General features: G+C 42.7%; 2 protein-coding genes across 4 annotated transcripts; both read left to right on the top strand.

Moving 5' to 3' along the window:
• The first annotated feature begins 18,614 nt into the window (after nt 1–18,614).
• SEL1L (SEL1L adaptor subunit of ERAD E3 ubiquitin ligase) lies at nt 18,615–51,974 on the top strand. The gene is given in 29 exon segments (XM_048485408.1): nt 18,615–18,776; nt 26,328–26,365; nt 26,927–27,137; nt 29,603–29,770; nt 31,234–31,339; nt 32,028–32,190; nt 33,477–33,530; nt 33,630–33,689; nt 33,797–33,878; nt 35,187–35,341; nt 37,210–37,266; nt 38,620–38,694; nt 40,070–40,104; nt 40,106–40,142; nt 40,650–40,691; nt 40,693–40,710; nt 42,145–42,232; nt 43,234–43,250; nt 43,253–43,374; nt 44,561–44,597; nt 44,599–44,737; nt 46,206–46,280; nt 47,382–47,555; nt 48,039–48,175; nt 51,775–51,804; nt 51,806–51,835; nt 51,838–51,893; nt 51,895–51,943; nt 51,945–51,974. Coding segments are annotated over 29 exon segments (2,364 nt in total). The 5' UTR covers nt 18,615–18,697.
• Nucleotides 51,975–66,929: 14,955 nt separating this feature from the next.
• STON2 (stonin 2) lies at nt 66,930–137,433 on the top strand. Of its 3 annotated transcripts, XM_048485059.1 has the most exons (9): nt 66,930–67,306; nt 76,218–76,263; nt 79,574–79,772; nt 81,780–82,037; nt 85,804–85,983; nt 108,300–108,473; nt 127,499–129,373; nt 133,436–133,638; nt 135,056–137,433. In XM_048485059.1, the coding sequence occupies exons 3-9, from the start codon at nt 79,685–79,687 to the stop codon at nt 135,137–135,139; spliced, it is 2,862 nt and encodes a 953-aa protein (XP_048341016.1). In that variant the 5' UTR covers nt 66,930–67,306; nt 76,218–76,263; nt 79,574–79,684; the 3' UTR covers nt 135,140–137,433. The 3 variants fall into 3 exon arrangements, with proteins under 3 accessions (XP_048341016.1, XP_048341017.1, XP_048341018.1); XM_048485060.1 differs by lacking the exon at nt 76,218–76,263; XM_048485061.1 differs by lacking the exon at nt 108,300–108,473.
• Nucleotides 137,434–144,179: the final 6,746 nt, after the last annotated feature.

Below are 144,179 nucleotides of genomic sequence, written 5' to 3'. Positions count from 1 at the left end.
TCTGTTTTCATCTACCACTAGTGATGAGGACTTTTTTTGTTTCATTTGGTGCTCCCTCAATGATCCCTCCTCTCTGACCAATGATTTAACTACTGTTTTATGTCTTTTAATGATGTGTGTTTTGCAAGGGGTTAATTGTAATGGTTTTTAAATGTGATCTAATTGTGTATGTTTTAATTTGTTAGCCACCTTGGTTGTCCTTGGCTGGCAGAAAGGGATGATATAAATTTTCTAATAAAGTAAATATGATTCTGTTTGCTTGCTTGAGTTGTATTTTACATTCACTTTGCAAGCCCCTTTGATTTGTAGACAGCAAGAAAAGCAGGCTGTAAATCTATTTGTTTTATATCCTGCCCTTTCCTGACAAAAGTCAATCTCAGGATGGCTAAGAGTTCAGCATCACATACAAACCACAAGCAATATATCAATGAATTAAAATAATAGAAAATTACATATTATATATAATCAATATTCAAACTTTTTAAAAAACCTAACTTCGCAGAAAAATCTAACGAAAGATGGTGCCTAAACTATTATTCAATCATTTGCATCTAGATTAGCACAAACAAGGATCAACAATATCCTATATATGGAGATGTCAGTGGGAAAAGGCAGTAAGGATCTGGTAAGGATCCAATAGAGGGAGGCCAATCACTGTATAAGCCATCTCTGTCCTCAACCATAAACCTAGAGGAACCTCTTTGTGTTAGAAGCCTTGTGGAATTCAGCAAGGTCCCACAGGGCTAGGAACTTACTAGACAGAGAATTCTACCAGACAGAGGCCAAGGTTGAAAAAGCTCTGGCCCAGTGGTGGGATTCTAATGATTTAACTACCAGTTCACCCCCCTAACCACCACCACCCGCCATGCCATCCTGCCATACCCTCCCACCACCCACTTACCTGGCTGTTGCGCCTCCCTCTTTCGATTTTGGGCTTGGGGGAGGTGAGAGAAGGCAGCAGCCATCGAAGAGGCTTCTTTCACCAGCTGGCTGTGGGAGGTGGCCGGCCTTGGAGCAGACTGTGCACCTGGGGGCCAGCTATGCAGCCCGGGGGGCTTTTTCTGGCATTGGCCGGGAGGCCCAGTTGGGTGGCAGCCACCAGAGGCCCCCATGGGGGGCTGGCAGGCCACAGATCGGGCCACACACCTCTGGGCCGGATGCACGGCCTCTGTGGGAACCCTCTCACTCTCCCTCCCCTGGGAGAAGAAAGGACAGGGCTCAGAGCAGCCAGGTTTCAAAGCTCTGAGGTCTCAGAGATCTGAGATCCAGAGCAGCCAGCTGCTCTGAAGGGGCTTTGAAAGCTGGCTGCTTTGAGGCCCAGAGCAGCCGACTGCTCTGAGGGGGCTTTGAAAGCCTTGCTCCCCCTCCCCTAGGAGAGGGAGGGATGGGGCTCAGAGCAACCAGCCGACTTTCAAAGCCCCCTCACTCCCCCTCCCCTGGGTGAGGGAAGAACGGAGCTTTTAGCACCTCAGAGCAGTCCACCGGTTTTAGCAACTGGTTCGCCCAGATCGGTGCAAACTGACTGAATCCCACAACTGCTCTGGTCTTAATCAAAGACAGCCAGATGGTCTTGGGTTACGGACCACCAGAAGATTATTTTTGGCAAAGCACAAAACTCTCTGGGGTTATATCGGGAAGGAGGTTCCATAGAGCGTTAAAAGTAAGCACCAGTACTTTGGACTTGATTTGGTATTCAATCTGGAGGCTGTGCTCTTCATGGGATCCCTGTAAGGACACTCAGTAGCCTCCTCCCTTATAAGTGGGCTTATAAGTGGCTGCTTATTGGAACTCCAGTCATGTACATTGTCATAGTTGTGATGCCTGTTATAGGTTTCACTGGACACAGAAATGCATGTTAATTAATTTAATAAATATAGCACAGCTGTTACTTTAAATTCAGACATTTGGAGGGGGCATCCCAGGCCAGATCTCTGAACTGGGATGGGACAGTCGGAGGGTGTGGGAAACAGACCTTCCAAATGAATTCCAGACATTCAAAATATAGATGTTCATGTGCATTCCAATTTCTGGCCTGCAGCCCATCTTATAGTGGCACACATTTAAAAAATGTAGAAGGGACCTGTCTAAAGTCAAGAAAGCTTGTTTTCTTTTTTTTTCATTCTTCCTTTTTTCAAGATTTTACACGTCCACTTCTCAAGTTTAACATGTCTGAAGATGCAACTCTGGTTGCTGTTTAGAATTTTATTTTCCCCTCAAGACTTTGTCGTCCATAAGGAAAAACCTTTTAGAGCTAAATGGCATTTGTAGAATGACAAACCATTTTCTTCTAAGAACACTTGGCTGCGTAATCCTGATATGAAAAGACCTTTTTATTTTTTAGATATAGGAAAGAGAAAAGAGTAAATCTCAGTTTCCACCTTGCCTAAGTGGTCAGGCCTATATTCTGTTTTGCTGAATGAATCTTATTTTAACTGGCTCTTAATGTTCCCAGGCAGAAAAAGGGACACTGAAGTGTTCCATTCCGAGCTTACGGAGGATTTTCTGAAATGATTTACGTGATGGTTTCTCAGGTAATATGGAGCTACCTTAAAGTACCATTCTGAAGTACCCATAGGTACTTGGTTCTGGTAGCCCTATCTCAAAAAGAATGTTGCAAAGCTGTAAAAGATGCAGAAAAGAGCATGTATAGGAAAGGTGACCAATAGTTGCAAGCATATTTATTCTTTGGAAGAGTGTAATATTGTGTCATGCAAGAATATTGATGGTGAGGGGTAATGTCTGGTGTCATGTCCTCATTAGGGATGTGAACTGTGTGCCAGGCAATCACCAATTTTACTACAAACCTACCAGATGACAAATCTCATTCCAGCTGTCTCCTCAGCTGCCATCTTGGATTAGTAATTGTGGTTCATCTTTCAGGGATATGGCAAGGATTACTGAGCTTTGAATTTTTCCTGTATTTATTTTATAAATTTAGTGCATAAGTGGCCCTTCACCTGACTTTGAGCAGATCTCCCAGAGCTTTGAATGCTTAAGAGAAAACATTATATATACATTAAAATATCATTATTTTAATGTACTACTCAACAACAGGTCCCCTATAGATTCTCCCACCCTCAGATCAATGTATGCAATCCAAACCAGGTGTAGTTCAAGTCAAGGGCAGAAGTCGCGAAAGAAATAGTACCTACAACAGATCAAATAATTTTCTGAAATAGCTGAGCCCAGTATCTTCTTGTACAGGAAAAGGCTGTGTACATTGGTGGAGTGAAGCTCCTTAGACCTTTATTGTAAGTCTGACAAAGTGTCAGTGAAAATTACAATGAGAGAAGCAAGCTCAGCCTTGATCCTTACTTTTGGTCTCAGTATTGCGGAAAGGTTTAACAGAGGCTGGCTGTACAAAGAAGAACCCAGATTTGAGTGAAAAACAAAAACGAGGCCATGACTGCTTCAGGGTGTGCTAAATTAGGCTCTGTAGAACCAAGAGTTCCCTGGAGTTCTTTTCATAATGGCAGTGGTCCTGGGAAGTCCATTGCTCCAAATAAATTCTGTGCTGTTGGGCTTGGCGATAAATATGTCAGAGATATGCAACATACGGGGGCAAAGGTTGCTTTTATCCTGCCTAGCAGATGTCTCAGACACAGACTGATGGGGGGAAAATGTAGTCCCCCCCCCCCTTTTGGGCTGCCAAACTGTTGTTTATTGAACACTTGTTTATTTCTGGCCAATAACTTCTGCAAACTTCCAACAGAATCCAACTCAAGAAATTTTGTGAGATTGAAGCGGCTCTTCAGCAGCTAAGGCAAAGTTTCAGGTGCCATCTTCATTGTTACATCAAATTAAGCGCACATTGGGTAAGCTGAATGAAGGGCTGTTGTCAGACATTAGGCAGTGTAAGGCATTATTAATCAAGAGCCATGCTGTTGTCCTATAAATGGAACCCTCGCTACAGGCCAAGGAGAGGAACTGCTGGCAGGGAAGAGAGAGAATGAGAAAAGAAGGGTGGGCTGTCTCACTGGGCAGAGCGAGGCAGCCATCTCAAGCAGCCAACTTCACAAAGGCACCAAATGATCAGTCATTTCATTAATTATAACAACTTTGCCTTGCAGGGATGGGCAGATTTTCAGCCTCAACTGCCAACATGTTTAGGGCTGCCATAGATAACAATTTCTGTCTAGAAGGAGAGAAGAAACTTTATCTGGACCTGGGGACTTGGCCACGTTACTTCATTTCATGGGTAAGTGGGACACAATGAAAACAGGCATGCATGTGTCCTGTTTTCTCATGTACACCCACATGGTCCTATTCAATTAACAAAGTTCCACATGGGAAACTCCCTTGGGTCCTTTCTAATTTATGTCCATGCAAACAAAGAATGGTTGTTGCTGAATAGGGCTGGGCTGAAATGGGATTGGAACAGTCATAGTACTGTTAAAGAAATTAACTAGTAGAAGAAGAAGAAGAGTTTGAATTTATACCACACCTTTCTTTCCTGTAAGGAGACTCAAGGTGGCTTACAAGCTTATTTCCCTGCCTCACCCCACAACAGACACCTTGTGAGGTAGGTGGAGCTGAGAGAGTTCCAAAGAATTGTGACTAGCCCAAGATCACCCAGCAGGAATGTAGGAGTCCAGAAACACATCTGGTTGACCAGATGAGCCTCAGCCACTCAGGTGGAGGAGTGGGGAAACCCGGTTCTCCAGATTAGAATCCACCTGCTCTTAACCACTACACCATGCTTGCTCTCAGTAGATGCTGAGATAGGGTTGATAGACCTCCTGCTATGCCAGAAGGTCTCCCATAGATTGTCTTCATTGCCCACCACACCTTGGAGCTTTTTTAAATGCCGCCAACCTCTGTACTGGAATGTCACTTCTGGCTTCAACTCAAAAGTGGCAATGGGTAGCTTTAGGAATCATGGAAAACTCTGTGGGTTCACTAACGTCACAAACCCATATCCCATCCCAACATCCCCACTCATTGCCTGGCAACCCTAGGCAGAGGACCAATGAGAAGCTTTTTACAATTTAAGCCATTAGAACATAAGAAACATTGCGTGGATCATCTGCTCCAACTGGACAGGAGCAGCTCTTCAGAATCTCAAACAAAGGTCCTTCCCAGCCAGCAAGATCACACCTTGCTTTTCTTACTGCTGCTCTTTCATGCAGTGGGAGATTGAAAAACAAAAGCAAAAAAAACTGGCATTGCACAATGGACCTCATGTCATGTCACTGTAGCAATCACTCTAGCAATCACTGGTGAAATCACAGAGTTTTCAGCAACCCCTAGCCTGATGTGACATCACATTGTGTGAGACACCAGCGTACCCACAAGTCCCCACCCCACTCATCTTCTGCCAGATGCTGGCAACCTGGTCTATCTGAGATGCTTTAAGTAGAGATGTCACAGACTGAATCCGGGAACTTATACTTAATAACAATTGTAGTAATAGTTTTTATACTTAGCTTCCTAGGCAGCTTGTGACCGACGTTAAAAATAGCAGTCCTTAACAGTCTATTGCAATAAAAAGTAGAGACAAACAACTTAACAGCTGTCAGAAAGTTCTACAAATAGAAGTTTCTACAAATAGAAATCAGATGATGGCAGAGGTCTGAATGAATCAATATGTTTTTCAGTGGCACCTAAAGGGGAAGATGGTAGGCTTCTAATAAGCACGTCTGGGAAGGGTATTTCAATGTCTGGGTCACCCTGGGTGAAAGGCTCTGTTTCTGACAGCCACTCACTCCACTTCTGAAGGTGAGGTACATGAGAAAGGTCCTTGGCTGAAGCTCTTTAGGGCCAGGAAGATTCTTATGAAAAAAGTCAGTGCACTACACACAAAGGTCACACTGTCCCATTATGTACCAGGTGTCTGCTGTGTGGCAAGGATGAATGTCTGTCATAGCAAGATTTCTTCAATGGATGTATGTCCCTGAGCCCCACTTTTAATTTTCATTCTCCTCGCACCAAGTGACACCACTTTAAGCGTGACTTGAACTTTCTTCACTGCCAGAGCAGGGGAAATTTGCCAGTGAGCACAGCTTTGCCCTGGACATCTTTGCCCCTCCGCCCCTCCCACTCCCATGCACACCTTTCCCTTTCCTCTTTTTAGGTTTGTCATTACTTCAATTTTTATTATTCATTATATCAATATATCGATATAAACAGAGGAATACAAAATCGCTCTTTTATTGCATTTCATGTATGTGTCAGTGTGTGTGTGTGCATGTGTGGAGGGGAGGGGAGATATATTTCTAGGACATGCTCTCGTTCTTCAGCAGAGTATGGTTCAGAGAACTGCCTGTTTCATTTGGGGGTGATACAATAGTGATATAACTAATTACAAGTATATTAATATAACTGTAATTTAAAGAGCTTTAACAAAGCCCTTTATCTTACAACTACTGAGTGTGATGATATCTGTGCCTTTAAGAGGGAGATGATGGGCAGAGTTAACAGAACCAGGAAAAGTAGAGGCCCACTGAGTCTTCAGCAAGCAGCTGCAGGGCAGGTGTAAAGAGAATGACGAAGAGACCATACGAAGAGACCACTGTGCAACTCAGAGCCCCGAAGTAAGTATTCCATGTATAATGTTTCTGAGCCATTGCTCTGGTCTCCATTTCTGAAATGTGGGACCTGGAGTTCTCCCAGAATTACAATGGATCTCCAGACATGTTCCCTTGGAGAGAATGACAGTTTCAGAGGGTAGACTGTACATCATCATATCCACACTGAGCTCCTTCCCTTCCCCAAATTCTGTCATCCCTAAATACATGCAACCAAATCTCCCAAAATTTCCAAAGCCACAGTTGGCAAAGCTGAAAGAGAGAGTGAAGTGGTTCAATTTCCACTCCAAAACAGAGGACCTTCCTGCTTTCACACTGTAGCTTCTTCCTTCTGCTTTTTAAATGTCTGGAGGAGAACAGGCTCATAGGCCCAGGCCTTTGCAGTTTGGTTCTCTAAACCTTGCCTCAAGGACATGGACCAGTGCATTGGTCTGACGTAGCTACACATGCCTGTAGGATTGTTTATGTAGCCATAATTCAGTGTTAACTGGCTACTTTGACATGGTGGGTAGAAAGCAAAATATAAAATCCATACCCTCTATCCCCAATTTTTATCTGGATTAGCTCTTCCTTCAAAGAGGAACAGAGTTAGTGATCAGACAGGACTCCTTGTCGGGAGCAGCAGAAAGCAAGCTTTTCTGCTCATATATCTATATGTCACTTTCCCCAACAAATAAAATAGCAGCTCCACAGAGCTATTTCAGGTTGGGAAAATACTACAAGGAATAGACTAAACCCTCTCTCCACATGCCATGGTTCTACTCTGAAATCAAGCCCCTCCACAACTGAGAAGTATGAAGCTCCCAGAATATATCTGTGACACAAACCAGGAATGTGGGCAGGAAAAACATACTGTATAATAAAGCCTTACTTCCTTCACAGACTTGTTCTGAGGATAAAATGGAAGTTGATGCTTATGTTATATGCTTTTGTTTGTTTTGCCAATAAGGTATCAAAGGGTTGTGGAGGTGGAATTTCACAAATAAGGTGCCACTACAGCAAAGTCCCTGTCTTTTATCAGGCAGTTTTATATGGGAGCAGGTGGTCTTCAGGGGTGGGGAGAGGGGGAACTGCACCTGGGGCACATGTGTGGCCTCTGCCCCTGCCACACCCCCGTCTGCCCCTGCCCTGCAACGCCCCCGCAATGCCCCCACAGGGACACATGCCCAGTGCGTTGCGCACCCCCACCCCACCCCCTTGGCACTACACCACTGGTGGTCTTTCAGCTATCCTGGGCCCATTTATAACTGTATGGATTAGAAGAAAATCTTTGAGTCATGCCTGATAGCCAGTGAAGTTCTTTATCAACTCTGAACATTCAAACACATAATATATTTTTGCTGTCAAGTTACATCTGATTTATGGTGATCCCTGATGGTGTTTTCAAGACAAGATGTTCAGAGGTGGTTTGCCATTGCCTGCCTTTGCATCACAATCCTGGTATTCCTTGGAGGTTTTCCATCCAAACACTTGCCAGGGTAGACCCTACTTAGCTTCTGAGATCTGGCATGACCAGGCTAGCCTGATACCTAGGTCAAGGTTAAGTACAATATAAACTCTAAGTATTATTGTTACTATATTTGGTCATCTAACCTAATCGTAAAAGGAAGGTGTGGTTCTTCCAATAAAAATGTCAGTGCTGCTATTCCTTCAAAATGTTTACATAGTGAAAATTGGGTGCAAAGATGATGATAAGCCCTTAGAACATCTAGGATTGATGCAGGAAAAGACGGTACAAAAATCATGTCTTTATTGTAACTATCCAAGGAAAGGTAAGCAGAAGCCAGCATTTTTTAGAGGCTTCTGTGTATTCTTTTTGCATTGTAACGTTTGAGGTGGTGACTTCAGAACAATGAGAGAAAGAACTCTTAATAGTTTGAAGAGACCAATCCCTGCATTTTCCAGGGAAAAACCAATGAGTTTTGGCAGGAGGCTTAATAGAAAATGTGAACAGAAGCTAAATAGTAAAAGCTTAAAGATACCAGCTTGCTTTGCCACCAGAAATGTTGATGAGTTTGTAAAATGCAGTGTTAACTAACTCCAGCTCAGAGCTGAATCTGAAAGTGTCAGACTGTTTGCACGCTGGAAACTGGAAATCAACCTTGAGTAACTAACAATCGATATTTTTTTTAATTAAACGCCCAATTTACATCCCAATCTGGCAAGGGGGAAAATGTACTTGGAAGCAGACGTCTGAATATGAATTGCTAGCAGGATAAAATACTGCGCAGGGATTGGTAAATGCTTATTGTCTAGTCTAGAAGTTGGGGACAGGTTCACATAGCCCAGATCAAAAAACCAGTGATAGCAAAAGGCACCTGTTCAAGAAGGGACCAATTGGGTTAGATTCCCTTACAACACCAACTGCTTTGGCAACTATCAAACTAGAGTGAGAAGGTTTGTAACCTCTGGTTCCCCGGGAGCAAATGGCAGCCTACGTGGATGGAATCTATGGTACCACATCCCTACTGAGTCCTCAGGCCTCCAGACCTCCAGGAATTTCTGTGATGGTTAAGCCTTCCTCCGCTAACTCGTAACATCAACTTCTTCTAACCAAAGATCTGCAGTTTTTGATGCCTGCATAGGATGCAAGTAGAGGCCTCCCTTCAAAAAGACTGGAGTCGGTGCAGAGAAGAGTGACAAGGATGATCAGGGGCCTGAATACCAAGATCTATGAGGAAAGACTGAGGGATTTGGGAATGTTTAGTCTGAAAAAGAAAAGGTTGACGGGAAACATAATTGCTCTCTTTCAGTATTTAAAAGCTGGTCACTTAGAGGAGGGCAGGGAGCTGTTCCTGTTAAAAGCAATGGATAGGAGTTGCCATAATGGGTTTAAATTCCTGGCGGAAAAGTACTGGCTGAATATTAGGAGCGGAATTTACAGTGATAGTTGTTGAACAGTGGAACTGGTTACCTAGGGAGGCGGTGATCTCCCCCTTCTTTAAGCAGCAGCTGGACAAGCAACATTTCTTAACAAGCATTCCCATGTCTCATCTGTTCAGTTTCTGCCTGACCTGCAGCTGTTCAAAGGGGCGGGGGGGGGGGGGTTGGTGATTCTCAGACAAACATGTTACTTAAAAGGTTGCCTATGTGCGTAATGAAGCAATGCCAAATGTCCCAGATTCAGTCCCTGGTATCTCTACTTGAAAAGGTCTGGTAGTAGATGATGTGAAAATCTTCTGCTTGAGATCTTAGATAGGGGCTGATAATTAGAACAGACAATATTGACTTTGATAGACCATGGGCCTGATTCAGTATTGTCACAGCTTCGTGTGTTGCTTTGAGAAAGAATTAAATAAAGATGCAATAGATAGAACAATTATCAGTTTCTGAAACATTTCAGGCCCATTAAGAACAATATTCTATCCCACCACCCAAAAACAAAATGAGCAACCCTTAGTCCAGCCCATGCAGGAATTTGCAAGTGCATGACCTAGTTGACTGGGTATTCTTGCAGACTAGGCAGTTGTGAAAGCCATTGTGACTGAGGGCAGTGCAAAAGTTGGCAACCTGAGTCACTTATTTTCTTTTGCTTTTCTAAATGAATACTCAAGGCAACTGACAGTTGTCAAAATGTCCATAACAATTAAACATACATCTTAAAAAAATAACCCTAACTATAGTGCAGTAAACAACTTGTTTCAATATGCCCCAGAGATGCCCCATGGTGTTTTCAGCAAAGATCTTGAAAGTGCATTCAAAAGTGGGATCCAGGAGTTATGCAATGCAATCTTCTGCCAAAAAGTCAGTAGCTACTTTGGAAAATAGGTCACTTGGTAATTTACCAAACGTCAGTCGAGAAGCTTTCTGGCACAGTTAAGACTTAACATACAATAGGTACATTTAAAAATCAGCTCTTGTGTTTATTTTATTTTGCTTTTTTAAAAAAATTGCATTGAAAGGCTGTAGCAGTAGGTAAGTTGGTCCTTAAGACAACCCTTCTGTTGAGCAAGTTTTCAAGTGCAGAGAGGAATTTGACTATTAATGTCGTAGTGCCATCTAGTGGGAAAAGTGCAGTCTTGTAAGTGAGATTAGATTACTTTGGGAATGAATCATCTGATTCCTCAGTGGGTTGAGCAATTCTGAGAGATACTTTCCTCAATATATCATTTTAGAAGTTTACCTAAAAAATCTGCAACCATCTGTATCACTTTGTGTATATGGACGCAATAACATTCAGCTTCTTGGAGGACATTGGTTCATAGGGTCACCATTAGACAAAAGTGACTTGACAGCACTACACACACACGCCACTTTATAGGATTGTTGCAGGGGATGCAACAACTTAAAACCTGTGAATTACTGCAAACATTTGCCAGATTATATATAAAGCTATGTATTAGCAGTAGTATTATCCACATTTCAGAACATTAGCTAGGTTAATGCAGAATCACACGTCATAAGGGACAGTGGGTTGCTGGTAAAAATGGCAGTCTCCTGTTGAGTTCCCTTCTGTAACATCTACTTCAACTCCCCCACTGACCTAAGCATTCTCCATCCCAGCCTGCAGCAACTAACGAAGGAAGGAAGGGAAATGTACATCTGAATAGCAAAAAAAAAAAGTCACAGAGGAAATTAGGGAAGTGTAAAACTTGACGCCAAGCTGCCATTTTTAGTTAAAACCCTGTTCTCCTCATAAAAGGTAGTATTACCCTTGGGTCTTCCATAGCAAAAGCAGGATGGGGAGTAGCATCCCACCTTAAAGATTAAACTGTTGGTGGGCATGGTGTTTTGTTGGCAAGAATCTGTTTTATAAGAGAGCCTGTGGGTGTAGAGATAAAGTACAAGACTAGGATTGGGAGGTGGGCCAATCACTTGCTGTTTTAAGGTCGCTGTTTTTTGCTTTGATATGCAGTGCTGGTAGACACTAGAGTTCAAAATGTGTCACAAGATGAGAGGGATCAATAATCTATTAGAAAGTAGCACCAGATTGGCTATGTACCCCAGGGAGCTGCAACCAGTCCTGAATCTGTGTGTACCTGTAAAACATGTGCTTACAACCATGTTTATATCAAAACAGTTTTAGCTGAAGCTAAAAACACAGTATAGGAAGTAGCCCTGGCAGTTTTACTCCAAACAAGTTTCAACTAAATAGCTTTGAAAACTCACCTTCTGTACAAGAAAGCAGTCTATTCACAGCACAGCACAGGTGATATCCATGTAAGTTACACCTATCGTTCCTTCTGCCTAGGGGTCAACTAATTTCATTGCTAGACTCCTGATATATCAGTATATTCAACACCAAAATGACACCTTGAATATCACCAAGTTCTGCAGCTACAAGTTCACTTCTGAATGAAATTACAATGGAGAGATGTTGCTGGAGGTGGAGAAAGTTATTAACAGAGATGATTACTGTAGTCTGCTGTGTGCCTCCAAGTTAATGAGATGACAGGAAATGTGGCCACTCTGTGATACAAGCTGCGTCTGCTTGGAAGACCGTGATAAGACCAGATTGTATTTTAATGAATTAGTCAGATAACAAGAATTGGCCCCTGTTGCCTAAGATCAAGAGAACAGTTACCTTAAAGCACTGCATTAGACAACCCGATAGAGGGACAGTTTCTTGTTAGTTTATTAAAGGAATATGCGATGAGGTTTGAGGAGCATACAGATGAACTACAAAAAAAAAGGCAGTTGCACATTAACAGCACAATAAGACTTATATGTACTTTGTTTTTGTTTATTATTTAATTTATATGCCACCCTTCTCCAGTGTGGGCTCAGGGCAGCTCACAGAAAATCCAGTTAAAACCCAGTTACACTGTTTATAGCACCTTAAAATTTCACTCTAGCGAGGGAAATGAAGGGAAAGAATAAGACAAAAAAGGGAAAGGAAAGATGAATAGACACTGGGAGGTCAGTCATGATGGAGACTGCTGTTGCTGTCCTCAACCATAGTTCTGGAGGAATAGCTCTGTTATACAGGCCCTGAGGAATTGAGACAAGCCGTGCAGGGCCCGAAACTCATTCAACAAGAGCATCCCACTAGGTTGGGGGGCAGAGTTAGAGCGCTCTGGCCCTGGTCAAGGACAGCTGAATACCTAGGGTATATTGATAGGGTATATTGATCCTCCTTGATCTCAGATTGCAAATGCCTTAGCAGACCAGGTGCTCAGGAGGAGCAGCAGAAGGCCATTGCTTTTACATCCTGCATGTGAGCTCCCAAAGGCACCTGGTGGGCCACTGCGAGAAGCAGAATGCTGGACTAGATGGACTCTGGTCTGATCCAGCAGGCTAGTACTTATGTTCTTATGTTCTTACCTTTCAGGCCAAGAGTAAAGAGTTTTCTTGGGGGTATATTTAGAGAGGCAGTCCTGCAGACATAATGGTCCCAGACCACTTAGCACTTTAAAGGTTATAACTAAAACCTTGAATATGACTCAGTATTCCATTAGTAACCAATGCAGCTTGTGGAGCACTTGACAAATGTGCTGATGCCCCAGAGCCCCTGTAAAGACCAGTGCAGCAGAATTCTGAACCAGCTAGTGTTTCTCAAGGGCAACCCAGCATAGAGCGAGTTACAGTAGTCTAATCTGGAGGTAATACAATGCCAATTTGGTCACTTATGTGACTTTGTGCCTCCATAGATAATGAAGTATCCAGTTTCACACCCAAACTCTCGATGGTTGGCAAAGGTGTTAACTGAACCCTGTCAAAAGCTGTAAGGTGGCTCACACACACATCCCACAAATCTCCCCTGCCTAGCCACAGGACCTATGTCTTCACTGGATTTAACTTCAGCAGGCTGTTTCCACCATTTCACCATGGCCTCCAGACAACCAGCTAAAATATCTGGGGTGGAGTCCAGTCAGTCACCCATCAACAGATACAGCAGGGTGTCATTGCCCGGCGCGCCTCCTATGATCCCGGGCCCCTACGGGGGTGCCCCGCCATTCCTGCCTCGAGCCCGGATGACCATGAGATTTGATGGGACCCAGGAATTGTTCCCTGCCTTTCTGGTCCAAATGAATACCCACATGCTGCAATACGGGTGGTATCATCAGGACAGTCTCTGGATGGTACCCTTAAATTCTGGTGCTGCTAGCTTTAACAATGTGCCCCCTGCAGGCCAAAAAGCAAAAAACCAAAAAATACCAAAAAAACAGACGGACCCGAATTTTTCGGGTTGATCCAAATATGTTATTTGTCTTATTCAGGCATACAGATAACTTTATGCCCGAATAAATCCGAATTTTACCGAATTTCTAGGGTACTGACCAAGCCAAACCAGGACCCAAGAAAAGGGCTGTAATATTTTCCTGAGTACTGATTGAAAAGTTGAGTTACTAACCTCATTCCTGCCCAAGTTTGACACACAAGACAAATACCAAAAGTCTCTGAGAGGCGTCCATTTTGTGGGGAGCAGTGTCTTCCTCTTATGCCAGTTTTTGGCCCCAATGCCTTTGTGGTACTCCTTAAGGAGATGAAGGGGTCTGACTGCTTACAAAGCAAAGCTAATTAGTTCCTTTTTGAGTTTCTCAGTTCCGCTCAGCTTTTTGGGATAACTTCTTAGTAAGCAATTCACTTATAGTCAAGGCATCTGATAAGGATAAGCTGGCTGAATAGACTTTGAATTCTTTTACTAAATACTTGCCTTTCTCAGAGAATTTGAGATAAGAATATGATGAATGTCAAAGACAGTCAAGAGGTTTCCCTTTTTTGCTGTCTGAGACAGATATATCAATTTAAACACGCTTTGGGCTGTCGTTGGTGTGCACGTGTGAAAGAAGAGAAAAGCAGTCTTTTAAATATATTTGCAATAGGTTGTTTAATCAGCTGATGGTCATCAGAAAAATACATTTGCAATCTATCATGTTTCAAAGTTACTGCATTTGTTGGGTCACCAACACTCTACTGGAAGTAAATTTTTAGCTCTTCATCCACTTTTTCTACCATTAAGTCCTGTCCTTTAGCAGTGACTTTACTCATTTAAACTTCTTCCCCGCGTGTCTCCTTTTTTCTATTACTCTGGCTAAATACATTATAGTTATTTCCTACATCACCACTTCTACCCACTTTTAACTAGTTACAAAAGAATTATATGTAGATTGTCGAATGGGCAGAGATCCCCCCAGAAGGGTAAAATAAAATCTCTTACCATATGAATCCAAGTCTCTTTTCAAGAAAATTCTAGGAAGGGGAATACTGATCGCACACCTTCAATGAGAAATTGACATAAAAGTCCTAAGTGCCTTATGCTTTATATATTTTATATAAGTATAGTTTTGTAAGGCCGTTTCCGCATGGCAGCGGAAACGGCTGGGTTGGCGCTTCTCGCACCGACCCGAAGACGCTGGGACCGTCCGCACGGACGGTCCCGGGAAGAGGCGGGCAGCCGGCGCCATGGAGCGCCGGCGCCCGCACGACCCGGCTTGTCCCTGGGCCTCCGGCGTGTCGCCGAGGCCTGGGGACACGCCCCCCTGGCCCTGCGCGCCTGCTCGAGCGGCGCAGGGCAGGGGGTCGTGTTTCCAGGCCTCAGCGACGCGCCGGAGGCCCAGGGACAAGGTGAGTGCCGGGTCGGGGAGGCGCCGTGAAGCTGCTGCCGTTCGCTCGGCAGCGGCTTCACGGCGGCGTATTCCGAAAAGAACGCTTCTTAGCGTTCTCGGAATACGCCGGCTGCGGGCCAGCCGGGCGGCGCGGGGGCGGCGCGGCGGCGCTGCAGCTGCGCCGCCCGTGCGAATGGCAGCCTGGAGACGGCGTTTTTACCGTCTCCAGGCCGTCATTTTCCGCCCGTGCGGAAACGGCCTAAATTAAAGGTATAAATATTTTAACATTTAAATTGTACTGTTTAAGATATATGTTTAAAAAGTTATAAAGATTAATAAAATGTAAGGTTTAGAATCTGCTGTTTAGAATAAGAATTTATATTTAGAAATGTTCTTTGTACAAGAAAGTTCGTATTTCTTACCACTAACAGCATTGAATGTAAATCTGTCTTGAATCCATACAATGGTGTTGTAAAGAAACTACCTGACCCTGAGTCTGTCTCTGAAGCTATCTGGGGGAATGTCTTGTCAGCCTGCCAAGATCTTACTAGGTGTCATCTTGTTTTGATACTGAGGAACATCTGACCTGTGCAGTTACTCAAGTGACTTGCAACTGAGACATTGCTCCCCCCTTTTCTGAGAAGAATGTTCATTGCTATGACTACGCATTAGATCATCTTCTTGGAGAGACTTTCAGCAGAAACAATTACCGGTAGTCTCCTATGCTAGAAAGTTTGAACTGAAGTAGCCTTAGGGCATCAAAAAGCTAATTTGAATTTGTGGGACCACTCCACCTTTTTGAAGTCATGGGATACATGTAGAAGTATGAAAGCTGCCTAATCTGTGTTTTCATGCAGGTTGGCTCAAGATGAAGTCATCGGTAATGTGTTAATGAATAATGATAGACAGCTACATCTGTATAAAAGCTGAGCTCAGTACTCACCAGCCTTGGTGCAGGATGCCTATTTGTTTCTATGCACATTTATTTATTTATTTATTTATTTATTTATTTATTTATTTATTTATTTATTTATTTATAATTTTTTATTTATTTATAATTATTTATAATTAGTCTTGTATACCGCCCTTCCCCCGAAGGGCTCTGGGCGGTGAACAACATGATAAAAAACAATAATTACAATACCCCCATTAAAACAGATTAATAACAATGCATTGCAGTGGCGTCCAACATAAACACATTTAAATAAGTATATACACTCTACACTTGTCTGGAGTCTACTTGGATTTTTGTGACTCTAGGGACACGATCCTGATTCACACATTGCTCTATCAATATTAGTTTCTGGGATGCATGTCCAATCAACTTCAAGGACAGGAAACTAATCTGAAATGTTGATATAAACCTTCGGGGTGGGCAGTATAAGAAATCCAATTAATTAATTAATGGTTCTGTACAAGATTAAAGACCGGCAAAGCACATTTCTTCAAAGATTCAAATAAGCCATTACTAAAAGAATGGCTACTGGCAGTTGTTACGTTTATGCTGCAAGCCATTTGTTTACAAATGAGTAGCACCTTTACAAAGGTGATCAAATAAAAAAGTGATCATTATAGCCGAAAGCCATGCTGCGCTATTACAGATTTAGGTTTACAGATAACAGTCTACTGAACATTTTTGCCATCCCAGAGGTGTGGGTTGAAGAGAGAGACAACCTGTAAGGCCCACTGGGATTCAAGGGGACTGTGCTCACCAGTAATATAATTTACCCCCAGGGCTAACCTGGCTCCCACCACTTGAGACAAGAAAAGTAATTATTTTGAAGTTAAATTTAATTTAACATACTAACCAGATTCCTCAAGCTGTAGCTCAAAGCTAGTCTAGACATGCAGAACTTTTGCTTCAAAATGTAGAGATGACTTCCTACTAGCACAGGAGGCATTATAAGGACAAAAGTATTTTTCCCCTTGCAGAATAATGCACTTTCAAACTGCTTTCAGTGCTCTTTGAAGCTGTGCGGAATAGCAAAATCCACTTGCAAACAGTTGTGAAAGTGGTTTGAAAATGCATCATTTTGCGTGTGTGGAAGGGGCCTACCTTATTAAATAGAGTCTGACACCACCACCACCCCAAAGGGCCTCCTGTCTTGGCTAATAAAAAATAATTTCCAAGAGAGAAAAATATACACAGTCAAACCACTGCACTAAAAAAGAAACCGGGCAGCCAATCACCCAAAAATACAAAAACAACTGTATATGTTAGCAAGGTCTATATTATAATATCCTTATGAATGCATGCAAATATTCATACAATTATACATTCAAAACAGCACCATCATACATCATTAATCAATAAAGTTGTCTACTTATTCACTCTACAAGGTTAGAGTGCATTCATAAGGATATTATAGAATAGACCTTGCTATACAGTTGTTTTTGTATTTTTGGGTGATTGGCTGCCCGGTTCCTTTTTCAGTGCAGTAATAAAAAAATAATCTCCAGCACTATTACAGTTTTCGGCCCTAAGAGCTGAGAGATCCAACGTCTTAGCAGGCGATATAATCAGAAATTATTGGCTGGTGTTGGAGGCAATGCGGTTGTCCAGCGCAAATGCCCGAGATAGAGACCCGCATTGGAACTCTGGGGCAAAACTTTTCGCAATGCCTTTCGGTTGTTGTAGTAGTTTTTCCTGGTCAGCCCGTTGTGTACGCATCGACTGTAGTAGGCTCTGCGACACGACAAAAGGCTAGGGTTTCCATGAATTTAACCTATTTCCGGTTCTAGTGCCGTGCACACGCTCCTCCATGTGCGGGGCATAAGGGGAAGCACACAAAGTTAAACCAGCAGGGGCTAAGGGTTCTCCTTTTTAGTTGTTCTTATGAGAATTTTTATTTATTTTACACATCTAAATAGCACATAAATAGAAAGATAAAGAACAGATCCCGATTTAGTCCCCACCCTATAATAATACTAAATTAAAAAACACACACACACACAAAAACACACACATATATGGTGACTTCCAGCTACCTCACTTAGGTTCCAAGCATAAATCTAACTCGGTGCTTATAATTAATATCTACATTTTTTCCATTTTTAGTCCTTCTTACAAAGTTGTCTCAATCCAATACTCTGTTTTCATTTAACTCTCGAATCCTGCCCTTGTTTCTCTATATATGTTTTCAATAAGTAATCCGCAAAGGATTTCCAGTCTTTCAGCAAATTGTCCGTATTCTTGTCTCTTATAACCGTTCTCCTTCTTTAAGGCACTTTCAAATAATTACTTTTTCGACGAAAAAGAGTTAAGAAGCTAACTAAAGATAGCATTTCCTTCCTTCTCTTCCTTTTCTACCAGACTCTCTTTCCTACCAGCTGCGATTAGGAACCGGAATAATTTGTTTTTTAAACTATCCTCGTTGATCAAGAGACCGCAAGCGTGGCGTTTCGTTCCTCCAGATTGGTTGGGAGAATGGCGTTAGCCACGCGCAGAAGCCCTGGGCCTCGGCTGTTTTTACCCAATTCGAAGCGGCCATGTCGAGGAACTCTGAAGCCAATGAGCTCTGGGCATCGACAACGTCCCCCGCTGATTGGAAGCGCCGGCGGAGCGGTGGCTTTGCAGGAGTTGCCGCGTGATTGGCTGCCGCGGAGTTGGTGGGCGTGGCCGAGGGCGCCGGACAGAGAGCTCTTCTGGGGTCGCCTGTCAGGGCAGGCGTCGCGGGCGAGATGGAGCGGCGCAGGCGGGTTGGGCCGCTGTTCTTGCTGGCAGCCGTGGCGTTGTTGCTCGTGAGCGTGGGCCTGGCCGGTCAGTAAGAATGTCTTGGCTTGCAGTGGGCCTTGCACGGAGGGGAGCCCCGTTGAGGAAGTGGAGGCTTGGAAGGGGGGTGGTGATGGAGGGTGGGCTTGCATGGAGCAGGAATTTCATGGCTTGTGTGTTTGCATGGAGTGGGAACGAAGGATAGGGGCGTCCAGTTGTTCCTCCTCCAAGGAGCTTGTTGCAGCACACCTAGTTTTATCCTCTTTCTCTACTTACAACAGCCCTCTGAAGTAGTTTACTCCTTGAGGGAGACTGGTTGGTCCGCCGTTTGAGGCAGCGTAGCCCTACCCCTAGCTTTAGACATTACACCGTAGCTCTACCCCTAGCTTTAGGTATTACATTGTTGTGGGCTGGTCGCATCAAAAAGGCCCCAGTGAGCCGTGATTGGCCTGTAAGTTGACCCTTTCCAGGTAACATTTTTATCATATCCCTACTTCCAGGGTCTTCTGTGTTGAGCCACATGTAGAAGGCCTTGGGTTCAGTTGCCAGCAATGCCACTGAAAAAGATTTGATGGCAGGTGATGGGAAAAACCTGTGCTGGAGATCCTGGAAGAGTACATTAATGCTGATGTTGATAAACCAGCAGCCTGATCCAGTATAATGTAGATTCACATAGTCATAGTGGGAAAGTGTAGACAGGAAGGTTTTGTTTTGTTGGTTAATTTTTAGTTGAACACGGCACATCTGTACTCTGTTTTGCTCTTATCTCCCATTTGCATTTATAATGCCACAGAGTGCTGGATGAGATTAGAATTTATTTATTATATTTGAATGCTGCCTTTCCCCTTATGGGTTCAGGATTCTGTTCTGCATCCTTCTCTGGATCCTACTCTGGTCATTAGCAGCTGCTGTTCTCTCTCTGTACCTTCTCTCCAAAAGCACAAGAAACATATCTTTTGCCTCACGATGTGTGTATAAGCTGAGCTGGTTCCCCCTGGAGTTTGGCACCCTGGTGGTTTCTCAGTCTCTATTTGCACTGGCCTTTGGTAGGCTGAGCAGAACCATAAATGTTAAAATGATTGCCTGTGTGAAATGGGGTGGATAACTTTGAAGGTTGTATTAGGCATTAGTTGGGCATTGAGCACCCAGCAGTTTACTGGTTTATTTGAATCGGTAGCCCGTCCTTGATTGAAAGACTGAGCAACAAAAAACACAAAACAAAATTTCACTTACATTTATTACACAATCACCCTTTCTCATGACCACGCTGTCTCTGTTTGGAAGGTATTGCCACAAATTAGCGGGAAAGATCCAGATTGCAAATCTGTGCCTAACTCAGATAGTTAAACCCCTTGTTTTGGTGAGGAAAAACATGCTGGTAATTTTCTTTATTTGTGTTGGCAGATGGATCTCATGCAAACTGAAGCAAAAAAAGCTTTTGTTTCAACACTTAGGAGAAGAGGTAGGCCAAAGGGTCTGCTTCTGAAAATGGCCAGTTCAACAATTCTGTTACTGAATTTTAAACATTAGGAAAGAGTCAAAGACAATTTATTTCAGGTTATGTCCAGTACATACCAGTAGCATTTTCTGTCTTTGGATACTTGGTTATTTGACATGGGGTAACTGGAAGAGTCTTAAGTAAAATGCAGTTTAGAAAGCACTTTTTGGTGTAGAGGTATCAAGTTCTTACCTAAAACAAAGGGAACATTCTGTTGTGTTGGGTCACCACCCACTAGTTACATCACCTGTTCTCGTTATTCTTTGCGCTGATGATTAGACATTTGCCCATTCCGTAAAAGCATGCGAAAATTTTAAGAGGGAAGTCAGTCCTTAAGTTTTGCCCCCTTTATTTTAACACGACACTACAGTGTTGGAGACATCACCTGCTGCAGTTTGCAATCTGAGAGAAGTTTCCACAGTATCTGGTACTGGAAGAAAAATTTGATAAATCATTGATCTAAACTTAGGATCTAAGATGGACAAGGAAATTGTTCGTATTGACACAAATGCATGGGCAGTGACTGTACTAAGGGTCCAGATCACAGCTACAAGATTTCTAGAAGCAGAACTTTAACAGTAGTCATCCCAAAATGAGGCAAATATGTATCTGAACCCTGCTTTACAGATAGGGAGCATTTTAAGCCATTGCTGAGTAGTAGTTCCTGTTTCTGGTTCAGAAATTCCACCTAAGCTGATAAACCTGTCCAGCCTTTTGCCAAGGGCAACCATCGTTCAACACAAGGGGCTGAGGATCAGTGAAGTGTGTGGGCCATCTAGGAGCAGTGAGCTTGCTGTTTAGAGCAATTACTGTTTTGCATTGCTGTTCATTTCAGTTTGATTTGTTTGTTCAGTGTTCCACAGATTAATCTCTGTAGATAGTAATTTGTGCCGGCTGGTGTCCACCTTGTCCAGTCTACACCTTGGCAGCATATTTGTGTACTGCTGACCTTGAACGCCTATTTTAAATGGAAGCAAGCTACAGTTCAGCTTTCTTACGGAGCCCAAATTATGTTTTCTTCATAATCATGAACATTTAAAAGGTCTGTACGAATACTTTGATACAACAGGGTTATAAGCTAGATGAAGAAATGTAAATAGTAATAGAATAGCCTACACTCACACCTTCACCCCATGTTTCTGAAGGGGAACTAAAAGAGAACTGGTTGTGTTCACAGCAGAGGTGAGATCTGAACTGGGGCTTTCTGGTTAGTAACTCAGGGCCCAAAGTGTCACTTAGAAAACAAGTAGTTTTATTTCTGCTGCTGGCAACCCAGCAGATAATAACAGGGCACTAGGCAAAAAAAATCCATTAAATCTAGGAGAAGATAAACAATCTGACTTCCTTAAAATAATATTCAGATTGCTAATGTGGTTATCTTTGGACCAGAACGTTTTGAAAATATATGTTTATTGAGATATAGTGATCTTGATACAGTTTTTGTTTCTCAGAAATGGGGAGGGTTTTGGGGAGGCAGGTGCTCCTTTTATTTTCTTCTATGTTTTAGTATCTTGTAAGGTGCACTCATATAAAGGAGGAACCCATGAAAACCTCTAATTTCTTCCGTTTAATTCATTGACATTTTGGCAAACAGAACTTCAGCCACATTCAGTGCAAAGAGACCACAGGTCATATTGAAGGTGAGAATGGCAACTGAGCAGGTTACTGACCAACTTGCACAGATTTACCTAGGAATGCAGTGGCTACTATACATAGTGGCTCATGTAACTCAAGGACCCTTAATCATTTTGAGGCTGCAGACACATGTGGAATTTTGTGCAGGAGTGAGCACCAATGACTATCATAGGAGACAGATCCAAAGCAAACATGGTTGTCTGTGGAGGGAAAGCCAAATGGAATATCTCCCTTCTCACACATCCTGAGATGAAGGGGGAATAGAACCACATATGGGTTAAAGAAAGCCCAGTTGCTTATCAGTTGTCCGGACCTTCCAGTGGAACTTGCTTTCATATGAACTAGAAAAGCCAATAAAAAGCTCTGCCTTACCATTGGCCCCACCACTTCCTGAGAAGCTCATTGGGCACCAAGGAAAGTACTTGTGGGTGCCACGTGTTGGGAAACCCTTATCTATCTCATCCAGATGATAGACTGTTTAAAGGTTGATTTAATAATGCTCCTGACCAGCCTGTCATTAAATTTGTGTAAGAACATATCTCCTGCGAACCTACCAGCTGTGTTGTAGGTGGAGGAGGGACTGTGGTTTATGCTTTTCATGGAAAATGTGGCCAAAGTAATGCCAGGGCAGGTGGTACACTGGACAGTTTGGTTTATATGCTATCCATTTCAGTCCTCTCTTTGATAGTGGAGTTCCAACACCGTGAGTACAAGACGTCTGTTGGTACCTATCTCATTGACCGATAAGATTACTTTATAATTTGAGCATGCTAACCATCTGCATTTTTTCCCAGAAGTATTTTTGAGAAAATAAATGAGGGGGTTCAGCAAAAATTCATTGTCAGTATATTCCAGGGTTTGCCACCTTGCTTCTTTTTCCTTACAGACCATCAGACTGTTGAACAGCATCATGGGCGAATGTTAAGTTGTTTTGTTCTGGTTTTTTAATGCCCGAGTTCTCTAATATATCAGTCTAATATAAGTTAAGGATTCAGTTATCTTATAGAGAAGGTTGTCAACAGGCTTGGAGAAAAATGTAATGTCCCTTTAATGCAGGCTCAGTGTATGGAAATGGTCAGTTGAAGTTTTTCGTGGCATGAAAGTAAATGGTCTCCAGTGAAGGCTGTACTACAGACAGGACATTTTTCTCAAGGCAAGTTAGCAACCCTACGTATAGCAGCTAATTTTAGCAGGATGTTTGGTGTCCAGGATGCCTGTTTGGAACTGCTTGTTGATATACCCTTGTAGGGGGGAAAATACATTTTCACATAAAGAGAGACATAGTTTTATGGCATCATCCTTGCGTTTTTCCATAAGTTGAACGCAACTTATGCACTTTATATAAAGACCAGTTTTGGAAGGTAGAAATGAGAATGGTTGACATCTAGATTTGGTTCTAACTATTTTAGAATGATTTTAGTAACCACCATAATCCTAGAATGGCATTTCTGTTACTATAATCTGAATTCTGTGTTAGCTTATCTGGGTATCTTTCAGTAACTGTTCTTTAATATCTAAAATAATAATTTTGGCCAATAAACTTTTGAAGTATTTGTCTTTTTCAAATTAGATTAGTTTTTAAGGCAGAGATCCTATAGATACTCTTCTAAAATGATATTTTGAGTTTGTTTAGTTGTATAATAAAACATTATTGTATAAATTAATCATGTTTGATATCTGAATCTTTGTGACTGTGGCCCTAATTGAATGCATGGATTAATTATTAAGGTATTTGCTTTATATTAACTATAACATTCTAGGCAAGTACAAATTGCAGGCTTCTGTGGTGCTGTCACAAAGACCAACACTGCATTCCTCCACAGAGTTGCTTCTTTCCAAGTCCATTAATTCAGTAGACTCAGGATATAACTCTGCATAGCATTTGCACTGAAAGTCTGATTTTGCATTTGTCGTTAAGGTAGAGGTTTCTTTGAAAAACGAGAGTGCTGAAAATGAGTGGCCAAAATCTAATATTTGCAGCCCTCTTGTAACTGAAATGCCTATTTATTATCTCTGAGTCAGATGATTAGAATAATAAAGCTGCAGATTATCCCTTCTTCAGGGACTCCCATACCATTCAGCTTTCCAAACTTAAAGGGGAAGCTTTGTGAACACTAAAAGTAACTAAGCAAACAAACCCTGTCCTTCCCCCCCCCCCCCACTTTGCTTTGGAAAGAGCCTCTATTTGCTGACAACCCTGACTACAATCCTAATATAGAGAGCCTGTTCCTTTAGAGACATGTTAACATGATGCAATGAGAATGAAACGCACCTCCGGCTTCACTTGATAGGGATGCAAATGTGTTTTTCAGTTTCTGGTTCAGTTTAAAACACAGTGTTCCTGCATGCCTCTTAGTGCCTATCCAGACTCAAGGCTACCTTGCTGACTGGCATTTTTTAATTTAATGTTTCTGTGACTTGTTTCGTGTCTCCTTTTTTTTTTTAAGGCAACTTCTGGAGTAATAAGTATAGAATCCCAGTTGGTATTTCTCCATCACAATTGTACAGGAGATATCTTCTGAAAGAAAGAAGAGCTTGTTTGCAAGCCCCCAAGTGGGGTACACCCCTTTCTCAGGCCTTTAAAAATTGGGTGACAGCTTCCATAGAATTATAGCTGTTCAGGGGTTGCACCATTGACCACTTTGCGGGGGGTAATAGTTAGAAGGAGCATTTCTGGACATTTTAAAGAGAGGTAGAGATCTGGGAAAAATTTGAACAATGCAAGTCTTCCTTGCTTAAGTACTTTAACAACATAAAATTATTTGTTTATAACTTGTTAAATAAAATTGTAATTTGGCACATGTATAAAATTTAGACGTAACAAGTGCTTTCTAAATTCCATAAAAGTGACCAAATTGTACTGTTTAATATGTCAAGTATGGATTCTCTGCAATGCAGCCCTCTGTGATGTACAAAAAAGCTGAAAACAGTAGTAAAGAACAGATTGATACATTTTGATATATCAAGTTAATATAACATTAAAAATACTAACAACTATCAATCTGTATTATCATATGCATTATCGCATATTAATTGTGGATAGTTAACATTTAAACAATGAGAATATCTTTTAAAAAACTATGTACACAGTGAAAATTCATTAATTACACAGTGTACATAAGAATGATTATTATCTGACGCTGGAGATTCTTACATAACAATCTTCACAGTATGCATTCTGGTTAAAACGTGTAACTTAAAAAAAATTCACCGCAGTGTTTTTTTCCCCACAACTCCCCGCAAAATCTAATTTTTCAACTGGAAAAATTGGGAGAAATTCCTGAAGGTAGTGGCAGTTTATTTTCAGACATTCTGGTCTCTAGTAATTGCAAATGACACTGCAGTTGAAATATTTGTCCTGTGTATGTCTTCTTCAAAGACTGAAAATAACGTGGTTAGAGCTTATACAAGTTTGTTGCCTTTCCCTCATGGCTGCCCTGTAAAATTCATTTTAGCCTTTAATAAGAAGTTCATTTGTTGTACAAAGCTGATGTTCCAGTTCTGTATCTCTGGGATTTGTTAACAATCACAAGTCAGACTTTTTCCTGACTGCCCTCGTGGAAAGAGGCTTCACAGCTGAAGACTTCATTTTTCCTTCTCTCCATCCTCCCTTACCTTTGTCTCCTCTCCAGAGAATTTGCTTTCTCTCTCTCTCTCTCTCTCTCTCTCTCTCTCTCTCTCTCTCTCTCTTGCATACAATAATCTAGAACTGGCAGAGTACTTTCTTAATACTCATGCTATCCTGATTTTGACTACTTTAGCTATAACCAGTAATGTGATGGTGGAAAGTGCCATCAAGTCACAACCAACTTTTGGCAGCCTGGTAGGGTTTTCAAGGCAAGAGTCAAACAGGTAGTTTGCCATTGCCTGCATCTAAGTAGCAGTCCCGGACTGCCTGGCTGGTCTCAAGTACTAACCAGGGCTAACCCTGCATAGCCTCCATGAGCTAGGGAGATCAGATTACCCTGGGCCATCCAGGTCAGGGAAACCGGTAATATAGTTGAATTTTTTAAAGCTTGAGGGAGATAGGAAGGCAAAGAACGGCTTTTTGCTGTTCATGCTTCCTACTTAGATGTGGAGTAACACATGCGGACATTTTGGATCCTTATTAATATATTTGTTGCATGAGAAAGTCACACTTAACACATAGCTTCTGGAGATGATTTTTTAGTCAAGAAGGGCAAACAAGTAAGAGCACGAGTAGTGCATGTTTGAACTCCCAGACTTTTAAGAAACAGAGAACTGGTATCTACAAAATATTTATACTGTGGAATAGGATAAGGATTCTTGACGAGAGCAGAGTTCATTTGTTTTGTTTTGGAATGGAATGGTCAGACAGAGCTGGGATCAAAATATTCCGTTGGCCACCAGGTTCCAGTTCTATTGTATTGTAGCACCCGACTGATACATGTATCCTTTTGGTGCAGAACCTTAAGGAGTTTTAAAATCTTGTGTTTATTTTGCAGATGAAGAAGGAACTCAAGATGAATCCTTGGAATCAAAGGTGAGTACTGAATCCCTGTTTGGACATGCACCCTTCTTGTAGTTAAACAAATGCTAATAGATGGGGTTTAGAGGAAGGACTGATTTATGTGTTGAGAATAAATGCCTTCACATGCCACATTCACTTGGCATGTGAGAGAAATACATTTTTAAAGCTCGAACTTGAAAAATTACCAAGTATTTGTTTGGGAGCAGGAGTAAATTAATATGATGTGATACATTTAGGGAGGAGAGAACAGTTTTGAATTTAAAACTAAAGCAACAGGCGTGGTTTCTACTGTTAAGGGTATGTTGGAAAGCTAAGAAAGGAACAATCAGATTTTCAAAGGAAAAATAACACACAATTTGTAAAAATCTCTAATCTGAATTTAGACCTTTGAAGCATCTATCCTCAAATATTTATCTCTCCTAAATATGAAAACTCTAGTTTCTTCCTTTACATTTTATACCTAAAATCTTATGCATGTTAGGGGGTGGGTGGTCACCTTAAGTGTTGTTGGAAGATGGGGCTGTAAATATAAATAATAAGCTTAATCTTCCTCTTTGTCTTCTTACTCTGTAGGCAACCTTGCCATCAGAAGAACAGGTAGAAGACCATCGAGCTGGAACTCATGTGGTAGCAGGTCAAATCTTCATTGACTCTGAGGAACCAGAAGGTCACACTGAAGATGGAGAGAGTCTTAGGAGCCCAGAAGAGCAAGAAAAAACTTTAGAGGAATTGAGCTCTCTAGAATTGTCAGGATCCTTAGAAGAGATTGAAGTGCAAAAACCAGGTAATCTTTTGTATATTGTCTTCGATCTGTATTTTCAGAATTCTGAAATATTATGGAAGCAAACTTCTGGGATAAAATTGGTAGGAACAGGGGAAATCACTCTTGTTGTCTGTGGCAACAACAGACAATGCTTTAGCTCTATTAACCAAGTCCTAATGATTGTTTCATTTAATTCCGTGCTTGTATTGCTCACAATGGAATAATGCTGTTTAACTTTCATCAGCATTATGTGTCTTATTTGTAACCAGTCAGTTAATAATAAGGTTCTGGCTTTTATCTGGACTTGTTAGGAAAACAGTGGCATGTGAGCCTGTAAAAGCTTTCAAGGTCCTCAGTCACAAGGAACAGAAGGGCAAAAGGAGTGTTAAAAGGGGGGGGGGGCAGTACTACTCTACTGAATTGCTTTGCAGTAAAGCCCGCAAATGTCCATAGAGATTAACAGTGCAGGTGGGGGGCTGTAGAACCAGCATGACCCCCATCACCTGGTGGCAGTTGCATCTACGCCAGCTCCAGGAGCACTTGCATCTGCTCCAAGGAGCCAGACAACTATGCATTGCCCTGGCTTGAATGCTGCCCCTGAGTCAGTGTTCCTCCAGCAAAGGAGCTCAAGCTGGTTCTGATGTAGACTTAAACTACCAAACAGGCAGTCGCAACCACAGGGCACTTGCTGCTGCATTGGTAATTTTTCCTCCTTTTTTGCTCTCCGCACTTTGCAAACCTATCTGTGCCATGCCTGATTGCCCTCATCTATCGCTTCCCCCTTCTAAGATTGGGCTGCCCATTTTCAAACAGAAATACAGTTATATGGGTGAGATTGCACTGCGTTTTTTTGAAGGGAGCAGTCATCATTGTCGATTAGCACAAGCCCTATCCAGATGACATATTTTGTGTTAAGCCAGTGCATGTGGAAGAGGAACAGGCCCTGCTTGCAACACCTCTTTCTGTGCAACCAGAACATAGGCATAGCTCCTGTGCACATATAAACTGTATGCACATAGTCTCCATCATTGTGACCAGGAGTCCTGCTTTTAGAATATTTCTGATCACAGCCATTAGCCTTGCCCACTTCTTGTCACATAGAGGTACATAGATTTTATGCAAGGGCCAGTGCAGTTATTCCTTATCCTCCTCTACCTTGGCTTGTCCCTAGATCTGTTGTCCATTTAGGGCTATGGTACTGGGTAGTGCTCCACAGTATAGTACTGAGTTGATTTCTTCCAGAGTAAAAAAAAAAAAAAGTACAACTGGTCACCAGGGTTCATCTTCTGTGAGCAGCTGCCCTGAGGCTGACCTGATCTTGTCAGATCTTGGAAGCTAAGCAGAGTTAGCCGTGGTCAGTATTTTGGCTGAGAGACCACTAGTACCAGGGTTGACGAGCAGAGGCAGCCAATGGCAAACCCTTTCTGTTTGTCTCTTGTTTTGAAAACCTTTTGAGGTCTCCTTTAGTTAGCTGTAATTTGAGCAGGTGTCCTTAAGAACATAAAGTATGAGTAAGGATGTAGCATCTCAGTCCAACTGACTCAGCCTTCCAATATTGTGGTGACAGAATATTCTAGAGTTGTTGACTTTGGACACTTGGAGAAAACAGTAGCAACATGATGAAACCTGTACTTATCTAATTTTAATAGCTGGAGGATAGAAGATTTGTTTCATGTACTACAAACACAGCAGGTGCAGCCTAACTTTTTTTCACTTTTCCTAATGCCACGTCAACAGTAACTGTGGGTTTTGTGTAAAGTTCAGAATACACTTGCAGCTGAAAACAGAACAAGTCTGCTAAACCCCAGACTGCCCTGTTAGATTAAGCAATGCACGTTTAATATTTTTCACAGTGAACTCAGGTGGCTCAAAACAGTGAGGGGGCAGGACACTGTAACAGCACTTTTCCCTAAAGTCATATCACAGTCTAGATTCCAATCGTAGCAGCCAAGAATGTTAATCCTCAATACTTACTCCACCCTAGTCGAGTTTCTGTAGTTGTCTTACTGTTTGTCAGCTCATTTGCTGGGGAAACAAATATGCTTGTATTTTGTGTGCTTGAGATCAGAAATGCATAATGTGATTGGGTCACTGTGCAGTAGCAGTTAGATAAAGCTAACAGTGATGCAAACAAAATTGTCCAGCTGTATCATTGGCTGGAATTTTTTGCTAACTTGCAAATTTTCAACCTATTTATATGATGGAGAGACTATAATCTCTTGAGTTTCTAAGCTTGGGTGTCTGTACATTTCAGGGGATATTCTGGGTATGCTGGGGAAGGGAGAGGGGACAGAGAATCACATTCCACAGAAGCAAATCCTTCCACCCACAGAAACATTGGTCTGGATCCATCCCTTTGTGGGGTGGAGGAAATCTTTATAATGGAAGGAAGAGATTGAAAGAGTCTACAAACAATATGGCACAGAAACAGCAACAGCCAAGATCCTTCTTGATGCTGACTCTTGGGAGTTTGTTTATGTTTTTAGTTTTAAAAGCCATCGGCGGGACTGCCGATGGTGAGCTGTGCCACTTCCCCTTCCTTTTTCTGGAGAAGGAATATGTGGAATGTACTGCTGATGGGCGGGAAGATGGCAGGCTCTGGTGTGCCACAACCTATGACTACAAGAGTGACCAGAAGTGGGGCTTCTGTGAAAGTAAGTGGTCTCACTTAATGCTTTCTTCTAATGGGGCTGCTGAACCATGCAAAGAAAATTTTACTACAAATGTAGAATTTTCTGGTCCAAATATGCTTGTTGGCCTGCGGAAGCAGTCAAGAGAGGCTCCGTTCTTGGGTGGCACGAGATTAAAATTATGAGTAGGGTAGAAAGAATGGTATGGGAGCAAAAAAAAATATAATTCAGGAGCCTGAGATTGCCTGGTGAAATGAATTGGTACTGTATTTAGTACAGTTGAAAGAGTGCTGCATGGCATGTAATTAGCTTGAGACAAAGGTGGAAAAACTGTAGTAACGTTATGAAGCATGTGTTTATCAGATTAGAACACTTGGAAGGGAGAAGACTAACAAGGTTAGTTGAATGTATTGTCGAAGGCTTTCACAGCCGGAATCACTAGAATGTTGTGGATTTTCTGAGTTGTATTGCCGTGTTCCAGTAGTATTTTCTTTTCACATTTCACCTGCATCTGTGGCTGGCATCTTCAGAAGAAGATTAGTTGACTTTAAAGCAGGATTTGATAAATTCATGAGAACAGCTGTTGTCCATGATAGCTAGCTGGAACCAACACTAGTGTTTGTCTGAGTAGCAGATGCTGGGTGACAAATAGCAGGGAATGTGTTGGACTCAATGCCCTGTGTATGGGCTTCCCAGAGGCTCCTACACTCCATGTACTGTGTATGGCCTTCCCAGAGGCTGACCATGTTGGGACTCTAAATCTTTGGTCTGACCCAGGACAACTATGATATTCTTAGATTCTAGGGTTCTGAAAAAGCCCTACCTCCCTACAGTTGTCTGAAGATAAATAACTTTACAGCGGGGGGGAGGCAGTGTAGGAGTATATTAAATGTCCTCTCTCTGTGGTAAAAAAAAGAGTAACTCTCCCCAACTACTTTTCCATGGAGCAGGGAAAGTAACTAAACAAACCCCTGGCAGGGCAAAGGTTTAGAATTCTCTCATATCTGTCAGTAATTGTTTCTCAATGGCAGCCCCCCCCCCCCACTTCCAAAACAAATGTGAATTGCTGTATCCTGTTTGTCCTAGAAATTAGAGTCGCTTTAAATTGCTTGTGATTGCTTGAGCAAGCCATCTGAAATTAATTTCAAACTCACAGCAGGTATAAAGTTTCATTGTGCTAAGCAGAATGAAACTGGTCATTTTGCTTTTCAGCACTCAACTCCATACTGTGGTTGGCGATCGGTGTCATTTATTCCAGCGAAAAAAGGGATTTGGCTTGATATAGTGCAGGCAGATGTGTTGCAGCCGGGCACCAGTATGCCTTTCTTCCTCGAATTCTTACAAAGCAAGTCTTAGAACCCAGGAATCCACTATGAGCCGTAGTTTTTGTGATTGTCTGTAATGACCAAAATAGCCAGGGAGCTGTGTTTGAGCAGTGTTTTAGTGCCTGAAGTATTAATTTCTGTGTGTCCTCCATCCCATATAAGCTGAAGAACAGTCAAATAAAAGAAGACAAATGCAAGAGGCAGAGGATGTTTACCAAACTGGGTTGAAAATCCTTAATGTGAGCAGTAAAAAGGCCCAGAAGAAAGAGTAAGTTGACTTTTTTCTTCTAGCATTATTATGTAAAGTTCATACTCTCAAGTATCAGCATGTTACAATTAAAAGGTAAAGAAGCTACAGTGATAACTTGGACTTATTGTTTTATGACTTACTCATATTAGCAGAGGGTGGTGGACTTGCATATAACTGGTCTGAACCTTATATCAACTGTCATGTTTAACTTTCATGTAACTGGTCTGAACCTTATATCAACTGCCATTATGTTTCTTCTGTTCAGTCAGTACTCAAAGTGACATACAGATGTGTAATTTTCACCTAGCTTCATATTGGAAAACATACTTCTTTCTTCCCTGATTTTTGTTATTCCATTACTCCTACAGAAGTTGACACTAGATGCAAATTTAACATCCTGAAAATTCCTTCCATTCAATGGGAAAAAGTCAGAAAGTCTGACTTTTAATGTCTGAGCACTTCTTAATGAAATCTCAAAGCCAAAGGTTACCCCTTTTTTGGCAAACAATATTTGTATGTGAAATCTTGCACCACTACCACTTAAGGGATTGTGCCATCCTTTCTTATTACGTGTGCAGCCTTGTTTCATCAGTTGTGCTAATGCATGTAATGACAGCTTTAACAGCAGGTAAACTTATTTCCTTCTTCCAGGGAGCAGGTTTGTTTCCTCAAAAGAGTAACTGAATGTGTATGTGTTCTTTTTAAGAGCTTATCAATACCTCCTGAGAGCAGCTGACATGAATCATACCAAGGCAATGGAAAAAGTCTCTTACGCCATGTTGTTCGGGGACTACCTGAAGCAGAATGTCCAGGGGGCTAAAGAACTGTTTGAGAAACTAACAGAAGAAGGGTCTCCCAAAGGGCAAACGGTAAAGAGCTCTGATTGGCAAAAGCTGTGTTGAACTGAATTTTATTTGCTCTAACTGGCATTGTGTTCTTTGAATGAGAAAGGCTATCTACTGTTTATTGGAACTGCTGAAAAAAATGACCAGACTGCTTTTCCCATTCCTATATCTGGGTTACATGGACATCATGATTGGTTTTCTAGGGCATTTTCAGTCATGGCTTATATTGCTCTTCAGAATTATCTGAAGTAATTTGCCCTGAATGTAAGCAGTTGGGGGTGTCAGCAATACTCCAGCAGGCCAAGGGACTGCAAAGATTGTCATGCCCTTATATAAAGCAGTGGTGCGACCGCACTTGGAGTACTGTGTTCAGTTCTGGTCGCCACATCTCAAAAAGGATATCAAAGAGATAGAAAAAGTGCAGAGAAGGGCAACGAGGATGATTGAAGGATTGGAGCACCTTCCTTATGAGGAGAGGCTGTAGCGTTTGGGACTCTTTAGTTTGGAGAGGAGACGTCTGAGGGGGGATATGATTGAAGTCTATAAAATTATGCTTGGGGTAGAAAATGTTGACAGAGAGAAATTGTTCTCTCTTTCTCACAATACTAGAACCAGGGGGCATACATTGAAAATGCTGTGGGGAAGAATTAGGACTAATAAAAGGAAACATTTTTTTCACGCAACATGCAATTGGTGTTTGGAATATGCTGCCACAGGAGGTGGTGATGGCCACTAACCTGGATAGCTTTAAAAGGGGCTTGGACAGATTTATGGAGGAGAAGTCGATCTATGGCTACCAATCTTGATCCTCCTTGATCTGAGACTGCAAATGCCTTAGCAGACCAGGTGCTCAGGAGGAGCAGCAGCAGCAGAAGGCCACTGCTTTCATATCCTGCATGTGAGCTCACAAAGGCACCTGATGGGCCACTGCAAGTAGCAGAGTGCTGGACTAGATGGACTCTGGTCTGATCCAGCAGGGTCTTTCTTATGTTCTTTCTTCTTTAAGCACAGCAAGGAACATATTTCTGGGGGCCTCTCTCCCTTCTACCATACAGCCTATTTTTAGATTGTTTCTTACTATGGAACTTTACCAGTCTTAACTTTACATTATCATAACTTGCTGCTGCCGACTTCGAATGTAGTTATCTAGTTTGATGGCTGTGAGATAATAGGCCCAACCACTTAACTCTAATAAAGTGTTTTGATCATCCTGATATGCCCAGCCATGCAAATTAGACATAAACTTAAAATTGTGCACTGTAAAACGGGTGATGGATTCAGTTTAATAGCTCTTAAATTTACCATTACAGGCTCTTGGTTTCCTGTATGCTTCTGGCCTTGGTGTTGATTCCAACCAAGCAAAGGTATTGTGATTCAGTTGATTTTTTTTTTCCTTACACAAGCTTTTAGTTAATGTTACTGGCAAATTAATCTTGAATAGCATTTGCATTTTTCCCCAACAGGCTCTGGTTTATTACACTTTTGGAGCTCTTGGAGGAAATTTGATAGCTCACATGATCTTAGTAAGTGTTTTTTCTCTTTGTTTCCTAAATCATATTTGTTCATAGACGTATGTACTTATTGTTCTAGGAATGGAGAGGAATCCATATAACACATTCTTTGTTTTCAGGGTTACCGCTATTGGGCTGGTATAGGAGTCCTTCAGAGCTGTGAATCTGCTCTCACGCATTATCGGCTAGTTGCCAATCATGGTATGTATGTTTAAGTTTTTTCCCAGTTAACTGTTCAGCGCATGTCCAGGGATATACTTGTCAAGGCAGATATCAAAGCATAAGGAACTAGAATACTTGATTATGTACTTCCTTATTTCTTCTTGTCCTCAAAGGTGGTAAGGGCTGCATCCATGGTGTGTCATTCCCTCCCTCCCTCCCCATCCACTCCATTTTGTCCTCATAACACACCTCTGTGAAGCAGATGAAGCTGAGAGCATGACATAGCCAAGGTCACCCAGCAAGTTTCCATGGCTGAATGGAGTCTTGAACCCAAGACTCTCACTGCCTAATCAGGCACTGTGAGCACTAATACCTGTATTCTTAATGGGATCTACAGAAATCAGAAACCTTGTTTAGCCTTCCCTGGATATAGGATTACTGCTTCTTGATTTCCAGCATGCTTTAGTAAGTTATCAGATGGGGAATAGTCTCACGGGCAAAATGTTTTTAATCTGCAAAACATTGTGTTCAGCAGTTACTAAAGGCCGCTCCTTGTGGTTCAAACACAAATGTCTTTTCTATATACAGATAGTTATAATCATACTGTGTCGGGTTGGATCCTTGGGTGCCCTTTCAAGCAGAAGGCTTGTTTTTCCCCACAAGGGAGATTTGCAGTATTTGTGTCTGCCCCCTTGTGCTGCATTCTGTATAGAAATTTTATCAGGAGCAGCTTTTCATTGGCCCTGGGGGCCACCGTAGAGTGGAGAAGTGGAAACAGATTCCATGGGTCTTGGAAGTCAACCCAATGTATTTTGAAGAATTAAATATCACGAGATCACAATGTGCTCTCTTTCTGGAATGTTCAGCTAAATTCCTGCTATCTGTACACAATGTTCTCTCCTCCTATTTAATTTCTCATTTCTTTCTGTATGCCTTGAGGACCACTGCAAGGTGTCTGTTAGGCACATATTTAAATCATCGTGCACATGCACCCTACTGAGTACATTTGCTGCTGCAGAATGCATTAAAACAGGGGTGTCAAACTCAATTGTTACGAGGGCTGGATATGACATTAATGTGACTTGTTTGAGCTGGGACTGGCGAGCCCACAGCAGGGTGGGTTGGCTGCCTTGAGAGGGCTTATCAGGCCTACAAGTCAGCTGAGGCAAAAAAAAACAACCTCCCGATAAGTGGGGCCTCAGCTAGCCTACGAGCCTGATAAACCCCTCAAGGACCAAATCCAACCTCTGAGTCCCATGGTTGACACCCCTGCATTGAAACATCTTTGGGTTTGTTTGGGATTATTCCTGTGGACCTTAAACACCGTACATGTTTCCTCCATTCTAGTGGCAAGTGACATCTCTCTGACAGGAGGGACAGTGGTGCAGAGGATTCGCCTGCCAGATGAAGTAGAAAATCCAGGGATGGCAAGTGGGATGCTGGAAGAAGATTTGATACAATATTACCAGTTTTTAGCTGAAAAAGGAGACGTACAGGCACAAGTAAGATTGGTTTTCTACCTTAGTTGGGAATTCATCGTTCCTGGAATTACATGCCGAAATTGAAAGCTCTAGATTTCTGTAAATTGAAAGATCTAAATTGGAGCAGCAGTGGCGTAGTGGTTAAGAGCTGGTGCATTCTAATCTGGAGGAACCGGGTTTGATTCCCTGCTCTGCCATTTGAGCTGTGGAGGCTTATCTGAGGAATTCAGATTAGCCTGTGCACTCCCACACATTCCAGCTGGGTGACCTTGGGCTAGTCACAGTTCTTCTGAGCTCTCTCAGCCCCACCTACCTCACAGGGTGTTTGTTGTAAGGGGGGAAGGGAAAGGAGATTGTAAGCTTCTTTGAATCTCCTTACAGGAGAGAAAGGGGGAATATAAATCCAAACTCTTCTTCTTCTAGGACATATTTTAATATATTACCCGCCCTATCAAAGGGAAGAGACTTCTACCAAGTGTAACACATGATTCTTTTCATTGCTTTGAATTTGAATAATAGCACTGAAAATCTCCCACAATGCCTTGGAGATGTGTGCACACTTTGCAATTAAGGATAAATTTATTATCTTTTCGAATTTCAGAAATACAGTTCTGGGAATATCTGTACATTCAGATATCATTATTTCTGTTCCAGTAAATATTTATGTAATTCAGAGTCACGGAGAGAAATGTGATGCAGAAGGATTTTGTAAGCAGCCCTAGGTGTTAGCTGGCTGCCATTGGTTTAGAGTTAGAAACTCCTTTACTTAGTTCAAGGTGCATAGCAGCAGACATAAAGAGAAACAGATAAGAAACCTACAAGTTTATTTGGGTGAGAGGCTGGATTGACTGAGGCAGCATTTTTGCAGAGAAGGGAAGATGCTAAAGTCTAATTTAGTCAGAAATTTACCTCTCAACAGTATGACCCCATGCACTGTCTCTCTTCAGCAAAAATGAACATTCTTCCTACTGTGGAGAGTAGCATCCACCACATGGAGTAGTCCACCTGAGAGTGTTACATTACACCCACACAGGGCACAGCATTAGCTGAAAAGGATTATGCCCCAAAACCTTGGTATTCTCTGGATGTATTTTTTTAGTTAATGTAGGAACAAGTATGTGCTGCATTTCCAGAGGCCTGTTTGAATTTGTTCACAAAATATAAGCATGTGAATTATCAGTAACTGAGCAGGCCAAGGATATAAAAACAGAATAAAATACAGCCCAGCTACCAAAAATGGTACTCCTTATTATTTGCATATTCTGCAGTTTTACCAAATGACAACTGGCATGTTAAATTCTTCTTGCTGTGAAAAGCAGAATAGCGTTCCAAGCCTATGGATATCTTTTCAGCTCATTCAGATTCAGAACCTGCCCCTACGCACAAAAACACACACATACACAAAAGAAGAGCCAGTATTGTGACCTCACCGGTGGGGAAGTGGTCTCTTAAGCCACGCATGTAGAGCATTAGAAGACAGATCAGTCAAGGTTGCTGGGCAGTGCTTAGATGGGGTAAGAGATTTCACTCGTGGTGGTTAAGTGTGTGTTTGTAATCTGCTTGTGCTAAAAAGAAACCCTCTCCATCATTCAGTGACTTTGCTTCATCATCTTTCTACTGTCCTCACCAGTTGTGCAGAGAGGCAGGAAGCATGGTGCTCTGCTTCTGAAAACTAGACAGGTTTTTTCCTTGTATCGACAACAGATTTTGCTGTTTGCAGGCATCATTTTGTTTTACCTGCTGAAGCAGAACACTATGGGTTTTTCCCAGGTATTTCCTCAGTCTCTTGTTTAGTATTCATGTTGGATACAGTTCATGTTACATTTGTGTAATTTTTTTTATTCAACTTGTGTGGCAGGAAACTGTGTGACATTATCTTAATGTTGCAGGTTGGGCTTGGGCAGTTGCATCTCCATGGAGGAAGAGGAGTAGAACAAAATCATCAGGTACCGTGCCATTTAACTATTTTGGGAGGAGGAAGGTGCCAGTGCTTATAAAAAGCTAATAGACTGAAATACCATGGGAATAACAGCTGCCTCTTTTGGCTGGATAGAGATTTGGGGAGTGTTTACATACTGGAATTCTCTCTGGGGGGCATGTATAAAGGCATAACCTTGAAACTGGAAAAGATGAAATGCATGGAGCCAGATTCCATACAATGCACATCAAATGACTGTCTATGTATTCTTAACATAAGAGAATTTAGAACTTTCTGCTTCACAAGATTTACTTAAACATATGATTGTTTTCCTCACTAGATTGAATAAGCAGTGAAACTGACAGCTGTTAAACTATTCAAGATTCCTAGTTTGTACAAGGCCAGTAGAGAAATAAATGTGAAGTAAGATGGGTCTGGCATTCTGAAGTGGCCAGATTTTGCTCTTGCTAAAAGAGACTTAACAGGCAAAATAAATGAGATGTCTAACAGTAGGATATAGGTAGTCACTTGCTGGTACACCAGGGAAGAATTAGTTAAACACATTTGTAAACAAAACTCCAGTAAAGTAAGAGGGGAATAATTCTCAGCCAGGAGGACACCATATGAATTTGGTCCAGATTGGATATGAAAAAGGAGGGAGTTACAGATCAACCAACTTGGTGTGGTAGTTAGTGTTGGGTTAGGATCCAGAAGACCCAGGTTCAGATGCCTACTCAGACAAAAAGCTGTCTGGGTGATCTTTAGCCAGCCTGTCCATTTCTCTTCGTCTTTCCCTGACCAAGCTATCTCACAGGGTTTTTGATAAAAGTGCTGTACAAGAGGGGCCAAACAATGTATGCCACTGGTTGTGGTGGGTTTTCCGGGCTGTGTGGCCGTGGTCTGGTGGATCTTGTTCCTAACGTTTCGCCTCCATCTGTGGCTGGCATCTTCAGAGGTGTATCACAGAGGGAAGTCTGTTACACATTTCTGTAACAGACTTCTCTCTGTGATACACCTCTGAAGATGCCAGCCTTTGACAATACAATGTAATCACCACCTTTGTAAGGAGATCTTGACAAGCTGTAATCTAGTGCCATGTTTTTTGATTTTTATAGTAAAAGAACCAAGAAATAATGTTGCTTTACTGCTATTCATTCAACTTCTGAATTTCATCCTTTCTGAATTAAACTTCACTTGTATGAGCATGTTGAATGCATTAGTGGCCTTATTAGGTAGAACTGCTACCATTGCTCGCAGAAATAATGTCTGCTCTGTACTGTTTAGTTACCAAAGTGAGCAGTGTGGTGGACAAATATTCTGTTAGTTTAAAATTTACATGTATGACTTATGCCTCCTTCCTGTTTACCTTTCTTCAAACCAGAGAGCTTTTTGAATACTTCAATCAAGCTAAGCTAATGCTGGCAACTCACACGCCATGGCATTTTGGGAAGGTAAGGTTTCCATGTCCAGGAATTATCTATGATTACTACTGTAACTAGTTGACTAGCAGCTGTGAAACAGATTTGTCTGGTCATGAACTTGGATCCCTTTTCCTGCAGTAGGGTGGTAGGAGAGTGGGGATCCCTTCACTTTGTACAATATCTTCACTTTGACATGTCCCTGCAGTAGTCTGGAAGTATAAGGCAATAAGTGGTTTTGTAGTGAGGCTGTAGCTCATTGGTAAGGCCTTTGCTTTACCTGCAGAAAGTCTCCAGGTTCAGTCTCGAAACATTTGTAGTAGAAATGATTTGTTACGATGAAAGAACTCTGAAGCCTTGAGATCCACTGCCAGTCAATACAGATGATACTGACCTTGACAAAACCAATACCCAAGGTCTTTGGTATAAGTCAGCTTTGTGTTAAGGACCCCTTTTCTAGGAGATGGTGCTCTCTCTGTGCAATGATCTTAGTTCGCGAAGTACTTTTCTCCAGCCAGATAAGGTGCCAAAATTGCAGATAGATCACAGCTTCAATGGTAATTAGTATACGTCCCATCTGCTGAATTATCTAGTGCTATGTAAATTTGATATCAGCCTTTATTATATGTAAAACTAAGATGTTCATCTATCAACAATTGACCATGCTGGTAGGGGCTGATGGGAATTGTAGTTCCTGAACATCTGAGAGCCACAGGTTCCCTACTCCTAGCAGCACCGTGGATTTTTTCAAGAGACTCTTCTGATGATAATACCCGTTTGGTAAAATTTATTCAGGGGTCCAGTTATGGACCCACAAAGGAGGTTTCCATCCCCCCCATTGTTTCCAATGGGGAGCTTAATAGTAGATGGGGCTACATTTTGAGGTGGTTCCATAACTTTGGACCCCTAAACCAAGCTTCACTAAACCTTGGGTGGTATCATCAGGAGGGTCTCCTAGCGATACTCTGAAATGTTGGTACTGCTAACATCAAGTCTCCTCCTTGGACCAAAAACCAGTTTTGAAGGATTTTAACTCTTGTGTTTTAGCTTGGTTGCTGAGCTAAGGTTTTTGTACTTTTAAAGTTATTGTTGATACCATATTGTTTTTTGTTGACCCTCTTTTCCACTTAAAGAGCTAGTTTACTGTTTTTCTTTGAAATAAATATTCAAAAACCTACTTATGCCTCAATTAATGTAATTTTATTGGCATCCATTTTTATTTTTGAAATTTACCAGTAGCTGCTGCATTTCAATTCTCAACTTCTATAATGCGAGTCAATAAGTGTTCCCAGTTTTTTGTGGTAAAATTAGGTGCCTCGATTCTATATGCAGGTCGACTTATACACTCCAGTATATACAGATAAAATAAAAAAAATTTAAAAGCACAAGTTTGATTTGCGGCTTTATTTCCAGATACCAGAAGGAAGTGATATTGTACCCCAGAGCAACGACAGCTCTTCAGTACTTCAAGAAAGCTGCTGATATGGTATGCCCCTGCTTAGCCATGTAGAAGTTAAGAATATTTTGATCTAACCAAGAAGACAGGGAGCCTTGTAACAGGAAATATATAGCCAAGTATTGCCTGATATTAAGCTTATTCCCTTGTGTTGAAGCAGGGGTCGCTTTATAGGTCAGCATTGTTTGACACACTAGCCAGCAGTGCTTTGGTTCCCCATGTTGTGCTGCAGTTGTGAGGCTTTTCTTTCTGGTTTACACCCTACTCGTTTAGTAGATCTTTCCACCCTGCCTGGATTGTAGAACATAACATGCTTGCAGCCTTATCCTAAACTGCTGTTGAAGTGGAGCTGTAGAATAATGCAGTGGTGCTAAGAGTAGGCTTTAAAATCTGAAACTATGAGACACTTTTGCCCAAAGCACGTATTTTCCTGTAAGCTCTGGCTATACTTTGTGAATGATAGTCCACATTGGTGGTTTAGATTCAAATGTTCAATCACATTGCTGTGTAATCACATTATAACTTTTTGTTTTTCAGGTAACCTGTGGACAAAGTGGTCTAGGAATGGCTTATCTATATGGGAAGAGGTGTTCCAGTGGTAAGTTTACTCTCAGTACAGTGCGCCATTTCAATCTGCTTGAGATGATTTCACATCCAATTGAGGCCTTTCCCACTTGGCTGCTGCTCAGGAAATCTCTGTTAATGGGAATTCCAATGTGCAATCCAACAAATCTTTGCATTATATAATACACCTGAGTATTGTCCCAGTGTGCTGAAAATGAATCTGAGGTATTATTAGCTGTCAAAATGCTTTAGTTTAATTAACTGCATTCTTAAACAAAAGTATACCTTCAAAAGGCCCTTGAAGTCTAGGTATACAAATGTTCTGTGGATTGCATATGGGAACGTCTATGAGACTGGGAAGGTAAATTGGTATTTTTAGAGATGTGCTCCTTTATAGAAAAGGGGTGATTTTCAAAAAAAGTTCCTGTGCCCTTGAAGAGCAAAAAAAGGAGGAGTATTTCTTTCCCCTTTCCTTTCTCTGGTCTAGGGATTCTACCCAGAATTAAAATATTCTACGACATTATCTGCAGAGTGCTTCTTCTAAAGTAGGCAGGGTTTTGAGGTGTTCATGGGGCAGGAATTCAAACCCCCCCTGTTCCTGAAATAACAAACAAGCCTCGTTTTGAAAAGTTTGGTCTAGTCTTTCTACTTTCTCATAATACCAATATCCATCTGCATAACAGAGCCCTGTAAAATAATGTTAATTACACAAGCAGCTTCCAGGCCTGTACAGAGATGTGAGGTGGAGTACCAATAATCATGTTACACACACGACATTTTCAAAAGTTGCCCAATATGCTGTTAGTGCAAGGGAGTTCTGGGGCAGTGTCATAGCTGGGCAGGAGTCGCCCAGGGTGCACTCTATGTTTTTCTGGCCACCGAGTCTCTGGCCCCTGCCCCCCTCCCCAACTTACCTTTTTTCAGTCAGCTGGAAACGGGCTGTGGGCTGGTGGGCGGGCCTGGCGGGCAAGGGAGGCGGGTGCAATTTTCACTTCCCAGGCGATGCCCAGTGCAGTGCATACACCCTTCTCCCTTGTAGCCTCGGGCCACTGGTTCTAAGCAACTATAATGGATTGGATCCATTGGAGCAACTTCCTGTTGCAACCTAAAAATCCTGCTCCCCCGGGCAGGGAGACGATCTCCACAGAACAGCATTTTGGGGACATTTTGGGCTACAGCCCAGGGAAGGCAAGAAACTTGGTAAACCAGTTGGTAGGATCTTTCATGTCTGTGGAAACCGCTCAGATAGATCCAAGACAGTGGGGCTCCTCCTTCTCTGTTTTTATCCTCACAGAAACTGTGAGATTGGTTAGTCTGAAAGTATAATTCATTGAAGATCATCCAGTAAACTCAATGGCTGAGTGAAAATCTGGCTTAAAGTGAAGAAACAAGCCTCTGAACATTTGAGTGAAGTCTTGAATGCTGGTCTTTCTGGATCCTAATCCAATACTAACTGTTCTCCCAGCAGAATTATGATCTGGCACTGAAATATTTCCAGAAGGCAGCCGATCAAGGATGGGTAGATGGACAGCTTCAGTTGGGCTCCATGTATTACAGTAAGTAGCTTTCCAGTGTTTATTTTGTTGCATTGTTTTCTAATTTTGTAATCCATCTTTATTGTATTTTTATTGTATTATACTGTTTTTTATTGGATTGCTCTCTCCCGTTTTGAGATCTTGTATTCTGGGTGTTTAATGCCTCCTTTAATTTTGTAGTTTGGTTTTATTGCATTGTTTATTGCATTATGCTTGTCTTTTCACCTTGAGTCTCAGGGAAGAAAAGGCATGCTATAAAATGAAATGTATATCGACAGTTTAATATTTGCTGTGCTAGTTAACTTCATTAGATGGCACTCAAAACCAGCGCTCATCTGAGCTCCTTCCCCTTTTTTTTTTAAGAAGGGATATTTGAAGGCGTAATACATCTCTTGCATACTTCTGGACTTTTTGTCTAAAGATAGATATTGTTCCTGAAGTACTTGTGGGAGACTACATCCAGTTTTTTTTCCTGTTCTTCTGCCAAATACCTAATGATAGAAAAAAAACAGACATGAGCAATTGATGTGTCTAGTTACCAGAAGGAAAGTGAATCTGATGGGGGGTAGGCTTTGAATTTTATTTTATTAGTTTAGATAATTTATCACCCATTTTAAAAAAAGATTCTGATGTTTAGGAAGCCATTTTGTTTGTTGGTGGTGGTGGTTATATCTAAAGCATACTGATCAGGAAGCAGATCACTAATCTTGACAGAACATTCTTCTGAGTTTAAGATCTGCCTGTAAATGGGGTTAGCCAAAGAAATCTAGAATGAGACTTTTAAAATATGTAGTCTTCATAGGGAACTTTATTTAAGGGAAAGGGCACCCAGTTCTTATGTACCAGAACTAAATATTTTCTACAAAACAGCATCATCTTGACTGTCATTTTATGGCTGCAATTGCACTCAGTTTTAACTAAACTTTTGTACTCAACAGTTGGTAGAGAGACTGTAAGTAGACAAAGTAGCATCAGTTGCAATAAGCAACCCTAACCTTCTGCTGTCCTGGCTCTGTTCAGAGATGGCATTGGAGTCAAAAAAAAAAGGATTATTCAAAGGCTTTGAATTTTTTCAACTTAGCTTCTCAAGGAGGCCACATTCTAGCCTTCTATAACCTGGCACAGATGCATGCCACTGCCACTGGGGTAGAGCGCTCCTGTCGCATTCGCAGTTGGAGGTAAGAATCTTGCATTCTCGCCTTTCTTCATCTGGCCAGAATCTGTTCCATTACAGCCAAGTAACATTTTGTATTCAGAGTTCAGCTCTGTTTAATTTCATTCTTGATCAGACTTCATGTTGGGGCCTGGAATACCATTTTGTGTGGCTCTAATTCCTATACAGTACCATTAAATGCTTCCCAACAAGGTCTCAAGTAATTCTCCAAAATAGTTTGACATCTAAATAAAGATAGTATTGTACTGCTTTTATTCCATTTTTAAATTGTGTCATCCAGTTTTATTACATTGTACCTAATTACGATGGACAATTACTTCATTGTTCATAGGATTCCTGATTTGCCTTCAGTCTCGAATTCTCAGAAAGGCAGATGATAAAAAGGAAATGATTTATCTTGCTGCTAGTTAGTAGGTGGGAAGGATGGTCCCCCTGTCCTTCAGTAATTGGGGCTAAACTCTAGCAGCATGACACCTGCTTCTGTTTTCCACGCGTTGCCAGCTGTGCAGGTGTCTGCAAAGAGGATGATGTGTTGTAATGGATATGAAAATGAAAGTAATAGGCAACCACTTTGTGTCAGGATAGAAGCCAGAGAAGAGCTGTTTGTAAATCATTCTCACTTACATAAACTTTATTTAATGTTGTTCAAAACTGTAAAATAATGGGACATTTAGTTCCACTGTTTCATGATAGCATATAAGTTTACCAAGCATGCGCGAAGTTTTTGTTTTGTTTTGTATTGATGCTTGATGAGTTTGTTAGCTAGATCTCATCTACCCCACGTGAACAATTGACAAAGAGGGCAACTCTCCCTGTATGCTTGGCAGGTGATCTTTTTTTTTCTCTTGAATTGTGCTGCTCTGTCTTTAACTCTGTCCTCTGTGGCAGCAATGAAATAGACCCATTGAAGAATCTTTCTGAGAGGCTTGACTTAAACTGCGTGAAGTATTTTCAACAAAACAGTATTTTTATGATGCAAAGACAAGTGCCATGTGAATTTCTGGATAGCTTTGATAAGCTCTATTTTATTATTTGTCATTCTGATTCCTTGTTGAATGCATCGCGACTCCCGCTCAACATGCCTGTGAATAAAGTAGACTATGGCAAAGACTTAGTTGGAGTGACTAATGTATATTAACTCCTTTTAGTTAAAGACGTTACCATGGTGTGGTGTTGCTTTCTCTGCAGCTGTTTAAGAACGCCTGTGAACGAGGGCCGCTGGTCCTAGCTCATGACCGCCTACAACAGCTACAAAGAAGGTGATGCAAATTCTGCTGTGGTTCAGTATCTCCTGTTGGCGGAGCAAGGCTATGAAGTGGCGCAGAGCAATGCTGCCTTCATACTTGATCAAAGTAAGGAAACAGGCTGCAATGGGTACAGTGCTATCTCGTGGCAGGTGAAATGAAATCAGTATCTCGTATCCGAGGTGCTTTCCTTTTTGATGATGTTAAGATAGCTGACATGAAATGGTGTGCGAGCAGCCACCGACTGCTGACCTAATTTGATTCTGTTCCACTTGTAATTTTTGGCTAAGTTGAAACTTCGTGCTGCTTCGGAGATCCTTGGAGAATGTCTTATGAGCTGGACCAGTCTTAAGGTGCAACTACCACCTGCTGTGATTTTTAGAATTGAATGAATGGACTGCTATCCTAATAAAATGTAATTGCATCCTATTACATCAGCCCTTTCCTCTGCAAGCCTTCAAGGCGACTTACCACCCAGAGCGATCTTAACGCATAAGGCAATAGCAGAACCAGCACCAGCAAAATCGGAACTATCTCATGACTTGCAGCCCCACGAGAGAATAAAATGGTTTTTAGCTTTCTGCCTACAAGAGAAGAGGGGCAGATGATGAACCAGTATATCTGAGTATTAATTATTGGAGCATCATCACAGAGAAGGGCATCCAGCACACTGATGAAGGCAGGGACAGGTTTCAGATACAGGGTTATTCTGCAATTAAAGATGTAGGTCTCCTCCTAACAACTTGAATTGATCTTGTGTGGAGCAGTAGACTACATGCAAGGAGCCAGGGACTGGGCTTGGGGAGAGGTTAAAGTGTCAAGCTATTCAGTGCTGCCTCAATCAATCTCTTAAGTCACTTATAAGTACAACTCAAGACTTTTGGTATAAAAGTATTGCAGATGAGCAGCAGGTATAAATAGTCTCAATTTTACCATGTGGTTGATTAGTCTTCATGTTTCTGCTACTCTAACAGTGCAATCCTAAACAAAATGCATCCTTCTAAGCAGTGGTGGGATTCTAATCCCTCAGCCACCAGTTCGCCTTGCCCCCTCGTTGGCGCCTCAGTTCACTTTCCTGGCTGCACCTCGTAGCCGGGGAAGGGGAGTGCGATCTCTAGGCAGTGCGCTTTCTGTCGGCGAGTTTTGAGGGAGGAGGCCTGCTGGTGCCCTTAGCTGCAACCCAGCACCAGTGAGTCTCCCTCAAAGGCCTACAGCCCAGCAGGCGCATTGCCCAAACTTCAGCTCGCCAGACCCACCAATCAGGCCCATGCACCTCTAGGCCAGCAGCACAGCCCCATCACTCCCTGTCCCAGGAGAGGGGGAGTGAGGGGCTTAACAAGCAGTTTGCCTGAATCTGGCTGAACCAGCCGAATTCCACCACTGCTTCTAAGTCCACTTCAGTCAATGGGCTTAGAAGGGTGTCGTTCCATTTAGGATTGTGCTGTTCGAACAGTGAGCCCCAGACTCTGTGTGTCCTATCAGAGTAGCCTTTCATTGGGCCTCATCGGTCTGGGCTTATTCTTACATTAAAAATTATTTGTGCCTTAACTCTCTCAATGTTCTGTTCAAACTTCAGAAGAAGCCAGCATCATAGAAGAAAATGAGACGTATACCAGAGCTTTGCTACACTGGAACAGAGCTGCCTCGCAAGGTTGGTACCCGCTGAAATGGCCATGGACAGAAGTGCACGAGTCCCTTGTGAAACTGTTTGTTCACTTTATTCTGCAGAAAAAGCAAAATAAATTCTGCCACTCTAAAAATTCCGCATCATTCTATACACTAAGCAAAAAACTGCATATAAAATACCTTCCCGCTAAGAAACTTTATTTTCTCGTGGTGGTTGCCTTAATCACCATCAAAATAAAAATAATTAATAAACTTAAACACTGCTTTTTCATGAGAGCACACTTCCCATATATGTATTCTATATGTGCCTTCGTACTTTGTTCAGAGGATATGTTCAGGAATGGCTATTAAAATGTCAAACTTTCTTTTTAATTGCAAGAGAACTAGAGTGGAATATAGGACCGTTTATTTCATTTACTTCATTTATAGCCTGCCTTTCTGTCCACTTGGGATGCAAAGTGGCTTATATTGTGCTCATCGCCTTGATTTTATCCTAATGGATCATGACAGGCAGAACTGGGACAGTTGGTTCATTAATACCTAAAGCTTCTCGAAAATCAGCCTGACCTTTTGAGGAATGAGTCCCCTCTCTATGGGTTGGACTCCCAAATTATGTGTACAGAATGTTTCCCACCTTCTCCTTCCCACCTTCTGAATTTCCAGAAGAGTATTGCTATGTCCCACCCCCTCACATGGATAAACATGGTACATGCCAGGCGCGTAGCTCCAAGGGAGCGGGGGGGATGTACGGAGCGCACACCCCTCTGGGGGTGTGGCGGGGGCATTCCAGGGGCAGAGGAACCAGTGCACCGGGCGCTTTTCCCCTTGCTATGCCTCTGCTACATGCCTTTTGTCTACAGCTTATCTCTGATTTCCAGCAGTTCCTTGTTAGGAGGGTCACTGGAAGGCTGCAGGAAAAGGGAGCTGGGAAGATTTTCTTCCATGAGTATTGTCTCCCAACAGTGTATCATTAGTTGAGTATTGAAAATCCTAATGTTTCTGCCTGTTTATCAAAACCCTTCAGTGGGGAAGTCTTCTTAAGGTACTATAGCATCATCAATTCATTTAAGAACATATGTCAGACAGCTCGAGAGGGTTTTCACAGATGTTCTTCTTTGGGTAATAGGTTACACTGTTGCTAGACTCAAACTCGGTGATTACCACTTCTACGGCTTTGGCACTGACGTTGATTATGAAACTGCATTTATTCACTACCACCTGGCAACAGAGCATCAACATAGTGCTCAAGCTATGTTCAACCTTGGGTACATGCATGAGAAGGGACTTGGCATCAAGCAGGTGAGCCTGGCTTGAGGTGCATAGTGTTTATAAGATAAGTCAGCTGTCTCCTGCTAAGAATGTACTTCGCGGCCTTGTGTATTATGTAGTTTGGGGCTTAGGAAAGGCAATTCCTTAACATTTACAGTGTGTGGCTGCATGGAAGGCCTCTGTTATGCGAAAAATACTGCAGCATAACACAAGAAGACTTCAATAGCTTAAAGCAGTAGTGCCAGCAGTTTTGCTGCTGAAGAGATGTAAAGGCATAATTGTTCAAACTTCTGCATGGCAGGGGATTGGACTTGATGGCCCTTGTGGTCTCTTTCCAGTTCTATACTATGCCAACCTATTCTTTTCCTGCAACACTGACAAGTACTGGTTTCTTGTCATACTCAATTAAGTAATACATCTTTGAGACTTAATTCATAGCATCTTCTTGCTATGCACAAATCAGTACATTAAAAATTCAATCTGATTTTTTTTAATTAAACATATATTTTAGGATATCCAATCTTTGCAAAACGCTTCTATGACATGGCTGCTGATGCTAGTCCCGATGCTCAAGTTCCAGTCTTCCTTGCCCCTCTGCAAATTGGGAATCGCTATGCCTTCCAGCATATACAAGAAGCCAATGTAAACCCAGTGGGTTCTCAGGCCACCTAACATTACCTTCAGTATCTTAACAACGCTGCATTCCTGTTTCCAATTATCCTTCATGACTATGATTGCTGTGACCCATGGTGAAGGTGAAATGGTATCATGTGAAAGAGCTTTAAGGTGCAGAAACATTTGCCCGTGAGCTGGAGAAAGGCTGTGAAGGTAATAGGTTCTTAAGGAGGAGTTAATGTTTCACTTGTTTCTCATTCCACCTGAGTTGTAATAGTATTTTGCTTTTTTCAAGTTGCACTTAATGCTTGACATCTCATTCTTAGTCAGCCAGTAAGTTAAGTTTTGTTCTGAATGACAAGCGGTCCTGTTTGTGCTGGCCTGAACTGTTTGACCCAAGAGGCTTCTGGCACTCTGAACCATTCTAGGAAGAGTTGGCTCAAGTTCAGTTTGGCCACCCAGAGCAAAGAGGAGGCTAGCCACAGAGCCATCATCACTCTTTCCATACCCAGGTAGCTTAGCAAATCAGAATCAAATCAGAGACTGCACACAATCCTTAACTTGTGTATATTTCAGTTAATTTGTTTTGCAGGTTTCAGTTCAGCATTGCCTGATAGTATAACAAGCCACAAAACTAGGAGAACATGCAGACGTAGTAAGCTGAAATTGGGGCTGTTGTTACTATTGTCCTATTTAAAAAAGGGTAGTGTGGAAGGGTTCGTCACAAATACCTCGTAAGTGTATCTGGTCAGAGTTGTTCTTTGGGAAGAGAATTATCAACTGAGAGTGGCTAAGCAAAAATTTGAATTCTGCCCTTTTATTTGTGTGACAGAGGTCAGAATGGGTGTGTCCCACCCCACAAAAATAGTACCGTGGCTGAATTTGCTCTGTACAGCTGCAGGATCAAGGAAAGAAGAAAAATGATTGATGCTCTGCCTGTTTAACAGAAGCAAGATGTTAAAATCCATCTCTTTGTTTAGCTATAGAATCATAGAGTTGAAGGGGACTTCCAGGGTCATCCTGTTCACCCCTGAACCACACAAGAAAATTTACAACTGCATCCCCCCATATCACACACCCAAGTGGCCCCTGCTGCATGTCCAGAAGATGACAAAATCCCTCTGAGATTCCTGGCCAGTCTGGTCTGGAGGTAAATTAAGCTTCCTGATCAGATTGGCATTACTCTGGGCATATAAGAAAGGTCCACAGGAGCTGAGCACTGACTCAACCCCTCCCTGTCCTCCCTCCTCATGATCTGTCTACATTCACAGAATCAGCATTTCTGTCAGGTGACCATCTAGCCTCTGCTTCAAAACCTCAGAAGGAGGAGAGAGCCCATTGCCTCCTGAGGAAGGCTGTTGTACCTGAGGGACTGCTCTGCTGTCAGGAAGTTCTTCCTGGTGTTTAACTTAAAAACTGTTTTGATTTAATTTTGACCCTTTGGTTCTGGTCCAACCTTCTTAAAGTAACAGAAAACAACTTCCCACCAACCTCCTTATGACAACCCTTCAAGGACTTGAGGATGGTTATTTTAACACTTCTCATCAGATTGTAGTGGTTAAGAGCAACAAACTCTAGTCTGGAAAACTAGGTTTGATTCCCTACTTCTCCAATAATAAAGCTGTGGACTCCTAATCTGATTAACCGGTTTGTTTCCCCACTTCTCCACATGAACTCCTGCCGGGTGACCTTGGGCTAGTTGCTGTTTTTTTTTTCTCATAACTCTCCCAGCTCCAACTATTTTTGATTTGATTGCATTTAGTAATCTCGCCCTCCCAGCCAAGGCTGGGCCCAGTCTTGACTAACATGCATATTTAATGCTACATTCTAAAAAACACTGCATAAATAAGTTTATAGTTAAAACATATTAAAACATTCAATATATTATGGTTTCTTAGATGACTACTTAACAAACATCACCCACATACCAAATCAACTCTCCCTCTAGTTTGAAGGTCTGTGGCTTGGAGACCATGAAGATGTCTATTGTGGGGAAGGTGATTGTAAAAAAGTAGATATGAAAGCAACTCTTCTTTGGTGTTTCCACATGACATAACTGTGCAATAAGTCTCCAAAGGTTTCTCCTAGTTTCTAGAATTCAGTGTGCTGAATGAAGCATGTTGGTAAAAAATAAACCTCTATGCTGTGGCTTGGATCCTGTGAACCAGTTCAGTGTGTGCTAATCTGTGCCATGGCAACATTCTGCTCCACTGAAGGGCCCATTGAAAACCACTGATCTTGCACAAAAGAGAGTTTTGTTGGAAGAAGAAGGATGCTTTGCAGCAGCAGAAACTAGCATGCACAGAACTTACTCTAGGATCCAAGTCTCTATTCTGTGTTAGGCGGAGTTTTATGCAGAGAGCCAATGTGCTATAGTGGTTTTGTGGTGTGTGTGTTGAGCCACGATCTGAGAGAATGAGGTTCATATCTCCACTCAGCCTAGAAACTACTGGGTGATATTGACTCAGTTATTTATTGTCTTGGTAAAGACAAAATTCTGGAGAGGGTAGCTATCCATAAGATCCTTGAAGGACTAGTAGGTTAAATGTATAGTTGAGCTTCAAGATTTCCAGAGATTTCTAGGACAAGGATGATTGAGGGACTGGAGCACCTTCCCAATGAGGAGAGGCTGCAGCGTTTGGGACTCTTTAGTTTGGAGAGGAGGCTGAGGGGGGATATGATTGAAGTCTACAAAATTATGCATGGGTAGAAAATGTTGACAGAGAGACATTTTTTCTCTCTTTCTCACAATACTAGAACCAGGGGCATTCATTGAAAATGCTGGGGAAGAATTAGGACTAATAAAAGGAAACACTTCTTCACGCATAGCGTGTGATTGGTGTTTGGAATATGCTGCCACAGGAGGTGGTGATGGCCACTAACCTGGATAGCTTTAAAAGGGGCTTGGACAGATTTATGGAGGAGAAGTCGATTTATGGCTACCAAGCTTGATCCTCTTTGATCTGAGATTGCAAATGCCTTAACAGACCAGGTGTGGGGGAGCAATAGCGGCAGAATGCCATTGTGTTCAACATCCTACATGTGAGCTCCCTGGTGGGCCACTGCGAAAGTGAGCTCCCTGGTGGGCCACCGCGAGTAGCAGAGAGCTGGACTAGATGGACTTTTGGTCTGATCCAGCTGGCTTGTTCTTATGTTCTTATGCTCCTCTACAAGGAATTTTTTCCAGTAAGTTGCTGGCACACATTGTGGACAATCTATTAAATGTGTTGTCGAAGACTTTCACAGCCAGATTCAACTTAGTTATGGTGGGTTTTCGGGCTGTGTGTGGCAGTGGTCTGGTGATCTTGTTCCTAACGTTTAACCTGCATCTGTGGCTGGCATCTTCAGAGGTGTATCACACAGACAATATACCACACATGGACAATATACCACACTAAACTTTCCCTTCTCACTCAGACACATAGTGTGAAACAGACTTTTCTCTGTGATACACCTTCTGAAGATGCCAGCCACAGATGCAGGCGGAACGCTAGGAACAAGATCCACCAGATCATGGCCACACAGCCCGAAAACTCATCAGAACCAATTTATTAAATATCTTCTTTGTAATTTCTCCCTGCTGTTAAGAAAGTAAAGTGTCACTCTTTTTTCTTTCCTTGGTCAGATCAAGGGAGGTGTTCTCCCATCTTGACATGGATCAGCTCTTTGGGACCAGAGTGGGACCTTTACCTCATGATCTCATCATTGCTCTGCTCCTGGGCACAGTTATAGCTTACAGACAGAGGCAGCATCAAGCAACTCCCCAGGCCTGCAGGACTCCGACCAGCCGCACCTCCCCAAGAGCTCTCCTCCAGAACATCCTCCACATCAATAGCAAAAAAGCCGAGGATCTGGATGTCGTGAACTGGATTTTTTCCCAGCTGGGACTGCTCTTGTGATTCTTTTTTTTTCTTTTTTTACGACACCAGATGGATGGTCACTTCCACATCAGAGACAAAAGGAGTAGTTGCATTATGAAAGCTGCTGAGAACAATGCCTTTTATTTTTTTTTTTCAGGGATATGCAACTTTCTTCAAGACTGAGATGAATGTTATTTCAGTGCCAATGGAATAACACAATAAGCTTGAGGGAGACACAAATTTGCTACCGCGAAAGTGATGCCTGCTATATCCAGATTGTTACTCAGAGCCCTTTTCCATCCTTGCTGTGAGAGTTTACCCTCCCCTGGTGGAAGCTGGCCCTACCCAGAAAGGAAAATGTAGTTGTGAGGCTTCATTCAACACTGGAAAATCAGACCTCTCTGCACCTCTGAAGCAAAGGGCAGGGCTTTTCTTGAAGTGCGCTTTGACATTATGATAAACACAATGCTTTTATCTGCCCGCTTCCTCCCATATTTCTTCTTTAAAGCTGTCTTAATCCCTTGAGAGTATTTTTTGTATCTGTTTTGGATGGTTCAACCTGGATACAACAGTCGTAAGAAGCAGATAAGACAATCAGTCAATACAATGATGAGTATGCTACTTGTTCGCTGTGAGTTCTGCACTTATCCCTCAGCCAGACCGCATCTCTTTGCTAGTAGCAAAATGGCCTAAAAGGGTTAGGGATATGGACTTACGCTTGTAACATGAAAACATAATCTAACAAAGTCCTTGAGTATGCAGAATTCCAATCTGTCTCTTCAGCTTCTCTGCAACTTTTATACTTGGAGGGATGGGGTTCATTAGGCTTGCTTTTTTCATATTTCTTTTAAAAGATGGGTGGTCCATAAATATCCCAAGATTGGCCCCAGTGTTAGAGAGGAATCCTTCTGAGCTCAAGAATTGGTAGACTTAACTTCATAAGATGATTGTTTTAATGGTGGTTTGCTTTTCAGACTTAATGATAGCTTTAATGAGCCAGATTTGTCTTTAACTTGATATAAGTGGGAGAGTCTTGTACTGTAAGTGGAGTTATTAATGTAACTGGATGTCTACCTGTGTATCCAAAGTTCAGTATTGGAAGTAGCACTTAATGTTATTGGCGGATATCTTCACTGTTTAGACCAGACGATTTTGACCTCTTTCTCCCCTTGCCCAGATTCCTGTGCTTGTCAGAGAGAGCATACATGACTTTTCGGTACCTCCACACAAAGATATTACTTGAAGAAAATTCCAGTGTTTGTTGTCACAAAACAACACCTAAGAGCCATCTTTGTAGGGAGGAAAACTCATCCTTTAGGTTTCCCTCACTATTTCAATCCAGTTGCTCTTCCTGACTTCCCTATTTAGGCAAGTTAATATTCCAAGTACAAATGCAAGGATAACTTTCTGCTAGAAGACCTAGACCAGGAATCTGCAACCTGTGGCTCTCCAGATGTTCATGAACTACAATTCCCATCAGCCCCTGCCAGCATGGCCAATTGGCCATGCTGGCAGGGGCTGATGGGAATTGTAGCTCATGAACATCTGGAGAGCCACAGGTTGCAGACCCCTGACCTAGACAGAAGTATGTTTGTACTACTCTGGTAGCAGATACATATGTCTGCTTCTAGAGCTGCACTTGATGGGCTATTAGACCTGCAGACAATGGTGTGGGGGTTCTATGTTCATCCTTAGTCCAGAGCTCCTACAGTGCATTTGAGAAGCACATAATTTACTTTTTGTGCCCGTCCATCATTTTGGGTGTCTGCTTTATAGTTACCATTGGATTACCTAGTTACATCCCCACAAAACAAGAATGCTTTACAGATATCTGGGACAGGCTTCTAGATGCAAGGCATTTTGCTTGCAGTTTAACTACAGTGTTATGAATGCAGACAATCTTGTAAGTAGTTTTAAGTGGTCTTCAGAACATGCACATCAGATGGGTAAGGTGGAAATTGTTTTTACTGTGAGTAAAAAGTATTCAGTGTAAAATTTTAATTTACACATAGGCCATGGTTCAACAAAACATTGTTTTGCGTGCTGACGCTATTTGACACATTGGTTGTTTAGCCACTGAGAAAACTCTTAAAATTCCCGTGAAAATCTATGTTTGCTTTTCTGTCAAATCATAATTGAGTTCAATCAAAATAAGTACTTGATTTCAGTGAGATTCAAGCATTATACATATAGTGTGGTCCTTCGATCCTATTTGCTTGTGTCACGTTGAAATCAAACTCTACTTTCCCTGGAATGACAGCCAGTAACTGGACATTGGTTCTTCAGAATATCTATCCATGTACAAAGTCTCTTTCCCTTCTGGCATTAATAGCTATCATGGTAGTTCTTTATGAGTGACCATACTCCCTAAAATTGTATTTGTTAAAGGACATAAAAGTTGAATCTTGCCTTTTCTTTTCTGCCTAATGATGGAGAAACTTTAGCTTTTGTACTAACCTGGGCTTTGGAGAACAAACAAATATTGCCTAATGTTTAGCTTTTGGGGGGGATTTTTTTTCTCCTAAAGAAATACAAGATGAACAGCAAGGTCTTCTTCCTTCATCCCATGCACACCCTGGCCCTCTTTTCCCCCCAATAGTATCCATTTGAATATGATTTATTTGGCATTAGATGCATGGAGAAACATCAAGCTAACTCAGGGATTTAAGAGTAATGAATAAATCTTCTAGGTTTTCTGCCTAGTAGGCAGTTTTTGACCATCCTGTGCTAACCCTTGTGAATGCTAGTCTTTTATTTTTTAAAAAAATCATATCAGAACAAATTGCTTTCACACAGTCTAGACTAGAAAAATAGTGTTTTGACTTCTAAGTTTTATTATGGAGTGTGATTCTGGAGAGCATTCCTCTTTCTGTGTTTGGAGGTGCATCTTTGAAGAACTGGAGAGAAAGTTGGGTTTTTAATTGTCCAGGTTGAATGGACGGCTTAATCTGGGAGTTATAGTCAATGGTGGTTTTCTTTCAAATTCATTGGATTCAGTGGGAATTGTAACTGAATGGCTGAGATCCTGACCTTGATTCCCTACTGCCACAGAACACATTGCTCTCATGCAAGGCACTTTCCAGCTTCTTGAAAGTCACTGATCTTGCATGAGCAGAAATGCCCAGCGCCCAAAGAACTCACACACACTCTGAAGTGGACAAAAAAAAAAATAACCAAGTAAAGGATCCACCAAAAAAAAGCACTAATTCAGAAGTCCACAAGATGTTTGAAATAACCATGGATGTTCCACCACAAGTCTGGTCAGGCTTCTAAGTTCTACCACTGCCATCTTGGTGATCTGTGGCTTCTTTCCAAATATATTCCCCGTAAAGTAGTTTTGTATATGTGAGGAATGCTTTGGCTAACTTCCCCAGAAGGAATGTAAAGGGGAACAGACAGTCTTGCCTTTAAAAACAAAAAATCATTAATATCTCCCCTTGAGGGGCTGCTTCTCTTGAATGGGATGAGAAATGATGAAAAGTGTTCTATGTTCTAGTGCACATACAACCCCCAAAGCAGCCAAAAATTATTGGAACTTTGTTAGACTCCCATTTTATCATCAGGCATCATATCTACTGAAACAACTGAAGCATAAAGATGCAGCACCTTGTAAATGATCAGTGCTGAGTATACAACATGAATACCCCAGCATCATTTATTTGCAAGCCATGGATTTGTGGTTTCACTAACTTGTTTCCTTGGAACTTGGGTTGCATTCCGAAATACGTGCAGTGGGACTAGCATACAACTAAATATGCCTAGGAGGGAAAGGCAAGCTAGGACTAACATAAGATGGATTGCTGCCCAATTTGCAATCTGTTGATAGGCTATTTTCAGGGAGCGTTAAGATTTGTTCTTACAATTGGATTCAAGTGTGTGCATAGTTGTTTTCACCACATGCCCAGGTTTGTTTACCTTTTCCAGTTATTAATATTTTGAACAGAAGATTTATATGCTAGCCCACTCCACCAGGGTTTTCTTTCTTTCAGTGCTTAGTATAATTTGAGAGCTGCGATTGAATGAGTACAATTGGAGAGGGCTAGTGAGAAATCTTTTTTTGTTTCACGTTGGCCTGAGTCATTAAGTGTTGGAGGGGTTTTGTAAATTCTCTTTTGTATTTAAGATGATGCAGTATAAAGGCTGGAAAAAGTGTAATATAACTGTGTAAACAAATCCTGTTAATAGAAAGATGTACAGATTCATTTTGTACTATATCTTATTGAATAAAGATGCCACTTTTGTGATTGGCCTGTAATGCTATAAGAACTTGGGTCATTTCCTGACAAACACAGTGTGTATCTAAATTATGCATTCTGTCTTTCATATTTGGCACTCTTTTGTAGTGCCTAACAGAGCCATTCGACATCTGTGTACTGGAAAGTAAATTCCATTGATTTCAGTGTGTCTTGAGACAGTGTCCCCACAATCAAAATGTTGGACTTCCAACTGCTTTTTTTATTGCAAGGGGTTGCTTCTTCTGAAAATACCCCTAGTATGGATGCTTCTCACAATGAGGTTATGCCCTTTTTAGAAATAATGTTGATAGAAATGAAAGTAGGAGAAACGTACAATCATCATTATGGCCAGTTGCTATCTAGTGATCTGGCTCAGTACAGCTACTGAGATACTGAAACTACTTTGGCACGTGCCTAAATGTATTAAAGTTTTAATCATCAAAGACTATTTCACAAAAAATTCAAACCGTATTCCTGGATAGACATATAGAATGAGGTCTCTGCTCCACATGCTCTGTCAATCAATTGCAGAACAACTCAGTAACAAAGTTCAGCATTCCAGGCTGGGGTATGAATTCAGATATTTCTGATCTGAAACTCTGAAATTCCCTGTTTAGTTTGGGGTTGGGTGTTTCTGATCTGAAAAAAAAGAATGGGTTTGGGGGCACTGTTGTGGATCAGAAATATTCAGATGTATATTTGCCACACTCTGATGTCTGCCACACTTCTGAGATACCTAGTTAGTCAGTGGCAGATACAAGATTAGAATAAAGGACTCTGGAAGCTCAATCTCTTAGCCACTTTGCTCGTTCTCAAGAAAATAAAGCAACCACCAAGCAAGAACAGTACCTGACTGGTGTCCTTTATATTTTGAACAAAAGAAGTACATATTACCCAATGTAGTGCATAACACATCAACTTTTGGTTGCGTCGATAAACAGACAGTGTCAATGTTAATTGCCCAAAAGAACAGCCTATAGACTTGCTGTCAAATTCAGCCACACCTCTTCAGCCAGTTGAATAATGTTCAAAAAGTGTCCTGCCCTGGAATGAATCCTCAGCTTAGCAAAATATGCAAGAAGTATTTCTTTTAAGCTGCTTTGAGATTCTTTCCCCACCCGCCAGCCAAAAAGCAAACTTGTGGACTAGTAAAATTTCTCCTTTTCACACCAGTTTCAACAATAAAATACTATTTCGTCTTACCAGCAATGACTTTTAGAGAGCTGGCTCATGCAGGTTATTAAGTATCCCGAACAAATACATAAATAGTTTTGGAGGCTACTGTGTTCATTGGGGCTACTACCAAGTAGGTGGGCAGAGGAGGGTTCCACCTTTAGGCTCCAAAGGGCTTTGTGCCCATTTTCTTGAAACCCCTTCAGCTAGAGTTGCCACCTGCCTGGAAAAAAAAATGACCTGTCTCTTTAATAGAGGCTTAATTGGATTTTAATTACAGGGTTGTTTACCTCCATGCCCTGAAAAACTTCTGCTTCCCATTCCCACACATTTAAGCCTCTGTTAAAGGGAAATAATGCTTTTTGCCAGGTTTGCAAGCACCCCTGTTTCTGCCACACCAGCTCAAAAGATTTGCAGTGACATGTTTTCTGGCCAGGGGTCTTGTCAAAAGTACTTATTTGTAACTGAATATTTACTAGGCCAGAAGAAAAGAAACTTCATCAACACAAAACACAGTTGGGGGGATTCACCTGTGTCTTATACTAGCAGTTCCCTTGCAACTTTAATGTGTAGTAATTTCTCACACCAGAAGAGGGTGTGGTTGTTCTGCCCTTCACAGTCAGCATATCCGGAAGAATACTTGTTGAAAAAGAGATTTCCTTGGGGAAACCCTCTGAAATCAAGAGTGCATTGAGTAGCTACCATTCTGATTTACACCATCATCGATGCTTTTATGTGCTTTGTATAAAGAACCAGTCAAGGAATGAGTACTTGAGTGATAACCGGTTCTTAAATGCCTGCAATAAAAGAATAGAAAAAAGCTGCATGATATTTGTGGCGACAAGGAAAAGCAGAGGATGTAATTTTTAGAGATCTCTGTATTTCTCTGGCCATAGTTGTGTGCTTCATACATGCTCAGAGTTCCTTTTGCTACCACCTGAGCTATTTATTTAAAATGTATTAGACAAACTGCTCCAGGTCAGCCCATGGTTTTAGTTCTGACATTTAGTACTGGACCAGCGTACCTGTGGGACCGCCTCTCCCAATATTTCCCCCTGAGAGCATTATGCTCTGCTAGTAACAACCTGTTGGTGGCCCCCAGCCTGAAGAGTGTCCAACTGTCCTCAACTTGTCCCAGATCGGTAGGAACACTCTATCAAATTAGATCAGTACCCTTGCTGGGTCTGCAAGACAGAGTTGTTCCACCAGGCCTACAGTTAAGGGCAGCAACAGGTATGTTTCCATCTGAACTTGTCTCCATTTCTTTCCCTTCCCTTGTTTAGTTATACTAAATTTGTTTTAAGATACAGGGTTGGGAACTTTCTGAGCCATCTCATCCTTGGTTGGACCAAGCGCCATCTTAATATTGTTTTATATGTTTTAGTGCAGGGATGGCCAAACTACAGCTCGGGAGCTACATGCAGCTCTTTGCCACCTAAAGTGTGACTCTTGGTCTCCCCCCTCTCAGCTTACTCACAAGTCCGTGTGCCTCAGTTTTCTTTCTATATTCATTATTTCTTTTCTTATTAAATACATATTTCTTTCTGGTCAAGACTGGAGAGGACATCTTGACCAGCTTGACAGTTGGGGCTTGTTTCTGGTGTGTGCGCCTGCACGCGAGTCTCTTCCAGGGACATGTACCAGTTTCTTGAGGAGTGCAGCAGCCTCTATAGCAGGGGAGGAGGCAAGGAAAAGGAGAAGGAACGAGTAGGAAGGCAAGACACTGTCCAGGTGGAGAGTTCCAACCAAGCACCCAGGGCAACAGCTCCAGGCCTGGCTGCAGGAAACTAATATTTGTATCTTGCTTCCCCAATAAAAGATGAGCAAAGGAAAAGTGATTGGGCAGCCCGAGCTGAGGGACAAGGTGAGCAGTAGGTCAGGATTGGCTCTTCTCAACCTCACTGGTCTTTGCCACTACAGTTGGTAGAGTGGAGGAAGTGATCCCCCCTTAGTCAACTCTTGGTACAACATTAATGGATCCTCTGAGGGTGGCATAGGGAACCTCCTAGCAGTGTTCTTGAGAGCAGGCTGACGGGAACAGCCATTGTCTCTGTTTCTCTCTCTGTGTGCTCCTCTCTTGCCACTTCCCTCCTCAGGCCTGTTTGGGCCTGGAAAAGAGGTCTCCCTTGGCTCTTTCCCAACCCTCTGGAACTGGCTGCAGAATCCTCACAATATATAAAGTTGTTGCTGAGTCCCACATTCAATTTTCAACTTCCTAAATTTAATCAGAGTAACCCTCGACTTCCTCCTTTCTTTCCTTCTTGCACGGTCCACTGGATTTCCTTTCTGGTGGTAGTGATGAAGAGTGGTGAGTGCCCTGTGGAGGTATCCTTCTTCCAGCACATGTTAGAGCACCATGTGTATGCATAGATACAGAACCCTGTTTGAATCATACTGTGCACATGTGTACGCATGCTTTTGTTCTTTCTGAGTTCTATCTTATCTGACAGTCACCATGGGAACCAGATTCCATGTGTAGTCCTCACCACTGGTAAATAGCTTTGAGATGTGTTTTTAAATTGGAGAAATGGTTTGTTGCCATGTATATTCTTGGCAGCTCTCCTACTAGGCAAATGCTTGAGAGGAGCGGGGAGGCAGCAGGATTGTGAGAGAAGGTCTTTAGGATTGGTGCAAAGTATGTGAGCTCTGACCTGGGCCTCCTTCAGCTGCAAATTTGCTGGGAATTCTCTGAGGCAGTACACTCTCTCTCATCTTCTACCTCCAGTCTGAATATGAAAAATGCTGCCTGCCTTTGTTCAAATTCAGTACTTCATGGGATGGGACCATGATTTAGTAATAGACCATTGACTTGGCATGTGGAAAGCCCCATGTTCAATCTTTAACTTAAAAGTATCAAGTAGTAAGTGAACTGAAAGACCTCCATCTGAGACCCTGGAGAGCAGCTGCCAGGCAGACTAGGCAATACCAACTTTGATAGACCAATATTCTGACTCTATAAGGCGTGTGTTGAAAGAAAGAGGGCTACTGAGATACTGTACATTTTGACTTTGCTTCATAGCCATTGTGCAGGCAAACCAGACAGATTTGTTTTCATAGAGTGTCATTTAGGACTTTCTAGAGACAAGTCTCTCTCAGCGTATGGAAGGCAGCATAACTTCACAAGGACAAGACCTTTATTTGATTTTCATCCTACTCTAATTCTAAGGAGTTCATGGTCTGGTGTATATGATTCCTTCTCCCAGTTTTATCTCACAGCAACCCTGTGAAGGAGATAAGGGTGAGTGCCTGATCAAAGGCCTTCCAGTGAGCTACAATGGAAGAGTAGGGAAGTTAAACCTGGTTCCTCCCATCCCAGTCTCACACTTCAGGCTCTAAAACCCATGTTAATTTTTCCTCTTGCTGGCTTTTATGCATGCAGTGCCTAGAGGCTGTTTGCTCTGCAGTGGGGTCTCTCCATGTTTCTCTGTTTACACACAAAGAAGTACCTCTCTGATTTTTCCAAGACCAGCCGCCATCTTTTCTGCAACCTGCTTCTGAGTCAGGAGGTTATTTGCTGCTTTTTTTCTTTTCTTTTTCTCAAGACACTTTAACAATGTATTGCTCCTGTAATAGATTGAAAGCATCATTTTAAAAGAAGAAGACTCATTGATCTGGCAGAAGAGCGTGTGGAACTGCTCCTGCATGGGCAGAGGAAAGCGGGGAGGAGTGGAAAACCCAGAGGAAGCCTTTGCTTCACTTTCCCTGCACAGGCAGAAACCCTTTGTCCACTTCCACAAACTGCAAGGCTTCTCTGATGAGTTTCAAAAGAGGGAAAACATGTGTGCATCCAAGAATCTGACTCAAAGGGATTGTGTGCTCATTGTGGGGCAGACCACAAGTGTATAAATGACCACTGTTCTTTAACCAGTATAGCCCTTACAATATTTTGGAACATTCTGGTGTAGTGGTTAGAGTGCAGCACTAGGAGATCAAGGTTGAAATGGTGAACCATCTCTGCTCTTTTGAGGAATGATGGGATAAAAATGCAACAGTGTTCTTGCACTTATAGCAGCTTTTTTACATATCGGAAACAAGGTTCATTACAATTTAAAATCTACAAAATATCATCCTTCATTACTTGCAACAAGAGTTACCCTCAGTCACAATGTTGTCCAAAATGTTTTTGGTGCTGATGCCTTGCTAGCAGTAATAAACATTAAAAAGGCCTGCTTATCTTATTTTGAAGGGGATAATAGCAAAGATACAATTTTATTTCTAATTTATCTAACTAAGAATTCTAAAACTCACGTTTTCTTCATTGTTTATATTTGTGCTTTTCATTCAGAATACACTAAGTAATCTGTTTGTGCAGGCTTGGACTGTTTACTGGATGGATAATGTTGGTTTCCTGTATATTTAATCATTTTGAATTCCCATTTATTTCAAGAGAATTAAGTACATGGTTAAACTCCTTCCCAATCAAACTCCTGAGGCTTGTGGTGTATTGTTTTGTTTAGAGTCCTGGATATTAAATGTGTTTGGTTCTTCCTGGGAAGAATCATACAGAAGGGAGTGGAATAAAATAAGAGAATGCTGAATGGTATGACATCATATGATCTCACTCTACAGCTGTCTATCCACCCTTCCCCCTCCAAATGCCCTCCTATTAAAAGAGACGCCCTATCAAGATTCATTTAGGTCATCCAGTATTCTGGATAGCCACTACTTGAAGACACTCCCAGGTGGTCTTGAGGAATGTTTTTAGAACAAACGGGACAAAACCTTAAATGTTACTATTTCTTCCATCTTCTTTCAGCATGATCAAACCCAAACAGACTCTTTGAGCTAACACTATAATTGTGTTTGCCTGAAAACCACTGGAGACAACATACAATTTGAGCCCATCGTTAGATTGGACTAACCATGCTTGTCCTGGCATGCAAACAAAGATTTGATTAGTAATTGAAATATATAGTCATTCCAGGTAAAGGGGGAGCTGCTGTTGAAATGGTTTCACTGAATCAAAACAACTGTGAAACAACAGGTTATACAGGATTTTAATTCACTGTTTTTCCCCAAACTTCCTACTCCAGATTTTTCCCCCCCACCAACTTTTCTAACAAAGATAGAGCCACTTATAGATGAGGCTTAGCAGGACAAAGTTCAGATGTAAGGAGAACCAGGGAGCCAAGCAAGTCATGTTATTTATTTTCCAACTATGGTCGGGTTAGATCTAGCGAGAATCTTGTGTGGGGATTATGGTTACCAACTTTCAAGTGGGGTCTGCAGATCACCAGGAATCACAGCGGGTCTCCAGACTGCAAAGATCAGTTCCCCTGGAGGAAATGCCTGCTTTGAAGGGTAGATTCTACTGAATTATACCCCACTGAGGTTCCAACCTTCCCTAAATCCTGATCTCCCCAAACGTCACTCCCAGATCTTCAGGAATTTCCCAACCTGGAACTGGCAACCCAACACTGGGGTCACATAGTAGCACTCCCGTGCTGCAAAATGGTCTAGGGTACATACTCTATCTGATCAGGATGCTGGGCAGAACTACTGAGCCAGATCTATCATAAGAACATAAGAAAGAGCCTGCTGGATCAGACCAGAGTCCATCTAGTCCAGCACTCTGCTACTCACAGTGGCCCACCAGATGCCTTCGGGAGCTCACATTCAGGATGTGAAAGCAATGGCCTTCTGCTGCTGCTGCTCCCGATCACCTGGTCTGCTAAGGCATTTGCAATCTGAGATCAAGGAGAATCAAGATTGGTAGCCAGAGATTGATATATCCTGCATGCCTTCAGAGTATGTACTGCATAGCCCAGTATATTCCTATAGTTTATCTGTTGTATCAGAAGGGGAACATCTGTCTTTTGGGGAAATTTGCACATGATCTATTTATTTATTTAATTCAAATTTTAAACTGCCATCCCCCATCAAGCAGGATTAAGTGGGGTAAATATCAATAATTTATACAGGGGTAAAGCATATATACTTAAAAATTCAGTTCCCAAAATATGATACCCTTCCCCTGCACCTGGATAGAATTGATAATAGAACATAAAAGACTATCAAAAGAGGAATACAAAAAGGAGGAGAAAAGAGGAGAGGCTGGCATACCTGGATTACCATTGTTGTCCTCTACCATAGGCCTAGCAGAACTGTGATAGGTTCTACAGCACCCTTGTCTCATCAGACAGAGCATTCCACTGGGCCAGGACCAGAGCTGAACAGGATCAAGCCCTGGTCAAGGTCAGCCGGACAATTTTCAGGCCAGGAATCTCCAGTTGGTTGCTATTACCTGAATGTAAAGCTATCCAAGAGTATATTGGGAGAGGAGACTCTCAATGATATGATTTTTTACTGATTACCAAGATTCTCATTGAGAGACCCTTCTGACCAGCATTAGGTCAGAATGGTTCAGTCATGAAAGGGAAACAGGTGCATCAGTTTTATGGCAAGGCATTGTCAATCACCATTTGTCTACATGAAAAAAATTGTCTCAAAGGTTGCATGTGTGCACATAGCTACTTTTGAGGCATTGTACTAGGTATGGGTATGACCTGACTGTTCCCATCTAATTTATTTCAACCTATTCTGCAATAAGAACAGTTGTCCAGGGGTGAGTATTTAGGTGTTAACTAATCCAAACTCAAACCAGAATTTTTTTTTAATATGTAGTTATATAATCCAGACTGAAAATTAATGACAGATATTTGGAAATCTTCCGGTCTGTTCCAGCTGTCTCAGGCAAAAGCCTTCCACATGATCTACTATGTGATCTTGTAACCGGAGCCGCTATGAATTGGAGCTGGTACTTTCGACATGCAAAGCAGAAGTTCTACCACTGAATCTTAAATGATACGTAGTGTCATTGCAGCTTTTTGCAGGCAATGCATTGCACATTCAGCTAGCACAACGAACTATGCAACATAATCAGCAGGTTGTTCAGAGTAAAAATTACCGGTGCTGCTGCTTTCTGATGAAATAAATCTTAGTCGATATAACTGGATCTTAACTGAATAAATGTGCCTTAGATGTGTAAATTAATAAAATAATTCTGAAGGGGAAAAAACTTATTTAGTTTTTCTTATGCATACATATGTGACAGAAGGCATCATTTTAAGATACTTTCACTGCTCTGAGAGAAAGGAGGGGGATATCTTCTTCTAAGATGGTGCTCGCTAATTAATGTTTTTCATTTTCATACCAATATCAGCTGCTAGAAGGGAATCTTGCACTGTGTTGCTGTTGCTGAAATCTAAATAAATCTAAATAAAAAAATTAAACAGCTCTGTAATACATATTTAATGAGCCAGAGAGTGCTATATGCAATAGGCTATGGGAAATGCTGACTTCTGTTAGCCTTTGAGTAAATATTGTGCATGGCAGAGAACAAATGATCTTGTAAGAGAAATCAATATGTCTGTCTGTATTTTGCAGGGTATCATGCAAAAGGTCTACCTTTTTAACAGCACTGAACCATTCAGCACTTCTGGTGGGGAAAGTATTCCATATTGGATGTTCAGATGAAAAAAAATCCTGCAGAGATGCAGACCTATATTCTAGGACCAATTAACAGGCAAAGGGCTTCTTTTTCCTACTAAGAAGATTAGAACAGCATAGGGCAAGGGGAGTTTTGACTAGCAGAAGGTGTAAGGAATTCTTCTGCACTGCTGCAGTTCTGATCTAAATCAGTGATCTGTCTGTTGATACTTTTTGAGACTAGATTATACCCTGGGAGATCTGATTATGGATTCCCAGGGCAGATTGGCCATTATGGACACCACAACTTTTCCTCATGGTCCGATAGCCTGCACCCTCCCAAGACCAGGCTAGCCCAATGGCAAGAAGGATGGAGCTGCGCATTGGAGTCTGAGTTGCACATTGATGACAACACTCTGCTCAGTTGTGGTGCAGTTGGCCTGGCTATGCAGGCAAGAAGTCTTTTTCTCATTCTTTACTTTGGGGGTGGGCCAAAGTGCAGAGCCCTTTTTCAGGGTTGTATTTTTTTTTCTTCCCAGTCTACCCCAGTGGACAGTGATGAGGGAATCAAGTTCTTAGCTGTACCTTCTATTTCTTGTAACTCTCACAGCATAATGCCTATCCATTATTGAATTCCAAATCCTTGACTCCAAGATTAAACAAATATGATTTAAGGAATACTTGTTTATATAGATTTCACCTCCCTTTCAACCAGCCTCTTCCTTGAACATCCACTTCCTTGAACATGATTTTCTCTTCAAGCTATCCTTCAAGCTGGGTGTTAGAACATGGGAACTGACTAGCACACTTGACATATCTGCCTGTGTCTATTTTGTCATATGTGAAGCATGAACAGAATGAACATACATGCATATATGTGCCCTATTGTGAGTCACCTTTTTCTACGAAGGTAATATCACGTTTGACTGGTGGCAGTTCTCCAAGCTCTCAAGCAGCGATATTTCATTCTACCTGCTATTTCATCCTTTTAATTGTGATGTTGGACATTGAACCTATGACCAATCCATCATCAGTATGTCAAGCTCCACTTCTGAGCAATAGCCACTCCCTCAGGAGGAGTCTTTTCTTCAGGATTGAGTAGTTTGAACCAGGCCCAGTACAGCTGTGGTTAGGACAGGAGTAAAGAGCAAACAGACGCCCTTACTAGTATTTCATTGTGGACACTACAGCCAAACCACACATTCCACACAAATGCACATGACTTGTTTCTGTGCTGAAAAGTAGCAGTGGGAAGGGTCAATTTTCAGAAAGAAACTGTACGGAGAGCTTTACTATTTTCCTGCTTTTAACACATCTCAGTTGGTTTCCCCCCTCCTTGAAGGATTCCAGATGCCTATCTGCAAAGGTAAAATTATGCCTGGAGCCCTGCAGGGTGGGAAACAGGTAACAAGAGTTGCTGTGGGTGACTGGGGAAAGGGTTGAGCACTTGGTCTCTCCCCACATGGCCAGTTTTCTGCTGTAATCTAAAGAAAACGCACTGCATGACTGAATGAGACCACTCGGGACCATTCTATGTCCTTTAGTTTGAATTCTGTGATGGAATAAAGTGATAGAAATGTAAGCAAATAAGTTATTGCATATAACTACACAAGCCTCTACCATTTGCATGACTCTTGTTCTTTGCCCAAGTATCCAATAGATTTAGGGTAACCAGATTTATGTAGGCAGGGATCTGCTAGGTAACACTATGACCTCCCCCCCCCCCCCTTTAATGGAATATATTGCGAGGACTGAAGAAGCTTGCAATTGCAATGGTACAGAAAAGAGAAAATAGGAACGAAGGTCCCATCGTGAAGGCAAGGAAGCAAATGCTGGTTTTACATTGAAAAACTGAATACGGATCCGGGGCTTGACGAAGAACCACTCAGAAACGGGCACTTGAGAAGCCGGAGCTAGTCACCCGGACCCTCAATTGACCTCCCACCCTCCCCGCGCGTGTCCTGGGTGGGAAAGGAGAAAACACCCTTGGGCGGGCGGCCACGCCCTCCTTTCTCTTCCGCCAATCCCTTTCCTTCGGCTTCAGATCCCGCCCAATAGAGGTCCTCGCTTGCCTCCGTTCCTTCCTCCGAGAGGGAGAAGGACAAGAAAGCCGGAGCGGTGCCCTTTCGCCCGGGCGGGGGCGGCTGCTCTGGGTTCCCCCCTCGCTGTTTGCCGCTCAACTTTCCCGCGGGGTTTGGATCCTCGATTCGGAGCCCTGTTTTTTTAAATTATTATTATTATTTTGCTGCTGGAAAGAAACTGCATGGCGCTGCACCGGTAATCCGATCCGTCTTTCCACTACGTTTGCAGCTTGCCACTCTTCTCGTGCAGACCCGGCGAGGCAGGTGGAAAGCGCCGGAGGGAGAAAGAGGGCGGGGGGGAGGCATTCGTCTAAGGGAATTGCAGTGCTACAAGAAAGAGCATTTAGGAACCTGCCTACAGTTTCTTCGGCAGCCGGGAGGCGACTGTAGGTAAGACAACATGACCTTTCCCTGTATAAACATCCACGCGCTCAGATCCCCTGGAGGTTTGAAAGGTGGCGGCTTTCGGCTGAAAGTCTTCCAAGACTGCGAGACTGATCGGAAAATTGGCCACGCTTCGCTCCGGGCAGATCAGAATCAAGCGTGGGGTCTCCTCCCATCTAAACAAAGAGCAGATATTAGCCTCCTGGCATGCTGGAGTCACTCGATGCAACTGGGGGTGCCCTGGTCAAGGCGGGGTGAGAGAGAGCATTCGATTGATAGAGGATTAAAAAAAAATTAAACCTCCCCTTTTATTACCTCTCCCTCTTCTTAAAAGCCAAATCTGAGAAAGATCTTGGGGGGAAATCGATGACTGTCTACCCTCCCCCAGTCCTAGGAGAACAGCGCTTTGTATACAACCTGGGGCTTGGAAACAGTGGCTCTCCAGGCAACTGTGGTTCACTCTGTGTAGCTGGATGCTGAGCTGGACCACTGGGGTGATGTGATGGGACATCTCTTATGCTGTGTTCTCTTCTTGAGACGGGGCTCACAGTCCGGTGGTCGGATGTCTACCGTCAGCGTCGGGTAGCCTGTCCCAGTGTTTCTACTTCAGTTGCTGTGGTGCTCCCAATTTGTGACCTGGTAATTCAGTCTAAGATCTTCAGTCAAGGAAGCACTTAAAAAGGAGATGATTATTTCTCTCCATGTTAACCTCCCAGTCTCTCTCTCTTTTTCTTTTCTGAATGTCTTCTTATCTTTCCAGCTGCTAGCAAAATGGGGTGGGGAGCAGGGGTGTTTGTCAAATCAATACTGTGTACTTCCCAATATATTCCTTCCTGTTGTACTGCCGGAGCAAACCTGTAGGCCACACAGGCACAGGAAGACTTTTGTTTCATGTGACATCCCTCCCAAAGTGATTACGGGCCACCTTCTAGTGTTGCTTATGTGTTTTTAATTGAACTATTTGATTATTTTAACTGTATTTTTAATGGTTTAAATGGTTGTGTGTGTTGCCTTGTGGATCTTGGCTGGGTGGAAAGACGGCATACAAATGTTTTACATAAAATAAATAATTAAATAAATGTATGGGTGGTGTTCCAAAATGCGGTTATAGTTTAAGGTCATGGAACGATTTTTGTCTATTAGGTTAACAATGGACAGAATGAAAATAAATCCAGCATGTTCATGTACGTGGCTTCGCATGTGTGTAGCAAAATTGTGTTGCCTATATTAAGGCACCCTCAGGTAGATGGTGTGGGGGGGGGGGAGTAATAAGGGCAGCAGAATGGGAGAGAATTGGGACAGTAATCTATCCACAGCTCTTGTTAATTTCAGTGGGGCCCATGCAGGAGAAGTCCCTGGTAGACTGTGCCCCCTGTGTTACTGGGAAGAGGAGTCTCATGTGAGTGGGGTCATTTGTTGTGTTACTTGTACTATGAGATAGTCATATATGCCCTTTTTGAAAATAAGTGACAAATTCCACATGGAAAAAGTTAGACATCTCTATGTTTTAGAGATAAAATCCTGCTGTCCTTCTCCCTAGTTTACAGATTTTGCTGTATGAGCATATAATACTCTCTTGTAATTAGAATAGGGAGGATTTAGACAGAAGCAATTGGTACTGAATTGTGGTTGTGGAAGAAAAGTCCATGACACTGAGCTGTTGTGGTGGCATGGAACTTTCCGAGGCTCAAGGAAAAAAGTTGAATGTTTGAAATCCAGTTTTCCTGGAGGGAAGGAGACGTTGACAGTGTGGGTGGAATTCAAACCTTCACACAGACTATTTGTCACTTTGTCTTATACAGACTATTTGACAACAGCTTTATCAGTCAAAATGGGGATTGAAAGTAGGGTTTGGGGTGTAAACAAGCAAAGAGGGAAGGAGTCGAGATACATACATGTTTGGCTGAAGGAAGAGCGCAGCTAACGAACTGGAAATGAGAAACTTAGGTTAAAGGTAGGTGAACAGGGTTTCAGAAAAATGACAGAGGAGGTGGGGTACTGAGACAGAATGAGCCTTAGTAATAGAAGTTAGGTAAAACTGAAATTCCCTTTTGTTTAAATCCGCCAACTAATTGTTTTGTGGTTTCCCCTTTGTTTTTCCTTAAAGAGTTTTATACACTTTCGGGGAGGAGGCTTATTGCCTTACTAAAATGAGGTGTTTAGATGCCTGAGGAAATCTCAGGCACATTGAAGCATCTATTGCTTGGTTTCAGAGGCAGTTCAACTACTTGTGTGTTTCTGTGTATGCTGGGGTTGTATATTTTGAAAAACATGCTTATTTACTTCCCACTGACAAACCACATTTGAAAATAAATGCTGCTGCCAGAGCAGTCTGTGATGTTCAAAAAGTTGACACAAAATTCCACAGGATAAGCAACAAGCTTAGCAACAGGCTAATTTTAACAGAGTATTCTTCCCTCCCCCCTTTAAAAATGTCAATTACCCAACAGTGTCATCTGAGAAAAGTATCTTCAGTGATGGATGTATTCACTGGCTTCTTTGGAGGAGAGAAGCCTAAAACATTGATATGGCTCACCAATTTCTGCGGAATTTCCCCAAACAAGTCTGTGAGCCCTGGAGGGTCCTCATTCTTTGGTGGTGATTGTTGAATCTTAGTCAGAATGCCCATCCTCTCTCCTGCTGGAATCTCTCCAAGGAGAATATGTTTTCTTGCTTGCCTACTGATCATCTGGTGTGTGAAGGCCTCCCCCCCCCCCCCCAAGAAAATCTGGATAGTGGCTGTCCTTGGAAGTTTCTGTGAATCCTGAATTAAGCATGGTGCTTGAATTTACCTGTCCACTGTTGAACACATCTGACTTCTTGTTTAAACCAGGCTCTCTTGGTCTGGGTGTGTACCATCAGCATGCCAGCACAATGCCTGCCTATATTATAGTGTGCCAGTACCACACACGTAGTGGCTGAGAGCCCAGCTTAAATGAGATGTAGGGTGTGTACAATATCATGTGACCAAGTTCCATTTGCCTGCTGGCATAGTGTTTAAATTGGGTCCAAGATGCTGAGAAAGAGGTGCCTGCTCCAGAATGCTGCCAGAAGGTACCATCTTGGTACCTCATACAGGTAGAAGAAGAGCATTTCACCTGAGAAGAAATACAACTATCTTGGGGGAGGAGAGAAACTATGATCTCACAGTTCTGGGTTGAGAAATGCCTGGAGATTCTGGAGCTGGAGCCTGAGGGAGGGGGAGGATTTGGGAAGGGGAGGGACTTCAGTGGAATATAGAGCCATAGACTCTACCTTGAGATCAGTTGTAATTCCAGGAGCTTATCAGTCACCAGCTGGAGGTTGGCAGCTCTATTTCCACATCATTTATGTCCTTACGCATCAGCTTACAGGGACACCCCCCCCCCCAGCTTACAGGGACATCCCCCCCCCCCATCCAGCACCATTCTTGAACTTGTCGCTTTTTGTGTTCCTTACATGCTCAACAAATCCCTTTTAAAAGTACCACCAAAAAAGTAACATGCTTACGATGTCTTGGGGATACTCTAATTCACAGAGTTCCAAGGTGTGGAACTCACATATTTTGCCTCAAGAAAGTAGTGGGAAGATTGCTTTTTTCTCCCCCTTCCAGCCCTTAAGACTCTAGCTTTGTTGCTAGGGAAATGCTCCACCCCACCAACTCACTTTTGAGTAGTGGGTAAGCACCATCCATCTACAGAGTGTATTATAAGCACTTCCTCTGGGACAGTTCAGTCATTTGTATCCTCCTGCTGAGTGTTAAGAAGGATTTGACCACACGTCCAATGTAATTAATGTCAGGTAGTAACGTAGCCCTTTAATCATCTGTTCTCTGAGAGCTTTCGTTTCGATATTATAAATACAAGCTAGTATGATTATTTTTTGATCAAGACCTCTTAGAAGCCAATTGATTATATAACTGAGCTAGATTTGTCATTTGACAGATTGCTTGATTTAAAGACTTCCCGCAGACAGTTTGAGCCATCTTTCCCCTAGAGCTGATCTCACAAATATGGTGTTGCAGAGCCATATTTTATAATAGGATGATTATACGCTTTTCTCTTTCTGTTTTGTGAAACTGAAGAAAATCTTGTGTATGTGGGATGAAGTGGGCATCTGTCCCTTGTTTACTGTTAGAGCTGACTTTTCACATGCAGAAGAAATATTTGATTCTGGTGTAAAGAGAAAAATCTAGTTAGAATTGTAAATTAAATGAAAGAATTAGTCACTGCGAGAACACAAGGAGCATTGCCATTAGAATGGGAAATCATCATCAGCCTGGAAAGAAACCACAGTACTTTTTTCTATACATTTTGAATCTGTTATATTCTTGTGTGGCCCCCTCCCAGATTTCTTGAACATAGCAAGTTATCTGTGCTGAAGCTTTTGGTAGCTTTTGGATTTATTACCTGCAGATGTTAGTGTTGCACTTGATGTCACAGCCTAATAATTCACAGTGCCTTCTGTGGAAAACTGAGGTGGAAAACTGAGGTATATTATCATCTAATATTAATCTCACTGAACAACCAGGAAGTCCAGACTGAGGTTGGTTTCCTCAAAAGGTGACAGGAGTTTTGTCTGCCAGGAGAATAGAAGCCTGGTTCTCATTTCAAGTTATACATCATGGCCCCTTCCGCACACACAGAATAATGCGTTTTCAATTCAGTTTCACAACAGTTTGCAAGTGGATTTTGCTATTCCGCACTGCTACAAAGAGCATTGAAAGCGGTTTGAAAGAGCATTATTCTGCATGTGCGGAAAGGGCCCATGAGGGGGCATGAACAAGCTCTTATTTTCTGCCAGTGGGATGACCTACACATATCCAAGTGATTTGTGTAGGTTTAGACCATATGAAAAAGCACGTGGGTCAGCAGAATCCTTCTCCTAATCCTGACAATGTGTGCTAAAGAGGAAACATATTGTTTGTGCCTGTGTAAACCTGCTGCACATGCACCGGTTAGGCAGCTACAGAAATCCTGTAAGTCCCTTGCGGTGCCGTTACATAATGGGCAAATACTTTACCCATATAAATAATGCAGCACTGACATTATCAAAGATTGCATATTTCAAGTAAGGTCTCTGCTGAACTGAATTTCATTTGATACGGTTGAAGCTATAGAGCAGGGTATCAAACATGTAGATCCAGTCCCTTGAGAAGGCTTATCAGACCTATGAGCTAAATGGGGCAACCCCCCCTCCCTCGCTCCCGATTTGGCCTGGTGAGCCTACTGGGACTTGCCAGCTGAGACAGCCCCCCTCCCCCTGCAGGGCCCAGCCTGACAAAGTCATGTTTATGTCATATCTGGCCCTTATAATAAATGAGTTCAACACCCTAGTCAGGTCTCTGACCCTCTAAAAATATAGAGAGACACTTAAGTTTTGTTAGTTGTATGGTTGGATATAGGACAATATTTTCAGTGAAAGCAGTTCACACATTAGCATGAGAAATAGGGCCACCAGAGATTTGAAAACCTCATAAATTTTGCAGCAGGTTGGATAAACCGTAACACATGGACCTCTGTTCAATTTGTTATTACAATGACCCATGCATACTTGGAAGAAAAAGTTTCACAGCTGAATAGTGCAAACACATCCTTGTTTTTTATATCATCCAAAGAGTCTGTTTCCATCAAGCCTCCTTCTCTCCCAGCTGTCCTCTAAGGAACTATAGGCAATGTACACGGTTCTGTCCTATAAAGCTTCTGCCTTCTGAGGCGCTCTGGGTTGAAACTTTAGTTGAGCTAGCCACTATGCCTCCACGGTCTCTTTCATTCTTGATCTCAGCAATTTCAGATCTTATTAGCATATATGTGAAGTTGGGATATTTTTCGTTGCAGTGTAAATCACATAATATTTACCTATGTCCAATTTCATTTGCCATATTGTCACCCATTCATCCAGTTTGTTTAGATTCTTCTGGGACAGAGCTTTTCACAGTCAGCCTTGGTTTTCACCATCCTGAATAATTTGGTGTCATCTGCAAACTTGGCCACCGCCCTGCTAACACCCAGTTCCCAATCATTTGTGAACAAATTAAATAGCACTGGCCCAAGTACTGATCCTTGTTCACCACTACTTACTTCCCTTCATTGTGAAACCATTGATTTATTCCTGCTCTTTGATTCCTGTTGTCTAACCCATTTTTGATCCATTTAAGAACTTGTTCTCTTATCCCATGGCTGCTAAACCTACACAGGAGTCTTTGGTGAAGTACTTCATCAAGAGCCCTTTTTTAAAAGTCCAACTACATAATGTCTCCTGAGTCACCATTACTTACATGTTTGTTCACTTTCTCAAAGACTGCATAAGATTGGTGAGGCAAGTATTGCCTCTGCAAAAGCCATGCTGATTTCCCCCCTCTGTGCTTACCATTCTGTCTTTGAATACAGTTTCTTCTAATTTGTCTGGGACATATGCTAGGCCAACTCCCTTTGGATCCATTTAAAAAAAACAATAAAGCATTTTCTGCTGTCCAGACTTATGGAATAGTGGATGATTTTAGTAACAAGTTACATAGGCTGGTTAGTAGAACTATTGCCTCATTTTTGGGCACGAGCAGCAGTGAATTATTGAGTTGGATCTAGACTACACCGGAAATTTCCACAGATTCCCCCTTTTTTTCAGACCCTCCTCCCATATTGTTCCTCAGAGTCACCTATCCTACAGCAGCAGCATTTGGTAGAAATCCATGGTTGGAAAGGAAGCAGGAAAGTTCTGTTCTATTGATGGAAAATTTAGTCTTGATCCAGCACATTGTTATGCGATTGACAATTGGCTGTTCTCAGAGGCGTTCCTCCCATAGGGCAAATTGGGCAGTTGCCCTGGGCGCAGCCCTGTGGGGGGCACAGGTTTGTTTGTGGGATTTTTTGTATTTTCAGTGTTTTTCACATTTGTGGCCTGCAGAGGGCGCAGTTTTTAGGCTAGCAGCACCAAAATTTCAGGAATGTTTTGGGAGACTCTCCTGATGCTATCACCCAGATTTGGTGAGGTTTGGTTCAGGGAGTCCAAAGTTATGGACTCCCAAAGGGGGTGCCCCATCCCCCATTGTTTCCAATGGGAGCTAATAGGAGATGAGGCTACACCTTTGAGGGTCGATAACTTTGGACCCCCTGAACCAAACTTCACCAAACCTGGGAGGTATCATCAGGATAATCTTTTACTGATACCACCCAGGTTTTGTGAAGTTTGGTCCAGGGGGTCCAAAGGTATGGACTCCCAAAGGGGTGCCCCATCATCCATTGTTTCCAATGGGAGCTAACAGAAGATGGGGGCTATACCTTTGAGGGTCCATAACTTTGGACCCCCAGAACCAAACTTCACCAAACCTGGGTGGTATCATTAGGGGAGTCTCCTAAAGATACCCTGAAAGTTTGGTGCTGCTATCATAACAATTGCACCCCTGCCAGCAGGCACCTTCCAAATTTCCCCAGATTTTCCTTTTAAATCCCCTCACCTTTGACATGGATTTAAAGGGAGAATCTGAGGTCCCTAGTTTAAACATTGCAAGTGATGCTGTTTCAGGGTGGGGGAGAATCAACCCCAAAATAGCATCACTTCCAATGTTGTTTAAACTGGGAACCCCAGATTCTCCCTTTAAGGTGGATTTAAAAGGAGAATCTGGGCTCCCTAGTTTAAACACCATTGAAAATGTTGCTGTTTGGGGGTGGATTCCAGCATCACTTGTTTAAACTAGGGAGCCCAGATTCTCCTTTGAAACATTGAAAGTGATGCTGTTTCCCCCAATTGGGGGTACTGGATACACCATAAACTGTTTTCATAGCAGTAATAAAACATTTTGAAAGCATTTTGAAAATTTCAAAAAATTATTTCTGCTGTGTGGCATGGCTTATTGCTGTGCTCAGATTTGTGAGTTGGGGCATGTTCTATAATGTGATGGTGACTTTGAAACAACCTGGTGTAAAAAATCATTGCTTGGTCACAGTGGAGGAGGGTGGCTGCCCATGGGGGACACCAAACTCCAGTTTGCCTAGATACGCCACTGGGCGTAGCTACGGGGGGGGGTGCGCATTGCATTGGGCATGCGCCGGGGGGGGGCATCAAACTCAGGTTTTGCCCAGGGCTAAAGTTTGCCTAGTTACGCCACTGGCTGTTCTTTAAAAATATACCCAAAATACATGTAACAAATGAGATTATCGTCGTGGTACCTGAGAATAGTAATATGATTTGGAGAGAAGGCATCATTTGGGATCAAAACTAGCACTGTTAGTGTTAATACCTGCTGCTGGGTATTCCTTGGAATTTAGCTGGATCCTTGTGCTGAATTGGGCTGGATTCTTGTGCTGATAAAAAAGGAAGAGTTGTCTTTAAACAGTTGCCCTGGGACTGTGTCACCCAACCCTGTGAATTGCTGCACCAGAATGATTCATAGGGTTATTAGGGTCTTGGTCACATATTTTGGATCGGTTTTTGTGGTCGGGTGCTATTCCAGCTGACACAAACAGATTCTTTCGCAGCACCAGTGAGACACCCATGCCTTGCTCAAGCTTTCTAAACATGACACGAAGAGCGCAGTTCAAGTGCTGTCTGTGCCAGGCAAGCCACTTACTACAGCCTGAAATCAAGCAGAAATGATATCTACAAAAGCTACCCAATACCTTTTTTTCAATCAAGATGATTGTGTGAGCTTTTGAGGTCCCCAGAAAATTTTCATATGTGGTTTGGGGGTGGGGGTGGGGGGCGGTGCAGGAACGTGTTTCAAGCCATGATCTGAATTCTACAGGAACTTGGTAAAAAGCAACCAAGTAGCCGCACAGCAGGTGATCTTTTTAACTCTCAACCTTGATCTGTTCATGGGAGGAGTGTGCATGGTGTAAATGACTGCTAGGAGTCAACTGGGGGTGATATGAGGTAACTGTTGTCCAGCTGAGGGGAAAACAAGTTTACATCAGCAACAGCCTGTCTTCCTCTTTCCTTCCAGATGTGTTTAAAAAATCTTTTAAAAAATCTACATCATCCTGGCTTCGGTGAGTGTTGAAACTCTAGATAAAACGTTTTACTTCTTTGCTTTCTACCCCTTTTCAGATCTCTTTTCATTCTTTATGTAGCAAGACTGAGAAGAGGTCAATGTCCTGTTATTTAAAAATGACTCAAGTTACAGATATTTAAGCATGCCAGAAATGAACTATTTGTTTGGTCAGGTGGGAAAAACAAAATATTAAGATCAGTCTATCCCTCCCTGCCTCAAGGGCAAAGGCAAAGAGAACACACACACACACAAATGCTTGTGACCTTAAATGTCTTCGGATGGTGGTCACTGTTCCTGACTTGTTTCAAATGCTGTGTGTGACTGAAGCACCACCTCCTCACCACCACCACAATTTATATTCTAAAACAAGATAAATCTTGGAGGGGAGACGGAGGTGAAAGTGACCAACTTAAACTTCATAACTGCAAAGGAACCTTGCCAACTTGCTTTTCTGCCAGGAACAAGGAAGCTGTATAAGGAACGAGAATGTGGAGGGCGGGGGGGAAGAGGGAGTGGAAGATTACCAACAGGGCTTAATTTGAGCCAGAGTTCATGAGAGCCCTGCCTCAGAATCTGTTTTTCATACCATGGCTTAAGGCCAAATTGTACGTGATATTAGGGAATCGGGATTGGATCCCTGATGTGTAATATACCCACCCAAAACAGCTGCAGGAGTTGAGATGGGGTGTTTGTTAGGAAATGGGGTCATGGTGTTGGGGAAAGTTTTGTTTTTGTTTTTATTCCATCCTTCTGCTCAGGATGGCATGTGTATACAACACCATGCCTGGTGGAACAGCTCTGTCTTACAGGCCCTGTGGAATTGTAACAGCTCGTGTGGGCCAATAAGAGAGGGAGGGTCAGTTTTAATTGCAGAAATGTTGTCAGTTGTTCCATGAACCCAGTCCATATTTAGCTTTGCAGGGCTAGTTTTTGAGGCTGAATTGAATGTTGGGGTAATCAATGACGGATTCCCAATACCGCATTCAGTTTGTCCCTTATACCCAGAAATATCCATGTCCTTGCTAAAAAGATTCTAGGTAGGATCACTCCCCCACCCCCCAAATGGCTGGGTTTCTATGCAACCAACAGCTGTATGATAGAATTTCAATATACCACTATGCTTGGGAAACCTGTGCTAGTTTAATATTTGGCTCTGATGCAGCTATTTCAACAGCATGGTCAGAATTCCCCAGGGCAAGGTGGTGGCATCACCCATTTGGAAAAACTGATTTTAAACTCTGGTCCTTTGATTTGGAAGGTACTTATCCTTCTTGTAAATTATTTATAATCAGCCAAAACCCATCTCAATTTATTCTGCAATCTTTTGTGTTGCAACAGCTGATTCCACACTTCTGTGGAGTTTTTAGTTGCAGTAATGTAGTAAGCTGTAACTGTTCCCTCCTACGTGGGACAGGCTATTCTTTCCAAGGACAGGCACAAAATAAATGAACCACTGTAATAATGTAATACAAATTCTTGTAAGCTTTGCTACATAATTAAGTAGCCGTAGTTCTGGTTTGCCTGAAACTCTATAAGTTCTATACCAATCAAAATGACTTCCATTGCTATTTGCTAGCTTGCTACATGCAGGGATTCTTTAAAATGGTGGCATGTTCAATTGGTCCTGCAGTCTTAAGTTCAGACACGCATTTTTACCAGTGTGAGAACTAGAGCTGTGTTCATTAGCACTACAGTACGAGCCTCCTCATGGCTAACTCCCACTGGCGATCAACTTTACTCCCTGGGGTCTTTAAGATTACAGCCCTAGCTTGGTACTCTGCTGCAGCGATGGCCTATTCCAACTTTATTTGCTGTGCAACCCACTCCGAAGAACTTTTTGTCAAGTACTGCAAAGCAACCTATTTTAAGTCACAGTGAGGGGGAAAGGCGGCAGATCAAATTCAACAGGCCAATGCGCAACAGGTTTCCTTGTAAAGCCGCCACGTGTTTTCGTGCCTTCTCTCTTGGTCTCCTGGGAAACCCTCTTCCCACTCCAACTCCAGCCATCCTGCAAACTCTTCTCCCCCATGTAGTTTGCACAGACCACACAAAAGACATAATGGTCCCCAAGCAGGCAATTTTGCACATGCCTAGCTCATGTTCATACAAGGCATGAAAGCCAACACACCTTTTGTTGTTGTTCTGCCTGCTCAGCACACCACAGGGAGAGGAATGAGAATGCTCCCAGGCTCTGCTCTCCTTCCCTTTTTCTCTCTTTATGCTTCCTGGCACAGACCTCAGTAACTGGGTCTCTGCCCTCCCCTGGCGCGTTCTCAACCTTGCGCCTCACCTCCTTTGGCTTTGCAAGCAACCTTACGCACCCCTCTGGCCAGCCCTGAGCTTTACTCCATCCCATGCCTCCCCTAACCTCACCTGCAACCCTCTGTGCCTCAGGATGCTAAAGTCAGCTCTGAGTCAGTGCCATGCCTCACACCGGCCAGGCTGCAGAGCTATGCTGCCTCTCCGAGCAACAGAAGCAGCCCACCGGCCTCCTGCTTGCTCGCTCAACATGAGGGCCTCTGTAATGGCCTTCCTGCTGTTATGGGGAAGGGAGGAGACGAGTGGCCTAATGCTGCTGCCTCTTCTTCCACGCTGCATGAAATGGTGCATTGCTGAAGGATGCACGTGCAAACCTTTTAATTGCTTGCTAGGAATCCCTGTGCTGCCCCCATCATCCAAAATTTCTCTGCCGCCCCCCAACTACTCCAAAATTTCTTACCACTCCCCTACTGTCTTCAGTGCCCCTGGGGGAGCGGTACCACCCACTTTGGGAATCTCAAATCTAATAGAAGCGAAGAGTTTGGATTTATACCCCACTTTTCTCAACCTTAAGGAGTCTCAAAGGGTCTTACAAACTCCTTTCCTCTCCTCACAACAGACACCTTGTGAGTTAGGTGGGGCTGATAGAGTTCTGAGAGAGAACTGTGACTAGCCCATAGTCAACCACAGGCTTCATGTGAAGGAGTGGAGAAACAAATCCAGTTCACCAGATAAGAGTCCGCTACTCACATGGAGTGGGGAACCAAACCTGGTTCTCCAGGTTAAGAGTCCACCATTCTTAACCAACACACCACAGTTGCAATTACTCCATCTGAAGATGCCAGCCACAGATGCAGGCGAAACATCAGGAGAAAATGCTACTGGAACACGGTCATACAGCCTGGAAACCCCACAATACTCCATATTTTGGGTAGTTAATGGTATTCCAGCAATCAATCCAAAATATGTTGATGGCTGTAATTTGGTAAGTAGAATTAATGTGTGCAGAATCAAACATAATTCTCATTTTCTTCTCATTTCCTTTACAGCTGCTGGGTTTGAAGGGCAGGAAAGAGCTTTTCAGCAAAAAAAGAGTGTCTGTTCTCAGCGAACTGTACTATCATCTGGGGCATGAAGATGCACAGTGACCTGCAGCGAGCATGACATCTCTGGCCAACGCCATCGCTTCCCACCAGTCTGAGTGGGTCTCCTTCAGTGATGGGCTGCTCTTCCCAGTTACCTCCCAGGGTAAATTCCTTCCTTCTGATGAAGTAAACTGGTACCACCAGTCACTTTTTTGATTGAGCTCAACTTTGCCATTTCTTACCCAATGTGCAACCTCCCCACCCCCTCTTTATAATTTCACTGGAAGTACATCCAGTGGTGGGATCCAAACATTTTAGTAACAGGTTCCCATGGTGGTGGGATTCAAACAGTGGCATAGCGCCAATGGGGCTGGGTGGGGCATGGCGGGAGCATGGGCTGGCATTCCGGGGGAGGGGCATTAATAATTTCTCTGTTACTGTAAAAAACTCTTACTGTAAAAAAGAAAGTTCCTAATTTCCAGATGGTATCTTTCTGTCCATAATTTAAACTCATTATAGCAAGTCCTATCGTCTACTGCCAACAGAAACAACTACTTCTCCTCTAATTGACTGCCTGTCAAATACTTAATACTTTCAAATACTTAATTTTGTTTCTAGAAATCAAAAGAAGGATACTTTCCTTAAACAAGGAACTTTACCATATTTCTAAAACATGTTTTTAAAACAGCCCAACAGGGAGAATTATCCTGTTTTCTACCTTCGCTGACCAGCCACATAGGAAACAACAGGACTTTATGATTTTTGGACCTAATGGAATTTCTAACGGAAAAGCAGACCCAATTAGTAACCCCCTCTCGGCACACACAAATAATTAGTAACCCATTCTCGGGAACTGGTGAGAACCTGATGGATCCCACCTCTGAGTACATCCCTTTGCCTAGGGGTAGTATCAATAGTGCACAGCCATGGCCTTGCTATATCAAGTTTACACCTTGCACCATAAATTGAGACCAGCCCCCCGCATCACACTGGGCCAATCCCATCCCCCCCCCCACTTTATTTCCTGCAACTGGGAGCAGGGCCAGCCTTGTGTAGCAGACAAATTAAGCCAAGATCTTTAATTGTCTAAATTAACTGAAAACCAAGGGGTACGTATTATTGTAATATTTCTGTTTCTGTGTTCATCCTCACATCCTGCATCCAAACCTAAACAAACATTTTTCACTGACAAAAGTCAAGTCAGTTGACTGAACATCAGCACATTCTCCTGGTAGCTGCTCAACCATGAGGCTTGGGGCAGTCATTGGGGAAACCAGGAATGACCTCGTAACCACTGCAGGCAGGGATAGGGGACAGGGGAAACATTGGCAATGGTATGATGTTATCTCTGGGGTTTCCAGCAGTTCCTAAAGAAGACTGATCCCACTTTGCAGTTTCCTCCAGGAGTGATGTCTTGCTGTTGGCCTGCTGGTCATTTTGAAAAATGTTCTCAGTGGGAAATGAGAACCAAGAATATAAGATCCCCCTTCTGGGGGCTTGTCGGCCCTGCCAGACACTCTCTCATAGCTTAACTTGTTTCACAGGGTTGTTGCAATGATAAAATTGGGGAGAGAACACTACATAAGCTGTCCTGAGTTCCCTAGGAGAAGGGCAGCGTGAAACTATGCATTAATAGTACGCCACACATATGGTTAAGAAGGGAAGCATGACATTGTGACTCAGCATTGTCAGGTTAAATGAAATAAAAGATATCCTTTACAGTTCCTTCCAGCCCTACAGCTTTATGTTTTTGTCGGAGAGCTGTATTTTATGAGAAATGAAGGAGTGACGATGAAAACTAACAGGACTTGAGTTGAGTTCCTCCTCCCTCTTCCTTGATATGTAGTTCAGTTCATCCCATGTCAATGCAATGTTTGTTTTCTGCTGTCGCATCTCAGTATTGTAGGCTGGCAGAGTTGAGAAAATGTTCAGCGTAAAGACCTTGTAAAGAGACATAGGTCAGAAATGGGGAACGGGAGATCTTGATTTTCAAGTGCAAGCTGCATTTTTAAAAAATATAATGCAGCTCTGTCTTTAGAAGCACAAAGCTGTTGGTCTGTTTTTAGACATTGAAACTTTACAAATAGTTTCGTATGACACAAAAGTTTTTTAAAAAAGACAAGTCAGTGCCACACTATGCTGTTTAAGAATACTGTGTCTCTTGTCTCAGGTCATCCTGATGAACCTCTTGAGCAGTTTCTCTCCTCATCTGAGACATCCTCTGAAGGTGTTCAAAACCTGGATGGAGAATTTCCGACTCTTGCCCAAGCTGAGCTGGGGGATACAGTGGACAAAGCAACTGCAGACCTTGCATCCAGATGTTTGCTTGAAAACCACCAATCTCCAAAATTTGATTTATCTTCATCCTTCAGCACCTGGGTCCAGTTTGAAGACACCCCCTGGACTAGCACTTTGCCAGAGCACACAGGTTGGAATGTCTTCCTATGTTTGACCAAGGTCATTGAATGTAAACATACATTCACTGCCAAAGAAGACTGCTTTTTATACAACTTGTTGCCATTCTTACCTGTATTACTGCCAGCAGCAATAGAGTAATTGTAATAGAGGTGCTAGCATGGCTTTTCTAAGAGGAAAAGGCCCCAAGTTCAGTTTCAGGGGGTGATTTGAAAGACCTTTGCATGATACCATAGAGAGCTATTGACAGTCAGAGTAGCTACTACTGACCCTGACAGACCAAGGTCAGTAGTGACCAACCCTTACTTAGATTGTTGTTTGAAGAGACTGTCCAGAACTCCTGCCACAGGATTCCCGCCCCAGCCCCAACAATCTGCCCAGTCCCGGGACAAAGTTGTACCCAGGAAGGCAGGCCTCTCCGACAACCGGGAGAGCAGCTGCAACAGGACGGGGGCCACAGGTAGGACCAGCCCTGAGAAGAACCGCCCAGGCAGCCAGAGTTCGCCCAAGAGCTGCCAGTTCCAGCTTGTCCTGTAGAGTAGCTGCCTGGGAGCAGAGCTGTCAAGGAGCTTCAGCCAGTAAAAAGCAATGAGCGTTGGAGGCAGGAAAGGGGCCTGCAGCTCTGAAAGGCCCCATGGTCCTAATGCTTCCCATATTCTTGACTGGCAAAGAGCGACCGGGAGAGAATCGCAGCCTTATAAGCCCTATGGGAGGAAGGGCTAGAGCCTGGGAGCGGAATCTAGGTGGAAGCTGGGGGTGGGGAAGAGGTCCTGAGATCCTGATGACTGAGGTACTGGCTAGCTGAAGCTCACTGTAGGGCCAGACAGCAGCTACTAAGTCTCTCTCTTAGAGAAACCTTTGAGGCTCTAACTGAAACCACAGGGCAGACCCCTTGGGCCAAGGTGAGTGGGCAGGAGTGAAGCCACAGGGCCCAGGGCGTGACAGAGGTCACATCCAAGGCATTGGTTCGTGACTTCCATTTCCAGTTAAGTTTTAAAAATATTATCTATTGAGTACAAAATACTTCAGGAAACGGGAGGGGAATAGTGAAAATGCCCCTCATTACAGAAATGTGCCTTTTTGTGGAAACGCAGTATGACACTATACCTGAAAATGATGTGATCGGAAGTAACTGCAGCTGTCATACAACATACATGCTACCCTGGCAGGACAATATCAAGGTATTTTGTCACACATGCAACTGCCTTATGCTGAATTAAGGTCATGGTCTGTAGTGCCTGTTATACTGTCAAGGTCAATAGTGTCTGTTCTCATTGGCAGTGGCTCTCAAGGGGAGATCTTTCAAATTGCCTCCTGATCCTTTTAACTAGAGATGCATGGAATTGAACTTGGGGCCTTCTGTATGTCACAGTTTCTACCACTGAGCTGCAGCCTTCCCCCTTCTCTCCCACCATCATCCCCATAATTCCTGAATCACAGCTCTCAGTTCCCAAATCAAGACTGCATCATTGCTGGTGCAAGTCCAGGAGGCAGGTCCCGTCTCCTATGCTGTTGATAACTAAGGACAAGCTAAGCCCCTACAGTGTATCAACACTTTCTTCAGGGTGCCTCCCCAGACAGTCTCTTGGATGGCATGGCTGTCCTGGTTACTGGGGAAATGTGGGGCGGGTTCTCACAGAAGCATCATTTCAGTCCTGAAGCTAATTCAAGGACAGGACCTTACAGATTCAATATGAGTCACCATCTGAAATGGCAAGCAAGCAAAGTACTAATCAGATAGATGGTCAGCATGAGCAACACCCTGGAATAAGGTGAGGCATAATAATGAGAGCTCGAACAGGTCAAAAGTGTCGCCCTTGCTCCAGTCAAAAGCTTTGATTCCAAATGGCTGGAGTCACTTGGACTTTTTCTCTTGTCCTTGGGGAGACATTTTTACAATAGAAGAAGTCTCATGTGAAACTTAATGTGATATTTCTCCTAAACCTGGGAAGTACTTAATGAAGACTTCGGTGGCATCTGAGAGAGAAGAAAGTAATAACTGGAAATTAAAAACGCTTGTGGGTAATCCACAATTAATCTGACACACTTTCTGGTACTGCAGGAAGAGGATGCCACAGCTAATGAGTTAGCCTGTAGGATGCGTGCAGCACAAATTAAACAGATTTGGGGTAGGAACTCTCCACCCATCTCTTGTAGGTAGGGTTGGCTTCAAAGGCTTGGCTTTAATTCCAGTAGCAAATGCAGCTTTCATTTCCGTGTGGGGTTTTAGGAAAAGCAAAGCTGTACTTAGGCTAGGGTTATCAACAATGTGCAGAAAAATGTCTCGTCCTTTAATGTGTGAAAATTGGTGGGTGAAGTTTTTCATGTCATGAAGATAATTAACATCACCTGATAAATGACATCCCATTAATCCTCTGTTAGAGAGGCAGGACTCGTTTCCCCAGGCTGTCTCTGTCTAGCATCAGTAATGAAGACCAAAATTCTGCAGTCTCCATCTTTTCCTTGGCAGTGGTGGTGAAAGTGCTGTCAAGGTGCAGCTGACTTACAGCGAACATGTAGGATTTTCAAGGCAAGGGATGTACAGAGGTAACTTGCCATAGCTTGCCTCTGTGTAGTGACCCAGGACTTCCTCAGTGATCTCCCATCTAAATTATAGAGGAGGAGGAGGAGGAGGAGGAGGAGGAGGAGGAGAAGTTGGCTTTTACATCCCGTTTTTTTTGTCCTGTAAGGAATCTCAAAGCGGCTTACGTCACCTTCCCTCTGAAGACTGAGAGACTGCTGAGAGAACTGACTGGCCCAAGTTTACCCAGCAAGCTCCATCTGGAGGAGTGGGGAAAACAAACCCAGTTCACCAGATAAGAGTCCACTGCTCTTAGCCACTATACCACGCTGACATTCCCAGATCAACCCTGCTTAGTTGTTGAGATCTGAAAAGACTGGGCTAGCCTGCACCGTCTAGGTCAGGGTTTCTTTCCTCCTTAAGCGATCCTATTATACCTTTGTTTTTTTCAGTAGTCATGTTGCCACACTAGCTGATGTCCTGCTTGTGATATGCTCTTAGGTTTATTTTGCCAAGATGGCTTTCCTACAGATGTTATTTTCATGGAGGAAAATGGCCTGACAGGCAAAGTGGAGTAGCGATTTGCATGACTAGCTAAAACCCTGGAGACCCAGGACTAAAGTTTAATCAACCATCAGGTTCAGTGGATGACCACGGAGTAGTGACCCCTGAATAAAACAGTCCTGGTCCAGGAGAACTTTTGGTAGCTGTGCATGAACGCCAACCAGAGCACATGGGCATTTAACAAGAGAAGTATCCCTGAGCTGGTCTTTCACTGGTTAAATCTGACCTTCTGAAACTAGTTGTTGTGTGTACTCTGTCACCCCATAGCTTCTGGCTGGCTAGATATGGGAAATTATTTTGAACAATTTATTGTGCCTTTCTATCACAATTTTGACATTTTGTGGCATGGTTGCTGAGTATGCAGAGTATGAAAGCAGCCTGCGAGTAGTTCTGTGTTCTTCTATCTAAAGGCCTAAAGGTTTTTTAAAGGAGTGGGCAAAGAAGTCCAGTGGAGTCAGAGGTAGATTTGTATGAAGCAACACATCAGAGGAAGACCTTCACACAGGACATCTCTACATTAAGCACCCCCATTTTCCTTACATGGAATTCGCCACAGTGAGATGAAGCAATGGTTACTATCTCAGATGGGTTTAAGGAAGGTTACACAAATCCATGAAATTCACATCAACTGCTTTTAGCCAGGATGACTAAGTCTCTCTTTCTCCCCGCCCCCCCCCCCCTCCTCCAAAAACAGCCTGTTGGACAATTCCCTCATCAGGATCTTCTGAGAGACGACCCATTACCTCGGACAGTAGTTGGACAACAACTTCTGAGAATACTAGCAGCCCAAGTATGACCCCTTCTTATACAGATCTGCAGTCCATAAATACGGAGGACCTGACCAGTGGTGGAGTGTCTGCAGCAGGGTCAACTGGTAAGGGAGGCTTGGCACTCTTTATTTAATCAAATCTCTCTGCTGGACAAATCTCTCTTCACAGTGAATCTTGGAGCAACCTTTGAGTGCAGTTTCAAGACGGGCACTTCAGAAAGACCAGACACTGAACAGGCAGCCAGAAGTTCTTTTATATATCCTTTTCAAAATAACTAAGCAGAATAGTAACTTCCATCTGCGACTTGTTGGACCATCTTTGTTTTAGAATGCTCCACTTGAGTCCTACTGCCTACCAAACCGAACAAGGTAGGCGCTACAACTGAAGTGGATCATTCTAAAACAAAGATGACCCAGCACGTGCCTGATGGAAGTTACAGCTCTACTTAGTTCTTTTCGTTGAAAAGAGTATAGCCATGGCCCATGTGAGTTTGTGCTTCAAGATGTTGTGGTTAGGAGTAGGGAGAGCAGGAGGTCTCTGATATCCTCCAGTAGTGTGTACATTCATTTATTTTTACATTTAAAAGATCTGAATAGGATCAGAGGAACTGAAATGGGAAGGCTTAAAAGGTTAACAAAAAAGTGGATCCTGTATTGCCCATTTGAGTTGGGTCCCTGAAATAGAGTGCATGAATGTGGATCCTTTTTATGATGTTCTTAAACAAGTTTCCTGGGAGCCTAGAAATTGGATTGCTGTTTGGGTAATGTTAGAAGTCAGTGGCTATTGCACAGGGGCAGTGGGAAGGCAACCTTCAAGGGTTTGTTGTGACTTTCAACTTTCCTGGAAGAAACCAAGCAAGTAGGCCTATATTCACATTGTGGGGGAAATCTGCAAATAAATGTTCAGTTCTGGAAGCCTCACTTCAAAAAGGACAGAATGCGGACAGAAAGGAGTAGAGGAAAACAAGTATGATTGCGGGTCTGTCAATCAAGGCTGAAGGGCTTGGGAATGTTTAGCCTGGAGAAAAGGAGGTTGGGGGGGGGGGGGCATGATTGCTTTATTTATGTATTTGAAAGGTTGTAACTTAGAGGAGGGCAGAAAGCTGTTCCTGCTAGCAGTGGAGGATAGGACTCGCAATAATTGGTATAAATTATGGGTGAAAAGGTACTGGCTGGACATTAGGATTTTTGTTTTTGTTTTTTTACAGTAGGAGTAGTTCATTAATGAAATCAACTCCCTGGGGATGTGATGGGCTCCCTCTGTCTGGCAGTCTTCAACCAACTGCTTTTCATAGATGCTTTAGACCACTCTTGCATTGAGTAGGAGATTGAATTAGATGGACTCTATGATTCTGTGAATGATTTCATGGGGCTTGGCTTGCTTACTTTGGCTGTGTAACGCAGTATGAAAAATCTATCAAGCACCCTTTGTGATGAGTGTTAAGCATGATATTTTGCATCAAGATAGAGTGTATTGGGTTTCCTTGTAATGGGAATGCTTGGTCTTAAGTACTAACACATGAAGCTGCCATACTGCTCACATCTTTGGTCCATCAAAGTCAATGCTGACTGGCAGTTGTTTGCCTGGGTGTTGGGCAGGGGTCTTTTACATCACCTTCTAGCTGATAATTTGAATTTGAGAGGCCAGGGATTGAACTTGCAACCTTCCCCTGTTCTGTTTCTTGCTCGGCTGAAGCAGGGCAGTGGTACCACATGGCTTGGATCTGATCTATCAAGCACCCTGAAAAGCCCACTTACGTTCCTGACTCTAAGAGGAAGCCCATTTAATTAACAAGAGAAGAATTTGGAACATATGGACAGTAAGCAGTGAAAGTGCGGTCTGGGTGTGTTTTTTTTCCATGGGGGACTTTTTTTGGTCCTCACAATAGCTTACCGTTGTGAGGGAGAGTAAGCCAGGACTGTGCAAAGCACAGTGCCATTCACGGCAGAAACGTACACTGCATGCCATGCAGGACTCAACTCTGGAGTACTATAATGAGCTGTTTTCCCAGGGTGAATCAAGTACAAGGCTGAGAAGCTTTCATCCTCTTGATGTGGATTCCAAGTGGCAGTAGATCAAATCAGTGAGGTTTCAGCGGTGGTGCTAACTGCTATTCCTTTTAACTCGCTTCATATGCTCAGTCGGCTAGAGTCTGTATTTTGCCAAAGGTGGCATTTGCCACAGTCTATCCCTGCTCTATCCCCAGAGGCTGGCGAGACCACACAGCTGGTGGGGAAGAAGAGAGGGATCGTCCTTCTGAAGTGGGAGACTCCGTTTCTTTTGCAGCTTAAAATGCTTGCATCGAAATCATGGGAATGGATGAGGAGATCATGCGGATAAAAAGCAAAAGAATGTGGTGCGGCCGTGATGAGAGGCTGACGGGATCAGTTTTTGCCTTTTCTGCTCTTACGCACAGGGAGCTAATTAGAAGCAGATTTCATGTGAAAAGAGAGAGAGAGGAAGTCTGAAGAGCACGTCCGCCACAAAGTTGGCTGCCCTCAAGCGTGACTTTGTTCCTGGATGATGATGATACAGAGGTTTATTATTTATTTATATTTGATTTCTAGCCCGCCTTTTCCCAACCGTGGTTGCAGACTAAGCTGCATTTTCTGATTTCCCTATTGCTAAGAGGAGTCTCCCAATATGACATGAACTTGTGTTACCATGGGCTCTCTTCCATTTGTCTTCTGCAGTTACAGTTTTATAGGCAGTGCTAACCATGGCTTGCTGCAATGTTCAAAGCCCGTTTCAGATGTTGCATCCTCACATAGTGGCAGCCCAGCATCTTCATGGAAACTTCCAAGCAATCATGGAAACTTCCAAGTCACTGCATCATAGCGGGTGGGTGCAGGGGTGAAGACAGGCAATGACACATATTTGGCTTGTGTGTACAGCTTCAGTGTTTACAAACAGATTGCTGAGTTTTCCCAGATTCAGGTCCTCGCATACCAAATCTTGCATGCGCATGCAAAATGCATGCATCCCTCCTGTTCAGAAAACATGGTTGACCACATGATTCACCTGAGCAATGAATGCATGGATAGGGGGGATCTTGCTACTGAGTGCAGATATAGAAAAGGCATGCTCACGCAACACTGCCTTCTACTGAATCGGAAGATTGATCTGTTTGGGTCAGAATCATCTACTCTGTCAGTGGCTCTCAAGGTACTCAGGTCAAAGTATTTTACATCACCCATTTCCTGATCTTTTAAGTCGACGTACCTGGGATTGAACTTGGACATTTTGCGGGCAAAGCAGATGCTCTACTACTGTGCCATGGCTCTTCCCTGTCAAGTTAAGACTGTAACTTGTTTAAAAGTAGCCCTGCCTGCCACTGCTATTGTAAGGTACAACAGAGCTACGCACATTGAAGTAACCAGTTTGTTCACTGACTTTAATACAAGGAGATTTCAGCTTGCCCTTGACACAGAATTTGTGGGCACAGTTAGGTCCCAGACTGTGTTACTATTTTGCTTATATAGATTGCCTAGAATGCAAACACTTCCAGGACATTTTTATATCTGATTTAACACATGCCATGAACTCAGGAGGAGAACAAAGCATTGTATTTAGCGGGTGGGAGTCTGACTTCCTTGGCTGAAATCACCAGTTGGATTGAAATTGGAGCTCCAGGTAGCATTTGAGTAGGTAGGCGCCTGCCCAGACACCTCCTGGCTCCAGCCTAAAGGTTTGCTGATAGTTATCACAGAGCTCAGAAGTGGAGATGGAAATTAAAAAGTATGCTGCTGTAATTTCCTGAAATGCCTTGAAGCAGATTTTGGAGCAAAGATGTAATTTAATGGATGAGCTTCAATGTCATAAATGCAGGAAGTTTAACTCTTGACTACCTTCAATGATAATGTGCAAAGATTTGGAATGGAAAAAGGTGGTTGAGGCCAGCACAAGGAGCATTGATCACAGAGCAGAGAACCAAGTTCTATCACAGCCCTAAACATGCTGACTTATAAATAAGCTCTCTGGATGTAAGATGTCTTCAAGACACCTTACTTTAACCCACGAGATCCTCCCTTTCCATAGAAAAGGCTTTAACCCACAAGGTCCTCCCTTTCCACAGAAATAAAACCAACCCCCCTGGTTTACTACAGTCCCTTTCAGATATCACGCCCGTATTTTACTGGGAGTGTCCAAACAGCATGTAGATCTTTCCAATACATGCATCCACCTTGTGGTCTGAACAGGTGCATGTTTTGCATGCATACAGAGCTTCAGTAATTACAAACTTAACACCCGTTCATGCATTTTGAAATAATATGCATGTGCAAAATATGCACATAGGCCCTGTTCAGACAGCATGGCAGGCATGGAGATTGGAAGTAGCATAGGTCACACGAACTCCAGGAAAACATGGCTGCTGGTATCCCAGTATACATGGACATAACATCTGGAAAGGACTGCTTAGCCATAATCTGTATCTAGACACCATAAGAACCGAGCAGGAGTGTAAGTAGTTACCGTGTGTGTGTGTGTGTGTGTGTGTGTGTGTGTGTGTGTGTGTGTGTGTATTAGATAGAATTAACCGTTTATGTTATCATGGCTTTACATGGCATGAACAGGATAACAGGTAAAAGGAGGAGGAGGCATTTGGAGAAGAACGAACGCAGAGAGGGCTGCAGACATCACAGGAGCTGTGAGCTGATATTGTTTCAGCTAAGTGGGTGCAGAATTAGGGTTGCCAACCTCCCAGTGGGACGTGAATATCTCCTGGAATTAGAATTGTTCTCCAGGCTACAGAGATCAGCTCCTCTGGAGAAAATGAGAACTTGGGAGGGTTGACTTTATGGCATTATTATATCCCACAGAGATCCCACCCCCAAACCTCTCCCTTCTTCAGGTATTTTCCAACTCAGAGTTGGCAGCCCCATCAACGGATCGGAAAATGCCAAACAGAACTGTGATGTTCCTCAAAGCAAAACAGTTCTTAACTTGCAGTAAACATTTTTCATCTTTTTGTACTTATTTGTTCTAAATAGCTGTTGGACGATCATTTTTTTTATTTTTGGAAAATGCACATAGATTTTTTAAAAAATTCTTTATCAGATTATTTCTAAATCAGTTGCATTTGGTGGAAGAGCCGTTGTGGTAGACAAGGAGTTGGAGTTTCAATATTTCTTCAGCCACAGAATTGTTGGGACACCTGGAACAACTTAATCTGCCTCACGGGGTTATTTCCAGGGGAGAAGGGGAACGAAGATCCTGAAGTACTTTGAAGATTGAAAATGTTACACAGTTGGAGCGAATGTCTGATATTTGCTGAATATTGGTATTCGTATGTGAATGTGGACTGTTCCATCTACATTATATTTATTAGACATCCTCTGCTGACGTGTGTACTGACAAATGTTGGTGATCACTGAACTGTCAAGGCTTATTGGTGGATCTTTGTCACCTATATAAGATTATGGGCAGACATTCACTGGTGAAAGCCGAGAGAGGTGATATGTACACATTTTTCACAAAAACCCTCTGGGAGAGTCGAAATTTGCCTGTGCAGGTTGACATGCCCCAAATTTTACACATTCCAAATATACCTAAAGTACCTATTGCATCTGACGAAAGGAGCTTTGGTTCTTAAAAGTTTATACCCTGAAAACTCTTCTTGGCCTGTAAGGTGCTACTGGGCTCAAATCTAAGTGCAATGTAGAAAGAAAATCTACAGGTCTTTGCAGCTCTCCCCTAAACAGTTTGTGTCAACTCCAGAACAGTTTGTTTCTTAAAGACACAAGAATTATATCCTGGCCTAGAAACTGTAATGAGAAAGGGTAAAGGGGCAAAATCTCTCCTGCCTCTTTCATGAATGGAGCTGGAAGAATTGGGGTTCCTTTCGAGGACTTCACAATGTCCTTCCACTGGATCCAACCCAATGATGTGCTAAAGTATTCATTTGCAGATTTAAAAGTCCTCCATAGTCAGAAATCTGAGTCCTTTGTGCGCTCCGGAAGGGCACTGTAGTAAATGTTGTTTGTACTGCGGAACAGTGTAAGAATTGCAAAAGGGAATACCGGTAACTTGATTTATAATCGTCTAGACAATAGGTATGCATCCATGTTCTTAAGGATGGAATTGCAGTAAGCTCTGAATGAGCAAGAAAGCAAATATCATTTGGGTAAGGATTATGGAGGATACATTACAGGATGAGATGGGCAAATATTTTTGTGGGCAGAGGAATCTTGTTTGCCGGCTTCATTGCTTCCAAGCAATGCAAAACAGAGACTCTCCCCTACAGTACAGTTTTGGCTGTGAAAAGTGGGGCAATTGAATTCCCCCAGAGCGTCTTTCAACATTTCCTTTGTGGCTGGATGTTCTCTAGCCATACAGGATTAGGATGTGGTCGGGAAACTCCGCACAAAAGGACTTCAGGGGGGTGGGGTGCTCCGGAGGCTTTGCGTTCATGAACTCATTTCTTCCCCTCCTTGCCTGGGCTGATTTGTTTGCAAAGGCTTGGTTGCCTGCAGCAACCCAATATCAATGTGAACTATGGGGTATCCTTGGAGATTCCCTGCAAACCTTTTTCAGTTCATACTCCCTTCTGCAACTGAAAAAAGCAGACATTTTCTTCTGCCAGTGATGTTGCTTGGCCTTTTCTCCCTCCACCACATCTATGAAATATGTGAAAGTAGCCTAGTTTATTACACAAGTTAAGGATCTCCTTGACTGTCCCAGGCCCCTCTTGTGTTCTTAGTGCCTTTGTATAAAGTTTTAGCCATGGGGGAAGGGGAAGCAACAGTTGAACTCACACTGAGGTCTCGCCTCCCCCCACCCCTCAAACTTTCTTTCTCTGTTGTATTTCTGCCAGTGTTCTATTTTCTACTTTCAAATGGGCTGTGCAGAGACAGCTCCAATGATTGGTCCTGCTACTTCTGTTCTCTCCGTTTCAGCCAGCAAAAGTAAAATGTGGGGTATGTCCAGAAAAGAAGAGTTTGGATTTAGACTTACAAACTCCTTTCCCTTGCTCTTCCCACAATAGACAACTTGTGAGGTAGGTGGGGCTGAGAGAATTCTGAGAGAACTCTGACTGCCCCCAAGGTCACCCAGCAGGCTTCATGTGGAGGAGTGCAGAATCAAACCCAAGTCTCCAGATTAGAGCCCACCATGTTGGCTGTATGGTCATAAGAGAAAGAGGGACAGGCCTGAAGTTGTGCTGAAAGGTGACATGACATTAAACTTCTCCTAACTAAACACATGTGCTGGGACATCAAACTGTGACTATAAGTTAACATACCAACCGAAGCTTCCCAACTGACTCCAAAGGAAACCCCATGAGAACCACATTGCAGTCATCTAACCTTGACATTGTGACTAGTTTATCTCTGTGCCTCAGTTTTTTATTTGTAATGCTGTAAGAAGCGCACTTCTCTTCTGTCCAAGGTTCTTGGAAACCTGTTCTCTGTGGGGAGGTAAAGGTCTGCTACAGATGTTCCTGTACTCCAATCAAATGCCATCATAGTCTCAGTAGAGATCCAAGTTATCATAAAGGATTGCAAGTGAGGAAAGAAATATTGACTTGGGAAAAGGTTCCTATTTCTTCCCAGTCCCACTCTGTCTGTCTGTCTGTCTGTCTGTCTGTCTGTCTGTCTGTGTCTCTCTGTCTGTCTGTCTGTCCGTCTTCATCAACAGTTGAACTCTGAGGTGCTGTTGTGAATTTTAGAAGTGTCCTGCCCAGCAGTGCTTTGAAATTATCACCCATTGAAGCCCCACTGAGAAAGTAGGTAGAGAGTACTTCTGCCTCATAATCTCCCTTAATAAGGGTGACTGAGCACATCTTCATTAAACTGTTGGTGTTGCTGTGATGGGGGATTTATTTGGCCCCAGCCTCCTTTCAGGCCGTGACCTCGATGAATCAACAGTAATGCATGCACTCTGAAAACCCTTTGTGTGGTTTCTGTGGCGCTGAGAGCAATTAGTACTTTTGTACCATGTACCTTGGAAGAGGAGGACTCACGGTCTCTATCCCCCCTGCCCACAAACACACGTTTTTTAATGAGCGGCTAGCTGTCATAGATATTTAATATAATTTAAGTGACTGAATATCACATGACTGACTTAGCTCTTTCACTGAAATCCATGAATGACACTAGGAACATATAATGCTCCCTGTAACATCTGGAGCCTCCCTTCCCCATTCCCAGTTGAACACCGAGATTTCTGTGTTGTAGGTAGAGTGGGCATCCTTCATTTTGTCTAATAAAATGTACCTTCACACCAGTGCAAATTCGCTCTTTCATAGGGTAATCTGACTTTTAGGGAGAACAGCGTATATGATGGGATATATTTGTGAGTGCTAGTTGCTACTACTTTGGTTCCATTTTAATAATTGAACAGTGGTATATTGTGAGCTCTTGTGGAGATATCATGAGTTATCATGTGGTAGCTCACTACTTTTGCAAGTACTGTTTCTGTGTTAAATATTTAATTATCTCAAGGCATCCCAAGGATTTGTGTCTTTGGCAAACATGGTATAGTATTTAATTCCCCAACTAAAGTAACTCAATATGTAAGTAAGTCAGACAAAAATATATTGTGTGTGGGCACTGGGTTCTATTTTTAAGTGGTGCCCTTGTCTAGGTGGCCACAATCTGAAGTACTTTGCATCATAGTACCCTCTTGTGGCCATAGGGCAGTATTACCAAATATCAAACTCATATTTTTTTTCTAACTCTTGAGGTTTCCAGTCAATGATGAGTCCGTGCTTTTCATATTTGAAAGACTCCATTATTGCCCCTAAAAGGCAGATCTTGGTAGCTAGCCAGTCCCTTTCTCATTCTGCCATTCAGATCATATAAGCAAATATACATTCTCTTATTCCGATTAGGTAAATGTTGTTCTCATTGGTTGATGTCACATTACAATGTTTACTAAGCAGATTATGTTTATTGGGTGGTTTGCAGTTGCCTTTCCCAGTTATCTGCACTCTAACCCCACAAGCTGGGTACTTATTTTACCAACCTTGGAAGGATGAAAGGCAAAGTCAACCTTGAGCCTGAAACTGACTTCTGTTGGGATCGAACTCAGGTTATGAGAGGAGCTTTACTACAGCTTACAACTCTGCACCATGAGTCTGCTGTTGTCCAGGATTAATTTAGCCCAAATGAATGGTGTTCCCTAGTTCCATATACACAGCCACTATAAGTGGATAATTTGAAACAAAAACTGGTACGTAAATGGGAACTGTTGCCCTTTGGGAAAGAGGTGGACTTAGAGAGTTATTAGGTTTTCTTTTCTTTCTCTGACATATGTAAACGGTACATCGGACAGATCTAATTCTACCTTTATTCTCCAAGTAGAAGAAATTAAACCAATTTATCTGGCATTTCTAGCAGAGACATTCCTGCATTAAGTGTATTGTGCTTGGCTGGTGACTAGTCTTGGGGAATGAATTAATTATGGACCCTAATTGGCCTCTAGAAACCAGGGAGCAAAACTGTTGTGACCTCTTGGCTTCCCCTGTCTTGCTATCTCCATCGCCAGATACCTCAGGCAGAAAATTGCCTCTCGAGAAGCCCTTGGTAAGAAGTTTATACAGGCTGAGCAGAGTTGTAGAAAGGCAAAAAGAATGTTAAATGGCTCTGTCAGGTTTGTCAAAGGCGTTGGGACTTCTTTGCAGCTGCCATTTTTATCCTCAATAATTACAGGATTAGTGCAAAGATTAGCTTCTCAGACTTTGCCATTAAATGCCGCCAAAGAAGCTTGGTCTGATTCCAATACAAAGTTGGAATTTGTGATCTGGTAGGAAGATGTTCATGCTGATCCCCCCCCCCCCTTTTAGGAGCAAACTTTCTTTTTTAAAGTCACAGAAGTATATTGTGTGTTTGTCCAGACTCTTGTCATGATTTCCCCATGTCATACTAGGATCTGAGTCCCTCTAATTTCTCTGCCTTCGTCAGTGATAGCAGCTTATCCACAGTCAACAACGACTGCCCATTGAATACTTGAATTGAATCCACTGAAATTTACTGTGTCTGAGGTAATACCATGTGATAAGTCAAACAGATGTTTCCCCCAGGCATATCATCATCCCTTAATTTTGTGGTCGTTGAGTCAACATGTGAAGCTGCTTTCTACCAGGTCAAACTGTTGTCTGTCTAGTGCACTATTACTTTATTCTGACTAGCAGTGCCTTTCCAGGATCTCGAGCAGAGGTCCTTCCCAGTTTTGATATCCTTTTAACTTTAGGTCCCATGGATTGAAACTGGGACTTTTTGAATGTGTGCAAATCACATTTTTACCATTGTACTGGAAAGGAGCTGGGGCTCAGTGGTAAAGCACTAGCTTTGCATCCAAATATCTTAACTCCATTGTTGGATCAGGTAGTCAGTGATGTGAAAGACCCTTGCCAAAGCCCCTCCTGCTCAGAGCAGACAATACTGACCTGATAGAGCATTCAGTAAGTCAGATATATGTGAACTCTTCCTCTGAAGAATGTGCATGTATATTATCCTTTTGGGGCCAAACAAGATGTAACAGTGTCCAGGGGTCTGACCTGTGGATGCCGCTGCCATTTTAAAGAGATTTAAATATGTTCTGAGGAGATCCTTGGGATGTATTTTTTAAATCTTTGTAAAATGGTTCTAGCATCACACAACATTGATCTCCACCCAGCAAAGGCTCCCAACGGTTGACAGTATTCAGCTAACAACCCTAGTGCCCTCCCTTAACTTAGTTCATTCAAGTGACCACCAAAACTGGTGCACATTCTGTTGCGGGGCAGATCCTTTGCAGTGGCTTGCTATAATATGCGAAAAGGGCATTTTGAGTTGCTAGTTGTAGGAAAGTATGTTATTTCAGAGAACCTTTTCTGAAGCAACTGTTGAGAAGGTATTGTTGAGAAGGCTTGGCTGAAATTTTGTTTATTGCCATATGTGTGTTTGGCCATTTCTGTGCCCCTTTTGTAGGGATCACATCACTCCAGTCTTGATACACCCACACTGACTTCCACTTAGCTTCCTGGCCCAATTCATGGTGCTGGTATTACCTTCTAAAGTCCTATAAATCTTAGAACCAGTTTTCTTTAAGGACCACCTACTTCCATAGGATTCTAACTGACTATACTGTGAAATTCAGAGCTTTGCTTCTGGTGCTGCTATCATCTGAAGTGTGAAAGGTGGCAATGCAAAAAAGAAACTTCTCAGTTGTGGCACCTGGAATCCTTTAGTTCTTGTTTTGTTTTTGGCACTAAGAAGTTGAAGTGTCGCCTGCTGTTTCAGTTACTCCTGCTGGGTGGGGATTCAGAGTCCAGCCGTGCAAGAAAAGGGGCAGGCTGCCCAGCATTTGGCAAATTGGCAAATGGGGCTGGAGCTGAGGCTTCAAGGACAGGTCTTTTGGCCAAGGCCACAAGGGGATCTGAGTATGAGGGGTACCACTTTAACATACCCAAGTGGCTGGCCAAAGTTTTCTGGTTTTAACATAGGCCAGACAAGACATACACACACCAAGATAAGTAAAGAACCCAGTTGATGTACACCCCTTCGTTTCTGTCTGATAATTTCTCTAAGGAAAGGTGATTAGAATACCAGATGCAAGCTGTTAGCTTTTTGTAACAAGGTCTGGTGTAATGTTTAAGGGAGTTTATGAATTTTGCTGAAGGTGTATTAAAAGTTTGTTTAAATAGGTTATATATTAGGATTAAAACAGTTTTAGATAATTGCTATTCTATGTATAGTTTAAATTTATATAACATATTCGTGATTATGAATGAATAGAAAAAACTATGTTCTTTGTGCCTTTAAAAGTTGATAAGCCTCTGCTTCACAGTGTTTTAGAAAAAGCCTCATTGCCCAGGAAGAATTGGGAACCTGCCTGAAGACTCCCACTGAGATTTAGCCACCCTCCCTGACCTTGATATATTACATAAGGTTGGGATGGCCAGAATGGAAGAGAACTCTTGGATGGTTAATTGGAAGTGCTTTATTGAACTGTAAAGTTTCATCATGACGTATGTGAGATTTATGGTTTTGTTTTGAACAGTGATGTATTCTTAGCCCTTTCTTATGAAAAAGGACCAACTTTCTTTGTCACCCCAGTCCTCTCCTGTTTGCCACTAGAATAAAATTTATTATCTCAAGCCTCTTGTCTCCTGGCATTCCTCACCTTCCCCTGCTGGGAGTAAAAAGTAGACTGCATGTTGCTTCTCGGAGCAACAAGGAGACCATTTCTAGGTCTGGATCTGACCTAGAAGGAGTCCTGACAGCTCTTGCCATTCAACTCAAGCCCAAGGGATTGCATCATTGGGCACACCTAGATTTAAGTTCCTGCAAGGAGAGGGGAAAAACATAGTCCACTTGGATGGTACGTAGCTTCTGCTACCAAGTTCCTATCAACTTGTTGTCCTGGTACAGATGACTCTAACAATGCCTAGGCTTAATCACCTGTAAGAAGAGGAAATAACAGTCTCAGCTTTTGTTAACAATATGACAGGCTCTTTCTGACTTCATCCTCTTCCAGAAATGCTTCTGGCTATACCCAAGTTTAAATACCTGGAAAGAGACAACAAAACATGGCTCAGATGATGCTCAGCTTCAGCTAGTAAGCCCTTCCCAACTTCCTTTCCTGCTGTCAGTGTATGTTGTTTTAACTCTGGTATGGTAGTGTTTAAATTTTTTACTACTACTTGGTGATCTCTGTGTGAGCTGCTTAAGAGTCTGAGGAGAAAGATGGATTATGAATGCTTCAATTAATTAATTAATTAATTAATTAATTAATTGTGCTATTAATTAACACTCTGTGACATTCACCTACATATTTTCCCCTCAGATCCAAATTTGTCTCTAATTCAAGGCTAGCAGTAAAATCATTACTGCTTCTGTGTTTAAAAAATCCTATTGCACTGTTTGATAAAGAAAATTATATGGGGGGATCCTTTAATTCGGGAAACAGAATATAAGGGAGCTCTGGGTATGCCTTAGCAGTGTTTTTCAGAGTAGTCCTTTGGAAGTTTTGCGGGTGGGCTATGGGGGTGTCATTAGTAGCCATTATATTGGGGACAATGCAGCACAAGGCAGAGGAGGGTTCATTTTGGGGTCAATTATGAGAACCAACAGGTGGTTTTCCCAGACTGCAGTGCAGAAGGACTGAATTAGCCAATGTCTCCTTTAATAGATTTATCCATTAGTCAGAGGCCAAAAAGGGGGCGACTTTAATTTTAATTGGAATTGTCTCCCAGAGGAATGGGATAGTTGGCAAGGATGCCATTATTGTAAACAAAGCTGCTTTTAGATTTTTTTTCCCCCTCAAAATGACCAGTGACTGGTCTGTGTTGTATCTGCAGAGGGTAATTGCTATCTGTCTTTGGGCCTTGTTATCGTAAGGTCACCTGCCACTGTTAAAAGACAAGACAGCTGATTTATTTATGGACGGAGTTCACATGATTACTAATTGGTCCATGTGCCAAGGAAGCAAGTTTGGCTGGCATAGGAAGGAATTTTTAAAAGAAGGTTTAAACCTCTTTTTTTAAAAAAGAAGAGAGAGAGAGTAATGCATTCATTAAAAATGGTTTTTAAAGTTATGGCAAGGGAAGGGTACAGCTTGAAGAAGCTTCTGATGCAGAATGTACTTGTGTTCATCTGTGACAACAGAAGAAAACAACAGTTTGTGCCGCCTTAAAGACTAATATTTATTCCAGGACTACCTTTTGTAAATTAAAGCTCACTTCAGCAGATGCCTGAAGTACGTGTCCCTCAGGCTTGGCTTCCTAATGTGTGCATAAATTGGCCTGAGGTAAATTTACCTTATGCATCCCTTGAAGTGAGCTCTGACTCACAAAAGCTTATGCTGGAATAAATTTGATTAGTTGCTGAAAGGCTGCTGGAGCTGGACTCCTGTTTATTCAGAAGATAATCATATCCTGTCCTGATACGGCTGGTTTTAAAGGGCAGCCTTTCCCTGTCAAGAGATGTGGCTTTTGAGGCATTCTTTTTGCAAAAAGAGCTGACTGGCCTGCTGTCACCTTTTCCCACCCATCACCTTCAGGAAATCCCCGTCCCCACAAATATTAAACCTCAGATCCTTAGACACACACACACCCCGCCCCGTGTGCCTGGGCTGCCTCTTTGCTTCTCATCTGTCTGGGCGTGCCTTGTATGATTTAAAAAGTAACCTGCTGCATTTTTTTCTCTCCTGTTATGCCCTGCCCACACCACACAAGCCGGGCTGACTGACAGGCAGGGCAAACAGCCACGAGTCCTGCTCAAGCATGCATAATGCATACTTCCTCGCACCACTCCCACAAACTGCCTCGGCGACTCAAAAGGGCGTCCTTGTTCGGCAGTGGTTCTGGATGGGCTTGCGAAACTGACAGGCGCAGCAGAGTACCTGTTCTCAGGGGTGAGTGGCACCAAGTTGCCTGGCTGGCTTTGATTGAAACGGGAGGGGGAGGCTGGCAAGAGTGCAGAGCAGCCGGGGAGGAGAGGGGAAACCCGAAGTCGATCGGGAAGGAGCAGAGTTGGGAAGTGTGCGGCGGATGATACTTGAAACTGCAAAGTCCTCAGTGTAACCTGAGAGTGCTGAGGTGGGGTAGGGGGGAAGCCTGCTTTTCTCCAGAGACTGATCTGAGATCCTTGACGGAGGAGGCAGGGCTGCTCTTTGAGCTGTGTGGGAAGACTTTTTGGCACAACTTTTGGGCCATTGAATGATCTGTTGAATACAGAACGAGCTCAGGGGGCAGTGGCTTCATTACCCCAGTCCACCTGATGGAGAAACATTGGTGCTCTTCAGATATATGCTAACATGAATGGGATGCTGGAAGATGAAGTTTGATGTACTTTGGACTGTTCTGTTCACCCTCTTAAAAAAAAGAGGATTGGAGGCACAGTATGAACTGGACTGTTTGAAATACAAAACATCAATGAAATTAGGATGTTGTGGGTTTTCCAGGTTGTATGGCCGTGTTCCAGCAGTATTTTCTCCTGGCCAGCCACAGATGCAGGCGAAATGTCAGGAGAAAATACTACTGGGACACGGCCATACAACCCGGAAAACCCACAACCTCCTAGTGATGCTGGCCGTGAAAACCTTCAACAGTGCATCAATGACATTGATTGCCAGTATGTGTATATCTCCTTTCCTCTAAAGGAGAATTAAAATTCTAGTGCTGCTTTCCTGAACTGTATTCAGACCTGTTTTGATGTTTCTTTGTCTCTAATTCAAACACAAACATCAGATTGACGAGAATGCACTTATAATTTTAAAGAGTTTCCTTCATTCTTAACATTAACAAGCTATGTATTACACACTGGAAGGTGTTCTTGGAGTTGCTTGGGAAACCTTCCTTCTCTTAAAAGAATATTAGAGAAGCTGGCTTGCAGGCAGTGGAATAATTCTAAGAGTCCTGTGCATTTTTACTGGGAACAAGCCTGATTCAGTGGGACTTATTTCTCAGTAAATAGGCAGGAGATTGGATTATGTGGTTGAAATCAAAAGTGACGCATGAGCATTTACCCGAGCAGAGCTTTTTGAGATGGTACTCACCTGTACTGAGTACTGATACCTGTTTGGGGGTTCTTCCAAATCCTGAATAGGGAATTGGTGCAACCGTGTGTAAGAGAGTACAGGTGATTTTTTAAAACAAAACCACCAAAAAGCAAGCACTGAACATGACAGAGAAAATAAAAAGGAACAAGGTGAAACCCCCCTAAATTGACATTCAATCAATGAAGGTTCGCATTCGGATTATTGATGCAACAAACTGAGTTTGATGATTTCTTTTGAAAATGGTCTGTGAAAGCATTGTTGCGACATTAAAAAAGCAAAATTGTAAGTAGACAAAAGCAAAATTGTAAGTAGACAAGTGAAGGATTTGTTTTAATCCAGTGATTGCATCGTTAAAAGCTGTGACGTCTGACTTTTAGCATTTGTTCAAAACTCATTGCCTCAATGAAAACATTGGGAAGTTGTGCCCATCATGAGGCCAGCAGGTCCCTTCCTGGCGAGTCCATGAGAAGCAACAGGACAGGTTAATTTGCTACTGGCTTCCTTTAAAAAGAAGTCTTCATCTTCTATTTTTAAACAGGGCTTTTAGCACCCACCTGGTTACAAAGAGAAGCATGGAAGTTCTGGCAATGCATTTCAAGTCAGCCTAAGAAAATTAAGAATGTGTTTTTTCAAAGACATTATTATTTTTGAAAATTCTGTTTTGACTGCATTTTTTAAAACAGAGCAATTTGTACAGAAACAAGAATAAACGTGTACCTGGCATTAAACTTGCTTTCTACATTGATTTGCTTATCGTTTTTCTATTCTGGACTGTTTTCTCATTTGCCAGATTAATAATGCCATCTGTTGAGTATGTTTAATTCCATCATTATTCTTAACTTCTCCCTTAAAAAATTATGCAAAATGAATTCTGGGATTCTTTCATTGTTTGGAGCAATTAAGTTTATTAAAATGAATCTGAACATTTTAATCCAGACCAGGAGCTTTTTTAGGCAATTGTAGGAAAATCAGAAGTTTTAAAAGACTTATTTACTGGGCTTTCATAAAAGGTTCTGTTTGCATGCATTCAATTACGGTATATGTATTCTTCTCCATGAAAACTGATTTGTGCAATAAATTTTTTATGAGTATAGTTAGTTATTTTAATCTCTGAGGTGATTTAGGATTCTTAGAAAGCATTGTACTATGCCTCCCATTTTCCCAGAAGGGATTAGAAATATCCTTATATGTTTCCCCCTCATACAAAAGAGAAATATATGTATATGGTATAATTTGCTTTAAGTGCTTTTTTGCATAGTGGCTCATAGAAAACAATATTGGCATTATTCCCAGAAACTTGTAAAGCAATAACCTAGTTCAGAGCATGGGCAAACTCCATATCCTACAGGAGTGCTCTCTTCAGTTCCCTTCCACTATGTGAAATGATAATGGGAAAAGTAGAGTTAGTTTACTGCTTTCTTTCTATAAGAATGTGCACGTGACGGGAATAAACCATGCCTCTCTTATTGAACTGATCCTCTAGAGAGGTAGCATAGACATTAACTTTTATAGTGTATGGCAGTAGTGTAGCTAAAGCTTTTCTCGAAGAAGCTAGACCTAGCCTCTAGTTTGGAGAGCAGTTGTAATTATAGGAGATTGCCAGGATCTACCCAGAAGCTGGCAACTGTCTGCGATCCACGGTTTGTCATCCTCCAGAAGTCATTTGGAAATGTCAGTTCAGAATGCAGCAACAGGACTACTAGCTTAGAATACCCCATAACTCTGGTACTTAAACATCTGTGGTAATGGTGGAAAATGCTGCCAAGTTACAGCTGACTTAACGGCTACCCAGTAGTGGCTTTCTATTTCCAATTTTAATGTATGGTGCTAGTTTTTAACCTAGTGAACATTATATGGCTTTGGACCAGGGTTGATTTTATGTCCATTTTTATGGTGTACCTGGTTTTATTTGATGTTTCGCTTTGTTGTTTTACTAGTACTGGTTAATTCTTACTTTTTTTTTTTCATTTTATTAGTTTTGTATACCGCCCTCCCCCTAAGGGTTCAGGGCGGTGAACAACAGTTTTAAAACATACATAAAAACATAATTTAAAACATTGATATGCAGCATAACAAGAACCCATTAAAAATGCAGATGGTGCCTGACTGCTCTTCCCTCCCCCACCCCCTATGCCCATGGGAGGCCAAATGGAAAGGTAGATGTATTTAACCAGGCTGGCCAAATGCCTGGTGGAACAGGCTCCTGTTACAGGCCCTGCGGAAACTCTGCAAGTCTTGCAGGGCCCTGATCTCCTTATGGAGCCTGTTCTACCAAGTAGGGGCCAGGGCTGAAAAAGCCCTGATCTTTTTTGGGCCAGGGATCTCGAGTAGGTCCTCCTCCAAGGAATGGAGGGGCCTGACAGGGCAATATGGGGAGAGGCGGTCCCTCAGGTATGCAGGTCCGAGGCCGTGAACGGCTGTAAAGATCAAAACCAACACTTTAAACACAATCCGGAATCTTTAGTGCTTGATTTATGTTGATTTATGTTCTTATATTTTGACGACTTGTACACATGAATTGCCTTGGACTCTACTTAAGAGGTAGTACATTAAAATGTTAATACTGTATATTGGTACATGCATAAACTATTGTTGTATTGAGATTGCAGTCATAGGGTAACACCCCGTAACAGTTCCACAATTGATACTTATAAGTAGTCTTAAATTTTGCTGGGGCTACCATTTAGCTCTTATATTGCCCCCCCCCCCTAAAATTACATTGATGCATTCCCATGAAGAACAAAGAAGTGACAAGCTTTGGATTAAAGTTTTAGACTCAAAGTGCAATCTAGGAAGCAGGGAAAGGGCTGTTGAGTTGGTGTAACATAAATGCCACTCCATGTGGTGCAAATGGAGCGCCTGGGCCTGAATGCTGCCACTGTGCCAGAGGTCCTTTGGCACAGGAGCCTTTGCCAGTATCAGTGGGGAAATTCCCAGGGGCAGAGCTGACTTGGCTTTCTGAGAACTTTCAGTCTGGGAATGCAACCTTTTGCTGGAGTATACTTACACCACCAAAAAGGCTGGCATAGCCTATTGTGCTACATGGGGGCCTTGCAGCAGGTTTGTCCTGGTGTCCCCCTCTTTTTTTAACTTCCCACGCTGCCGCAAATCACTTTGGATATGGTGGGGCTGCGCTGTCCCCAACGAACCACGTAACTACCCCCCTTTCTGGATTGGTCTGCCTGAGGGATTAATAAATATAGCCATGAATATTGCCTTTAATTCAGATAGATAAATGGTTAGGCGGAATGTAGAATCAGACATGCAAATGTGGGACTATGTTCTGGCATATTGTCTGCCTCTCCCTTACCCCCCATCTTTTCCCCTCTTCCCTCCCCCCTGGTCTGTCATCGTTATCATTCAAGGGAAAGAAAGCTTGAGTTCTTGTGGTTTTCAAGGAAGAAAATACTCTTACTCCACTCTCTTGCTTATGCATTTTCAAATTCAAGCCGTATTTTAAATCCTCATTTCCCATTTCCTGATGCTGTTGGCCTTTTGGTTAACCTGTTGCTTATCAACGGATTTGGGTTAGCCTGTTACTTATCAAGAGATTTTAAAAGTGCGAATGAATTAAACTAATGAACAACATGACAGATGCACATTGAATCATGAAAATGAAACAAATGAGAACTTTTTGGTTGCTCTTTCCAGAAGAAAGGATTTCTTAAGGGTTTGCAGAGGCAACTTGGTCCTGTCAGGGCAGGTAGCTTTGAGTGTTCAGGCAGCTGGCAGGATGTAGTTAGGCATTTATTTAGATATAAGACCTAATTAACAGCATCCCAGGATGTGATCCAGAAATTACATTGCCTTCCTTCCTGAATCCTGCCATATTGTTTCATGCTGCATTAGGAGTAGATTACTACATTGTGCTCCGTGTGGAGCTATCCTTGAGGACTGTTCAGAAGCTGCAAATGGTACCTGTTCGTTACAACCCACCAGAGCCTCCACATTACTTGTATCTTGGACCACCTTCAGTGGTCTTGTATGTTTCAGAGTCCAGTTCCAGGTGGGGGTTTACCTGGGCATTTCTATGCTGTTTTTCTTTGAAAAGTCACCCAATGTGCCTTACATAAATTTTCCGAACAACTAGTTTGAGCATGATAATTTAAATAAAGAAGACAAATAAAGAAAACAAACATCCTGTACAGATGGTACTCAGCAGGCCAGTCTTCTTGCACTGCCAGAGGAAATTTTAAGTTTTAACAGTACAGAAACTGAGGCCCACCTACACGAAGAGCCATCCCTCCCGATCTATGCACCATTTCAGGTCTTCCCAGATCTTCTTTGTAGCAGAGCATTCAACCCAATTCTTCGTAGCAGACCACTCAACCTTGATTCTACCCTCTTGAAAAGCTCTCCCTAAGGATATGAGGAGGCCCTTCCTTTCAAAACAAATTCAAGGCTGTATTACACAGACAAGCTTTTGGCAGAGATGGGTTGAAGATGTTTATTGATCAGTGTTGTTCTCTGAACCTAACTGTTTTTGGTTTTAACTTTGTTATGGTGGAACTTTGTTATAGTGGAACTGCCATCTCTAGCTATGTAAATTAGTCTGTAACCTCAGAAATGATCAAGAAAAGGTAGACTGGATATTCATGGGGTTTCTAGAAACGAAGTGTAGTAAATACGAAAGAGGCAATTGAAGGCAGTAGTTATGTAGGATGGAGGCTGCGTCAGGAAGCTGGAAAAGACAATTTAGCCAAGTCCCTCAGACAAACTGAGAATCGGGGGGCGGGGGCCGGGGAGAGCATACCAAATTCCTTTCCTGGGGATTGACCAGGGAGAATGTTGAAACTTCATGGGTGATAGATACAACATTCTCTCCAACTGTACTACATTCTGAGGTAAGTATTGCGTCCATCAGTCTCCAATCAGTGAGTGGTTATTCAGCATAAACTTGCTGACCAAAGATGAACAGGTGAGCAAGGATTGATTCACATGGCCATGGTATGATGGCATGATGAAAGTGCCGGATCACATGCTGGAATCACAGCCTGTACTTTCCTAGCTCACCTTCAAAATATAGGTTAAATTGACTGTAGATGTATAACCATGAGACATATCTGGACAGGTCAACATGTGTAGAGGGAGAATGGGAGCAAATGTACATAAGACTGGCCCTGCCTTATGTGAATTGGTCACAAGTGGCATAGTAGGCCATGTGGGGTGATTGCATGTAGGCAAGAGGCGGGATCAATACACTGCCATGAGAGGGTGGGGCATCTCTCCTGGTCCTTCTCTACATGCACTGGCCAGTCCAAAAATATGTGTTCAGGTTAAATTGTACAGGTGATTTAGAGCTGCTGAAGCCTTACCTGTCCCATCACCTTTCCAAAAACTTAGCTGATGAAGCTTTAGTTTGCCACTATTATGTAAAAATGGCTTTGAGAAATAAAGTTCCTGGTCTGTCACAGAATCAGCTGGCCCTGTGGGAACTGTTTTGCTGTCATAGTCTCCCGTACAGATAAACTAAATTACCAAGTTGGCCTTGGTCTGTGAAAGGAGAAGAGCAATTTTTTTTTTCCGGAGTGGAGCTGGAAGGTGGGACGTTGCAGTCTGCCTCCACCTAGTTTGGGTTCTCTAAACAGAAACATTGTCCTAGCTGCACGGAGTTCTTCCTGTTGATGTGAAGAAATCTGAGCCGTGGCGAAGCAGCCACAGGAGATGCAGAGCGCTTTGTCATTCGAGAATAATTCAGTATTGTTCCTTTCGTGATCGTACCAACCTTTGTTTGTTTGTTTGTTCTGTGTGGTAACGCACAAAGTGTTCCTAAAGTTCACAGAGAGCAGAGCATCTCCAGAAGACAAAATAGATCCCATGTCGATTGCCTGTTTTGCTCATAAGTGGTAGCCTGCAAAAGAGCAGGATTTGAGACAGAAATAAATCAACTTTATCAAACACCGCACTGAATCATAGAGATTCCAGAAGCAGAAAGGATTTTGTTTCATCCCTCCTTGCATGTCTCTTTTACAAGCTTCTCATTGCCTACAGGGTCCAGTTGTGGCCAGACACACAAAGATTCAGATATTCTCAGGAATACTGATGTAAGAGCTTTCTGTCTTGACTTGAAGAGTTGGAACTTTTACAGCTGAGGCTAGCCCGGGCTTCCAAACTTTCAGAATCTGTGAACTGAATGGAAAGGATTATACTAAGCAGAATATATTTGTGATCTATAACACAGTGGCAGCATTTAAAAAGGACACTTTCCAGACTAGTGGAATTAATTAAGGGAAAGATCCTTCGACTACCTGGGTTAGCCCCAAGAATGTCAATTGAAGTCAGTAAGTTTGAGTACAGAGTCACTTTTAAATTATGCATAGATTAAAGCTGTAGCCCTTTTCTTAAACATTTAACTTGGATTCAATCTGAAATAAAACAAAAACAGAACTTCGCAGGCACAATCCTGCAAAAGATAGTCACAACAAAGGTGACAATTATATGTATATTTATTTGTGAGTAAACCCACTGGACTCCAGTGGGGTTGACATGTGGGGAAAGGGTGTGCTGTAAAGTTGCACCCCTGTCTTCAGAATGCCATGTAATTCAGTTACCTATACCGGGATCCAAGTGTCAAGGCTACCTAGAAAATCAAAATCCACTTAAGAGTAACTTTTTGCCCTGACCTACCCATTGCAGCGGAATGAGATGGAGAAATCCTCGGGTGATAGACCAGAATGAACCAGAGCAGAAGAGAAATGCTGTGTGCATTTTTTGGAAAAAATCCTAGCACACCAAAGGAAAGATTTGATCCCAGCCTTCAGGGCAAGTTTTATTCTTTCAGGGAAAATTTTCCAGGTGATTCTCCAGCTGCAATCTAAAAGTGTATAGTCCATTCTATATTCCTGACTCATTGGTGTGGCAGGTGTGGGCCAAGTCTCAGATTTGAATTGCATTACCTTTTCATTAAGTAGACTAATGCCTTCCTCTCCTTGTTCAGAATTCTCAGGAACTCCTGGAGGTGTGTGTGTGTGTGTGTCCCATCTGCAGTGTGAACAGCTGTCGAGGCAGGAGATGTTTCAGCGCCTGGCAGGCTTACTACTTCATGCAGTCTCCAGAAGCAAAAAGGAGGAGGCGCAACAGCCCTGCACCAACTTGTCCTCAGCAGTTGTGGGTAGGATTGCCAACACCCAGAAGGCACAAATCTGTCAAGGAGTAGGGCCAATGGGGTCAGGGGGGTAGCCAGTAGAAAACAATCAGCTTAGGTGCACCTCTCTCTCTCCCACACACACTCTCTCTCTCACTGTCTTTTCCATTTCACCTTGAGAAAGACAGCTGCAGTGTTTAGAGAAGTTGCTTTTGAGATACAAAAGAGCCTGAGCCGAGCATCAAAGTTGGCTGCAAGCCTGGAACTACAAAGGTCTTACAGGCATAGCACAACAAAACCCTTTGCCTTAAAACCCAGCCTCTCTCCTAGTCCCTCTATTACATGACAGAAAGAAAAAAAAGAGGGGGGAAATTAATGTGGTAAACTGTCAGGAGAGGGAAAAGATGGTCATGCCTGAGGAAATCTGACTGGCTGGCAACCCTAGAACTTGTGGCTACCTTTTCAAAACTTGTTACAACTGCTGAGGAATACAGCTTGTGAAGCAGGACAGCAACCACAGCTTTGCGTTCCTCTGTCAGAATAACCTCATTATTTGTTTGTTAACATTGAAGCAGACTGTGTTTTTAAAATAACTGGCACTTAAGAGACCACCGGAGTCCCTTTGAAAGTGATATGTTCCTACTTCATTTTTGGTGGTTTTTCAGTGGGAAAATTGCAGATATTTTATCATCTTGTTCCAGTGCTATGTGTCTGTGTATTTGCTCCTCTGTTCTTTTTCCCCCCTCTTTTTTTGTTCCTTTTTTACTCCACTTCATCAAAATGTTAGCAGGTAGATTCTGCTTTACTGTAAGAACCTGGCTCTGTGCCGGCCAGCAATATAGAATTGATGGGCTCATGTGGAACATGCAGCAATTCTGCCTCTGAATCAAGTTTGCCTGGCTACTATAGCAACAGGTTGAGTGTTCCCCCCACCCGAGTTTTTCAGAAGAGCTTGCTTTGCAGATGGCTGTGTTGTCTGCAGTTTAGTGTGTGCGCATGTTGGGGGAAGGGGGTCAATTATGCATCTTTATTTTCCAGACAAAGAGCTAATGCAAAAGAGAGACAGAAGGGGGGGGGGGTTCAAGAAAAGGGGATGGTGATGGCAGATCTTCCCTAATATACACCTTAAAGTCTCAAGAAGTGTCTTTTCAATCAAGAAAATCAGGATAAAATACATATTTCTGGAGCAGTCTAGCAGTTTGATTGAGCTAGTCACAGTGTAAATGGTGATATGCACCCTCTCGGGCAGAACGTTTTTCACTGGCTAGGAAACAGAATGAGATGTTATTTTCTTTGGCCCCTTTCGCACATGCAAAATAATGCTTTTTCAAACCACTTTCACAACTGTTTGCAAGTGGATTTTGCCATTCCGCACAGCTTCAAAGAGCACTGAAAGCAGTTTGAAAGTGCATTATTCTGCATGTGCGGAGTGAGCCAAAATCTTTATTAACCTTTAATAGGCATAGAATGAGATGTTACTATAGTTATTATTATCTTAATTTATAGCCCACCTTTCTTACTGATTGCAAAGCAGATATGAAAACAATGTAAATTGCCAGATTATTTGTCTGTAGGGGACTAAAATGTGGACTTTCCATATAAGGCCCAATTGATTTGTGTCCCATATAGCAGATAGTTCCAAAGGGTGCACTCCATGGGTATCTAGCTGTTTCAGCAACAAATTGCTACACTTTTTGGACAGTATGTTATACATTATAATGTGGAGATAGTGTGGTAGTTAAGAGTGCCACACAAGGATTGTTGGCACCCCAGTTCCATCAATAGTACAGAAGAATAAAATTCATTAAGTCCCTAATTTTTTTTGCTGCTGCTGCTGAATAGCTAATCAGAAATAATTTGAAATCTAAAGTGCATAGAGAACGTGAAAGCCAGCGCCTTTTTAGACAAGATATATCACAAGCTTATAACCTAATGCTAGGATTACAACCCAAGAAGCAACTTGTCTCTAGTGCTGAAAAGGAAATGACATGTTGTTGTTTGTGGTGTGAAACAGGGAAGGAAGCATGGATTTCCTGTCCTTTTTCCAGCATGCAATCCCAAGATAATTATCAAATTTTGTCATATTAATGAATTGCTTATTGTTGATCATGTGATTCCCTCCCAGATAAGCTTTTGTTTTGAAACTGTAGGCTTAGTACTTAATCGTTCTCTTTATAAAAAAGAAATAAACTCTCTCCCCCCCCCCCCCTTCTATCCATCTATCTGAATGCCATATAGGAGAAGATGAGTGTGAAATGTTAGAGAGGAAACTGTGACCTCTTGGCTAATTCCGTTTTGTGAGTTTCTGTGACGTGACCCCTGGTAACCCCCTGAAGGTTGATGGCTCTGTGTTCTTGTAAGTATAGGGTAGCAAATAAAATCCAAGTGACAGCTGAAAGATAACAGCCCGGTATTGGCTTCTGTTGATTTCCTGTCATTGTGAGCAGTTGAGCTGGCAGCTGAGGACTTATGATGAAAGTCAGAATATCTGGTTGATGGGAATATCTGTAATAGAGGGGTCCCAATCAAATGCAAGGATGTCCCCTTAGCTCTAGTGATGAAAGCATACAGAGTGAATTTCATTCTTTATTGTGAGGGATGCATCATGAGCATAAATGTTACTGGCTCCTTCTTGGAGCCTTGATGTCTGCGCTGAAAATATATTAGGAAATGCAAATAAAATACACTCCTGTTCCCCCGTAGAAGAAATGCTGACCACAACTAAGCAGTGGGTCCCAGGGCAGATTGCTTTATAACCATGGTTTAGTTTCTGCCTAAAATTTCTGTAGTCAGAAAGATATCTTCCCCTCTTCCCCAGTCCTGCTGCTGCCAAAAATGCCTCCTGAAATGCTGCTGTGGTGAAATGGGGGGACCCCAAGAATAGCTGGGGAGGGCTGCCAAGGTTCCTAGTTGTCAGGACAGCTTCCATATGCACTTCAGTTTTTGCTGTACAGCAATATTCCATGCAGTCCTAACAATCACAATTTTTCCAAATTGTTTTTTCCCTCAGCCAATGAATGTTGAGACATTGGCCCATTCCACACAACACAAATAAAACACCTTGGAGATGTTTTCAAAAGAACTGTTTTGGCTTTTTTTCTCCCTCACAGCACGAGAATATAAAGTGCTTCACCCCAAAACAGTTCTTTTGCCTGCCCCCCTTGTTAGAGCTCTTACTTTCACTTTCGCCACAGCTCATGCCCACCAATTTCTGCTGCTTCAAGATTCTCTGGGCACCGATCAGTTGCAGAAGGTTCCTAGAGTTTTCCTCTGCTTGCAGCTCATCTGCCAGCAATTTCTGTGTAAAAAGTACATGAATAAAGTTTCCATTGCTGATTCAGTGCACGTGTTGTTTTTCTTTTGTTTTGAGGGAGGTGTCTTCGAAGCTACGATGACTCAAAAATATGCGCACGTTGCTGATTCTCATATCATGTTGTCATAGCTTCAAAGACACCACTCTCAAAACAAAAACAAAAAAAGGAAAACGACATGGGCACCAAATCGGCAGTCAAATCAAACTTTATTCGTGTTCTTTTTAGATGGAAATGGTGGGCAGATGAGGTGCAAGCAAAGGAAACCTCCATGGGGATCTTCTGCAAATGGCCACCAGCATGGAGAATCCTGCAGCGGCAGAACATGGCAGATATGAACTGTGGCAAAAATGAAAGAAAGAGCTAAAAACAGGGGAGGGTAAAATATTTCCTGCTCTCTACAAGGCAAGCAGGAAATTTTCAAAGTGGCATAAGGAAAAGAGTTGCTAGTTTAGTATTATCAAAATATGATGCTTGAAGGAAAAATAAAACATCTTCCAAACTTTTTGGAGGGGAAGCTATGCGGAATTCCACCCCAAAATACTTTTAAACGTCCTTAAGACATTTTATTTGTTTTGTGTGGAATGTTTTGTGCAACGTTCTTGTACGTTTTGTGCTGGGAGGAATGTCCCAGCATTGCTGTGACATTGGTGCCCCCAATATTTTTTTGCTCCACTGCTGAGTCGGGCAGGAAGTAGGATGCTGGGATCCTCCCTGCAAAGAAGCCCTTTTCTCAAGATCTGCAACCACCTTCCTTCCACTAACAGATTGTAGGACCTAGCCTCATATCTTCTGACTTCACATTCTGTACACATGTAGTTTAGCATAATTGCCACCATGCATGTTCATTTACTTCATTTATACCCCATTTTATTCCCCAGTTAGGATGCAAAGCAGCTTAAATTGTTCACCTCTCCTTCATTTAAGGTTGCCAACCTTTTGGTTGGGCCTGGAGATCTCCTAGAACTATAATTTTATCCAGGCTGGATAAAATGGTTGCTTTGCAGGGTGGGCTGTTTGACATTATACCCTGCTGAGCCCCCCCTCCCCCCGAGAATCAACCCCCAAATCTCCAGGAATTTCCCAATTTGGAATCAGAAACACTACCCATGTTTTGTCCTGACAACAGCCCTATGGCATAGTTGTCAAACTCACAACCCTCCAGGCATTATGGACTACAGTTCCCATCATCCCCTGCCAGCATCATGCTGGCAGGGAATGATGGGAACTGTAGTCCATAACGTCTGGAGGGCCACAAGTTTGACATCTGTGGATTAGACTGAGATTGCATAACTGGCCCAATGCCACTACAAGTAGTGTATTTTTAAGAAAGGGGAACATGTGGAAGATTTGTGTCCTGCACAAGGTGTGCCTACTTGTATTGTAAACACAATTGCAAAAGGGGAGTTTACATTAGGTATTGATGTTATATTTGTGTACAATTGGAGAAATGTTTCTAGAATGTCTTCTAAATGCAGTTGTCATCTTCTGCAGTGTTGTGATGGAGGAGGATGGGGACAAAAATCAGAATGAGTTGGTTCTGCCTGCCACTGACCATCCTGTCTTCTGCCCCACTAGCTCAAATGTGTACCAGCCACTGCTAGTAAGCATACGTCATTCTTTTCTTTCTGTGGTCTTTTTTTCTAGCGGACCTGTACATCATATGACATGCTCTCATTCTGTTGTATGATGTACTCTTCTGGAAAAAAGTCTACTACAGAAATGTGGTAGTATAAATAAAAGGCAAACAGAAAATGGCTTTTCTTGTGAGAAAACCGATTGCATGAGAGCAGTAGAAACAAGAGCTTCATACAAGGAATCAAATTGAGATCACTAATTCTCCGCACTCTCTTTGCTTGTGTCTCTTCTCAAGTCCCTCTTCTGTAGCTTGTGCACCAGACTGTGCCTCCAGATCCCATTAGACCCAAAGTAATATCCCTTCTTTCTGCTATTTTCTTTCAAGATGTTTGGGCTTGGGAACATCACTGTTCTGATTACCCTCTGAAATGATATGGAATCAATCTGTTTTGTTTGTCAGGCTCTGCTTTGCTGTAATGAAAAGTCTTCTGTTTGGCTGGTTCATAATTTATGGACAATGCAAGCAAATGAAAGCAAAACTAAATTATCTCTCTATCAGACCCAAATTTCCATGGTAATAGCTTTGCTGTTCATAGCTGCCTGGGAGCACCTGCTGAGCCATCAGCTCTTCTCTAGGCTGTTCTTCTGCCTGTCATTTTGAAATTACCGTTCATATTTACGTTGCCCATATTTATGTCACCGTTATCCAGCTTGTCTTGTTGCTGGTCTAGCAATAACTTGACGAGTGAGAATGATGAAAAGATATTGCCTCCAGTTATCTATAGTAATCTCATAAGTAGCAGGTTGTGTTGGTGGCTGTAAGGAAACCCAGGCAGCTGAAAAGCCTACACAGAGAAGTCTGAAGGAGACATTTAACTTCTTTCACGAGTCTGCTTTCCTTCTTCAGTCTCTTGCATGGCAGGAGTCTGTACCACAGTGGGGGCCAACGGTGGGGGGGGGGTCGGAGTAGGGTTGCCAGATCCAAGTTAGGAAACTCCTGGATATTTGGGGATGGAGACTAGGGAGGACAGGGACATCAGTGGGGTACAATGCCACAGAGTCCACCATCCAAAGCATCCATTTTCTGGGGGAACTGATCTTCAGTCTTCATGAGCTATAATTCTGGGGGATCCCCAGGTCCTCCCTAGAGGCTGGCATCCCTAGCTGCAGGCCATTCTCTGTTTTCAATGCTGTGATCGAAACTGGTTTGTGCTTGGACCCCTTCGGAGACATCGGAGCACAGGATGGCCAGTAAACATACATCATCAACAGTTATCTCTGTCTACATCACAAGGTGGCTGGGAATTGGCCGCTCATGGAGGACTAGACTGTTCAATTTAGTTGTATGTCACATTCTTGCTTTCCACCAAGCTCCAAGTGGTTTCTTAAGGCTAACGCAGAGGTGGTGATTCCCTTGAAATGTAATTGCTTGAAATGCAATCAATTACCCAGTCATCACATGCTTTTATGGGGTGAATATTTCAAGGACTGTACAAGGTGCTTTTGAAGATGAAAGATAAATGTTCTTGTTCGCATTGATGTCTTATCATGAGCAGGCGTTCAACCGTCTTGATTGCTAAACGCATCAAAAATAAAACATGAATCGTGATTTCCACTAACTTTAGACAGTTCTTGTCATTTAGGAATCATGTCATCTAGGACAGTTCATGTCATCTAGGAATCTCCCTGTCCTCCTAGCCTCCATCCCCAAATCCCAAGGAATTTCCTAACTTGGGTCTGGCAACCCTACCCCCACCCCCAAATTTATCGAGGATTACAATTATACAGAAGCATCAAAAGTAAGAAAAAACCATCTGAGTGAATACTGGCTAAAATAATCGAATGTATATGTAATTATTTTAGTCAGTATTGTTACAGTTGGTTTCTTCATATCTAGGAATCTCTGTCTTCTTGAATGTTTGCATTTGATGGCTCCAATCACTCTAAAGCCAACAAGCCTGATTCTGGGCTCAGTATGTACTGCAGATGGTCCCTCCCCTCCTCAAAACCCACCCTTCTCAGGCTCCACCCCCCAAATCTCGAGGAATTTCCCAGCCCAGAGTTGGTAATCCTAAGGCGTAAGAAATTCCATGCAAGAAACTGATCGGAGGAAACCTAGCCATCGTAAAAAAAGTTGCGAGGCCCAATGATGAAGTATTTAAGAAAGAAATATACAGGATAATCTGGATGGTTTAGTAGGCAACAAACATAGCCATATATATTCAGCTCATGCCATAAAAAGTTGGCAGAGGGACCAGCTACTCAGATTTTACATAGCATATCAACTTTAAAACCGCATTTAATTCTAGACAGTGCAGCAAACTGTGTGCACAAAAACATTAGTTTTACAATGCTGTGTTTGTCTGAGTTGCATGAACACATTTTGATGTGTTGTCTAGACTGAGGATGCTCTTTTTAACTCTTGATATGTGGGTTTGAAAGACTTTTTTTTTGTATTTTATGGGACAGTCTGCATGTGTGGTTTGTGGTGCCCCTTTCAATTATGATTTTAAATGGGATCTACTGATATTTATATTGTTAGGATACATGGTGATATAAACAACATATTTATAATATGATTGTTTCAGGGATGAAGTATTATATTAGGTTATATTCCACTCTTGACAGAATACCAGCTTGGAATGTGCAAGGCACCCATAGTGCTATCATGAACAGGATTAAACCTTTTAAATGCTTTTAAGTAAGTGGACTCACAAAGGTATAATACTGCTTAGGACAGATTTGCTTTTTCCCCTACTAGCAATAAAGTTGGTTGTGCAAAACAATACAGTGGGCTCTAGAAAACTGTTGTGGCAGGCACACAAGGAGCCAGGATCTCTCAAAATCAGTCATCAACGTTGAAAGATACCTTTGTGTACAATGCTTTTTGTGAAGGTTTGTTCAGAAATTTCCAGATAGCAGCAATTAATGATTTGAAGGGCTGTTTTTGAACTTACTTGGAAAGTTTTACAGGGAATTTGGGGGGGGGGGGGGGGGCAGTTGTCACAGGATTTTGTGGCACTTGGCAAAGTGACCTTCCTTCTGCTGGGTTTATGTGGATTAACCTTGATTGTTTTAAAAAGCAGGGAAAGATAGCCAAAAGGCCAAAGATAGCACTGAGTCTTCAGCCATTTTATCTGCAGATGGGAGAAAGCAGTGTAAATCTGTCCCCAGGTCTCTTTTGTCCCCTCATTGTGGGACACTTCTCTTGCTGGGCCCCATGTGGGGGCCCAGCCTGCCCCCTTCTCCCTTCAGGTGTTTAGCAGTGGTTTTGGAACAGTGTAACCTATAATAGTAGTATCACTTTTGGGGAGAAAAGGCACATGGTTCAATCAAGCTGTGGACAGCAGTACTGTAAATCTGTTGGCTATGGCAACCCCTCCTGTTTGTACACAGACCACCAGAACTGGCACTCTCAGTTCCAAGTTGCAGGTGCTGATGGGAATTATAGTGTATTACCATTCAGTAAGACCAGGCCCCTGTACCTCCTGGATGGCAATGCAGTACAACTCCCAGCAGCCTCTGAGACTTAAAGAAGTGTTGCAATTGCTGTTGCTCAGTCACATCTCCCAAAGCGTGGACTGATGCGAAGGGTAGTTCATGAGCATCCAGGAGATGCTCCCAGATGCTCATAGACTACACTTCCCATCAGCCCCTGCTTTAAAAAGTGAGTCATCTGAAACATACTGGGCTTTTATATAGTAGGATAAATAGTTGGCAATTACTGAAACTTTTGCTTCTTTTCTGTCTTATTTCTGAGTAAATTCACTGAGGAATACAGTGACTAGGACTGCCACGCTCTTGGTAGGGTTTGGAGATCTCCCAGAATAACATCTGATCTCCAGGTGATTGAGATTGGTTTACCTGGAAGGTGGACTCTAGGGCATTATACCCCATTAAAGTCCCTCCTAACTTCAAAACTTGCCCTCCTCAGGCGGCGCCCCCCCCCCCCCAACATTTTCAGATGTTTCCCAACCTGGAACTGATAAGCCTAATGGCTACATGTCTGTGTACATTGGGGAGAAAGTTAAATGAACAATAAGACCTAGTGTGAATGGTATGAATGTTAGGCTGGGGTCTGCAAGACCCCAGTTCGAAGCTCTGCTCTGCTGTGAAAACTTGCTGGGTGACAAGTGGGCAGTCACATGGTGTGGAAAGTGTTGTCAAGTAGCAGCTTACTAAGGGCGACCCTGTGAGTTTTCAAGGCAAGAGACTTCTGAAGTAGTTTGCATAATTACCCTGGACTTCCTTGGTGGTCTCTCCTCCAGGTACTAAACAGGACCAGATTGCGTTTAGCTTCTAAGATCTGATGACATCAGGGTGGCCTAAGACAGCCGAATCAGGGCCAGTCATCCACTCTCAGTATAACCTAGTTTTCATGGTTGTTGAGAAGATAAAATGGAGGAAATGAGAATGATGTAAGCTGCCTCAGGGGTCCTCAGGGGAGAAAGCTGGGGTTTAAAAGAAGGAATAATGAACATCTTTTGATAAATATGAATAGGAATATGCTGGGGAGTGTAGTGCTGTGTGAATTCTGAGGCGAGATTGCTTCACTGGGTGAGAGATAATGGATAGCGTTAGACTTGAGCCACATTTTAATTCCTTTGCTGACACAGAATTCAACTGTTAACTTTGCCCCACCTCAAATCTCACAGACTTGTAAGGATATAATGGGAGAGGCTTATTTAAGAATGGACTGCTTTGAAAGAAATGCACTTTAAAAACAATTCTATGATACTTTTCCCTGATGGTTTAGGTTGGGTTTTTTTTAAAAAAGTGTTCATAATGCAGCTGAAAAAGGAAGCTCAGGAGGGCAATAGGGGCTATTTAACTCTTTGCCCAAATTCTGAGTTCTCAGAAAATTGCATTTCCAATCTGCTTTTATTGACCCTGGAGAAAGCCTAGAGATACAAACGTTTTCTCCAGTGATGCTTAACAGCCCAGTCCAGAGGACTGCGCAGGCTACAGAGTGGTGTTGCCCCCCACCCCATTTGGGCTTCCCGAGTGATAATTTGCAGCGGAAAGGGGGAAATGCCTCTAGCCCCTCATCTCCATCCCAGTGTCCTTCTTAAAACTCCAAGCCAAGTGGCTGCACTCTAAGGCTCCTTCCGCACATGCAGAATAATGCACTTTCAATGCACTTTCAATGCACTCTGAAGCTGGATTTGACTGCGCGGAATAGCAAAATCCACTTTCAAACAATTGTGAAAGTGGATTGAATGTGCATTATTCTGCATGTGCGGAAAGGGCCTAGAAAGACTATACTAATATATACATTCAAAAGATCTGAAGTTTTCTGTTGCCCAAAGAAACATCTCTCAATACAGCCTTGTAAATTAATCCACAAAAGTTAATAACATATAAAGATTTTTATTACCCTTCTTACATTTTCATATTAATTTTTTGTGGCATTTTGATAGCTTGGAAAGAAACTGAGCAGGACATGAACCAGTTTGTGTGTTTCCTAAAGCTCCCCTGCCTGTTTGTCTAGAGCAGTGGTTCCACATTTTTTTTCATTTGCATACCCCTTGGCAAACCATTTGTCGGCTTTGGAAGCAGCAGACACTCTACAGGAAGGGTTGCCATTCCCCTGACAGCGGTGGAGGATATATCCCACTCTGAGCCCGCTCCATATGGTGCCCTTCAGCAAGGCGACAAAGGTGGGGGAGACTCACTAGCTACAAAGGGAGGTTAGATGGAAGCCAGTGTCAATGTGCCAACATCACTTCTGGAAGTGACATCACAATGCCGACAATCGTGGGGATTTGAGCAAAACTCTATGGTAAAAATGTTCTTCTGCCATAGAGTTTTTGCCCAAATGCCAGAGTGTGTGTTGGTGGTGTAATGATGTCACTCCCAAAATGTTGTTGGTACACCAACACAGGCCCGCCTTTGCAGCAAGTAAGTGCTGTCTCTACCCTCCTATCCCCATTGGTTGCCGGGGAACCTGGAAGCCCTACCCACAAATTACACTTCTGCTGTTTTTCCTGCTTCCCTTCCTTCTCATTCTGTTTGTCCTGTTCTGCAGACAGAGAACGTGTTGCTGCCCAAAGTAACATTTGATCCCTGAGAATTACCCTGGGCATAAGAAGCAGGAAGGCAATGTTACTATTTTTGAGTCCAGCAAGAACTCCAATGAGAGCTGGTCCAGACAGTGTGTTGTGAAAGCTTCATGTTTGAAAATAGAAATGACTGCGATATTCCAACTTCCCCTCCGTGTGAAATTCTGAAAGTCACGCTATAATTCTATTTGTACAAGCTGTATTCTTGGATAGGGACAAGTCCTGGCTTTTTTTTTATTGCTCATCACCAAACTTCCAAAGTGCTGCCGCAAAGCTGTTTTTTAGATCTAGATTAGCAGTTCCCACCAGACAAAGCCTGCTATTAACAAACAAATGTAACAAGCATGTGGAAAGTTTCCTTGTAATGTTTTTCCTGTAACTAATATGCTTGTGATAGTGGTGGAAAGTTTCCTCAGGTTACAGCTGACTTATGGCAACTCCATAGGGTTTTTAAGGCAAGAGATTTTTGGAGGTGCTATGCCATTGCCTCCCTCTGCTTGGACTTGAGAGAGTTCTGGGCGAACTATGACTGGTCATAGGTCATCCAGCAGGCTTCTTGTGGAGGAGTGGGGAAAACAAACCCGGTTCCCCAGATTAGAGTGACCCTCTCTGAACCACCACACCACACTGGTTCTAACAAGCCTGTAGGAGTAAAAGCAACAGCAACCCCAAACCAGCACATACGGTCCCTTATCTCCCTGCCTTAGTCTTGCAGAAACTATCTTGCTGAGACTCGAATTGTCAGAAATACCCTACTTTATATCAGCCATTATAATGTCACAGTAAAACACACTTAGTGACTCATAGTTGTTGTTGTTTTTAATCTCCATTTTGGATTGACTGTACTTTTCTCAGCGAGATTTTCGATGCAAATCGGTTACTCTGTTAGAAGCAGAACAAAAGGCAAGCTTGTCCAGACACGCTGTTGTCTTGATCTTTTAATGCATAGTGATATATTTCCTCTGTGGCTTTCTTTAAAACTTTACCCTCGTTGTCCTGCTCCTGGGAAAGATGAACTCCAAGATGGATTAACAACAATTATTCTTCCATTAAGAACCCAGCATCCCTTGAAGAGACAGACCTTCCCTTTCTCAGTCTGTGAAGGTGTTGGATATTAACAGCCTGATAATAATCCTCTGTCAACAGGAAACCTCCCAAGAATCAATCTGTGATGGAAATCAGGGGGGAGGCGGATATTAAGTCACTGGATGATCTGAACCAAGTCCAAAGTCCGAGCAGGCAGACAGTGTGTCTCTCCAGAGCATGTGTGAAATTAGATATTTGGTTCATCTGACCCTGCCATTCTAATTTTTTTATTTTCCAAGCATAGCATCTTAGAGCCCCTTTTCTTGTGGGTGCTTGTGGGAGCAAACCCAAGGAAGTCTGCTTAAAAGTAAGTCCCACTTTACACAATGAAACTCATTCGCATGAAACTGTCCTACTGAGCCTTTGGGAATTTGCACTTCATCATATTCTAGTCATCTGTGTGGCTAAAGGACTAGAGTGTTGGGCCTGAACGTGGGAGACTCAGTTCACATCCTTCTCTGCTGTGTGTGACACTTCCTGGGTGGCCTTGGGTTGCTCCACTGTCTCTTCACCTAATTTACCTCCCATGTAGGAAGAACGTTGTGAGAACAGAAGGCTTCCCAGTGATGAAAGACAGAACTTATTCTGTAATAAAATAGTTTACCTGTGCAGCATTAGAATTTAAGTCCAAGTTTCCAAAAATACTCTACTGGCAAGATAAATTACCGAGGGGTTGGGGGCAGTGGTGGTATTCAGCAGGTTTGTACCACGTTGGCAGAACCGGTTGTTAAAATGGTGCTTGTAAACAACCAGTTGTTAAATTATTTGAATCCCACCACCGGAACCGGGTGTTATATTATTTGAATCCAATCACTGGTTGTGGGTGGGGGTGGGTGGGGAGGAAATGCTAAACTATAGGAGGTCCTATCAAAATAATGAGGATGAATGAATCACTCCCAATTTGGCTTTCAAATACACGCTTCATGGAACACCAGGGCATTCACTCCCCACCCCACTAGGTACACCCCTGGGCCTGGATATTGCCTGGCATGAATGGCCCTTTCCGCACACGCGCGGAGCTGAGGGGGAAGTGCCGGCGGAGGGTCGGGGGCCGTTCGCACACTAGCGTGCGAATGGCCGGCACTTCTCCCTCAGCCGGAGAGGCGGCTCCGTATGGAGCCACCTCCAGTCACCCCCCTCCACTCGCTGTCCCATCCAGCATGGCTCTGGAGGACTGCAGGAACCCGCCCATGCTGCCCTGTGACCTCCAGAGGCTGGAGGGCAGCGTGGGCGGGTCTCTGCAGCCCTCCAGAGGGACGCTGCACAAGATGGTGAGTGGAGCCAATGGGGAAAACAGTATCTTCCCAGTGGTGCGGTTCACACTGCGCTGGCGGGAACATTCTGTTTTTTTAAAACCTCGCTCATTGAGCAAGGTTTTCAGGGGCGGCTTCACGCCGCCCAGGGAAAGCCAGGACAGCACTGCTGGAAAGCAGCAACATGTCCTGTGCGAACGGTCTCCCAGGGACGGCGTTTTTGCTGTCCCTGGGACCCTGTATATGGCCCATGCGGAAAGGGCCAATGTGTCTTAAGGAGGCACACTATACTAGCAGGGCATTGCAGAAGAAGAGAAATAGTAGTGGCCAAACTATCTTTCAGTTGTACTTAAAAAGTTCTTTGGAGAAGTCTGAAAATCAGGAAAGCAAGAGATAGACTGACTCAGTTAGGGAAACCATGGCCCTCAGTTTTCAAGACCTGAGCAAGGGTGTTAACGACAGGATGTTTTGGAGGACACTGATTCATAGAGTCACTGTGAGTCTGAAGTGACTTGAGTGCTCTTACACAAACAAACAAAATTTGATTGTTCGCCCATTGCGGGTTTTTTTTTAATTCTGTTTCATCAGAAAGATAACTTGCCATGTAATAACACTGAAAAGAAAACATGGTAATTACTATTTGATAGCTGGCAGCTTATATCTGCAGCTTGCTAAGATCAAAACCATCAAGAGATGTCATCAAGACATTCATATGAGGTTTTTTTCCCTAACCTGCACATTCAAAATGATCAGAAGCTAGAACACCATCTATTCATTTAGACTCCGTAATCGTATCCATTTTTCTTTTTCTCCATAATACTCCAGCTACAATATTAATCATAAAATGAATTCTACAGCTACACAGTATTTATTTTTATACACACACAGAGCAGCAGTCCCAGCAACAGTAGCTGTGGCCTTGAATGCACTGCAGAAAACACCCTTTGCTGGGAAAGAATGCCGCTCTTAGCCACACAAGGACTTTAGCGAATGCATGTTCAGCACCTTATCATAAAACAGAAGTTACTTCATGGATGGTGTTGTAGGCTGTAGGCTGTGTGGGCAGTAAACTGTTTTCTTGGGGAGAGGGTGTTTAACTCAAGGAGAAATAGGCAAATCAGGAAAGCACATTAAAAACAGATTTCACACCCTCTTTATCTACACTGACTAGCAAATGGATTTCTTTAATTAGTTTAAATGATCTACGATTCTGTAGCCACAAAATTGGAGGAGCGGGGGGTTGAAACATGCAGTCATTCATATAAGAGGAAGGGAACAAAGGTTCCCACCGATGTCTGATTGCAGTGAGGGATGGTTCACATTTTGTTGAGTGACCTCTGCAGCTGCCTAGAATTCGGGCTGTGCCATTGCCATTAAATATTTCCTATGAAGCCATCATGGCAATGCTTTCTGGAGCCAGTTTGCATCATACTGGAGCATTCGCTTGGGGTTGCACAGAGGGCCACAGCCTGGCACCAACACTGTGATACAACAGCATCTTAAATTCTTCTGGTCTCATATGGTAAAACGAAATAGGATGTCTGGAGATTTATGATCAAATCTCACCATGGTTTCTTTTTCTCTTTAGTCAATAATAGGTTGGGGAGGGAGGGACTGTTCTGTTATATTGAATTTAACAAGAATCTCGAGCATCTGAAGTTTAATCTGATTTTATTGTTCCACCTTCTGGCCATATTGTTAAATTACACAGCAAAGTTATGGGGCCCTGCTTCCCTTCTCCTACTGTAGCCTGAAACGCCCCACCAAGTGGGCCATGGGAGTATTGCGATGACTGCTGTAAAATAGTGAGGAATTAGAGAAAATCCCCCTCCCAAAAAAACCCTTGGGCATCTTTTCTACAGGATTTGACCCCTGGATTTCTGGATCAGGAGCTGGTCTGATGGAAGGCAGGGGGCCTAATTCATATCTCACCTGCCAACGTGAATGCTATCTGAAAAAGCACTTCCATGTGACTTCATGTTCCACCTGTAACACGTGCACGTGGCAGCCATGTGGCTGACCTGCACTGTACCTTCTCCAGTACTGTTTCTCCATCTTGTTCCATTCATATTGGGATGTGAACTAACAACACTAGCTATAGGCTATCATTACACTGTATATCACTGACTTATAGAATGAAAGCTCTTTTCTTTAGCAGTAGCCACACTGAAGTGGCAACCAGTAAAAGAGCAGTCCAGGTCTTCTAAATTGAAGACATTATTTCCACAAGGCCTGTAAGACAAAGCTGTTCCTCCAGGCGTACTGTGGATTCAGCTATGATACCATCTGGCCTTCCTCCCCCTCCCCCTCCTCCTCTTTTTTTTACTGAATTCTACTATCAATCCCTTGAGGGTGTGGAATATTGTTGAACAGTGTCTTGTTGGTTGCAACATGTCTTTTTAGGTTTATTTGATATTGTTGATATTTCAATATTTAATATTGTTTTATATGTTTTATAACATGGCGTGAGCTGCCTGAGCATGAAAAGGGAGGGGCTGCATAATGAAGCCAATAAATAATACTAATAATATACCTCAGGGTCAAACATTTTTATAACTTAGTAAAAAATTATGGCAATACATTTCTTGCTGATGGTATTGAGTCTTTCTCAATTCTAGGCTGAGCCTGGCATTGTACCATGAAATGTGAACATGGAAATTATCAAGCTTGACTGAAGGAAAGCAAATGAAATTGACTGAAGCTGGGTTGGTGCTATCCAAGAGTCTTTATAGAGGGAATATTTTATCTTGCTAAGCCTGGCTTGTGATGAAAGGATAATTGACTCAAAGTCAACCAGGGATTTCATATCACATTCTGATGACTACACACTGCACTGACCATTTTCTCCTGGGGAAAAAGTAAATTGTTGTACTTGTGGAAGTGCCTGTGGTGGTGCAAAATCTACTTACTCCTAGTATTGGGATGGATCTGCACTAGCTTTCCCTCAGAAAGACTTCACGAGGAAGAGAAGTGCATGTCTGGGGGGACACTTCCTCTGTCTCCCCTCCCTATAACAATACCTGCAATATGCAGGAGACTTCTCTTCCCCTGTGCCTCCATCCACCATAAAGACAGATTCTCAGCAATGAAACAGTCATGTAGACAGAGCAATTTGAGATTATTCTTTATGTCGAGAGGGTGACCGAAATCCCCCTCAATGAGTTTTAAGGCAACAGAGCCCAATTTTATTTTGATGGCTGTACAAATGTGAGTTCACTATTGTGAACAATGATGATGACTTGGTTGTAAGCCTGAGTGAGAAACAAAAAGCAGGATTGCAAAAGAATAATTATTCAGTTTCTTAGCAGGGTTCAACAATCAAATTTAAAAACAGCTGCTGTTTGAATGTTACTGAAGCAGCATAGCTGCCCAGCATTTGGCTGAGGCAGATCTTTGCTTTTCCAGATTGTTACTGGAAAAATGAAATGTGGGCTTAAACACAGCATAACCCAAATCTATCTCAGTTAGCTAACATACGCCAACTCAACTTTCAGGAGTTCTTCAGATCAGCCCCACAGTCACATCCATACAGGTACATTCAGTCTACTTATCTCAGAAGACTCGCTCTTGAGTAAGATAATTTTTTCTCAGTAACCTTAATGAAACAACCAGCCTGTTCTACCTGAGCGAGACATCCAAACCAATTGATGATCCCCTCAGCAGTCAGCCCCTTTGTTTCCTGAGCAACCATTGGTGTTCTTAGTTCACTCACAATTTTCCCCTCCCACTCAGCATTCCAACATTCTCTCTCTTCTGAATGGATGTTGCTATGGCTTTGTACAGTCAAACCTTGGCAACCGGGAATTAGTACACAACTTGGAAAAGGGCAGGACAGCCACCTTTCTTAGGGAATATCTGTTTGATGTGGGAGGGATGACTCCTAGAGCTATGGATAGCCCTGAGAAGGTAAAGCAGTTCTATATAACTACATTTTTTCTCCTGGTTGATCTTTTTCCTCCCAGCATAATTTTTGGTGAAATGTATTTCTCTGAACAAGCAGGGGCGTAACGAGGCAGCCCTGGGCAAACTGTAGCCCTGGGCAAAACCTGAGTTGGATGCCCCCCCCCCCCCACCCATGGGCGGCCACTCTACCATGACCAAAACTTTTTTTGCACCAGGACATTGGTGCCTGCAGGGGGTGCCTTTTTAGACATATCAGCACCAATATTTCAGCATATCATCAGGAGACTGTCCTTATGCTACCCCCCAAGTTTGGTGAGGTTTGGTTCAGGGAGTCCAAAGTTATGGACTCCCAAAAGGGGTGCCCCTATCCCCCATTGTTTCCAATGGGAGCTAATAGGAGATGGGGGCTACAGTTTTGAGGGTCCATAACTTTGGCCCCCCTGAACCAAACTGCACCAAGCACAGAGAGAACATCATCTCCAGATGATACCCTGAAATTTTGGTGCCGATACATCCAAAAATGCACCCCCTGCAGGAACATCCTAGAAATTTGCCCAAGAATCTTTGTTCTGCATTGAGTTTTCTGCATTGCTGTCAATGGGGGTTGCAGTCTGTGGGGGGCGGGGGCATTTCTGAAGGCACAGTCTCACAACTTTCAGGGTCTCATCAGGAGACTGCCATAATGATACCCCCCAAGTTTGGTGCAGTTTGGTTCAGGGGGGCCAAAGTTATGGACCCTCAAAACTGTAGCCCCCATCTCCTATTAGCTTTCCCATTGGAAACAATGGGGGATAGGGGCACCCCCTTTGGGAGTCCATAACTTTGGACTCCCTGAACCAAACCTCACCAAACTTGGGGGGTAGCATAAGGACAGTCTCCAGATGATACGCTGAAATTTTGGTGCCGCGGCTAGCCTAAAAACCGCGCCCCCTGCAGGCCAAAAATGGAAAACCACTAAAATACCCAAAAACGAACCCAGCATTTTGATGCCCCTCCCCCACAAGGTGATGCCCTGGGCAGCTGCCCACCTTGCCCAATGGGCATTACGCCAGTGTGTACAAGAAAACTTAAAGAGCCGCTGAACAGTCCCAAATCATTCTTGAACAGTAATTCTGAATGCGTGATTTTTTCCCCCCACTACTGAACTTGACAAACTGTGAGAGTGTGTGTTCTGACCACAGGCAGATTGGTGTAGTTGATAGAATCACTGGTAGCACAGTTGCATTTTTCTAAAACTGTCTTCATAAGAGAATCTTGTGACGTAGGCAATGTATTTGAATATGGCTGATCAGAGAAGACCAATAGAAAGAACCTCTGAAAAGTATATTGCATAATCTTCATCATAAACAGAGCCCAAAATGTCTGTCTTGTTGTGGGCTCTTGTGAAGAACATTTATTTTCACCCGCAATTTTGTGAAGGAGACTAGAGGGGAGTCTTTTCTACAGTTATTATTACTTTTTCCTCTGCAGGGACAATTTCCCAACTCTAGAACATTTTAGCACACATTTATACATACGTTGCATCGTAGTCCTTCTAAGCATACCGTGTTTCCCCGAAAATAAGACAGTGTCTTATATGAATTTTTGCTCCCAAAGATGCACTATGTCATATTTTCAGGGGATGTCTTATTTTTCTGTGTTCTGTTCGTTGGGCATGCTTCCAAACAAAAACTTTGCTATGTCTTACCTTCGGGGGATGCCTTATATTTCGCACTTCAGCAAAACCTCTACTACGTCTTATTTTCAGGGGATGTCTTATATTTGGGGAAACAGGGTAGCAACAAAGATGAGATATACTGCAATATTTGGAATTTATGTCATAGTAATGGCTCTCTTCTTTCCTTTCCCTTCACCTTTAGACAATTCCTCATCCTTTCCAGAAGATGAAGAGCTAGGAATGGAGGCTCCCAGTGGGCAGCTGAATGGCACATCCTTTAATGGCCACAATGAAAACCTAACCCCAACCCGTTTCCCCAGCTGGGTAACTTTTGATGACAATGAAGTCAACTGTATTTCTCCGCCAACTTTATCCCCTGTGAAGGCAGACATCCCACCAGCAGAGACTCCACCAGTTGTAACAACAACAGTAGCAGCAGCAGCACAGACTCCAGATACAAATTCTACCCTCCTCCCCTCATCTTTTAAAAAGAGGGAACGCCCCAGAAGCACACTGGGTGACCTCTCCAAAGTGCAGAAACTGGACCTTTCCTCTATAACCAGGTTGCCTTCAGTCAGTGGTGCACCCTCCTGGAGTGCTACTAACCCTTTCCTCGATGTTCAAGATGTTCAGCCTTCCCCTATTAACCCATTCAGTTCTTTCTTTGAAGAACGGGACAGGCGCTCCCACTCCAGCTCTGTGTCTGGCACCCCTGGTAAAAATCAGAGAGATTCCCTCATTGTCCTCCATCAACAGCCTGACACCGTCTGCTTCAATGAGTCAAGTAAACACCGAAAGCACAGAGATGTTGTGGAACATCTGAAGCAACTGCAGATTGGGGATCCAGATGAACTCAGCAGTTCTGCTCTGCCTGACGATGACCCCACATTGCCATCTGAATTGGATGGCACTTTATCCTGGTTAGGGCCACCTCAACGGAAGGATGGTTGGCCAATGATGCTGCGGATACCAGAGAAGAAGAACATCATGTCTTCTAGACACTGGGGGCCAATTTACGTGAAACTGACTGACAGCGGATATTTGCAACTCTTTTATGAGAAGGGGCTGGAGAAGCCCTTCAAGGAATTGAAGCTTGACATCAACCATGAGATTTCAGAGCCCAAGCTCCAAAACTACGATGAGAATGGCAGGATACACAGTGTGAGGATAGACCGTACCATTTATAAGGAGAAAAAGAAGTACCAGCCAAAGCCAGCTGTCACTCACACAGCAGAGAGGGAACAGGTTATAAAGCTTGGCACTCCTAGCTATGAAGACTTTCTTAGCTTCATCCGGGCAGTCCAGGATATATTAATGGATCTGCCCACCTCATCAACAGACCTGAGCACAGTGGGGCTAAACTACCAAGAGGAGGAAGTCACTGTGGATGTAAAGGATGAGTTCTATGGCATCTTGGCCAAAGGGGACAACAGAATTCTGCAGCACAATGTGTTGACAAGAGTGCATATTCTCACATTCCTTTCTGGCTTGGCAGAATGCAGGCTAGGCCTCAATGACATTATGGTCAAAGGGAATGAAATTGTCTCACGGCATGATATCATGCCTACCACCACTACCAAGTGGATTAAGTTGTATGACTGCCACTTCCACACCTGTGTGGATGAGGAGATGTTCACCAGCAACCGCATCATTCTCTTTAACCCCTTGGATGCCTGTCGGTTTGAACTAATGCGCTTTAGAAGTACATTTTCTGAGAAGACATTGCCTTTCACCTTAAGGATTGCAGCCAGTATTAATGGGGCTGAGGTGGAACTCCAGAGCTGGTTGATGATGTCTCCAGGATTCTCCTCCAACCGAGACCCTCTAACTCAGGTTCCCTGTGAAAATGTGATGGTCCGCTACCCGGTTCCACACGACTGGGTGAAAAATTTCCGTAGAGAAAGTGTCCTGGGGGAAAAGTCCTTGAAAGCAAGAGTAAATAAATGTGCCAGCTTTGGATCCAACAGTGTTTCTGGTTTAGAACCAGTAATGAAAGTAACACTGGGAACTGCCAAATATGAGCATGCCTTTAATTCCATTGTGTGGAGGATAAATCGACTGCCTGACAAAAACTCTGGTGGGTAGTTCTGCTCGAACTAGATAATTGTGCAGAAAGTTGTATTTTATACTGTTTAACCCAATATATTGTTGAAGGCTTTTATAGCCAGAATCAACTGGTGGTTGTGGGTGTGTGGCCGTGGTCTGGTAGTTTTTGCTCCTAACGTTTCAGCTACATCTATGGCTGGCATCTTCAGAGGCATGTCACAGTAATGATGTGGGCAAAAGGTTAGGAACAAAAACTACCAGACCATAGCCACACAGCCCAGAAAACCCACTGCAGCCAGTTTAGCCCAAAAGTTGCTAAAACATGTTTTGTTGGAAAGTTCAAAATGTATGGCTGCATTACATAAGGTAATTGTGCTTTCGAAATGTCTAAAAAATGCAGCAGAACTAATAGAACAACAGATCCTGGTTGTATCAGACAACCTCCATTGTCCACTCTGCTCAGATATCACAGTTCAACCTCTGTTGGCAGAAAAATCATAGCCTTTGATTGCTTGCTGCAATTGGTTTAACTGCTCTGAAGTCATAGTAGATCAAGCTTGGGAGAGCCACGCTTATCCCACCACTGCCACCATATGGGGATTCGAGCGAGATAAGCATGGCTCTCCCAAGCTTGATCTCAGCCTCAATCATCATAGCCTTCCTTGTCAAAAATAGTCAAAAAATTTTGACAGTAAACAGCATAAACTTATATAGGCTTTGTCCACACATGACATCAGACTGCCGGTGGAGCTCCGATGATTAAAGGATCTCCAAACAAGAAAATTACCATCTGTGGAAAATTAGATTGGAAGGAAGGATAGGATAGAAGCCCGCCTCCTTGATATCTAGTTTTTACAAGATGGATTTTGTTTTCTGGCTGATGCAGCATTCAGTAATGCAAGTGCCCATCTGCAACATGAAGTGGCATACTCCCAATCCAAGTTTACCTTTACAAAGACAGTAAGGCCTAAGCTTGCTTAACTTACTATAGATACTAGGGTTGCTCACTCTGAGTTGGAACATTCCTAAAGATTTTGGGATGCCTGAGGAAGGACAGGGCTAGGTTGGAGAAAACCACCGTAGGGGCGGTCACCTTTTTAAAGTATGCTTCAGATTCAATTTTAATAGACACAGAAATATTTTTAAAAGCTGATACTACATATCAACTTTTTGATTTTTCTGAAAATGTTCGTGTTGTTATACCTGAACCCCCCAAAAATTCACCTGCTCACAAACTCTCTGTAGGTCTCGAAAACAGCAAGTTGGCATTTTCAGGATCTGATTTTTCAGCTGTCTTTTATTGCCACCATTTTTAGAGTGACCCTCCCCCCAAAAAAAACCCCTATCTACAAGGTATTGGGGAAGGTTGAGTTCAAATTGACTGAATGCCCACCCCTAGTCTTCAGCTAAATACATACCATTGAGTCTACCATCCAAACCAACTATTTGCTCCATGAGAACTGATCTCTGCAGTCTGGATATCCATTGTAGTTCTGGGAGACCTCTGTCCCCACCTGGACCTAGAATCTGGCAGCCTTATAAATACATAAATGTGGGTCCTGAATTTGGAGGTACTGAATTCACTGTTGGCTTATTCTGAAATTGGTCCAATTCAAGTCTTGCTGGACTGATTTTTGTAATGCATGAAAGCACCAGTTGGCCCTTGTGGAACAGAAGGCAAGTGTCTTGAGTTGCACAGCTGTCCTTTTGTTGCGTGGAAGGGCAGCTGTTGTCCAATGGCACAAAACTAGTAGTGAAAAATCCCGCTCTGGGCCTCATTGGAGCTGTCAGATCAACACAGCAAAGCCAGATTCCCCTCACCCGAAAAAAACTCTTCTGTGGCTGTTCCGAGAACGGTCTGATAACTTGTATTGTGTTCCACCAACTCAAAAGCAACATATTGATTTTAGCTGATGAAAGGAACCTTATTTACAGGCTATCTTGACAGGACATGATTTGATCCTTCAGAGTGAGTATCTGTTTGTAGGCAAGCAAAACAGAGCATGAAGAAAGCATCGCTGCATACAGTTTATTGCTACTTTTTGTTGTGAGACAGTCAGCACATATTGAAGGATAACAGGACTTATGATATTGCTTCGACACTAAATCTCATCAACAGTTGTCACCAGATCAACTCCGACTAAAACTGCACATCCCATTTCCAAAAGTGTATTGTCCTGTGTGTGAATCTAAAAAAATGAGGCAGTTTTAAAGCAAGTCTCGTTAGAAATCTTATTTAAATTAAATTAAGTTTACATTTTAAAATAAACACTTCGGTTTCATGCTGCAGATAGGGGCTAAGACTGCAAAAGACAAGCTTGCCTAAGGCCATGTAGTAGGCTCATGGCCAAGGTAAGATTCAAACAGTGGCCCTCTCAGATTACAGGTAATTTGCTGAACTGAGTTCAACAGGGCCTGTTTCCCACTAAGCATACTTAGGACTAAACTAGACATTACATTTTTTTAAAAAACACATCAGGTCTATTTTCTCCTAGACCAGTTCTCATTCCCTCCAATCAGACAGCCATTTCAGGGAACTAAAGTTCCCAAACACTACAAGGGTCAAATTTGGATCAGAAGTACAACTTGAAAGGATAAGGATCTTCACTCTTCCACCCAAGCTATTCTTTCCACACATAGTGCAGTCTTAAGCAGATTTACCTCCTTTAAAGCCATTGACTTCAGTAGGCACAGATGGGTGTAACTCTGCTTAGGTTCATGCTGAAAATGTTCCAGAAGGAGTTATTTGCCTCATTGAGGGTTGCTTTCACAGTGATAAGTTTTATGCACAAAACTCCAGTGGGGCAAATAACTCCTTCTGGGACATTTTGGGTGAGGGGAATGTTGCTGAATCTCTCCCACACACACACTAACTGCAGTCTCACAGTTTATCAGTGTTCATGGTTATAAAAATATATTTTTCTGAGCTCCTTATTCTCTACCCAGATGTTTTCTTACTGCCTCTGACAAGTTTAGATTCAGACTGGGGCAAATGATGCAATGTGCCCGTATATACTCGAGTATAAGCTGACCCAAATATAAGCCGAGTCACCTAATTTTACCACAAAAAACTGGGAAAACTTATTGACTTAAGTATAAGCCTAGTGTGGGAAATGCAGCAGCCAATTTTTGGGGCGTCGGCATTCGGCAACGTGGTTCTCGTTCCTCCCTCCTCGGCTCGGAGTTCCTGACGGGCCGCGCCAGACGCGTCCCTGCTGGGGCCGCCGGCGTCCACCCGTTTGGTTTTCGCTCCTCCCTCCTGTTGCTGCAGCCACAGCTTTTTTAAACACAGCTCCGGAGGATGCGTCTCGATCGGGGCTTGCTTGCCCGTTCTGCCAGCCTTCTTCTGGGTGGGGACCGGTTTATCCCGGTTTGTGCCCTTGGAAGCCGCCCATGTGCATTCCGCCAGTGAGCGGACGAATGCTTCCTTGTCTGGTGAGAAGGATTTGGCAGCCATTTGAGGCTGCTTAGGTCCTGGGGCCTCAGCTGGGTAAATCTGCCATGGAGGGGAGGGAGGTGAAGAGGAGAAGAGGATGGTGGGCGGGGGGAGAGCGAGGGAAGGAGTTAATTCAGATGAGGTAAGGCAAGGAAAAAAGGTAAATTAAGAGCAACGTAGCAGAGCCTAGATAAGGAGCTGCTCTCCCTGATGAGGCACCGGAGAACAGGTAAGTGGGGCGACCTTGGAGTTATAGAACCGAGGGGGGGCTTTTTTCTAGCATAAAAATGTGCTGAAAAAGTCGAAGCTTTATATCTTCGAGTATGGCACGGTAGAAGTGCCACAGGGCTAAAAAATAAAAGCCATTCAGATGTCATGTTTACATTAATAGGAGTCAATCCAAAACAATGGAATGTGTAATCCACAATGGAATGTGTAATCCACAGAATACATTCAGTCATTCATGCAACCTTCTGCGACTACATGAAGACAGCACTCTGAATCATGATAATTGGATGGTCTTTATTATTTGCTTCATTTATATTCCACCTTTCTGCCCTTGTCTTTCCTCTGTTTTAAGATATAGCTTCCACACAATTCAATTGTTAAATCTCAGCCAGTTTTTAATGCCCATAGTCTTACTCTGGTTGTTTGCAGGTTCTGGTCATCCTCACTGCTTCTTCTGCCACCTGGAGCTTGGTTCAGACCGGGAAGTGCCTTCCAGTATTGTCCGCTATGCGGATGTGGAGTTTGACATGCCAACCACTTCAGCATCCAAGGCTTCCATTCGTTCTATCTCTGTGGAAGGCAAGACAGATGTCAGGAAGTGGGTCAACTATTCAGCACATTACAGTTACAAGGTATGATTGAGAAGCTCACCAAAGCAAGGATGGAGATGTTACATTTATAGCACAAAAATGTAAAACAAAAAATTGGGGTGTTCACACTCCCCAGCACTATGTAGACATTTCAACTCACACAAAACAGAAGGCCAACCACGATCATTCAACATTACATCTTAAGATCTCAGCTGGCACTTTTGGGTTGCTAGCCAACTCCAGGTCGCATAACTAGCCAGCTGATTGAAGGGGCACAGAGCTGAGGGCACAGATCTGAGCTGCATCAGCTAGAATGTAATATTATACTTTTGTTAGCTACCCTGAGTCCTGCATGGCTCAGGAAAGGGTGGGAAAGACTGATAGGAAAAAAGGAAATTATGTGCTTTCAGCACTAATCCCACCTTCTCCTATTGTATCTAGCTTTTCAGGGGAAGTTGGAACATTGTGTAGTGATTAAGAATAGTAGACTCTAACCTGGACAGCCAGGTTTGATACCCCACTCCTCTACATGACTCTGATCTGGTGAACCGAATCTGTTTCTCCTCTCCTGCACATGAAGCCTGCTGGGTGACTTTGGCCTACTCACAGTTCTGTTAGACCTCTGTCAGCCCCACCTGCCTTACAACGTGTCTGTAATAAAATCATCCCCTCCCCCACTGACCCACATGGATACTACTCCAAGTGACCCTGAGGTTCAGTTTTCTGAGGTTCAAAGGGACCACTTGGGGGAGGGGAAAGTGGGTAAGATCTTTGCATGGATGGATTTCTGGATCCAACTCAATAGGATTTCCTGTTCCCTGTAAGGCTTTGCAAGTCCCACCCCCCCTTCTACAGAATTTTTATCTATTTAGATTTTACATTGTCCATAGTTTATATTTAGAATTCATTCCAGGTAATTTTGGCCTTTCCAAAGCAGACAATGTAACAAATTCATGCCAGAGAACTGGTTGCCTCAAATAATGATGAATGCCTCAAATAAGGCTCTAGATCAGATCTGCAGGGAGAACCACAGGGTGTTTGTGCATGTAATTAAATAACAGTCAGTTCCCCTGCACATCCCCCTTTGCTGAAACTTGTTTCACTCATAGCCTAACATGACGGCTGTGAAGAAGCCAATCTCCTCCATCCTAAACCTCCTCAGAGAAGGGCCAGATTGTGGTAGTTCAGGAAGCAAGAATTCCATTGTACATGAGGTGGACCACAACCCCCCCCCCCCCCAAAAAAAAAAAACAGGTTTCTTCAATAATGCTCCATTATTTGGAGAGAGAATAAGCAACATACACTTTCCACTCATCAATGATTGCCTTAAAATAGTATGACCCCCTAGGACTTTGAAAGCTCTTGCATTATACTAAAGCAAGTTACGGTTGACAGAATGCCAGGAAGCAGAAATTACATAAGCTTTTGTTCTTTTCCTTAACTCTTTCTTTCTCACCAGGTGGAAATAGAGCAGAAAAAGAGCTTAAATCCTGATGCGTTGGGAGACGAAGCTGGTAATGCCAAGGAATGTGCTGTACATTGAACGAAAAGTCTGCCATTTGTGGCTGATTCAGTATAATCAACAGGCCTTGTGGAAGAGAAGATACAGAACTTCCTTCAAGGTGTCGGAATAGCAGGGAAACACTTGGCATTTCTAGGTCTTGGCCTACTGCAACCTTATTTAGAGTGAAAGCTCTTTTGAGATTTGTTTACAATACCCTGGTGGCTTTGGTAGCAGCTCACTTAAGTGTCTAGAGACTTACAATTCCTTCAGTCCTGCCTTCAACTTTACTGCTAATTTTTCCACAGTGAGATAATGGTGTTTCAACAACTACAACTCAAGCAAACATAAGGTGGACGTCTAGCCTGGCTAACAATATTTTGATATGTCCTTGAAATCTCGTAATTCAATCCTGGAAAAAGTTCTTTTGGATGGTCTGCAGTAATACTGAGGAACATGGAACTGTAGGAGATAAAGTTTTCATTATGAACTGTTCGCATTGGATTGGATTGGACAATAGGAACAAAAGCTTTCCATGATACGACAACCTTCCCTCTCAACTTATGTACACTCAGTTACGGAGAATTCCAGTAGACAGAATCTCTGAGAATTCCAGCAACTGAACAGCAATTGAATCGACAAGTGAATATTCCCTACTTGGATGATGAAACTTTTAAATATCTCACATTTTCTTTGGTTTTAGTTGGATTTTCAGAAAATTACCTTTAGTCACTTAGACTGATGCCAAGGCCAGGGTTATTCTTTAAACTTGACATACTTGTAGCTGCCAGTAAGAGGGAACTTGACTGATCATTCCTGTCTGGGGAAGATACTAGAAACATATTTTGATATTTTTCCTTGAATGGTTTAGGAGGACTGGTTATGGCTTGTTACCTACATAATTGTTTTGTTGACAGACAAGAAGTTGTGTCTTTAATACTCTTTGACAGATATGGTAGAAAGAAAATTGTCTGGGTTGGTGGGGGCGGGGGTGGTAAGTACTGGGAAGGCTATTTGCATTTTCTGTTCCAACACTGCCACCCCATCCAAAGTCCTGACGGTGTGACACAGCACCGCAACAGCACTGCCCCATCAGCAGTGTGTGTAGACAAAAAAACACCACCACCCCTGCCACCAGAGAGCCCTCCATTGGGCTTTATGGACTTGAGTGGGGTAAGTCCAAAAGCTGGGGCCGTGGCATAACTGCCACATACCTGCAGTGGCTCCACCCCTGCAACCACCCCACAATGCCCCTGCTGTGCCAATGCAGGTACGCGGTGATGACTGTCCATCAGCATTTCTATCCCTCCGCTGGGGTGAGTACAATCCCCACCCCTTGGGTGGGGCTGTAGGTCTCATTTTAAGGTGGCTGCTCACTTTTTTGTGTTGCTTAGTGATTCCTTTTAACATTCAGATTCAAGCAGAATTGAGTTCCACCTGGCACTAAATAAAACATTGTCTCATTAAAAGTCATTCCCTTAGACAAGTCACCTTGAACCATGAGGAAAGGTAGGATATAAATATTCTAATTCATTAAAAAATTACTATTAAGTGTTCTTCAGCAAGAAGTCCTATTTTCCCTGGAATTCCCCTTTTATTCCTATGTTTTCAGTCTAATTTCTCACGCTTCCAGGGCTTGCTCATTCTCTGCCACCACTTATGAACCAAAGGTTAATTATCTGTATTTGTTCCCCTGCAAGAACAGGGAACTTAAGTATAGCCTTTTTCTTTATAAACAGTGCAAGTCGCTGCTCTTTGCTTTTTAAATGTTATTGTTAATAATTGTAAATGTTCAATTACAAGATTTTAAACAAACCACAGCTATGACAAACTACAAAAGAGCACACAAGTTCCTCTGCAAGAGACCAAGAGCAGATAACTTACAATTCATTAATGAGTACAAAAAGAACTAGGCAGAGGGAGAAGGAAGGACTGAACATTTGAAAACACCAGGGCTCTAGGTACTTTCAACTGCCCTGACTGTTCACATGGGACACCCTGGTATTGCAGGCATGTTTTAATTTTTTCAACCACCAATCAGTCTGAAAAGGTACAAACGGAACATTAAAAAAATTACTGCAATACAAAGGGATTGACTGAGTGCTCCATAAAAACTGAACAAATAAATTAAGGCAATTGCAGAGTGTGTGACTAGTGTGGAACAAGCCTTAGAAAGACTGCAGTGTGCGAAACATGTATGCTGCCAGCAGTGGTTGATATTACTGTATAAAGAGCACAATGAATGACTGCATTCAAGACTCTGTGAATTCCCTAGGCATACTGTGGTCTCACGCTAGTACAGACATTAAAATTCTGAGGATCTCAGCTTACAATTTTTTTAAAAAAAAAATCCAAGTTTCAAGCCCATATGACTGTGCAGGTCATTGGGACATGCCTGAGCAAAGCATCTGAGAGCCAGCATGGTGAAGTGGTTAAGAGTGGCAGACTCTATTCTGGAGAACCGGTTCTGATTCCCCACTCTTCCTCATGAAGCTTGCTGGGTGACCTTGGGCCAGTCACAGTTCTCTCAGAGCTCTCTTGGCTCCATCTATCTCACAAAGTGTCTGTGAGAGGGAGGGAAGGTGATTGTAAGTCACTTTGAGACTCCTTACAGTAGAGTAAAAGCAGGGTATAAAAACCCAACTCTTCTTCGCCTTCTTTTTAGTCGGTGAAAAGTGCTGTCAAGTCACAGCCACTTTATGGCAATTCCGTCAAGCTTTCAAGGCAAAAGATCAACAGAGGTGGGCTGCCATTGCCTGCTTCTGTGTAGCAACCCTGAATTTCCTTGGTAGTTTCCGATCCAAATATTAACTAGGGCTGACCCTTCTTAGCTTCTGAATTCTGATGAGATCTGACTAGCGTGGGACATTGAGGGCCTATAGCGTGGGTCTATTTAGAAAACCTTTTCAGTCTTGACACTACTTGACTAGAATGAGGCTGTATCCCTAGTTAAAGCTTCAATGCTTCTTGCCTAACCTCCTTATAAACAGAAGAAAGCAATCTATATTGATTTGAATGGTTGATTCATAGAATTGTTTTTCTTAGTGTAGCACTGGGTTACCTTTGAATGGATTCTAGAACAGTACACTTCCCATATGTCAACAATCTCTGCTTCAGAGATATTCTTATTAGTATTCTGTATTTGTTCCCCAAATAATGAAGAGAAATTTTGCTACTTAACAATGATAACCATTTCTCATTTTTAAAATATCAAAGTTCTTACTAATCAGTTGGCTAGAGCTGTCAGCAGACTTCTGTTTCTATCTCCCATCCTGTACGCCTCTCTCCTTGCAGATTAGGAAAAAAAACCCTTTTCCTATGCAGAAACACATTACTTAGAAACCATGCTCTAGCACTTTTTGCATAAACAGTAGCTGTTTAGCAGCAAACTACCCTGCAAAACAGAATTCAGATTTCTACATGGGACTTTGATATATATGAATAAGTCTTCACAATCTTAGCAGTTTCTAGTCCTCTGTGAATTTGTACAGGTTACCAGTATGAGCTGAGTTTCCCAGGAAACACTGTTTCTTCTCTGCCCCCAGTGAGAACCCATGCAAACTGGAATGCAATCCCTTGCTGCAGTAGCCCTTTTTAGGATGTTTCAAGGAAGGCAGACAGGATAACAAGCAAGCTTCTCCCCAGACCTATGCATATTCTTTGGTGCATATATAGAGAGCCTTTCTGTCTATGACAGTACATGTATACCAATATCTTCATGCGCCCAAGAACCCTTTTTCCATGTTTTTGGATCTTATGGAGAAAGTCCTTGGGTGCACACACCAATGCACCCGCACATTCATTGCAGTGACTACACGGAGGAAGTTGAGGGCCAGAGCTGGTCATAGCAATCTCCCCACCACCACGTGCATTTATTCGTTATCGGGAAAAGAGGTACAGCTCGAAGGCAGCATTTGCTTTTGGCAGTATGCAGTGAGAGTGTCTATTTTGAAATGTTCCACATAGAAGTTATTTGTGCAAGTCATATAATATCTATATAATTAGTAATGAGATTGCAGACCAAGCAGTAGAGTTATGACGACAAACAATTGCCTTGCAGATCCTTGAAGGATCTAGCCCCGTTGTTTGCTGATCATGCATACAAAATGGGCTTCCTGTCGTGGTCAGTGCACACACTTTACTCCACATAACATTTCCGACATTGGAGATTCTACAAACAACTCTTATCAATGGACCATTTCAAAAGTCACTTATGAATGTGAAAGGGAATGAATACAGTGTATGGATTTACACACTTTAGTTGCAATCCTCCATTCAGTTTAGGTCACTGAAATCTCATGGATTTCAATGTGATTTAAATGCCCGGTGTTCATGAGTATAGCCTTGATCTGCATTGGAACTTTCCCTAATCAATAGCACTTCTAAAAACAAAGATGTGCCTTCTACACTGTATAAATGATTGCAGCCAATGTGAAATTCCAACAATGGCCCCAGACTTCAGATAAAATCCAAGCAAAATTAGGCATATTATCAAAGGCAGTTGGTGTCAAGTCAACTTGTGGGTTTTCTGGGTTGTGTGTCTGTGGTGTAGTAGTTTTTGCTCCTAACACTTCACCCATATCTATCTCTGGCATCTTCAGAGGAATGTCACAGAAGATGCCAGCCTTAGATGCAGACCAATCGTTAGGAGCAAAAACTACCAGTCCATGGCCCAGAACATACCTTTTGGTGGGAGAGTTACAACCTAATACTATGCATATTTACTCAGAAGTTATGTGAGCATATGTATATGAGTGATGGGGGTGTCTCAACCTTGTGCATTTGCTTGTAATTCTCCCATTAACATCAATGGGACAAAGTACTTGATTTTGGCTGGGGCACAGATCTTTGTGTGTAGGAATCTCTTGTAAGTGCTGGGTTGCAGCCCCTGGACTAGTTTTGCATCCATTTCTGAATTAAACTCTAATGCATTTCTAAATAGGATAATGATGTAGAAACATTTACCGTAAAATGCTAAACTGTTTAGAGTGCTGGGGTGCAATATGGAAATTGATTTGATAAATACACCTTGCTGAGAGGGAGAAAGCAAATTGAAGAGAACCAATCCCTTTCATGCAGCTCTCCACAACCTCATCTCATCTTTTTAGGGCCTGGTTGTCAGGGTTGTGGCAATGGAGTCTACTTATCAACAGATGAAGCTGCCTTCTGTTTATTAAGGCTACCTATCTAGCTGGAGCTACCAGCTATCCTGACTGGCCACTTCTTGAACAGAGGTGTTTCCCATTCTGTTTTGTTTTAATGAAAAATGCTACCAATTGAATCAGAAACCTTCTACTTCCAAAATGTGCTCTGCTACTAAGCCATTTACAAAGCACATTTTTATATGCAGAAAGGCTGCTCTCCCAGGATCACAAGTTATAATCCCCAGGTCATTACAAACCGCAGCGTAATCCAGTGCAGACTATATTGGGATTAGGGTGATTTCAGTAGGCTTAGAATGGATCAAGTTTGCATAGTATTGCACTGTAAGTAGACTGACTGATTTCAAGGGCTGATTGTATATCTTTTAAACACGTAACAATGGGGTGGGGGTGGGAGACAAGACAAGGGATATTGAATACAGGCTCTGAAAAACTAACCTTGTAAGCAACTGTTAAATTACTATTATTGCTTTTTAAAAAGGGCTCATTTTGCAGCCCAAGCAGTTGGACCATGCTGAGAAATCTCACTTATAGCAAAATCACTTATCAAGACTCACATTTGACAGCGCAGCTCCTAAGGATGCCAGCACACATGGGTTTGGATGCCCCCCCCCCCCCCCCCAGGGAACAGGATTTTACGTGACATTTCAGGCTGCTGTGGAAGGTGAGAAAGTCATACTCCACAGGCGGAAATCCTTACACCCATGGAAAAACTGTCCATCCAAGCTACCAGCTCCTAATCTGATCAAGGTGGAAGCTTTCCAATGGGGCCTTTTACAAATCCAGATGACTGTGAATGAGGATATAAAGATCCAATGACATCCATGGATTTGTGAACGAGCTCTTTGCCTCACTTCAAGGAGGACCCAAACAGCCACTGTATTGTGGAAGGCTTTTGCAGCCAGAACCAGCTGGTGGTTGTGGGTTTTCTAGATCATAGCCGCTTAGCCCAAAAACCCACAACACGGGTGCAGCTTTCAAAGATAAGGTCCACGTGACCCAACAACAATGCTTCATATTTAGCCAAGGATGAATTTGTTAGCTGTTGGCTCCATCTTGTTGCAGAAGGATTAGGGCAAGAATATGAAGAGACTGTCCCAGTGTGAATTTTTCAGGCTTCTTCCACTGATGAGGATTATGTCTTAGGTAAATGAAACCCAAGCTCTTAGCTTTCTAAACTTAACAATTAGCACTTTTTAAATTGTGTACAAAAGGCAACTCAGTTCAGATTCTGGCGCTTTACTTTAATGTATTCTATTTTAATGTATTCTCAACAACCAGCTCCATAAAGGGCATGCCCTCCATAGAATCAGCAGGAGGAGACGCATCATTGCTGACTGTTACTGCATTTGTCTGACATGGACTCACCTTTGTTGACATGAGAATACCTAGCTCTTTGTTCCAGAGCACTGGCAAACTGAAAAGAACCAGATTGGAGCCTGTAAATCCGTTCCATCAGTAGAGGGTCTTTCCTCTGATGGTTGGAGCCAATCATCAAAGGAAAAAAGGGGGGACAGGTCTTCTGCTGTAGCGGGAGACCTCCTGGCTGGACCCCCCCCCCCCATTCACTGCCCTTCCTTGTCAGGCCAACTGGAGAAAAATGGAGAGGGGCTTTGGCTTCACACCAATGCACAACATCACTTTGGAACAAAACTGGAAGTCATGTCATTGTGTCAGAATAACACTGTAGGAATCATTCAAAGCTCTGATTAACCATAGTTAATAGCCCTGATGCAGTGACATAGTTTCCAATTTTGGGCCAGTGTCAACGTGATTGTCCCCCCTCTCCAAAAAAGAAACCTACCAGGTTGCCAACTACTTGCAGAATAAACACCAGATCCACCATTGGGTTCTGATCGTTTGTTTATAGATAAAATGACTTCATGGTGTTGCTAACTGTGCAGAGTCCCCTGGTTATTCATTGTGGAAGGAATTGTTCCCTTTTGCTATTTCACTTCAAGCCATGCAGGATGGACAAGACTGTTTTTGTCATTGCCTCCATCCAGACAGGCAGCCCACAGCCTCTTGCACTATTGTGACTGAGTGTTTTTTACATATTTTGTAACAGGTTTGTACCTTTTTGATGTATTGCGAGAGTCGACACACTGGCAGAATCTTAAAACAATTTTACTGTGACTTTTTTCTTCCCTTGCAGCTTCTCATTTAAAAATGTTGTTCTGGTTTTGAATTGTGGGAGAAAATGTTGAATAAATGCAAATGAAAATTCTACCTAGTCTGAAATTATTTCTTCATTGTCATGTTCATTTAATTTTCCCCGTACCACAAGCTTGCATACAGGTGAAAGAATAAGAGAGACAATTTATAGCAATGTTTAGCCTCTGGGTTAGGTCATGCCCTTTCCTTGCCAAAAGATGTTTCTGAAGGTATTGTCACCCATCTCATACACACACGCAGGATCTGAGTCCTTTTCCTATGCCTCATTATATGATTGTTGTAGCCACATTTCATAATCTATAAAAAGAGGATGTGGTAGTTGCCTTAGTTTCATTTTGGGGTAAATTTTAAAATGTTACCATGTGCAACAAAGTTGGACACTATTCTGGTCAAGCCTGATTCAGCTACAGGCATGTATTTAAGAAGTCCTAGGCATTTAGTTAACTTTCCTATATCAGATCATTTAATTCCTGGAAGGACATTGACTTCAGCATTTTAGGTTCATTGTGGGTCTAGTACGCAAGAAGTACTGTTAGAGAATCTCTGCTTTCATTTTAAACTTTTATTAAAATATAACTATCTCCACCTTTAATATTATCTAACTCAATAGAAGATTATACCATCTGTTATAGCTACACATTTGGTTAAAAGAGAGCAATTACATGAATCCATAAAAATATCTTACTGAAGATAAGCAAATCACAAGGTCCCTTTGAGAAGAAGCTCCCAATCAACTTACCTTTCCATATTTATGAAGCTTTTAAAAAATCATATCCTAACAATAGTTAGCTGTCACACTTGATAAAGGGACAGATTCTTAGCCAATTAATCATATTTTGTAGTCAAATGGGGGCTCATCTGCAGATACTTAACTCTGCAGATCAAGCCCACAGCTTTGAACACTTGGGGGACTCTCCAGGTTTGCAGAAAAATCTGAAAATGTGTTTAAAAATATACTGGATGGGGTGCTGTGTGGTTTCCAGGCTGTATGGTGGTGTTCTAGCAGCATTCTCTCCTGACGTTTCGCCTGCATCTGTGGCTGGCACCTTCAGAGGATCTGATAGGATCTTCGACAATACAGAATACTGGATGTTTAACAGCCCAGTCCACACAAAGTGTACAGGTGAGTCCAATGTGCCAGAGGCAGTGCCGCACCACCTCCAATGAGCTTCCCCAGAGATGCAGGGAGGGGAGAAACTCAAAAACGCTCCCCGCTGGTGGGACTCCCCCAATGGGACCTTATGCACTAAAGCCACTCACTTCAATCTAGCATACCTTCTAATCCTGACAAGACTCACAATTTTAATCACTATAAATTGCCAAATGCAGCTAATTAAGCCAACATTTTGTGTCCTTGTATTTATTACAGTCTTTCAAATAGTCACAAAGTCTATTTGTGTACCACAAAGTCTTTGTAGACATCCCCCCTACCAAAAAAAAAGGGGGGGGGAGGGAAGATTGTTCCTATTTTGTAATCTGCATCTGAGGAAGGGGAGGATAAATTCATTACATGAATAATTTTTTCTGCTTCCTGTGTACTGTCTACAGAATTACTTTCCAGCCACAAAATGGCAAAAGAGCTCATCCCATAGGGAATGTCAAACAAGTTAGAGACTTTGATAGACATCTCTTCAATTTCAAAACAACCTTGAATATTCCAGTGTGGTATGGCATACACTTGTAGCATGATGAGGAGGGCAATTTCTGAAATGAAAGAATAATGTTATTCATTTTCCTCGTTGCCC

The sequence above is a fragment of the Sphaerodactylus townsendi genome, linkage group LG02 (assembly GCF_021028975.2).
Source record: "Sphaerodactylus townsendi isolate TG3544 linkage group LG02, MPM_Stown_v2.3, whole genome shotgun sequence".
NCBI lineage: Eukaryota > Metazoa > Chordata > Lepidosauria > Squamata > Sphaerodactylidae > Sphaerodactylus > Sphaerodactylus townsendi.
The sequence above is the reverse complement of the archived record's forward strand: the minus strand, read 5'-3'. Positions and strand labels throughout refer to the sequence as shown.

Excerpts from the sequence above, each read along its gene's own strand:
- STON2 (XM_048485060.1), top strand. The coding sequence starts at position 79,685 with ATGACATCTCTGGCCAACGCCATCGCTTCCCACCAGTCTGAGTGGGTC. Across the intron at positions 129,374-133,435 it reads ACTGCCTGACAAAAACTCTG|GTTCTGGTCATCCTCACTGC; the intron begins GTGGGTAGTTCT and ends GGTTGTTTGCAG. Across the intron at positions 133,639-135,055 it reads CAGCACATTACAGTTACAAG|GTGGAAATAGAGCAGAAAAA; the intron begins GTATGATTGAGA and ends CTTTCTCACCAG.